General features: G+C 36.0%; 13 protein-coding genes and 1 non-coding gene across 19 annotated transcripts in view; 7 read left to right on the top strand and 7 right to left on the bottom strand.

Annotated features, from left to right (window-relative positions):
- The first annotated feature begins 20,870 nt into the window (after positions 1–20,870).
- On the top strand, positions 20,871–29,091 carry LOC122299392 (putative transcription elongation factor SPT5 homolog 1). The gene is made up of 22 exons (XM_043109647.1): positions 20,871–21,295; positions 23,090–23,328; positions 23,436–23,582; positions 23,715–23,873; positions 23,952–24,035; positions 24,233–24,303; positions 24,408–24,765; positions 24,855–25,010; positions 25,123–25,220; positions 25,349–25,397; positions 25,478–25,630; positions 25,712–25,855; positions 26,048–26,141; positions 26,253–26,411; positions 26,498–26,546; positions 26,624–26,718; positions 26,892–26,970; positions 27,174–27,228; positions 27,329–27,443; positions 27,551–27,694; positions 28,321–28,418; positions 28,658–29,091. Exons 1-22 carry the CDS (start codon positions 20,968–20,970, stop codon positions 28,901–28,903), a joined length of 3,120 nt encoding a protein of 1,039 aa, XP_042965581.1. The 5' UTR covers positions 20,871–20,967; the 3' UTR covers positions 28,904–29,091.
- Positions 29,092–37,675: 8,584 nt separating this feature from the next.
- Positions 37,676–43,468, top strand: LOC122298427 (auxin efflux carrier component 6-like). The gene is made up of 7 exons (XM_043108158.1): positions 37,676–38,174; positions 38,619–39,223; positions 41,414–41,621; positions 41,699–41,784; positions 42,032–42,189; positions 42,408–42,484; positions 42,828–43,468. The coding sequence occupies exons 1-7, from the start codon at positions 37,747–37,749 to the stop codon at positions 42,892–42,894; spliced, it is 1,629 nt and encodes a 542-aa protein (XP_042964092.1). The 5' UTR covers positions 37,676–37,746; the 3' UTR covers positions 42,895–43,468.
- A 1,358-nt stretch (positions 43,469–44,826) lies between these two features.
- On the bottom strand, positions 44,827–47,124 carry LOC122298504 (stearoyl-[acyl-carrier-protein] 9-desaturase 6, chloroplastic-like). Its single transcript, XM_043108277.1, has 2 exons — positions 46,434–47,124; positions 44,827–45,653 (listed from the first exon to the last, which is right to left on the bottom strand). The coding sequence occupies exons 1-2, from the start codon at positions 47,058–47,060 to the stop codon at positions 45,087–45,089; spliced, it is 1,194 nt and encodes a 397-aa protein (XP_042964211.1). The 5' UTR covers positions 47,061–47,124; the 3' UTR covers positions 44,827–45,086.
- A 9,823-nt stretch (positions 47,125–56,947) lies between these two features.
- Positions 56,948–57,364, top strand: LOC122299606 (zinc finger BED domain-containing protein RICESLEEPER 2-like). The gene has a single exon (XM_043109991.1). The coding sequence runs from the start codon at positions 56,948–56,950 to the stop codon at positions 57,362–57,364; it is 417 nt and encodes a 138-aa protein (XP_042965925.1).
- Positions 57,365–75,531: 18,167 nt separating this feature from the next.
- Positions 75,532–77,268, bottom strand: LOC122299779 (stearoyl-[acyl-carrier-protein] 9-desaturase 6, chloroplastic-like). Its single transcript, XM_043110216.1, has 2 exons — positions 76,599–77,268; positions 75,532–76,358 (listed from the first exon to the last, which is right to left on the bottom strand). The coding sequence occupies exons 1-2, from the start codon at positions 77,223–77,225 to the stop codon at positions 75,792–75,794; spliced, it is 1,194 nt and encodes a 397-aa protein (XP_042966150.1). The 5' UTR covers positions 77,226–77,268; the 3' UTR covers positions 75,532–75,791.
- Positions 77,269–78,569: 1,301 nt separating this feature from the next.
- Positions 78,570–79,328, bottom strand: LOC122299605 (protein TRACHEARY ELEMENT DIFFERENTIATION-RELATED 7A-like). The gene has a single exon (XM_043109989.1). It carries the CDS (start codon positions 79,326–79,328, stop codon positions 78,570–78,572), a length of 759 nt encoding a protein of 252 aa, XP_042965923.1.
- A 249-nt stretch (positions 79,329–79,577) lies between these two features.
- LOC122299538 (pentatricopeptide repeat-containing protein At3g09040, mitochondrial) lies at positions 79,578–83,348 on the bottom strand. Its single transcript, XM_043109902.1, has one exon. The coding sequence runs from the start codon at positions 83,304–83,306 to the stop codon at positions 80,229–80,231; it is 3,078 nt and encodes a 1,025-aa protein (XP_042965836.1). The 5' UTR covers positions 83,307–83,348; the 3' UTR covers positions 79,578–80,228.
- A 1,834-nt stretch (positions 83,349–85,182) lies between these two features.
- Positions 85,183–88,604, bottom strand: LOC122299298. 2 transcript variants are annotated; one of them, XM_043109454.1, is made up of 5 exons: positions 87,945–88,604; positions 87,642–87,709; positions 87,384–87,559; positions 86,201–86,309; positions 85,183–85,603 (listed from the first exon to the last, which is right to left on the bottom strand). In XM_043109454.1, the coding sequence occupies exons 1-5, from the start codon at positions 88,225–88,227 to the stop codon at positions 85,295–85,297; spliced, it is 945 nt and encodes a 314-aa protein (XP_042965388.1). In that variant the 5' UTR covers positions 88,228–88,604; the 3' UTR covers positions 85,183–85,294. The 2 variants fall into 2 exon arrangements, with proteins under 2 accessions (XP_042965388.1, XP_042965389.1); XM_043109455.1 differs by having other exon boundaries at positions 87,642–87,673; positions 87,945–88,543.
- Positions 88,605–89,124: 520 nt separating this feature from the next.
- LOC122299297 (putative UDP-glucuronate:xylan alpha-glucuronosyltransferase 3) lies at positions 89,125–94,029 on the bottom strand. Of its 3 annotated transcripts, none has more exons than XM_043109452.1 (5): positions 93,903–94,029; positions 93,508–93,610; positions 91,810–92,016; positions 90,907–91,544; positions 89,125–90,339 (listed from the first exon to the last, which is right to left on the bottom strand). In XM_043109452.1, the coding sequence occupies exons 2-5, from the start codon at positions 93,567–93,569 to the stop codon at positions 89,309–89,311; spliced, it is 1,938 nt and encodes a 645-aa protein (XP_042965386.1). In that variant the 5' UTR covers positions 93,570–93,610; positions 93,903–94,029; the 3' UTR covers positions 89,125–89,308. The 3 variants fall into 3 exon arrangements, with proteins under 3 accessions (XP_042965386.1, XP_042965385.1, XP_042965384.1); XM_043109451.1 differs by lacking the exon at positions 93,903–94,029 and adding an exon at positions 93,722–93,896 and having other exon boundaries at positions 93,508–93,613; XM_043109450.1 differs by lacking the exon at positions 93,903–94,029 and adding an exon at positions 93,722–93,896.
- Positions 94,030–97,894: 3,865 nt separating this feature from the next.
- Positions 97,895–104,971, top strand: LOC122299801 (vacuolar protein sorting-associated protein 45 homolog). 2 transcript variants are annotated; one of them, XM_043110253.1, is made up of 13 exons: positions 97,895–98,160; positions 99,002–99,203; positions 99,325–99,404; positions 99,802–100,029; positions 100,137–100,262; positions 100,368–100,448; positions 100,540–100,681; positions 100,794–100,972; positions 101,390–101,545; positions 101,674–101,781; positions 101,859–101,980; positions 103,921–104,052; positions 104,540–104,971. In XM_043110253.1, the coding sequence occupies exons 1-13, from the start codon at positions 98,071–98,073 to the stop codon at positions 104,598–104,600; spliced, it is 1,707 nt and encodes a 568-aa protein (XP_042966187.1). In that variant the 5' UTR covers positions 97,895–98,070; the 3' UTR covers positions 104,601–104,971. The 2 variants fall into 2 exon arrangements, with proteins under 2 accessions (XP_042966187.1, XP_042966186.1); XM_043110252.1 differs by having other exon boundaries at positions 103,918–104,052.
- A 5,424-nt stretch (positions 104,972–110,395) lies between these two features.
- Positions 110,396–111,740, bottom strand: LOC122299613. The gene is made up of 3 exons (XM_043109999.1): positions 111,455–111,740; positions 111,089–111,302; positions 110,396–111,002 (listed from the first exon to the last, which is right to left on the bottom strand). The coding sequence occupies exons 1-3, from the start codon at positions 111,611–111,613 to the stop codon at positions 110,674–110,676; spliced, it is 702 nt and encodes a 233-aa protein (XP_042965933.1). The 5' UTR covers positions 111,614–111,740; the 3' UTR covers positions 110,396–110,673.
- A 1,920-nt stretch (positions 111,741–113,660) lies between these two features.
- Positions 113,661–128,151, top strand: LOC122299071 (protein LAZ1 homolog 1). 2 transcript variants are annotated; one of them, XM_043108986.1, is made up of 10 exons: positions 113,661–113,873; positions 114,237–114,346; positions 114,481–114,626; positions 114,836–114,892; positions 115,795–115,903; positions 125,624–125,808; positions 125,905–125,993; positions 126,301–126,556; positions 127,233–127,478; positions 127,568–128,151. In XM_043108986.1, exons 2-10 carry the CDS (start codon positions 114,337–114,339, stop codon positions 127,862–127,864), a joined length of 1,395 nt encoding a protein of 464 aa, XP_042964920.1. In that variant the 5' UTR covers positions 113,661–113,873; positions 114,237–114,336; the 3' UTR covers positions 127,865–128,151. The 2 variants fall into 2 exon arrangements, with proteins under 2 accessions (XP_042964920.1, XP_042964919.1); XM_043108985.1 differs by having other exon boundaries at positions 114,237–114,626.
- Positions 128,152–129,161: 1,010 nt separating this feature from the next.
- LOC122299998 lies at positions 129,162–129,262 on the top strand. Its single transcript, XR_006239849.1, has one exon. It is a non-coding gene; the product is annotated as a small nucleolar RNA Z221/R21b (small nucleolar RNA).
- Positions 129,263–139,521: 10,259 nt separating this feature from the next.
- Positions 139,522–143,141, top strand: part of LOC122299559 (pathogen-related protein-like) — a 6,443-nt gene continuing 2,823 nt past the window's right edge. The window contains exons 1-3 of the mRNA XM_043109932.1: positions 139,522–139,711; positions 139,807–139,939; positions 140,060–140,292. Coding sequence (XP_042965866.1) covers positions 139,574–139,711; positions 139,807–139,939; positions 140,060–140,292 — 504 coding nt within the window. The 5' untranslated portion in view covers positions 139,522–139,573. The remainder of the gene's footprint in view (positions 139,712–139,806; positions 139,940–140,059; positions 140,293–143,141) is intronic.

Here is a 143,141-nt window from a genome sequence, read left to right as displayed (position 1 = left end):
CTATGAAACGATATTCATGATTATTAATTATATATGGGTCTCATCATGAAAATTTATTTCTTTTTCCCATAATTGGGACATGAATATAATCATGAAGGCAAATACGTACTTGATCTTGAACATGAAGGACCGCTACTTAAATAATGAAAGTGTTGGCAAGACAAATTAGAAGTAAAGACGTGTGATGCATGATGTACCATTTACATCTTTATTCGTGTGTGCATGCATCTTGCTTTCATTCTTGACAACCACCCACTTACTTTCATTGTTGAGATAGTTTTATTTGGAATTGTGTAGATGATAGTTTTATTTGGAATTGTGTAGATGAAAAAAGAGAAAGAAGACTCATTCCGCACAACACCTCCTATCATTAATCCATCAACCACGATATTGTACACCTCTTTCAACAGTTGGCGTGTGTTTATTTTATGTGTAGTCATTGGCCACTTGGGTTGATTAACATTATGTTACTACATGTCAGGACATATCACGACCACTTTATCTAGGCGTTTCAAACTACATATCAAGTTACTACGGTCCAGTGCCTCATGCGTGGTTACCACATTTTATGCCTCCTCCAAGTGCCAACACATATCCATTGAGCAACTAGGTGATCATTGGATAATAACTTTAATTTTGTGAACTTGAATATTTGGTCTAATTATTTATTTTAATTTTTTTTTGAATAACTATAGCAACAGCCATGGAACTCTACTTCCACTGCTACATCAAGTACTGCTGTCTTGAATAGTTCAGCTACCTTGCATAGTTCCGTCATACCAATAATGGGACCTCTTCTAACTGTTTACCCATATCTATGGAGCAATTAGGTGATTATTTCTTAGAATATTTATTGTAGTTAGTGTGTTTTAATTTTTTTTTTCTATACAATATTTGGTTCAAGTATTTACGTTAATTTTTTTTTTTTTGGAAAATTGCTACAACAAACATAGAACTTTACGATTGCTCCCATGCCTAGTTCCGCAACCAATGTTAGCTCCAGTGTAGCTGCCAGTTGTAGTGTACAAAGCAGCGCTAGTGTAGCCTCTAGCTCTTATTCGATTTTACCAGCATTTGATCCTCCGACGAATGCCAACCCATATCCATGTGGCAGCAAGGTAATGTGTTTGATTTTTCATATGCGTTGTCTTTTACATTATTTAGAACATATATTGTCATATAATGCTTTTTCTCCTAATTTGCAGGAAAATAAAGTGCAGCAAAGTAACTTTATTGAAGAGATTAGTGAGGCCACATTAGATTCGGTAGACTGTGAAGAACAGTATACTGCCTCTTTGGGTAATACTGTTGAGACCAAAGATGCTGGCAGTTTCTGGTCACTTCATGTCGAGCAAACTGATGTGGGTTATATCACTGAGAAGCCAAAGCAAGAGATGTGCTTTGAATTGGAGAATGCGTTGATGGCTTATTATAAACATTATGGAAAACAAGAAGGTTTTCTGGTTATGACACAAATGAGTAAAAGAGAGAAAGATGAGACTATCAAATATGTTACTTTGGGATGTGCTCGTGGTGGCAAGGCACGGAATAGGACGTCAAATGTCTCGAAACCTTGGCCAACAAGCAAGACAGACTGCAAGGCAATGATGAATGTGATGTTCAAGAATAAGAAGTTATGTATCACATCAGTTTTTAACACATACAATCATGTACTCAGTCCAAGAAAAGCAAGATTCTTCATATGCAACAGAGAAGTTAATGAGTCAGTTAAGAGGGTGTTGGATACAAATGATCAGGCTGACATACGGATGAATAAGAGTTTTCAAGCTCTTGTGAATAAGGTGGGTGGGTTTGACAATGTACCATTTTGAGAAAAAAATTGTCATAACTATATTGATAAGGCACGACACCTGCGTTTTGGTAAAGGTGGTGCTCAAGTATTGTTGGAATATTTTAGAAGGATGCAATACAAGAATGATGGCTTTTTCGGCATCATGGATGTGGATGAGGAGGATAGGATGAGAAATGTGTTTTAGGCGGATGCCCGTAGTAGAGGGGCCTATAACTATTTTGGAGATGTAGTAACATTCGATATCACATACCTTACAAATAGGTATGACATGCCATTTGCACCTTTCGTGGGTTTAAACCACCATAGACAATCAAGTCTTTTGGGTGCAGGCCTTATTTCAAGTGAGGATACTGAATCATTTGTATGGTTATTTAAAAGTTGGCTTGATTGCATGGGTGGAAAAATGCAAAATACTATTATTACAGATCAAGATCGTGTAATGAAAAATGCGATCGCCCTTGTTTTTCCCAATACGCGACATAGATATTGATTGTGGTACATATTGAAAAAGGTTCCTAAGAAATTTGGTTCCCATAATTAATACTAATTTGGCCTGAAAAGTAAGTTACTATCTTGTGTCTATGACTCCCTTACTATAGAGGAGTTTGAGAATTCTTGGAACATCCTCAATGATACATTCAACTTGCATGACAATGCATGGTTGCAAAGTTTATATGCAGAGAGAGAGTTTTGGGTGCCTGTATATTTAAAGAACTTGTTTTGGGCTGAAATGAGTACAACTCAGCGCAGTGAGAGCATGAACACTTTCTTCGACGACTATGTGCATGCTAGGACAAACCTTAAAGAGTTTGTTGATCAATTTGACAATGCATTGAAGAAAAAATTGAGAATGAAAACCACACAGACTTTCATTCTTTCAACTTCACCATTCCTTACATATCACACTTGACTCTTGAGAATAAGTTTCAAGATGTGTATACAAATGAAAAATTTAGAGAGGTACAACAAGAGACAATGGGAATGATTTATTGTCATTGTTGTTTCGAGAAAATGGATGGTGTAATCGCAACTTACTCGGCTGATGATGAAGTTAAGGCTGAGGATTTCATTAAGGAGGTTACTTATACTGTTTTGTTTAATGAGGCCAAGTGTGAGACCAAGTGTCTTTGTGGGTTATTTGAGATGCGAGGGATAATATGTAGATATATTCTTGCAATCTTTTTAGCACAAAAAGTTCGTAAGTTGCTGGAAAAGTACATATTGGACTGATAGAGAAATGACATAAAACGTAGGTATACTATTATTTCGAGCAGTCATGACGTTGCTGATCAGAGGCCAGAAACTATTAGGTATAAACGTCTATTGAAGATTTGTTCTGAGGTAATAACAAATGGTTGCACTCAAGATGGGCATACTGAAGATAAGGTATCAAAGTTGTATGCGATGAATGATGTATACTGCACCTCGAAGCCCCACAACATAGATTCTAATGTTGGAGTCAGTACTATGAATGCAGCCACGGAAGAAAGTTTGAAAAAAGTGCTAAGTCCCTATGTTGTTAGAGGCAAGGGAAGACCCCCATGTAAGAGGAGGATGTCAACAATGGAGGAACAAATGAGGAAAAAAAAAACCTAATGTTGTGAGAAAGAAAGGAGATAAATGGAAAAGCAGATTGGTGAGAGTATATAAAAGTAGATTTGAGTATTTGATAATATACTATTATTTGTGAACATGGCTTATTTATGTATTACATTAAAGAATAATAAAGTCTCGAGATTGAAGATGACGTTTTACAAATAAAATCTCAAGTACATTCATTAAAGTTTGGACTTGCAAACGTTAAATTCTTATCAAATACAAATACAAAATCTTCATCACTTTAAGTGTGCGTGCATGCCGCATGTCGGCTTCTTGCCTACGAAGTTGGCTTCATCGTTGTGGAGTGCCAACTCCCTCTTCCTAATCTATTCTTCTCTTTTTTTAAGTTCTTCATTTTTTGTTAATATTTTTGCTTCTCTCTTTACAAGGGTTTGCTCTTTGTATTCACTACCATCTGCCCAGTTGAAATATTTACAGTGTCGTAACCCCTGTGTGTCACATAAATCATTGAGTATGTTTGATGTCAAGATTTTTAATAAAATATTAATTTGAAAACAGAAACACACTTTTTACTATTAGTTGCATCTACCTCTTTGTTGTACAATGGACACCCAAAAAATGCTCGTCTAGGATTTCGTGGAGTATTTGATATTCTAAGTACAACTTCTTTCCCACAGCTGTACATTGGGACGGTACTCAATGTGCTATGTCCTAGTGTAGTTGAAGAAACTGAGGATGATATCCTTAATTGGTTTTACTGATGAAAGCCATAAAAGAACATTATTAATTCATGGCAACGTAACTTTGCCATCTCTTTTTATTGTCCTTGAGAAAACTTCAAAAAAAGAAAAGAAAAAAAGAAAAGAAATAGGTAAAGCCTGTATTATGACATAATATAGACCATACTTATTTTTCATAGCCTTGAGTGATTAGAAACTTTCTTACTAAAAAAGAAAATAAATAATTGGGAAACTTTGTTAGCAAAACAACGAGAGCCAAATTATAACATCAATCACTTTTTATTCCACTGGGACCATTGTATAAAACCACACAATATACTATTTTTGGACTATAAAGTATAAACTTCTCCCCCCTGCAATAAGAGGATCACGTGCTGCATATTTTGTCTCCATAGGGATGGATTGATTATCAAACTCATTTAATCTTCCAAATACTTTTGTTGGCCACAAACCAACCTTGGTATAGAGTTCATCATCAAATTATAAAAGCCACACATATTCTTTTCAATTCGCATATAATTCTTATGATGGTAACAAGAAATAAAGCAAATGTCAATGTATGCAAATATATGAACATATACAATTAAGCTATTTATTTTCTTCTCTATGTCAGCAAGCTGGTGAACATGGTACGTATTTGAATGACATTTATCTTGCTGATCTGCAATTTTATGGCATATTGATTTCCTCCTACAACTGAAATATTTTCTATCGGCCAACCTAGAGGTATTCAAGAACTGAGTTGTATGTAGCCTCAACATTGTTGATTAAAACATTTTCTTCCATTCACCTAATAGAGTTTAAAGTCATGGAATTAAATAACTGCATCTATTATTGATTATTGGGATGTGGCGGGGGGTGGGGGCGAGGGGATATTACGCAGATTTTTCAAGAGCAATATGCACCTTTGAAAGTGGAGGGACTGCAAATGAAGAAGCTAGAAGGGTCTTTTTACCCAAATGATACGGATAGAGTATGATGGATGTGGCTCTTAACATCTCATTTTATACTAAACAAGTTTATAAACCCAATCAACTTTGAAAGAGGAACAATTCATAAACCCATATGATATAATGCAATATGAACAACCACCTAATTACCACTCCTGACTGAATAAAATTCGTCAGGAAGAAATATACATGGCCAACTACTATCAAAATGACAAGCAAAAAGACAAGGGCAGCAAATGAATTTTGGCCTTAAAAGAAGAAAAAAAGAAAAAGAAAAGTAGACCGAATAACAGAGGAAACAAACCCAACCATTAGACCTTACTTGCGAGGTTAAGCTCTTATATACAGAAAATTCAATCGCAGTCCAACTTCTGAGAGAAAGAGATGCGAATCAAAAGGGCTATTTATATGCAAGCTTGAATGGTGGGAAAACAAGCTTATCCTGCTATCATTTGGCCACTGTGCCACCGTTTAGGGTTAGCGTTGGGAACTGGGATGGAGAGCTCAGGGAGTGAAACGAAAGAGAGAGAGAAGAAGTAATGCGAAATGCACTGTTTCATGTGGGTTCAAAATGAGGTAGTTTCAATTCAATAAAACACACCGTTTTACTTACTCTAAAACGGTACGTTTGACGCCACATTGGAAGTCGTTCACGCACAGGCCCTCTGTATGCCTAGAGTTAGAGTTTCCGATATATAAAACCAACTGACCATTCTAGTCTATGAAGTAGCATGCTCCTCGTGTCTTTTACTAGCTGTCCCATCCATGCACATATAGCTTCCTTTTCATGTATAACTTTTATTACTCTTTAAGCATCTCCTTCAAGCAACACGTTCTTGACATTTTCCACCACTAGTTCCATAGCCCTTCATAAATCAGTAGCTTCAGCTAGTTTAGAACATCCAATGAATTCCTTTTGAGCCACACATTGAAAAGAGAAGCTCTCCCTTATAATTCCTTGCAGCTATACCCATACTCACTCTGTTAATTGTTATGTCTATAGCAGCATCAAAGTTAACTTTTGTTACTCCTTCATCTGGTGGCTTCTATTTATTTTCTTTTCTCTTTTTAATGTTTACTTTCCTATTTTGCTCCACCACATCTCTACATCATTGAAAACTTTTGAGACTTGATAAAGCAGATTTTATAACTTTACTTTGACCACAGTTAAACTTGTTTTACTTTGACCACAGTTAAACTTACTTTCAAACACCACTCTTGTGGAGGGCGATACCTCCTTGAATCTTATATTTAATATTATTGTTATTGTTATTATTATTAGCTAATATGTAATTATCTTCAAACTATTAATTTTGGCAATAACCTCTTGAAGTTAAGAAAATTTTAAAAATAACAGTTCATAAAATTGTTGAGAAAAAATTATTAATTATTTATGATTATTTTATTTATAAAAAATAAAATATTTTTGAATACTATTTTCAGTTTTAGTAGGATATTTTGTTCTTTCTAAAAGCTAATATAGATAATTTGTATTTGTAAGAAATAAAGGAGGTTATTTAAACTAGAGGTTATAAAGACTTAAGAGTCTATGTATTTTATGTTTTTACTAGGGGTGGGCAGCGGGGCCTCGGGACACGCTGCTCCGCCCCGTTCGCCTCGCCCCCGCATATGCGGGGTGGGGCATCCGCACCGTAACGGCGGGGTGCGAGGGCCCCCACCCGTATGGGTTGCCTCCAGCGGAGATGGGAGACGGATACGACTTCCTCCCGGTCCTTTTTTCCCCCACCCCGCCCCGTTTATATATATATATATAATATTATATTATATATATATGTTGAACCCAAGATTTCAAGTTTTGTGTAATTATATATCTACACATGAATTTTGATGATAACAAATGAATTCAAAGAATAAAGAAGTCTCAAACTCAAGTTGTCTACACAATGAAGTCAAGCACATAAAGGAAACAAGCATGAGCAAGAAGGGAACAAGTTCACATTAAAGTTATAGAGTAATGTTGTAAATCTCTTCAAAATTCGAAATTAGGATTAATGCTCAAAATTAATATTTTATCATAAAGCATTAAAATACATTTTCCACATGTGCATGAATATTTTTGAAAATTAAATTTGAAAATTTTGAAAGATGATTGATTGTCATCTTTTACATGTGCATGCCTTGATTAAAGGGTTGAATTTTGAAAATATTAAAGATGATTGATTGTCATCTTTCACATGTGCATGTTTTATTTAAATATTTTCAAAAGGGATTATGTTTTTTTAGACTTATACAAAAGGTAGATAATTTTGTTTGAAAAATTTGAAAAGTAAAGTGTGCTCCTTTATCATATACAAAAAGTAAAAGATTAGGTTTGAATTTTTTGAAAAGGAAAGTGTGCTCCTTTTATCATATGCAAAAAGTAAAAGATTAGATTTGAATTTTTTGAAAAGGAAAGTGTGCTCCTTTTGTCATATGTCAAAAGTAAAAGATTAGGTTTGACTTTTTTGAAAAAGTGAATGATGTTGTCTTTGACATGTGAATCTTTTTAAATTTGAATATGAAGTCTCATATGCTTATAAATAGATCATTTGAGAGCTTCACATTTACAACACCAAGAGCATACAACATTCATTCAAAACTTTCATTCTCTTTTCTAAACATTGAGCCTTAATCCTTATTCATTTTGAGAGATATAGTTTGCGCTGTATTGTTTTTATTTTATTCATTGAGGAGTGTTTTCTGATAACCTACCCACTATCAGCTCTTGTATCAGAAAAAAGGTGTGTATAACCCTTGTGCGTGTAGAAAGTGTTCTACACAGGGAATAGTTGAATCACCATGTGTAAGGCGATTACAAGTGTAGAGGGTGTTCTACACGGATTCTTTGTAGCGGTGTTATTCAAAGGTGTAATAGGTTTCTATCTCCACCTGAATGAGGTTGAATAGTGAATTTGAGGATTCTCAAGGGGTAGCTTGAGGCGAGGACGTAGACAGTGGGGCCGAACCTCGTTAACATACTGAGTTTGCTTCTTTCTTACCCTTACTATTTATATTTATTACTGTTTCACATTTTGTTTATATTTTATATTGTATATTTGATTTATAATTGTTATTTTTTCAAATATAACTCAATTCACACCCCCTCTTGTGTTAGTCATTTGGACAACAATATATATGATAAAACTAGTTTATATATAAAACGACGCCGTTTTGTACATGACAAAATGGCACCGCTTCATCTATAAACCCCCAAATCAATAACCCACTAAATGAAACGGCACAGTTGTAACAGCCCGTTAGAAATTTAATTGTGAAATTTCTATTAACTTTAGGAATCTCGTGAAGACCCCATAAGTTTTCACGAATCCATTAATCGTATAGGTTTTTCTCTAACTACATAGTTAGTGTTATTATTTACTATGGTATCATAAGTGTGTTTTTGATTATTGGAGATAGTTAGAAGTGTCAAAATGTATTATGGTTTGTGCCATTAGACTCGGAGGGTTATTTAAGGTCTTATAGCGCAATAACATTTTTTCATATTTTCGGACAAAACGTCTGTTCAAAACTGTAGATATTATTGGATAAAAATATCTTAACCTAATTTTGTGGATATTATTAGATAAAAATATTTTAAGCTAATTTCGTGGATATTATTGGGTAAAAATATCTTGAATTGATTTTTGTAGATATTATTAGGTAAGAGAGTCCTACACTCTACTCTCACTCCGGGTAAGAGAATCCTATACTTAACTCTCATTTCAGGTAAGAGAGTCCTACACTTAACTCTCACTCCAACCTCATCTCTTCCATATCTCATCTATAAGTATCTCCAGCCACCTCTCCCCACGAAATTATTTTCATTTATACTTTCCATTAAAAGAATATCAGACACTCTCTCAGACAGCTTTTAGGAGTTCTTTTGCATGCCCATTTCGAAGCTTTTGTAAGTGTTTTATCATAAAATATCCTTCATATAATTTGTTCCTTTTTTAGTCTAATTTACGTGGATATCTTATTTGTCCCATTTGAAGATAATTGGTCAGTCAAATATTATGTAAACTATAAAAAGGTCATTCTGGAAGATAAACTGGAGAATATGTTATAATTTGAAGTTTTTGACCAAGCTAATGGATAGATATAGGTCTGAAATTTTTATGGAGTATTGTTAACATGTATATATGACTATTGGTTGAGGATTTTTGCATGATTAAAGGTTTTGATGAAATAGTTTCTTAGATTTAGAAACTTAGAAACTCGAAGAGGAAAAACAGTTTCTGTTTTGAGAAAGTTTAACTCTTTGGTGGTCTAAACCTATTCCAATGACTTTTATAATTTTATTGGAGGATCCTAAACATCTTATATATATGTTATATTATTATTTTGAAAATATTTGATATTAGTTTCAAAAATATGAAATTTTATGCAAAGAGATATTCAGATAAGCCAAAGTGTGGATGTTCTTGGCTAAATTTATGTTTTGGTTAATTTTTAACCATGTGATCTTGAATTAGAAGCTTATATATGTTTTAGGATATCTTTTTAAACCATGTGATGGTTTGGTTTGAAGATCACATATTTATAAGTCATATATCAAAAGGTTGATCAAAACAAGTTGGAAACAAAAATCAATAGAAATAGCATATGGAAATTTTGGCCCTATGGAGTTTTAATAGTTGTGATTAGTTTTAAATTTTTCTAAATTGATATTTGAATTGAGGATAAAATTTACATGATGCATGTAAATTTTGGTGACTTTTGGAGTTAGTATGCAAAATCCTTAAGTTATGGGTAAAACGATCATTTTCTTACATGCAGAGAGTAAAATGGAAATTTTACTCTTTAAGTTAATATTTTCTATATTTCAATTTATTAGTGATTTAGTGCTAACTTTTAGAATCACTAATTACAGTTCCTTGTGATCGCGCTTAAAGTTTTATAAGAAATACGGAGATCGAGGTAAATTAGCTTTTAACTTACTAGCAGTCTACTGTGTATGTGTGCTAAGTAAAGGAACTACAGTGTATGTATGTATGTATGTTATCATATATGTCATGCCATGCCAAGTTATCACGTAATTGTCTATTATACAGAATTTATTCTGTCATCAATTTTTATCTATTACATAATATATTCTGTCATGTATTACTGTACATTACAAGTATGTCATGTTAAATATGTTGTCTATTATATGTTATGCCATGTTACGAAATGTTTCTATTTCAAGTTGGTCATGTATTTCAAGTTATGTTCAAATCACGTTATGTTTCGTCAGGGCTCCAGTCCTTCCGTATTCCAGTCACGTTTCATCTTGAGTACATTCAGTTTGTGTAGAATACATGGGGCCACAACAACTGTGGAGTATGTATTTAACTGCATTGTGATGTGTAGAATACATGGAGCCATAACAACTGTGGAGTATGTATTTACACGTAGAATACATGGGGCCACAACAACTGTGGAGTATGTATTTTTCATGTTAAGTCAAGTTTGTGTAGAATACATGGGGCCACAACAACTGTGGAGTATGTATTTACACGTAGAATACATGGGACTACAACAACTGTGGAGTATGTATTTTTCATGTTAAGTCAAGTTTCAGATCAAGTTCATATCAAGTCAAGTTCAGTTCATGTTTCAATTTAAATTATGTCAATTATGCTATGTTGTACGCTAAGTTATGCCTTAATTACTTATGAATTTGATTATGCATTTATGTTTCTACTGTCATCCATGCATCATTAGCTTGTGTGGAAGTTTTTTTTGTTAACTTACTGAGATTTGTAATCAAATCTCACTTTGGTAGTCCCAACTACCATTCCCCCCGAATGGTAGATCTTGTTGCAGGACCTGAACGAGAATCAGGAGCTGATCAACTAGACACAGTTGACTAAGCGACGGTGAGACGTCAATGTTAATATAATAGTTAACGTAAATTACTACTTGTACAATGGAGTTGCATTTCTAGTACTTTTTGGATCATAACCATTTTAGACTAGTGTTGTGATCTGTTCAATGGGTTGTATGAAGTATGTTTTAAACATTTGGGATATTTTCAATTTGGTGCATAGTATTGCTAAAGAAAAAAAAATTATCCGCTGCGAATATTGCATAATGATAGATGCATGTTAGGAACATTGCATCTTATATGTCATGAACGGGGGCATGTAACCTTGTGTTGCATATCTCGACGCTTCAAATGTCTGTCCGATCCCAAACGGAATTTGGGGGCGTCACAACCGTTTTGTCCATTATAAAACGGCGCAGTTTCATTTAATTTTAACAGAAAACTTAAAACCCCCTCCCCCCCCCCGCGTCGCCCCCTCCCTTCAGCAGTTCTTCACTTCTTCTCTCTCTCTCTCTCTCTCTCTCTCTCTCTCTCTCTCTCTCTCCTACGCCGATACCCGTTCCCTCCTCCCTCCTCTCGCAACCAGTCCTTGTAAGTTGGAGTCGCTCTCATTCTCTCCTCTCTCTCGCACGACGCACGACGCCGGACGCCATCCAAACGCTACGGTACACGGTAAGTTAGCTCGTTCTCTCATATCTCTCCTTTCTCTGTTGATTTTTATTTTTTTATTTTTTTGAATTTTGATCAGAGATTGGAGGAAGGATGGGTTGAATCGGAGATGGAGGATGAGATTTGTGACTTGTGTGCTGTGGATTTGTGATCATTGTGCATGTGTATTGACTGTATTCAGTGTTAGGGTTTTCTTTTCTTGCTATGATTGTTTCGGATTCCGTCTTCTTTGATGGTTTTTCATGTCAATTTCATTGTATTGAAAACACCTAAATTGATTGAAAGGGTTTCAATCAATTTAGGTGTTTTCAATACAATGAAATTGCTAAATCAATTTAGGGGTTAGTGTTTCGAATTGGAACCCCAAATTAAATGGGGGTTCCAATCTGAAACTCTAATTTTGTTTGGGGTTTCATCAAATCAATTTAGGGGTTTTAATCAATGAAACCCCTAAATTGATTTGGGGGTTTCAATCATTGAAACCCCCAAATTGATTTAGGGTTTCGGATTGGAACCCTAAATTATTTGGGGTTCCAATCTGAAGCCCAATTATTTTTTTTTGGGTTTCATTGATTGAAACCACTAAGATGAAATGGTTACTAACTTACTATCAATCCTAAATTATTTATTTATTTATTATTTTATATTTTATACTCTTTTATACATGATATTAAATACTTGAATGACATTATAATATTATATATGATTTTTAATAATTTTATGCATACATATTAATTGAGGGGTTTCATTGATTGAAACCCCTAAAGGCCTTTTGGGGTTTCAATCAATGAAACTCCTAAAAAAATATCCAAAAGATATGTTGGTCTACTATTTGTATGCAGTTTTTGATGATTGTGTTGGATTGCATTTTGACATTTCTTTTTTTTTTTTTTTTGAGAATCAGGGATGTCTTCAGATTTCAGTGATAGCTCGCCTGCCCCAACCAACACCCCTACCCCAGAACCTAACCCTACTCCTACCCCTATAACGAGTACACCTTGCCCTGCCCCGAAGTCCACACAGGGCAAGAAACCTGTATCCATAGTATGACAACACTTTACCAAACTAGAGGGTGGTGACCCCAACAACCCACAAGCTAAATGTAATCACTGTGAAAAAATGTATGGATGTCACTATAGGAAACATGATACATCTCAATTGAAGGTCCATTTAGAGGAACAATACAAGAAGAGTCCAATTTTAAAATCCTTAGTATAGAAGGGTCAATCTAGACTAGATTTTAAAATGGTGGATGGGAGTAGTGGGGCCGGGGGGCCAACATTGAAGGGGTATATGAAGTATAACCCCGATGAGTGTAGAAGAAAGTTAGCTCGTATGATTGTCATGGACGAGCTGCCTTTTCAGTTTGTGGAGGGTAAATGGTTCCAAGAATTTGTTTAAGAGTTGGAACCGAAATTTGTACTTCCTTCTCGTCACACAGTAGCAAAGGATATTAAGAAGATGTACATCCGTGATAAAGATGTTTTGAGATGCCAATTGGCGGGTTTGGTAGTTTACCTCATTACCGATACTTGGACTTCTATCCAAAATATGAATTACATGTCGTTGACTATGCATTTTGTTGATGCTGATTGGGTTCTGCACAAAAAGATTATTAAATTTTGTCAAATAACTGATCATAAGGGTGAGACGATTGGGAAGGCCTTGGAGGCCACAATAAAGGAGTGAGGGTTGAAAAATATTTTATCTGTGTCAGTTGATAATGTGTGGTCTAATGATGTCGCATTGAGATATCTAAAAAATTATCTTAAAGATGCAAATAAGACATTCTTAGGTTGTGAATATTTGTGTGTTAGATGTGCTGTACATATTTTGAATTTAATTGTGATTAAGGGGTTGAAAGATGTTGATGACTCGGTTGCACAAGTTAGGATGGTTGTGAAATGGGTAAGGTCTTCTCCTTCTAGATTGGAGAAATTCAAAGTTGCTGCAAAGACTATGGGCATAACATCGAAAAAGGGTCTTTGTACTAATGTTTCTACCAGATGTAACTCAACTTTCTTTATGTTGGAGGCGGCCCAAGAATATAAGGCATCCTTTCAATTATTGGGTGATGAAGACATCCAATATGTCAAATACTTTGATGAGCACAGTGATCACGAAAGCCTAATGATGATGATTGGGTGGTAGTTTCTACTTTCGTTGATTTTCTTGGATTATTTTATAATGTCACATTGAATATATCTGGTTTTTTGTACCCTACATCCCATGGATTTTGTCAAAAAGTATATAGGGTAAAAGAAGAATTAGAAGATATGCGTAGGGGTTCCAATGAAAGGATGAGGGAGATGACAGTGACCATGATGCTAAAATATGACAAGTATTGAGGAGATTTGACTAGAATGAATATTTTTTTATATGTGGTTGTTATTCTTGATCTCCGTCTGAAAGTTTCAGGCTTGTTATATGGGTTGGGACTTGTTCACGATCAAGTATGGACTGAATTTTTTGGTGAATTGGCCCGAGATACCCTGAAAAAATTATATGATGAGTTTAATGCAATTAAGGGTGGTACTACATCGAAGACACATACACCGACTCCAACGCCTTCTACAGAAACCGTGACCAGGCCTCCTACAAAGAAGCGCAAAATGCCGTAGACTAAAACCCTCGCACAGAATCCCACACTAGTCCATCAATCTACGGAGGTCGTTTCTGAGTTAGACAATTATTTGTCAGCGGATATGGTCCAAGATGATTATGATAATTTCGATATATTAGGATGGTGGAAGAATGCCTCAAAGAAATATCCCATCATTTCTGAAATTGCCCGCTGTATTTTAGCCATCCCTATTAGCACCGTTGCCTCATAATCAGCTTTTAGTATCGGAGGTCGTATATTGGATTCTTTCCGTAGTTCATTATCTCCTACAACTGTAGAGGCATTGATATGCACACAGAGTTGGACGATAGGAAATGATATTCATGTTCTGGATATTTTAGATTTTAAGGAGACCGATGAGGGTGGTGATCAGTTTGGATTTAGACCACCTGGTAATTGTTTTTTATTTTTTTATTTTAATTTATTTATATTCATTTCCATTTCACCGTTATTAATTTTAATATTAATTTTTGTAATAACACATGAGACGTCTAGCACCTCTGCACCTCTGCAACATAAAAATGTGCTCAAGCCCAGGCCGCCCATTGTCACACCCCTTGACTCAAAGACAAGCCACAGCTGATAAGCCTTTTTAGAATATTCAATTTTTAATTATTTGTTCATATTTTGTATTCAATGATTGTAATGTTGATACAATGTTCCTTGGATACTTTTATGTTTGTAATTTTGTAATTGTTTAGCCTTTCAATTTTGTAATAGCTTAGTTATTATTATTAGTTTATTACGTATTAGACTCTTAGACTAGTAACTTTTATTAACTATAAAATCAATTACCATTCATAACATTTTTTTAATCTGGTTTTTAATTTTTTTTTTCTTTTTACTTATAATTTTATGAGCTGAAAAATGAAAATGACCTACAAGCTTTTTTTGGGCCAAAAATACAACATTGTGGGCCATTTTTGACCCATTGCTGAGGTTTCTGGGCCTAAAATGGTCCAAAAATTACTTCTGGGCCCAGAAAGGGGTGCGGGGGGGCGGACGGATTGCCCCCCCCACACTGTACCCTGTCATCCGAGACGGGGTACCCGGCCCCCGCACACCAGGGGCAGGGGACAGGAAAAAATTTCCCCATCCGCCCCATGCGAGGGCAGGGGCCGAGGGGGGGAGGGGGTCTACCCGCGCATTGTATGGTGCGGGTAGCACCCCTAGTTTTTACACAAGTGTATATACTTCCTTTCTATTAATGCATTAGCCAATTAGAGTCAAGTATGGCTTTGTATATAAAGCAACTTTATATACAGTTTTACATACTAATGAATGAATGAAGTATATTTTTACACTCTGAAAATTAGAGGTCTTGATTTTTGATATGGCATCAGAAGAAATTAGGTCTTTCCTCTAATTTCTGCTCAATTGTTTTTGCTCATGGTTGATTCTTCTCCTCTTCTTTCTGTTGTTGAATCTGATCCACGTAGTCTTTATTTTCTCGCGAATGCCGATCATCCTGGTATTCTTCTCGTTAGTGAGAAATTGAGCAACAACAATTATCATTCCTAGTAGTGTTCGATGTTTCTTTCACTAAAGGCATGCAGCAAGCTTGGCTTTATCGATGGCTCCTTACCTACTCCAATAGAGGATAATTTTCTATTTTCTCCATGGAGTAAATGTGATATAATTGTACTTTCGTGGCTACTTAACTCTTTTTCTCCAAAGATTGCTCAAAATGTGATATATGTTGATTCTTCTCATATAATGTAGCTTGAGTTGAAGGAGAAGTTTTCACAAGGTAACGGTTCTTAAATCTTCAAATTACCAACTGCAATTTTCGATCTACGTCAAGAACAACATGATGTTAGTATGTATTTTACAGATTTGAAGGTTCTATGGGATGAACTCTTGAACTAACAACTATTACTTGTCTATTAGTGTGATGAACTCTTGAATTACCAACCCTTACATGTCTGTTATTGTAAAGGTTGCAAATGTAATTCCACCAAAACTTTTGCTGCCTATCACCATCAAAACTATGTTATGAAGTTCCTTATGGGACTTACTGATGCCTTTGATAATGTAAGGGGTCAGATTTTGATGATGGATCTTTTACCTCCAATTAACAAAGCATTCTCTCTTGTTATCCAAGAAGAGAGACAAATGCTTGTTAGCAATTGAGGCATTTCTTTTGCCTATGTTGAATATGTAGCCCTATCTACTAAAGGAGACTCTTCCATTAAGATCTCTAGGGGTAATCCATGTAGTAAGCTTCTTTGTAGCCATTGTGGTCTTGCTGAACACACAGTTGATAAGTGTTTTAAACTTCATGGCTATCCTCACAATTACAAGTTTTGGGATAAATCCAAGGCTTCAACTTCTACTAATGTAACTCAGCACTCTGCTGTGCTTGCTGATTCTCCATCCAATATGCCCTTGACTATAGATCAATATCAACACTTACTTGCTCTGCTGAAACCAACTCAATCCGCTGCTCTAACATCCTCTAACAACATGGCCTTGGTTCCCAATTTCTCAGGTTAACCTAAAACATTTTGTGTTGCTGACATTTTAGTTCCTCTGTGTACTTGGATAATCAATAGTGGGGCTTCAGATCACATGGTCTGCTCTCTCACTCTTTATATCAGCATCCCTCATCTTGTTTCCACCTCTGTCCAATTGCCTAATGATTCTTAAGCAAAAGTTACAAATATTGGTGATATCGTTTTAAGCTCTACTCTAACCTTAACCAATGTTCTATGTGTACCTACCTTCTCTTTCAACCTTATTCAGTTAGCAAATTAACTCACACTATCAATTGTTGTTTAATTGTTAATGCTGACAAGTGTTTTCTACAAGACCTAGCAACTTGGAAGATGATTGGGATGGGTGAGTTGCAAGGTGGTTTGTACAAGTTGATTACTTCTAAATCTCCTAATGTTTCTCATTGTTTTTCTATTTAGTCTAATGTAGCCTTGTTGCACTTTAAGCTAGGACATCCTTCTTCCTCTGGGATATAACTTTTGCATAAGTGCATTCATTGTTTGTCTTCAAGTTTTGATTCATGTACTACATGTCCCATTGCTAAACAAAAACGTTTGCCATTTCTTGTTGGCAATAATAAATGTGATGCTTCATTTAGTTTGGTGCATTGTGATATTTAGGGACCCATGACCACTCCTACTAATGATGGCTTTAGATACTTTCTTTCCATTGTTGATGATTATTCTAGAGCTACGTGGCTATATCTCATGAAATCAAAATCTGAGGCTTCTTGTAATCTTTTTTCATTCACATCGAAACACAATTTTCGGTCAAAATTAAAGCACTTAGGTCAAATAATGGACCTGAGTTTGCTTTAAAAGACTTCTTTGCTTCTAGAGGTGTACTTCACCAATTGACTTGAGTTGCTACTCCACAACAAAATTATGTTGTGGAAAGAAAATGTCAACGCATTCTCAATGTGGCAATGTCTCTTCTATTTCATGCTAAACTACCTATTTCCTACTAGGGTGATAGTGTTCTTATAGCTGTCTATCTTATCAATAGAACCCCAACCCTTCTTATTCTAAATAAGAGTCCATTTGAGCTCTTGTATCATAAAACACCCACTTTTTCACATCTAAAAGTGTTTGGCTGCTTATGTTTTGGCTCGATACTTTTTCATAATCGATCAAAATTTTCACCAAGAGCTATAAAATCTGTTTTTCTAGGATATCCCTTTGGTGTTAAGGGTTATAAACTTTTAAACCTAGAAACTCAGACTTATTACATTTCTAGAGATGTAGTATTCCATAAAAAAGTCTTTCCTTTTAATACTTCTTCCTCAACACCTTTCTCTACTTCCTATCCATCTTTTTTAAAATTTGAGAACAATTCTCCTAATTGTTCCATTCATTTCATGCTCCAAACTCAAATTTATCTCTTTTTCCACCTACCTCAGTTTCAGAAAATGTTTCTAACTCTCCTATTCCTTTCTCCAGTTGATCCTCCTAGGAGATCAACTCGATCCACTCATCCTCCTACCTATCTCTAATCTTATCAGTGTTAGCAGGCTAGCTTGCACTCAACTCATTCAAATGATCCACAAGTTGTTGGTTCCTCGAGTACTCCCTACCCTCTCAGCAATTTTCTAACCTATGACAGATTATCTTCTACTTACAAATCATTTGTTCTTACTACCTTAAATTTTGCTTGAACCCAAGATATATTCTCAAGCCATTTTATATCCTGAGTGGAGGAAAGCTACAATGTAGTAAAAAATTTTAGCTTTGGAAGAGAATGGTACATGGGACTTGGTTTCTCTACCTGTTGGTAAACATCCAGTGGTTGTAAGTGGGTCTTTAAGCTAAAGCTTAAAGCTGATGGTAGTGTGAAAAGGTGCAAAGCTAGGTTGGTTGCCAAATGTTACACTCAGTTGGTAGGATTTGATTACTATTATACATTCAATGCCATGGCCAAAACTATCACTGTTAGACTTTTTTTTTTTCCTTTCTATAGCTGCTGTTAATAACTAGCACATTATTCAAATGGATGTGAATAATGCATTCTTGAATGATGATTTGCAAGAAGAAGTTTATATGTCTCTTCCACCTAGATTTGATAGCAAGGGGGAGATGAATCTAATTTGCAAACTGAAGAAGTCTTTGTATGGCTTAAAACAAGCCTCAAAACAATGATTTGCAAAATTTCCCTCAACCCTATTGGACAATGGTTTCACTTAATCCAAGTCAGACTACTTTATTTTCAGCAAACAAGAGTGTTCTTCAATTATCATCTTACTAATATATGTTGATGATATACTAATTGCAAGTAATAATATTCGAGCTGTTCAGTCTTTGAAAGCTGATCTTAATACTCGTTTTAAGCTAAAGGACTTAGGGCCTTTGAAGTATTTTTTGGGACTAGAGGCTGCAAGACCCTAAAAGGGGATCCACCTATATCAAAGAAAATATTCCTTAGAAATAATAGAAGACTGTGGATTGCTTAGGTGTAAACCAACATGTTCCCAAATGGAACATAATCTAGTTTTAAGTGTAGGTAGTGGTGATGAACTAACAGATCCTTCTCAATATTGAAGGTTGATATACCTGACTACTACACGACCAGACACTACTTTTTTAGTTCAAAGGCTAAGTCAATTCATGCACAAGTGTAGAAAACCACATATGGCGACAGCTCATAGGGTGGTTCAATACATTAAGAGTTCTATTGGTTTAGGCTTGTTTTTATCCTCTTCTTCAACTAATTTGTAGCTGAAAATCTACATAGATTCAGGGCAGCATACCCTGATACCAGAAGATATGTGACTAGGTATACTATTTTCTTGGGTGATAATCTTGTTAGTTAGAAGTAAAAAAATGCAACAGACTATCTCTAAATCTTCTACGAAGCAGAGTATAGAGCAATGGTAGCAGTTATTTGTGAAATAGTTTGATTGAAAAACTTGTTGGAAGATTTTAACACTATGCATTCTCAACCTGTTTTTAATGTACTGTGATAGTTAAGCTGTTATTCATATTTCTTCAAATCTAGTATATTATGAAAGAACAAAACATATAGAGTTGGATTGTCACATTGTAAGAGAAAAGTTGTAAGCTGAAATCATTAAGCTCTTCCATGTATCATCTAGTCATTAGATAGCAGATGTTTTGATTAAATCACTTGGTTTGTATCAGTTTAATCACCTTATTGGCAAGATGTGACTAGTTAACATATATAGTCTATCTTAAGAGGGAGTATTAAGACTTATGAATCTATGTATTTTATGTTTTTACACATATATATATACTTCATTTCTATTAATGTATTAGCCAATTAGAGTCAAGTATGGCTTTGTATATAAGGCAACTCTGTAAACAGTTTTACATATGAATGAATGAATGAAGCACATTTTTAGACTCTTTAAAGATTAGACGTCTCGATTCTTGGTAGATGTGCATTAATAGTGAGTTTGAAAGTTGAGAAATATCGAGAAGAGTTATGAATAGTAATAAAAAGTAGGTAAAAAGTAATAATAAAGTAATAAATAGTAGGTAAAAAGTAATGGATAGTAGTAAAAATTAGTGAAAAGTAACAATAAAGTAATGAATAGTAATGAAAAGTATTGAGAGTACCTTAGTATCCAAACGGAGTCTTAGAAAACTTTATGATAATACAATGGATGGTTATTAAAATATATTATAATTTATGTAACAATATATTTTTAGATTTTTTATCTGAATATCATCAAACATAAAATAAATTTTAGTTTTTATTTAATAAATTTTATTTTTTATTTTTAAAATTTTCTAACAACATATTTTTAGATTTTTTTCCCTAATATCATCAAACATAAAATAAATTTTAATTTTAAATTTTTAAATTTCCATTTGAATTACTTCATCATTAAATAAACATAAAACTCAATATAATTTCTCTCAAACTTATAAATACAGGGTAATGATACACTTACCACTCTTTTACCACTATTTTACCACTTATAGTGTATTTAATTTTTTATCATTTTCTTTTAAGTATTTTTTTAATATCCTTAGTCATTTAGAAAAAATTTTAAAAATATATAATTTTAGTGATAGTCACTTGCTTAATCATTAAGTAAAAGAAAAATTTTTAAAAAAATTAAAAAATTAAAAAAAGTGGTAAAAGAGTGGTAAGACTATCATTATTCTTAAATAAAATATAAAAAATAATATAATTTTGACAAAATTTAAAAGTATATTATTATTATTATAACAATATGTTATTATCATCAATTCATCATCGTCCCGCACCCCTTATTAACAGGCTATCGTCTTCTAGGGTTCCACTTTCAGAGCACACAGAAAAACGAAAGACAGGTAGAGAGAGCGATGCCGCGTAGAGGAGACGAAGACGACGACGACCTCGAGCCTGAGGAGGAAGAATATCAGGCATACGATGAGGACGAGGAAGAGGAAGAGGAGGAAGAAGACAGGGGCGTCTCGAGCCGGAAGAGGCGGAGATCTGAGTTCATAGACGACGTTGCGGAGGAAGACGACGAGGAAGAGGACGAAGATGACGACGATGACTACGGTGGTGGCGGCGGCGGAGGTGGAGGGCGTAGGCCCCGGCCGAAGAGGCGGTCCGGTTCTGAGTTCTTTGATCTAGAGGCGCAGGTCGATACCGACGACGAAGAGGAGGAGGAAGATGGCGAGGATGGTAAGGTTCTTTCCTGCTTTCTGTTCTTTTCTTTGGATAGGATAAGTGAAGCTGGGTTATTCAAATCCGCTGCGAGATGAGATGGGAATTTTTTATCCAATTAGGGATAATAAAATTCAGGAGTGAAGGGATTGATTTTTTCCCGTTCTCGGGCAACAAGTGAATTGATTGCGCTGACTGTCCGTTGTTAGTATGTACCAAATTTTGTGACTTTGTTTGTGGAGGTTGTCGTGAATGAATTGCGTAATTGACCGCTATTATGGTTTCAAACGTTTCTTTAGTGGGCTTAGTTTTAGTTCTAAAACGTAAATAGCCTTTGCTTATATTGGATTTGAATCATGTAAATGTAAAGAACACATATCATTTTACAGGCATGCATACATTCTGTTCATATCAAGATGCATATTGTTTGTTTGATTGTAGAACACCTTGATGTTCAAGAGGAATTCGTATTTAACGAAGAATTCCTGGTTTTTATTCGATTCTTTTGACTCTTCCTATCAGAATATGGATTAAGCCTTGTTGCACCTTAATTCCTGGCCATCATTAACTTTTCTAACACTTATTTAAAGCCCTAAATTAAAACTCCGGAAATTATAATGAAGAAGTTTACCCTTAAATAAAGTCACGGGCATGAAATTCCCAGCACCTTATTTTCATAATCCTGTATTTGAATGCGTGTAGAGCTCTCTCAAAAGCTTTGAAAAGTAACATAAACTTTCTTATTTAAGACAGCTGACTCTTGGTGACTAGGCTCTCCTCATAGCGAAGATCCTGGTTGATTCTTGTTGAATTTTTTTTCCCATTAATCTGTTGGAAAAAATGCACGTCTTCCATCACCACGGTTGGAGATGTAGGGCTTTCAATGAGATGTAAGATGTTTCTGGATATCTTGTTGCTAGAGTTTGCTGGAGTGTGATTGGCAAACCCATTCTTATGCCCATATATTGCCATAGTTTGAGAGGTCCTCCATTAGTTTGCAATGTTTGAAATGGCTTTATCCTTGATACTGACTAGAGTTAAGGAAATGTTTGGACTTAAGATTTTCTTGAACCCTCTTAGGTGCAAATGATTTCTAGGGGCCATTGGGTTGGTAGAGTTCTTCTCGAATTACTCAATTAGCACTCGCAGGAAACTCCTTGCTAAAGGCCTGTGCTCCCCCCGGATTGGTAAGGACTTTTTATTGGACGCCTGCGTCACTTGGTGCCAATAATTAAAGATTTTCTAAAAAATTTATGAAACCTTTGAGAACATTTGAAGATGGGTTTTAATGGGTCCTTGCTTTGATGATTGAGATATTTTTGGATCAAGACTAAGAAAATCTTGAAATTAGAAAAAGAAAAACTCATTGTTCCCAAATATGCTGTTATTTTTATGTGTTTGGGCTGAGACGTGTTGGGTGCAAGTTTGATCTTTTTCCTTTCTTTTTGTTTTTTTTTTCCTGCACTGACCCTCCCCCTTCTTTGTACCTCCTTGTTTGTGTGTGTAAATGGAATACTTGAACTTGTTTCTTTCCGTTCGACTTGCTGAGTGTAATACGTATGTCAGCTGTCTCTACTGGTTCTTATGTTATCCACTGTGAAGTTGTTTTGTAACGGGGAAGGACTTGATTTACTTACGGAGGTAAAAAGACCATAATAATGAAAAGTAACCAAAATTAGGGTGCCTATGTGGTAAATAAATTATTTTCAAGCATTTATGTAATCGCCCTGTTTTATGTATTTTACTCATCTGTTACTCTATCCTAAATTTTATGTGCATTGATGATAAATGAACAAAAACTTGACCATGCAGATTTCATTGTGGATGGTGGAGCGGAATTGCCTGATGAAGATGATGGTCGAAGGATCCAGCGTCGCCCACTCCTTTCTCGAGAAGATGAACAAGAAGATGTTGAAGCACTTGAGAGGAGGATCCAGGCAAGATATGCGAGGTCTAGTCACACCGAGTATGATGAGGAGACCACAGATGTTGAGCAACAGGCTCATTTGCCGTCTGTTAGAGATCCAAAGTTGTGGATGGTGAAATGTGCGGTATGATTATCATTCTCATCCATCAATATGTTTTGTCTGATTGTTTATTCTTATTTATTTTTTGCGGTGCATCAATTTCTTAGTAAATTTGTCTTCTTGTTTATCAGATTGGTCGGGAGCGAGAAGCAGTTATTTGCTTGATGCAGAAGTATATTGATAAAGGAACTGAATTGCAAATCACGTCTGCGGTTGCTCTTGATCACCTTAAGAACTATATATATATTGAAGCATACAAAGAAGCCCATGTTAAAGAGGTAATTTATGTTGGATGAATGCATTGTTCATGTTAACTTCTGAGACTATGAATGGAATTATGCTGTAATTAATACATTTGTTTTTATTTAATGCTTGAGGTTTTAACTATTTTTGTTTCCTTATTGCTTCAGGCTTGCAAAGGACTGCGCAACATTTTTTCCCAGAAAGTAATGCTTGTCCCTATTAAAGAAATGACTGATGTTCTTTCAGTTGAAAGCAAAGCAATTGATCTCTCTAGGGATACTTGGGTCAGAATGAAGATTGGGACATATAAGGGGGACCTTGCAAAGGTGTGAATTATATTACTTTCATTCAATGATATTTTACTATAAATCTTGGATCTGACCTTCAAGCTTTGTTTTCCATAGGTGGTGGATGTAGATAATGTGAGGCAGAGAGTTACTGTGAAATTAATCCCAAGGATCGACTTACAGGCTCTTGCAAATAAAATGGTATTATTTTTTTTTCTAGGTGTTTCTTTTGTAAACTTCCTGTGTACACAGGCTTCGCCTATTACATCCGTTGAAAAAAAATTTTACTTACCAAAAAAAAAAAAAATCAAAGGAAGCTTTGACTGATGAAGTTAAATGCGGTGCATTGAATGGTTGATGTATCTTGATAATAGCTGGTTAATTAATATATGAAACAGGAGGGTAGAGAAGTTGTGAAGAAGAAGGCATTTGTTCCTCCACCACGTTTTATGAACATTGATGAAGCTAGGTATCATTTTTATCAGATATGTTTCGACGTGGTTTCTAGGTAATGTAGTCCCGGTATAACGTCTAGTTCACTGGCCTCTAATATCTCATGCTTTATATTTTCAGAGAACTGAATATTCGTGTAGAGCGGAGAAGAGATCCAATGACTGGTGATTACTTTGAGAATATTTCAGGCATGTTATTTAAAGATGGTTTCTTATACAAGACAGTGTCAATCAAATCAATTAGCTCTCAAAATATAAAACCCACTTTTGATGAGCTTGAGAAATTTCGGAAACCTGGTGAGAATGGAGATGGTGATATGGCCAGTTTGTCAACGCTATTTGCAAATAGAAAGAAAGGGCACTTTATGAAGGGTGATGCAGTTATTGTCATCAAGGGAGATCTCAAAAACTTGAAAGGATGGGTTGAGAAAGTCGAGGAAGAGAATGTGCACATCAGACCAGAAATGAAGGGCCTTCCTGTAAGAAATAATTGAACTGCAAGAATAAGAAATTCTTATATTCTTTGACTATTCAAAGTAGCTGTCCCTAATGTGCCTGTACTTTTCAGAAAACTCTTGCAGTAAATGAAAAAGAACTTTGCAAATACTTTGAACCTGGGAATCATGTGAAGGTTGTGTCCGGTACACAGGAAGGTGCAACTGGTATGGTTGTCAAGGTTGAGCAGCATGTGCTCATAATTTTATCTGATACTACTAAGGAACATGTAAGTTATGGTCATCATGTTTTGATGTACCTTGTGAGCACTCTTGTGAACATCACGGTTAGCCTTTTAGATAGAAGAATGCATAGATAACTTTAGTATCCATTGTCTTCAGATTCGAGTTTTTGCCGATGATGTGGTGGAGAGCTCAGAGGTTACTTCTGGTGTTACAAGAATTGGGGACTATGAGCTTCATGATCTTGTGCTTCTCGAGTAAGATATCTTCTGTTCGGGAATTAGATAAATGTTCTCTTTGCATACAATTCAACTGGTGATACTGGAGTATATGTTCTTAGTTGTTCAGGGCTGAGTCAAACATTTGTTTGTGCTTTTGGGTGCAGTAATATGAGTTTCGGTGTAATCATCCGTGTAGAAAGTGAAGCATTTCAGGTGAGTATTGTTGCTAGAAAGTTAAAATGTTAGACAACCACTGACAAAGATACTCATATATATGTGACTTTATTATTTAGGTTCTTAAGGGAGTTCCTGACAGACCTGAGGTAGCGCTTGTTAAATTGCGAGAGATCAAATGCAAGATTGAGAAGAAAATCAATGTGCAAGATCGGCATAAGAACACAGTATCAGTCAAAGATATTGTGAGAATCATTGAGGGTCCCTGTAAAGTAAGGCCATATTTCTAGCTTTGACATATTTTGTTAGAGGCATCTGTAATCCTACTCTTATCATTCGTTTTGTCATGTTAGGGGAAACAAGGTCCCGTGGAGCATATACACAGAGGAGTCTTGTTCATATACGATCGCCATCACCTTGAGCATGCGGGCTTTATTTGTGCTAAAGCCCATTGCTGTATTATTGTGGGTGGTTCACGTACAGGTGGTAATAGAAATGTGAGTCAACTTTTCTTCTTATTTTGTGGTTGTGCAACTTTTCTTACCACTGTGTGGTGAGTGTAGTTGTTTTCTTTACATTGCTCTTAAATACTTGTTAGGTCCTTTCATATATCTACTTTTCTTTTCAGTATTTGTTTTTTTTATTGTACTTGTTATTAAGACTTCTTGTTGCTCTTGTATCAATTTTAGGGTGATTCGTACTCTAGATTTCCCAGTCTTAGAACTCCACCTCGTATTCCCGAGTCCCCAAGGAGATTTTCTCGAGGAGGCCCTCCACTTGATTGTATGGTTGCTGATTATCAATGATTTCTCTTTCTGATGCCATTAGTTTATTTAAAATCTTATTCTCATGTTGGAAAAACTTTTATTATTAACCTTTATTTTTGTGGTTCAGCTGGAGGAAGACATAGAGGTGGACGGGGGCATGATGGTTTGGTTGGTACCACAGTTAAAGTCCGCCAAGGTCCATACAAAGGTTACCGCGGGCGTGTTGTAGAAATCAAAGGCGGCTCAGTTCGGGTTGAATTGGAGTCACAGATGAAAGTTGTGACAGGCAAGTCAGTTTTATATGTGAAGATACTTGTGGATTTGTTGGCTACTCTGTTTTCATGTGGGTTTTAATAGTGGTTGTGTGTGCAGTTGATCGCAATTTTATTTCTGATAACGTGGTTGTTTCTACCCCCTACCGGTAATTGTCAATTATGCTTTTACCTGCCTCAATATTTCCACACTTTGAAAAGTCTGACCATTTGTATGTTTTACCAGTGATGCGCCTCGTTATGGGATGGGAAGTGAGACCCCCATGCATCCTTCTCGAACCCCACTTCATCCATACATGACTCCTATGAGAGATCCTGGAGGTTTGTTCTCTTCAGTCTTGTGGTTCCTCTTTCAGAAACGTGGACACCTTAACCACTCAATGAAGTTCTATCTACAATTAAATGGAGTTTGCTATTTGAATTTTCTCTCTCTTACCAAGGAAATATATATATATATTTTTTTGAAAAATTAATTTTCGTTCTTATTTATGCAGCCACACCTATTCATGATGGCATGAGAACACCCATGCGTGATCGAGCATGGAATCCTTATACACCAATGAGTCCCCCTAGGTATGTCATAAAGTTGCTCATTTGTAATTGGAGAGACGAGAGAACATTAACTTCAATTACATATTTAATGAAGAAATTACATCTTCATTTCTTCTTTGACTGCATAAGAATGATTTTATCTGGTTAGATTAGGACAGTTGGGAGAATTATATATATTATGATTGATGACTGATCCTTGAGAATGTGATGTTGAAAAAAACTAGGGATAATTGGGAAGATGGAAACCCTGCCTCTTGGGGAACCAGTCCACAGTATCAGGTCAAGAATCTTGCATAATTTAGTCTGATGTTGAGAAAGTGAATTTTCAATTCTTGATAGATAAAGAAAATGATTTGTGTTTCTTTTTTCCTTCCTCCAGGCGGGAAGTCCTCCTTTGCGTGCATATGAAGCACCAACTCCTGGTTCTGGTTGGGCTAATACCCCTGGTGGTAATTATAGTGAAGCTGGAACGCCAAGGGACAGTTCAGCCTATGGTACTCTTTAATGTTATTGAAACACTCAAGACACGTGCTCATAATTTTTTTTTGTTTGATTTTCTGCATTCTTGCTTAGAGGAACTCAATTTGTGTCCCTTCTGCAGCCAATGCTCCGAGCCCATACTTGCCTTCAACTCCCGGTGGACAGCCTCTGACACCAAATTCAGCTTCCTATCTTCCTGGCACTCCTGGAGGGCAGCCAATGACTCCAGGAACTGGTGGTCTGGATGCTATGTCTCCTGTTATAGGTTGGTCTCGACTTTTTACTTTGGCTGGCATAGAATTGGATTGATGCTTAGAATTTTCTTTTAGCCAAAGAAAGGGTAGTGAGGGTTGGTCTCACTCAACTTGAAAGCATCCATGAGCAGTGTAACCCCAACTGAATTTAAGAGCTATGTACCATCTCGTTGCAACCCGAGACAAATGGGAATTTGAAATTAAGAAGTTAATGAGTAGAACCTGTGTATTTCATCTTCAGTGGTGAATTATATGTTAATCAAGATATTTTAATCAGAGAATTTTCCAAATGTATTGAGTATGTTGTATTTGTTTGCCAAAACTGGGAAATGTGATGCTATAAGACGCCTAACATGTTGCTGTCAGTTCCTTTTTTTGTTGGGTTACGGGAGGTTTGTTTTTTCAGTGTTCTATTTTGTCATTTGAAGGCATGGGCATGCTCTTTAGATCTTAATAGGATGTCTTTAGTGATTATTACAGTCAACCATTGAGTACAAATATACCCATTATCTTTAATTACTCTCCATAAAAGCTTTAACATGGCAGTCCTATATCAGCCCTCCATAGTTCTTATGATCGAACATTTTTGTACTTATGTTTTTGTAGAGGTCTATTTAACTTTTCAATGCATTTGCAGGTGGGGACAATGAAGTATTCCTTATGCCAGACATACTGGTTAGTGTGCGTAGGTCTGGGGAGGAATCTGTTGTGGGGATTGTCCGAGAGGTGCTTGTGGTATGTCTTCTCAAATGCTCATTAGAATATTTCTTCTCCTAAGAAAATTGGAAGTACTCGGGGTTTGTAAGGGTCAGAATAATTGTTTGGTATTATTATAGATAAAACAGCCACGGAAGGGCTTCCTTGAGCAGATACCATCAACTTTCCATTTTAAATCGTTCACTGTTTAACATGTTAATTGGATCACCCAAGACGGCAGCGATATATATTAATAATGTATGTGTTACGTCTTCCAGGATGGCTCTTGCCGGGTAGTCCTTGGGTCGAGTGGGAACGGTGAAACAGTAACAGCCCTTGCTGATGAAATGGTGGTGGTGGCACCAAGGAAAAATGACAAGATCAAGATCATGGCTGGTTTGCTACGAGGTTCCACTGGCAAGTTGATTGGCGTGGATGGTAGTGATGGAATTGTAAAGGTAGATGATACTCTTGACGTTAAGATTTTAGACTTGGTCTCTTTAGCAAAACTAGCACAACCATAATTTGATATGGTTATAATTTGAAAAAAAAAAAAAAAATGTGTTGTATATCGTTAATAGTAATGAAAAAAGCTTTGGAGGGATTCAGATTCAGGTGAACTCTCTCTCATTCTTCCCCCCTGTGCTTAACCAAAATACTTGTAATGCATTTATATGACGGAGACGTGGCCTCCAAATGTTTTTGTTTTAAACCAGTGATAGATTTAGGCATTGTTTGTTTTAGTAGAGATTAAAGTCGGAAATTAAATAAAATATTATTTGAATATATTATTTTAATGTTATTTTTATTTAAAAATTTGAAAAGAATGAAATTATTTATTTTATTTTATTTTGTGAGAATTTGAAAAAGAAATAAATTGCGGTAAAAATAAAACAGGCTGAGCAATTCCAACCCAATCAGATAATAGCGTAGATGTGGTGGCTTGTAAGGAGATAAAAAGGTATGATAAAATAGAAAAGAGAAATAGGTGATTATATTGTTGTAAATATGTAAATTAATTTAATTTGATATAATATATTAAATTATAAAATAATTCACCGAGTTAATAAAGTGCAGAAGTAATAATAAACTATTATGATAGGCCCCGTCGGACGGGACAAATCAGATGGACGTGGTACTCACAAGAGCCACCTGTCATTTCACCATCAAACCCTAAAAAGAGAAGAAAACAAATCGAATAGGACAACCATTTGTTGGGTCTTTACCGACAGTGAATCTAGTCAGCCCCCCGTGCTCTCTCTCTCTCGTCCCACGAGCTCTGCAGTTGCGGTTGCTCGCTGCTACATACAGATCACTCTTTTCTGATAAAAAAAATTTGATATTATTCTATTAATTCGATTGATTTAATTATTTATTTTTAATATAATTAATTTGATTAATTATAATAATAAAATGTATAAAAAATACATAAAAATAATTATAAAACAACTTTATGATATTTTGTACTCTGTTGTTTCGAAGAGAAATAATGTTTGCAATAATTTAGCATCGTGTATTATTTAAAAAATATATATATATAATTTATATAAAAAAATTAATTTTTTAATAATAAATTTTATTTTATTTTTTAAAAAATTACAAAATATTTACATATTTTATAATTATATCTAACATTATTCTATTTTAAATTATCGAATGATGTGAGGATTTTAAAATTAACATCAGTTTTGGTAAATTAAAATGAATAAAGTAATATATTATGAGTATAGATTTGTATCGGCTTATTCAATTGGTTTGAGTTATATATATTATAAGTATATAATTTAAATAATAGTATTTGATTTGTAATATTTAAATTTTAAAATTTATTTTCAAAATCAAATTATGAATTGTGTTGTATCAACTTTTTTTTTTTTTTTTTTTTTTTTTTTTTTTTTTTTAAGAAGAGCCGGCAGCCACCCACATAGCAGCCCCGTCCCAAATTTATTAATGAGCCCTCACTTATGGCGGAGGAATACCGTGGTAACATCATGACACTTGGGGGCTTACAAAATAATCGCTAAGAAAAAAAGACCCAAAACCAAGTGTCCAAACAAACCAAACCAAACAACAAAACAAACAAAAGACCAACTCTAACAGGCCTAAAAAACAAACCAACTCAACGTAAACAACAGAAAAACCAGGACCCAAACCAAAGCACCTGCAAAACGAGAAGACATCATAAAATATGCAAGAATAAAAACAAAGAAAACGTACCAGGACTACGAGATGCGCAAGTAGGGGAGACCAATTCTGTCCATACGAAGCAGACCACGGAGCTGATCGGGTAAGGAATCATTAACAGACCAGTCCATATTTAAACCCCCAGCTCCCTTTTTGGCTAGAAAATCGGTGACTACATTACCTTCACGAAAAACATGTTGCATGCGAAACTCCATACCGCCCAAGAGACCCCACAATTCCTCCCAAAAATCTTCTAGGTACCAAATATTACATTCACCCTTAGTACACCAGCGAACCAGCAATTGGGAATCAACCTCAATCTCAACCCGACGAAAGCCCAGCTGATGGCACCTCCTAACCCCTTCCAACAAACTACGCAACTCAGCAAAATTATTAGACCCCTGACCCAAGAAAACCGAGTAAGCAGTATGCAACCTACCAAGGCTGTCACGAATAACCCCCCCAGCACCAGCCGGCCCTGGATTCCCTAAACTACTACCATCCGAGTTAAGTTTCATCCAATCTTGTGGTGGCCTCTTCCATCTAATCACACGAGTATGCCTAGGCTTAGGATATACAACTGGGATCTCCAACCTTTTCAGAATAGCCTCATCATGGGCAGAAATCCTAGAGACTTTCATAAATAACGACATAATCCTTCGAATCCACAATTTGATAACATGCCAAACTGATTGAACTGAGTCCACTTTTTCTTCAACCCGAGCTTTGCAACGTCTATCCCAAAGTCGCCAAGAAACAATGGATGGTAGAATACCAAAGATAGACCTTAACTGAGAAGACTTACCCGCACGACGAAACCAAAAATTAATTTACTCCTTCCAAGTATGGAAAACACCCATATGGACACCTAAATGGGTCGCCGCCAACCTCCAAATACATCTGGCAAATTCACCAGTGCAGAGTACGTGGTTTAAATCCTCCATGTGACCCCTGGCACAACAATTACATTTAGAAACAAAAGGGATGCCAATATTCATGATCTTCTCATCCACACTCAAACAATTGTGGTACGCCTTCCACATCATAATAGAAATTTTTTTGGGGATATGAGTATGCCAAATCCAATTTGCCCAAGGTAACGATGGGGATCTCACACGGATACAGTCCCAAGCACTTCTAGTATTAAAATTCCCATTATTATCCCTCGTCCAAATAAGGATATCCTGACCATCCTTCCTAGTAGCCAAAAACTGAAACAAATCTTCGGCTTTTTGTGGACCCACTAATCTTTCCAAGAGAGAAATATCCCAACCATTCTCAATCCTACACTCCTTGACTCGAAGCGAAGGGCTTTCAAGAACCGGCAAATGATCACCAATAGGGCCCCCATTCGCCCAATTATTATACCAGAAAGAAACATTTCCTTCTTTCACAAGCCACTTAGAATTATTTAAAACCTCCGGGATGCAATGCACAACAGCTTTCCAAAACCTAGTTCCTTTAGTAGGGCTCAAAAGGGATAGATGACTCCCTTGCACATACTTGCCTCTAAAGAACTCTGCCCATAAAGAATGCCCCTGAAGAAGATTCCAAGCAAATTTCATATGTAAGGCCCTCTGAACCTCCTCAAAGTCCCGAATACCCAAACCGCCTTCCTCTGTAGGCTGACAAATATGTTTCCAAGCCACCCACTTCCTCTTACCTTTCCCTTCAAAATCACCCCAAAAAAAGGAACTCATAATCCTGTTAAGCGCCACGTAAACACCATGGGGAACATGAAGAACAGCCATAAGATGAGTTGCCATGCTCGATAAAACATGACGTAAAAGAATAACACGACCCCCAGTAGAGAGCAGTTTCATTTTCCACCCTGCAACTTTCTTATTAAATTTACCAATCAGGTCCCCAAAATCACAAACCTTCAGACGACCCATCACAATAGGAACACCCAGATAATTAAAAGGAAAGGAGCCTTCTGAGAAACCAGTCATACGAAGAATAGAAGACTTTCTTGGATCAGATATCTTTTTAGAAAACAAAATAGCACTTTTATTTTTATTAAGAATCTGACCTGTCCAAGTCTCATAAAGATTAAGCACCTCCATCAACCCTCTCATAGACTTCTTCCCACCATTAGCAAAAATAACAATATCATCCGCATACATAAGGTGGGAAATAAGGGGGGTACCTCTAGCTTGAGAAAACCCGACAATCTTGCCATTCTGAAAAGCATGCTTAAGAAGCCGAGATAGCGTCTCTTGCATAATGACAAATAAATAAGGAGAGAGTGGGTCGCCTTGCCTCAGACCACGCTCGCCCTTAAAGAAACCCAAAGAGGTGCCATTCATCATAATAGAATACCAAGGTGAGGAAATACAAAGGTTTATCAAAGCGCAAAACTGAGAAGAAAACCCAAAAGAATCCAGCACATGAATAAGAAACCTCCAATTTACTCGATCATAGGCCTTGGACATATCAAGCTTAACCAAGACATTTCCCCCATTAGTGGTTTTATTAATAGAGTGGACCATTTCCTGCGTAAGACTAATATTTTCAAAAATGCTACGACCAGGAATAAAGGCCCCTTGCTCCTGAGAGATAATCTTTGGGAGCACATTCGTGAGACGGCCCACCAAAATCTTCGCACAAATCTTATAAACCACAGAACACAAACTTATAGGCCTAAACTTATCAAAGCCCGTAGGAGAATCAACCTTGGGAATCAACACAATAAAAGACGCAGAATAATATCTAGGGAGCATCTGATGTTGAAAGAACTCAGAAACCGCCTCCAAAAGGTCTGCTTTAACAATCTCCCAACAGGACCTAAAAAACCCTGAGCCAAAACCATCCGGGCCCGGACTACTATCAATAGGAATACTAAACAAAGCATCTTTAATATCACCCATTGAAGGAGGACTACAAAGCATCAAATTCTCATCCTCCGTAATCACTGGGGAAATCAAATCCCGTAAACTGGAAAGCTCACAACTGCTATTCTCACTCAAAAACTGCTTGAAATGCTCAACAGCAGCCTTATGAATCTCAAGAGGGTTATTTAAATGAGTACCATCTGCAAGAAACATGTCAGTTACCCTCTTTTGATTTTTTGCATTCAAATATGCATGGAAAAATTTTGAATTATTATCTCCATCCTTTAACCATCTTTTCTTAGCCATATGAGACAGACGAGTATTTTCCCGACCCCTCCAAGTTAAGAGATCCAATTTAGCAGCCAAAAGATCATTATCATCCTCACTAGAATAAGAATTCTGAAGGCTATTATCCAGTCGATCTATACGCTGCTCAATATTCTTGATAATCTCATCTGTCCTCCCAAAAACACTTTGATTCCAATCCCTAAGCGCCACCTTAAGTCTTTTAAGTTTAAAGGACAACCTAAAAAGACCAGAACCAAGCCCAGCTTGATTCCAAGACCCCTCCACGAAGCTAAGGAAATCTGCATGGTCAGTCCACATAAATTGGAAACGAAAAGGACTAGGCCCATACCTGAACGGGTCTTCACCCATCTTAATCACTAAAGGAGAGTGATCAGAGGTAGAACGAGATAACACCTGAGAAAAAACATTAGGATAGCAATTAAGAAAAATAGAATTAAGAAAGCAACGATCTAACCTTGCCCAACTGCGAGCCAAGCCGCTTTGACCATTACACCAAGTCATCGACGCGCCTTGTGATTTCATATCCATAACACCGCAGTTTTGGAGGCAAAAATTAAAATCCCCCATAGCCGTAAAAGGGCGGGGGTGACCCCCCCGTCTTTCCGAGTCCTCTCTGATAATGTTGAAATCGCCGCATAGAATCCATGGAAGATTACCATTACTCAGCTCAACCAAGTCTTCCCAAAGGTTTTTCCTTTCAACAGGGTTGCACTTAGCATAGACTATAGTAAGAATAAAAACAAACCCATTCTCCTCAACTTTCACCGAAACAAATTGGTTCGACCCATTCAACCACTGTATAGAAATATCAGAGTTCCACAACAGCCATATTTTTCCACTATGTCTCTCATTAGTGACAAAACTATCACAATTATACTTCCCCAAAAGAGTGTGAATTTTATCTTCCCTCAAAAAAGGCTCAGCCAAAGCAATAATCTTAGGCCTGAATTTCTTAAAAATATTTCTCAACCTCAACCTGGAAGAGCGAACTCCCCGTATGTTCCAAAAGAGAATAGGACTAATCATAAATTCAACTTATTAGGACGAGTAATAGCCTGGGTAGAATTTCTTTTCAGGAACTTACCTGCTTTTTTGGTCATGCCTTCCGAGTCCGTACAATAGTCTTTTTGCATATCCACTCTCATACTAACTCTCTCAATTTCATGGTCCGATTGTGATTCCGCAGCCAACTCCTTGTTACCCCCATCATTACATCCTATAGAAATAAGATGTTCCACATGCTCACCATCAGTATTCGGTATCATCATCTCATCATTCAAGCTTGACCCATCCTCCATAAGTTCCGTGACTTGAAAAGAAGGAATATCTTTAGACCTCCCTTCCTTATCTATGAGACCCAACACCGAAACAACACTTTTCTCCACACGCATTTCACTCATCAACTCCACACCATGTTCAAATTCTTGACCCTGAGGTCCATTAGGAGAACTCGGTTCACCTACGTAAACCTGGGCTGTTTCATGTCGAGGGGCCTGATCAATATTCTGCATCTCCATGCTAGCCGTGTGCCCATTTCCAGTTTCATCTTCCAGTACCTTCTTTCCATTAAAATCAGACTTCAACATAGGAAGATTTTCGGCCACTACAGCAACTTCATGAGGCACAAAACCGTCCTTTTGCACCTCTTTCTCAGGATTTCCCATATTCTCTAAATCTGTCACCCTCTCATCCGTAGGTTTCACATCAATCTTTACCCATTTCTTTGAGCCTTTCATATATTTCTTTTGGTCATTTTCCTTACGGCATGTTTGAGTATTATGACCTTGACATTTACACTTGGAGCAGTACGCCGGCAGAGTCTCGAAAATGACCTCCTGTCTTCTGTTTCTCGGGACCCCAGGCTTACCGATCCAGAAGGAGGTAATTGGTGCCTTTGAGGAGTCGACTTCTAAGCATACTCGAGCACCATCTGTACGCGTAGCACACATAGTGGAATTGTCACATCTAATGAACCTACCAATAGGAGCTGTGATCATTTTTAACACTGAAGGCTGGTAGAAACTCGGTGGAAGTCCAGGCAAAAACACCCAAACCGGTACACACGGTGGTTCATAGTTTTCATCGAATTCTGGTGTCCATGCAAAAGGCCTGTAGAAGATCCCATTAACCTCACATGATTCTCTGGACAGGGCCTTATTATAATCCAACTCGTTAGCCATCCGAACGAAAACGTGTCTTGGACGCTGCATCGCTGAGACAACCGGCATGCTAGACAACCCCCACCGACTGTGAATGAAAGATCTCACTGCATCTAGGGAGGGCCTTTGCCTAAGGAATTTCAAAACAATGGAGTACCGAAACGGCTGGGCAAGTTTGTCAATTTCCTCCGCTGAAAACGTGAATACCAGCTCACCATCAATGACTTTTGGCTGACGGAAAGGAACCTCCATCACCGGCAGAGGTTGAGGCACCGTAGAAACTAGATCTGCAAAGGACCTGATCGGGGCTGCCATGGGCGGCGGGCCATCAGAGGCCGCCATGCAGGCAAACGGATGCACCTAGCAGAGCCAAAGCGAGAGAACCCTAGCAGAGCGTATAAGGAAAGTTTTTACGTAGGAAAGGGACCATTTTGTTGTATCAACTTGATAATAGATTTTTCAACTTATAAATTAACATAATATGACAATATTCCTTCTCATGTTTTGAATGAATAAAAAATCAACCCAATGTTTGAAAAGCAAGGAAACTTTACTTGAAGCAACGACCTTTTTTATGATAGTTGAAAAGGTAAACAAATTTTCTCGATCCTCACTTTTGCAGTAACTCTAAATTTACTTTTCTCAAACTTTAAACGATGAACTTTTGCCAAAAAGGAGATGGATCAACAGAAAAAGAAAGAGAAAAAGCTTGGAGAAATATATATATATATATATATATAGCTTATTACTGCATTCTGTATAGAAGTAAACAAAGCATGGGAGGGACCCTTGGGAGATTATTAACCTTGGATTTGACGATTTCTTTCTACATTCTTAATGATCCATCACTTAACACGAGGAAAGATGTTGAACTCCATGTGTTGTGTACGAGAGTATACTACTCATGCATGCATGAATTAAGGTCTCTTCAAAACTTAAAAGCTTCTATCTCCTTTCGCTCATTTCTTCTGTTTTCGAGAAATAGATCAATGAACCTAAATGTGATTTGGATGTTTCTTAAATCATTACGTAATATTTATAATTTTGATATTGGTATATCCTTTTGTGCACTCTACTTGATGTGATTGGTCAAAGTAGTTATTTTATATTAAAAAAATGACTCAGTCAATCACATTAATAGAATGCGAAAAAAATACGTAAAAGTAACTATACATAAAATTTTTAATAAAAGAAATGGATTTAATTCAAATAGTATAAAACATCTACTGTTTACATTAAATTAATGAATACTATTAATTTCAATGAAATACAGATCATAATTATATATATATATATATATATATATAATATTAAAAATGATGAGTTGTGAGGAATGATGATGATGTGCAGATGAAATTGAAAAATTAATTGGGATTGATTACATGAATTAATTTTCATTGATTCTTTTAACACATGGATGGATCAATCCATTCTGCATCAAAAACATTACAACCCTTATTAATTAATTATAAGGGAAAACCTTGTGCTTGGTGCCTCACTCATTAGGTCATTAATACTTTGGGAAATTGGCAATGCCCATGATCATGACTACTACTCCAACTACCGATCAAAGTTTATCAACAACATACACTGATACACACATATCTATATATATATATATATAAATAATATAAACACACTAAAAAGTACATATCATTAAGCTTACCAACCGTAATTTCAGCTCACTATAGAAGTAGTAGTATCTCAAAAGTGAATGAATATACATATCCTTTGAAGGGCATTTCCGTCCACTACTCTCCTATATAAACACTCACTTCCTTCTGCATTTTAGTATCATGTAATCCTCCATTCATTAGCACAGATCAGAGAGAGAAGAGAAGAGAGAGAGAGAGAGAGAGAGAGAGAGAGAGAGAGAGAGAGATGATAAGTGGGAATGATTTCTACAAGGTCATGTGTGCAATGGTTCCTCTATATTTTGCAATGTTGGTAGCATATAGCTCAGTGAAATGGTGGAAGATATTCAGTCCCGAGCAGTGCTCAGGGATCAACCGGTTCGTGGCCGTGTTCGCGGTTCCAGTGCTGTCTTTCCACTTCATATCTCAAAATAATCCTTACCAAATGGACACCAAGTTCATACTGGCTGACACTCTCTCTAAGGTCGTGGTCCTTGTTTTGCTCTCAGTTTGGGCTATCTTTTTTAATGGTGGCTTGGATTGGCTTATCACTCTCTTCTCCGTAGCCACTTTGCCTAACACTCTTGTCATGGGCATTCCTTTGCTCAAAGCCATGTATGGTGATTTCACTCAGAGCCTCATGGTGCAAGTGGTTGTGCTTCAATGCATCATATGGTACTTATCAGATATTTTCTTTTCTTTCTTTCTTCTTCTTCCCCTCTGTCTCTTCCAGATTTTCATTGATTAGTCCTTACGATCTTGAATTTTGTGAAAGTGTAATCAAAGGGTCTCTTTCTTGTTACTGCTTTCTACAGTTTTACTTAGCTGAAGCACTGTTTGTAAAAGTAAGCTGAAAAGATGGAAAAACAAAAAAAAGGAATGGCTTTCACATATATAAAAGATTATTCTATAGTTCTAAATTCAAGTGAGATGGTTCATTCGTTTATCAACTTGGAATTTTCACGTCAAAGTCTTTTCTTTTTTAGCATTTCATATGATTATTTTGGTACAAACACGTGTTTGTTTATGTCAGTGTTTTGCCGTTTCTCTGTTTCTTTTGTTTTGGTTCTTAAACGAGTTTTAATGCTAACTAATTAGAGGTCTCGTGTCAATCCGTAGGTACACACTCTTGCTCTTCCTCTTCGAATACCGAGCCGCCACCCTGCTAATCAAAACCCAATTTCCAGGCGCCACCGCCGCCTCCATTTCAAAATTCGAGCTCGACAACGATGTGATCTCGCTCGACGGCCGGGACCCACTACGCACCGAATCGGAACTCGACGCCAATGGCCGCACCATACGCGTGCGCATCCGACGGTCTACTTCCTCTGCCACCGACGTGTCCCCCTCCATAGGCATTACTCCCAGAGCGTCAAACCTGTCCAACGCCGAAATCTTCTCAGTCAACACTCCAGCACAGCTAATTCCGCACGATGTCGCATTTGGGCACAACGACCTCGCTCTCGGGTACCGTTCCGGGAGCCCCCGGTTGTCTGGATACGTCTCCTCCGATGCCTACTCTCTCCAGCCTTCTCCACGCGCATCGAATTTCAACGAGCTTGAGACGACGACGGGGAGCACTCCGGTATGGTCGAGGTCCCCCGTAGCCGGGAGAGTTTTCCGTCAGACTTCTCCGACTTTCTCCGGCGTGACGATGATGTGGGAATCACCCGTGCTGTGTGCGCAAGGAGATAGACAAGGATTCAAAGATGTCATGGTCACAGGTATGTACCCAGTACCGAACATGGCAGGTCTGTGTCCGCCACTGTGTTTGTTTGATTCATCGTCGTTTCCTCCGTTTCGGAGGGGAAAAACGCTGAAATGACCCTTCTTTTTTCCATAATTATATACGTCAGAATTAATATCAAGCAGACATGAAAGCTTTTTCAGAATATTGGGGTACTGCAAATGCCTGAATGTTGTCTGCAGAAATCTGACATGAGCACAAGCTGGTCTGAGGTTGATCCCTCAGTTAACAATCGAATTCACTAGTTGTTGTCGATAATGGAAGGAAAACACTAGGAAAGTTTTTATTTTTCTTCAAAAATGGGTAGGGGCTGGAACAAACGTACATCTGCATCTTTTGACATTTGGTTTTTGTCATGTTGCTTAGTTTCCCAGCTATGAAAGGAAGGATTTATTTGTTTGTTTAGTTCTATCATCTAAATATTCTAAAACTTGTTCTTTGCTCAGATAATTGGGGACAGAAAAAGAGAAAAAGTGGACACAAGATTGTAACATATCATACATTGCTTTTTCTAGGAGTTTGTAAGTTCGTGCAACCAAACTTTTCAAAATTATTACAACTTCAAAACATTAAGTAGAAGAAAGATACACACATAAGTAAATTATAAAATCTTTATTATTGAGTTAATATTACTCAAAAAATCTACACTGACATATTATATGTCGTTTCATCTAATTCATGTATTTATCTTTCCTCCTCTCGAGACTCAAATTTAAACAAGAACTTAAAAGAATATTTTTATAGACTAGTTTTTCTCACAAAATGCTATCTCCAAATATATATGTTCATATTAAAGGGTCTTTTTGAAACTAGTTTACTCATTTACTCTTCATTAGAGCCATAACTTACCAACATTAATATCACCTCTAAAAGGATCTAATTCTTGAAGGGTTGATATGGAATCTTAAATCTTTACCTTTTCCTACCTGTTAGGTAGAAAAAGATCAAGAGCTAGAGTGTCTGCCCATAACAGGATGCATGATTCAATGTAGAATTAAGGCTCTATTTAAGTGAGCAAATTACTTCTAAATTGTGTGTAGCGTTTAAAATGTTAAGTAGCATCATTAATATGGGGGCTAAATGAAGATGCATTCTTCCAAGAATGGTCATGATTTTGAGATTTTAAGCATAGTAAACAAGAACCCACTTTTTTTTCTCGTTTAAAACAGTTTTTTTTTTTTTTTTAATATTTCTGATCAATCTTTGGATAAAGTAAGCCTCGTTCTTCCTCATGGTAGGAGAGTTTGGTGCATGGAAGTGGGGTTTACTCTCTAGGGTAAGTCCGAAAGACCTGCCTTGGACAGCTTCCCCGATATTTAAAAAAAAAAAAAAAAAGAAGGTTTGATTTTGTACTTAAAATATGAAATCCATGGTCCAACTTCGCTAAATATAAGATACTATTGGACAAAGAAATCTTGTGAAAAAACCTAGACAAGCTTCCAACATAACTTTATAAATTTTGTCTATTTATTTTCAATTTTAATTTCTTATTATTATTTTTTTAATTAGCATGACATGATTGAGAGGAATAAAGAAGTGACTCCCATATATCACGCTTCACCGATTACAAATAAAAAAATAAATAAACCAAATAAAAGTGGTCAAAAGTGATATTGAATTATATATTTTTCCATCCAACATTTTATTGCTGAATGCTCAGTAAGAATCTTAATTGCTTGGAGCCATCATTTGTTTGAGGCACGTGTGTAATGATAGAGGTGAGGCCTACTTGATTGCCTAATTGGTACTCATGTTAAAGCATCCAACTTTGTAACAGCAACATAAATTTTCCACTTCGTAATCATGTTGTCTGATATCATGTCTTTGTTTCACAAAGATCAGTCCTGCTTTCTTTTCATCTTTCTCACGGAGAGTTGTAGTACTAGCTGTAGTTGGTGATCATGCTTTGCTCATTCTCTTACGCATGCATCATATAATTAATTTATTTTTAGAATAATACTAGATACAGTTGTAAAGTGTGTAAATCCTACATATTTCAAAAGAGTTCATTATTAAAAAATTAATTTTTTCATCTAGTTCTTACACGTTTTTTTTTTTTTTTTGGTTAAAAAAGAATGCGTACTCTAAGAAAAAATAACAATGTTTTGCATTTCATGTGGGTATTAATTACTGTATTAATTAACTAGCATTAGCACTGATCTCTTAGGGAAAGAAATTAGCTTCAGAGACAGCACCAAAATCCAAATGCCAGAGGAAGCAGATACCAAAGGTGCCGCACCGACCACCACTCAAGAAATGCCGCATGCTTTTGTCATGATGAGGCTTATACTCGTCGTGGTTGGAAGGAAGCTTTCTCGCAATCCAAACACATACTCAAGTGTATTGGGACTTTTGTGGTCTCTCATCTCATTCAAGTGAGTTACTGAATTACGTGTGTGTGTATATATACATAGTTTGTGTTGATAATGACGAGTTTTGGATGATCTCGCAGATGGAATGTAGGGATGCCTAGTTTGGTGAAATACTCGATCAAAATAATCTCAGATGCAGGTCTTGGGATGGCCATGTTCAGTTTAGGTATATAATTATCTGCCTTCACACACATATATATACACATTCAATTGAGAGGATCATGTTCATTTGTTTGAGATCATGATCTCCAAAATTAAATGCTTATGCGGGGTCTACATGGCACGGAAATCCTACACGAACAACATTAAATACTGTCGGATTTATGTGTTGGAGAATCTCTATTCATCCCGTACTCGCTTATATGTTAGACCAGAAAGGTGCTTGGATTATGACCAATTGCTGAATATTGCAGGGTTGTTCATGGCCCTGCAGCCCCGGATTATTGCGTGCGGAACAAAAAGGGCAACAATGGGGATGGCAATTCGCTTCCTTTGTGGACCCATAATAATGTCAGCCACCTCGGTTGCTGTTGGATTAAGAGGTGTAAAGCTACATTTTGCCCTTGTACAGGTACTGAGAGCTGTACCAATGTAGAAGGTTTCCATGCATCCATGGATATATATATCTTGCATGTACATGTACATTCATCATCAATGTTGGTGCTTTTCTTTTTTATTATATACATATACACTAGATCACTGCCTGGAGAGAGAGATTGGTGGATTTTAATTATGATTGTAAAACTTTCCATCTGTTGGGTTTATAATCATGTTATTGCTGAATCACAGGCAGCTCTTCCACAAGGCATTGTACCATTTGTCTTTGCAAGGGAATATGGGTTGCACCCTGACATTTTGAGTACAGGGTAAGTTGCATTTAAGAATCATCTTTCAGTTTTACTTCCAAAATAGCATTGGATTAATACAATCATCATGTTTCGTTGGTAGTAATTACTCCAATAAAAGTCCAATAACCACCAACAATCATCAAAAGTCATTTGTCTCCTTATCGAATGGCTTATCGGGATTTGTTTTTGGATTTATACTATTATTATAAAGGGATACAAACTGACACATGCAATACTGAAGTGTCACTATTATACGACAATGTCGCAATACTTACAAGTGTTGTAGTTCACTCATTTTCCATTGCTTCTATACACAATGAACAAACTATGACATGGTCTTATTTCTTCTCCTTTTTTGTAGGGTTATCTTTGGAATGTTAGTCTCATTACCTGTGACCCTCCTGTACTACATATTTCTAGGCCTATGAAGAAAAAGGAGCGGTACTATTACAAGAAGTAGGTGGTGCATTTTCAAATAAAGCATGTGGAGCCTCCAAAGTATAATGCTCCTAGCTAGTATCTAAGTAGCATGGAGTTCAACAAGAAGCTACCATGTCTCCCTACAATTTCGTGGGTGGTCGACCATCATACCCCATGGTCGACCCCATCATGTTGGATGATGATGTCGCCAACATATAACATATATATATAATCATGATCATTAGCTTCGAGATCAATGGTATTATAAATTTGTAGACTTTCCCATTATTGTAAAGTACTCTAAGAAAAAAGTTGACTTTTATAAAAAAGCCAAGAGGTTAGGGTCAAATTAGAATGGGACAAACAGGATGATATTAATTAGGGTTCTTCATGCTCTTGTCTGGGTTACTATCCTAGTACATGGATTAGTGGTAACCGAAAGGGAAAAGAAAATATCGATCATGGCTTATGATTAAGGTAGGAGCCTTCTTTTTTCTTGTTGGGGGAACAGCTAAAGTTTGTGCAACCAAGTGTGTTTTGACTCAAGAACAAAGGAAAAATCATGCCATTTATTCCCATATATATCACCACTTCTTCTGTGTTTGTCTTTCAGTATCCTAAGCAATTATTACAAATCAGTTTATGCATGGGAAGAAAGGAAAGATGTCTTTTTGAAAGTGGTGAAACTTTCTTGTGGCTTAAGTCAATGAACATCATGATTTATGTTTTTTTTGCTGGAGAGTATCATCTTTCTCTTAAGTTTGATCTGGAATAGACCATTTTGTCAGTCTTTCAAATGAATATGTACGAAGAAGGACCTTAATTCTAGGATACCTTAGTTTATCAGAAACTGATGGAAGGAGATTAATTAATTAACATACTCCTCTCTATCTCTAATTAAATATCAAAGAGAAATGAGTTAGCCATAAAAGAAATTTTATAAAAATAAATTTAAATTAATATGTTTTGATATAGTACGTCAGAAACCAATGGAGGAGATTAATTAACGTACTCGTGTCTCTATCTCTAATTAATATCACGAGTAATGATTTAGTTATAAAAGAATTTTATAAAAATAAATTTATAAACTAACGTGTTTTGATATGGTATTTCAGATTATAAAATTATTTTTATTGTAAAATAAATATAGAGTAAAATAAATCATTTCCTGCACACTTCGACTCGACATCCCAAGCTTTTCAGGCCTCATATTTTTACCCGTTTTACATTTTTTATTTTTCATTTTTGGGAGGCACTTGTGGGAAGGAATTAGCATGCAAGCTCAAGTTTTAGGCCCAGTACAGCAGATGAGGATTGAGGAGTGCTCCCCTTTGGACCCTTGTGAGGGGAGAAAAATCCACACCATTCCTCAGAGCACTTTGACGCAGCTATCAAGAAGCCATCTCTTTTTCTCTTTTTCGGTTCTTTTTTCCAGGACCTTGGTCTATCTCTTGTGGTTTCTGATTTGGGTTTTTATTATTATTATTTGATTTGTTCATTTGATTGTTGTTTCAAGGTTTTAAGGTTGATATGCTTGGTTGAAATATGAGATTGGGTGATCATGGGGAGACAGAAGAATTTCCTTTCAAGCAAAATCTGTTTCTCTAGTTGTAGGGAATTTCCGCATGGCTTGTGAGGAACTTCGTTGGTTAGAATCCAGGGCAATTAGGACGCAGTCCCGAGTTCCCAACTTCCTGATCTCCCTCTCTTTCTGTGTCTGATTGAACTTCCTTTGGTAGATCATTGATGAGGTTGGCGAACATGAGGGCAAAAGTTGAACTGGTCTTGTGAAATATTCCTGACTGAGTTGAAGATTGCTACTGTTATGTGCTTCAAGTCTTAGAAGTTGAGTAACGTTTGAAAATTAATATGTATTTTTTAATAATAAATAAATATTATAATTATAATTATAATTAAAATAAATTATTTTAATAAAATAATGATAGATTTAAAAAGTTTATTATTTGATAATAATAGATAGTTACTAGCCAAAGCCCGCCTTTCTTTTGGGCTAGGAGTTCTAGCAAAAAGTAGGCCCAGTTCATTACAGTCCAATACCGTAATCATACTCTTATGATTTACCGTGGAGGCCCAAGTTGGATCCCATTCGGCTAAAAACTCTTTAATTCCAAGGTCTCGGAAAGCAAGTCTAGGAAGCTCATTAATTGACACGTGCATAAGGAGCTCCACTTGATTTTATTTACAATTTGACCTCCCTATTGAAAATCCAGCTAAACTTAACGCCACGGGGCTCCATCTTCTTCGCCAACTCGTCCGCTCGCTCCTGTAACCTCCTAATCCTTGGCGCCAGTCCGCAAACGAAGTCCTGCGCGCGTCTTCCCTCGTCCGTCAATCCCTCCAGCTTCTCCAACCCCCACCGTCCGACCAAGAACTCCATAATATCAGCGTAGTCGTTAGCCGTGTACACGCCCAGCCGCTGGGCGACCACTGAGAAGTGCTCGAAAAGGAGCGGGTCACGGCCGTCGAACATCAGGTGGGCCGGCATGGTGATCTTCTTGCGCATCATGTTGGCGACGGCGAGCATGGCCCCCGTCGGATCCACCTCGAGGAGCTTCTCGACGATCTTGACATAAGCATTCTCGTGGCGCTTCTCGTCGGCTGCGATGGTGCCGCATATGCGCGCCAGCAACGGATCGCCCCCGTACTTCGCCAGCCTGGCCGTGTTCCCGTGCGACACGAACGTGGCTCGCTCTTGAAACGACGTGTACACGAAGCCCAAGTACGGGTTGTTTTCTGTTCCCGGATCCTATCAAAACCACAATGTCGGGTCTTAGAAATGTCTTGGAATGTAAAATCGTGTTTATGTTGTGATAAAAATATATATTATATTATATAGTTTAATTTTAATCTGATCCGTTAAATTTATCATGTTAAAATTTTAAATATTAACGCGACTTATTTTGATTCATTTGTAAATATTACGAAATAGATTAGCACGACATAATACGACCCGTTTCAAACTGTTTATGTAAATTGGTTGAATATGTCTTAAATTAATCAGTTTGACATGATTAAATTTAGTATAATTTTATATAAATTTTAAAATCACAATATCTATAAAAATTATAAAACTAACTATAAGTCAAAAATTACAATTCAAATAATAAAAATATTGAAATTAAAATTCTAACAAATTTACTTTTAAGTAGAAGGATATAATTGTAACTTTAACTTTCTTAACGTGTCATAACGGGTTGACCCGTTATCAATCTGTTAAGCAATAGTGTCTTAATAAATCAATATATTTTGATCCGAACCCGTCAAGATTAAATTCTAACCCCCTATTATCGTATCTTATTTGTATTAGATTAATCAATCGTGTAACATATTACTACCCTTACCAATGACATGATTAATATTTAGAGACTATAAAGAAGATTTTTTTTATCAACAATTCTTTAAAGATAAAAATAATTTTCTTTTTCTTATCATAAATTTTATAAAAAGAAAATATATATAATTTTCTTTTTATCATAAAACCTATAAAAATAAATATAATTTTCTGTTCTAATTGCTCAAGACTTACCATTCCAGCTCCAATAAGATACTGGACGGTCCTCTCAATCATGAGCATGTCGACCCGACCCGAGAGATACAAGTAGGTCCTAAGCAGATCCCCATGCCTATTCTCTTCGGCAGTCCAAGCCCGAGTCCATACGGCCCATGGGCTGACGCTGGCCCCGGTCTCGTCCCTGACCCCATCCCACGTGTTGATCATGGTCTGGTACGTGGGGAGTGCGTCCTCCGTTATCATATCCCCCACCAGCACCACGAAATACTCGTCCGGAAGCTCCGCCGTCCGCTTCCGAAGCTCCCTCACCTGATCAGTAAATTCTTCGAACGGCAATGTGGGGTCGGGCACCATGTTCTGGGGCTGCCAGCATTGCTCCACGGGCTTCAGAAGTGGCAGCACGCTCTGAGACGCCCAGTTCTCCAGAGACTTGAACACTTCCATCTTTTCCGGCGGCATCGAGTGCGTGATCTTCTGGTGCTTGAGAGCAGGTGGTCGTACTGCCGGAGCTGCTGTCATAGCGAACCTGACGGTGGTGGGTGATCGGAGGCGGTGGAGGGTCGGATTGCAGCCACTTGACCGGCGCAATGCCTGGTTTTCCGTGCAAAAGCTGGAATACGAGTATAAGGCCTGCATCTGCATGGTTGTCTTCTGGTTGTTGAGAGGGACTTGGCAATTGAGAACCGCCTGCAGTTTTATTTATGCGACAGGACGCCAAATATTTGACCTATATTCTCCATAAAAATTACTATCCTACCATTTCTTATTGACAAAAATAAGAATTACAGACCTCTTGGCATTAAATATTCATAAAACCAGACTGTGATTGTTTCAGTATGCGTGTGTTTTGTATGTGAGCTGTCGGCCTCTCGTTTTGACTGCTTCAATGAGTCCCAGCTACCCTATTAATTGGTCGACACCACGTTTCTTTTTCTTTCCTCCTTTGTGATTTCGATAAAGGAAAAAAGAAGTTCAAAAAAGAAAAATGAAAAATTCTACCAATCAGTAGAAAAAAGGTCATAAATATTACTTGTATTATAAATTATCTTAAATTATATGATTATATTTAGTTAGTCATCAAATATATAGTACTAATCGTTAAATGTATAGTGCTAATGTATAGTGCTAGTCGTCTAATATATAGTGCATAGTGTTAATATAGTGAGCTAGTTGTCAAATGCATAGTACATAGTATTAGCATAGTGAGCTAGCCGTCAAATGCATAGTGCTAGTCGTTAAAAGCATAATCTCCTTTGTACTCCTATATATATCGTTGAATCCTTTAAGGAATTCATAAGTTTCATAACTTCTCTGAGCTCTATCTCTTTCTCTCTCATTTTGAAAGTTTTATAACACGTTATGGCTCTCTCTTTTCAATGATTTCATAACACGCTATCAGCACGAAAGTTCTGACGATTTTGAAGCTAGTAGTCCTCTACTTCAAGTAAGTTTTTCAATATATTTTTGTAATTTCCAAAATGAATATGAAATGTTACATTACTTAATGAAAACTCTATACTTATGTTCCTGATTTATATATGTAAAAAATGTCAAATCTTACAAAATTAGAATTCGTTGCTCTTGACATTTTTGGAAAAAATTATTTATCTTGGATCCTTGATGCTGAGATCCATCTGGATGCGATGAACCTGAGAAATACAATTAAAGAAGGAAATCAAGGGCCCTTACAGGACCGTGCTAAGGCAATAATTTTCCTTCGGCACTATTTTCATGAAGAATTAAAAACTGAATATCTAACGGTGAAAAATCCACTTATTTTGTGGAATGATTTAAGGGAGAGATATGAACACCAGAAAACTGTAATCATCCCAAAAGCTCGTCATGATTGGATGCACATGAGGTTGCAAGACTTCAAGAGTGTTAGTGAGTATAACTCTGCACTCTTTAAAATTAGCTCGCTATTGAAATTATGTGGTGAAAAAGTCACTGATGATGACTTGTTAGAGAAGACATATACTACTTTTCATGCCTCAAATGTGCTCTTGCAGCAGCAATATCGAGAGTGAAAGCTAAAAAAAAAATATTCTGAACTTATATTTTGTCTTCTATTAGCTGAGCAAAATAATAAGTTTTTGTTAAGAAATCACCAGTCACGTCCTACTGGTTCTATATCATTCCCTGAAGTGAATGGTTCTAGATTTACATCATTCCCAGAAGCGAATGATGCATCTTTCAAAAAAAAACGAGGGCGTGGACGTGGTAGGAAAATCTATAGAAGTGGAGGTCTTAGAAGTGACCACACTAAAAGGGACAATAATAGATATACACCGTACCACCAGAAGTGGTTCAACTCAGAGAAGGGCAAAGGTCCTCAAAACAAATTTTTAAAGAAAGATGAAGATGGATGCCATAGATGTGGTATGACTGGACATTGGGCTCGTGTCTGTCGTACAGATAAGCACTTGGTTGACTTATATCAATCTTCTATAAAAGAAAAAACAAAGAAATTTGAAACAAATTTTGCTGAACCATCATATGCTTTAGATTCTATAGATGGAGAAGATATTACAAGTCTTGATGTTTCTGATTTCTTTAAGGATTCTAATGGTAGAGTTGATCATGGAAGTGTTCCTTTTTAATTAATGTATTTCCTTTATCTTATTATAAAATATTTTTATATTCTGCAATGTTTTGTAGTAATGAAAGTTTTATATAAGGATTCTCGATACATTTCATGAATATTAGAGAAATTATGGATAGAAATAAAATCGTTGTCGACAACGTATTTCCATATGAGATGGCAATTGACATTACCAGAAGTAATGATGAAAGTGAATCAAGAACTGTCGAAGAATACGACGTAAAATATTGGCCAAATTTGAAAGAAACAATTCCTGCAGAATTGATTCACTAGTAAAATATGATGCATCGGAACTTATAGTCCAAACACCTAAAGAGGTGATGCTTGTTGAATGTCAGTGGGTATTTATAAAAAGGAAATAAAAATGTGATATATAAATCACGAGTCAATTTCTCAATTCCTGAAAAATTGATATCACTAGTTAAATGTGATAAATATGGATCTGAAGTCCAAACACCTAAAGAGGTAATTTTTGTTAAATATCAGTGGATATTTATATACATGATATAAAAAGCCTGAAGCTTTTAATATGAAAATGTGATATAGAAATCACAAATTAGTTTCTTGAAGAAACAATATTGTTACGTTTTTAAAATGGTTGAAATCATATTGAGATTTTTATTAGCTTGAAATTTACCGAGAGTTTGGATATGCATGATTAACTGCATATTTATATGGATTATTGGATCATGATATATATATATATGAAAATCTCTAAATGATAGAAAATGCTTGAAACTTCTAATATGAATACATCTAGAAATATGTATTCTATCAAGTTTCAAAAATCCTTATATGATCTAAAGCAATCCAAGCACAAATGGGAACAAGCTATCATTGCAGTTTATATATATGATTTAAATGTCATTGAGGCTCCAGAAGAGCTCATGAAAACTGCACATATTTGAAATATAAATATGAAACCCTTGCACCTTCAAGGGGAAGATGGATGATATTATTAGTTCTGAAATATCATCTTTTAAATACAATTAGTATTTCAGATTCATATTATGGGTTTGATATGAAGTGTGCATTATTAAAGAAGAAATAAAAGGGAGCACACAGAACATCTACCAAAAGATAGAAACACAAATATAAATATTTGTGAAATATTATTTTATTATCTTGAAGAAAAAATTACAGAAATTTGAGGCACTTTGCCTCATTCTTCAAACGCTTTTGTTCTTCAAGAATCTGCATGACATCCTTATCTAAAGGGGTGGGCAATCGAAAAGAAGATTTAAGTAAGGATTTTAAATTCTTATTCTCTTATTTTATTGCTCCTATCTTCATGTTGGACTCCAGAAGAAGTCGCTGAAGGATAGCAATATTCTCGTGGAGTTTGTCAACTCCACAAATTCTAGATTGCAGTCGCTGAGAAAATGCGACAATGGATGATGAGTATCGAGTACCGAGACTCACAAGCTCATAAATAGCTTCATTATCTGACTTATGAGTCAGATCATTATATTGCATGATAGCACCCGTGGTAGAAGCAGGAACAACTGATGAACGAGGTGTAGAATACCTCATATATTGACCCTGAGAAGATTGCTGAGCCATTGCAGAAAGAGATTGCAGGATAAGAATGCAGAAAGAGATTGCAGAGTAAAAATGCAGTATGATTACAGAAAAGTGAAGAAGATGAGATGCGAATGAAGATGAGCTAAATATCTCTTTTATAGAGAAAAATATGATACAGCATCTCTCTTGAAGCAAGAGAAAAGAGACGAAATATAGTTTCATAGCTCTGCGGCGCCTGACAGCATGCCTGACACCTACAGAAGAGTTGAAAATCAGCGGTGTTTGTCTGGTCTAAAAGCTGGCCACCGTTTTTATTGAAAAAGGAGGTTAGCGGTTTAATGTTGATGAATTCTCCACTAACTGTGTTATTTACAAAAGCTCCAGAAGAGTACAACTCCAGAAGAGTAGTGATGAGCAGAAAGATCCAGTTGTGATTATTTTATCAACATGGATCAAGTCCACAGTTAATTGGATGTACAGATGCGAGTTATCTTTCAGATCCACACAAGAAGATCATTACAATTCATGAGAAGAAAGTTGAAATTGATATCAATAAGGTACAATCAAGTGATAATCTGGCATATTTATTCACAAAAGCATTACCAACTGCAACATTTAAGAAGATTGTGCAGATCATTGGAATGCGGAGGTTTGAAGACCTGTTATCATACACTTTTCAGGGGAAGTAATGTCTTGAAGATTTATGCTGATTGTACTCTTTTTCCTTCGCTAAGGTTTTATCCCACTGGATTTTTCTTTGCAAGGTTTTAATGAGGCAATCCTAAAAACACTCGGCGATACACATGAATACTGTACTCTTTTTCCTTCGCCATTGGTTTTTTCCTACAGGGTTTTTCCTTGGCAAGGTTTTAATGAGGCATATTCTTTAAATATGGTCATCCAAAGGGGAAGTGTTATAAACCATCTTGAATTGTATGACCACATTTAGTTAGCCGTCTAATGCATAGTGCTAGTCGTCAAAAGCATAGTCTCTTTTGTAACCCTATATATATGGGTATATTTATGTTATATGATATACAGATCAATAAGAGAATCTCCTCCCTCACTCTCTCTCAATCTCTTGAAACTCTTTCCTTTTCACCCCAAGTGAGTCTGTTGACCACCGAGGGAAGATTCTCCAAACAGACAGTACTTGTCGAAAAAGCAAAGTCAATGAAGTATGTAGCGCATGGGCGGGCCAGTGTTGATTATCGCATAATTGGAGCATGTGATTCTTGTAATAAAAAATTCAAAGTTGGTGGGAAAGTGTTTGATTTTTGTAAAAAGAAAGATAGATGAAGAGGACAAGTGGGTCCCATGGGAGTGGCAAGTTGTTGTTCCAGATTGATGCAAGCTGTCCAACTACTTTTATTATTCCAAGAAGACATTATTTTGCATAAAATTTAGGAAGTTTTCTTGCATGACCACAGACTGCGGGTCTGGGAAGAAAAAGAATGGAGAAACTTGAAAAGAGGACAGCAATAATGGGCTGCTTATCATCCTCCAGTCAAAAATGGCTGTCCACTGCTTAATGTTTCTGATTTCTTTAAGGATTCTGATGGTAGAGTTGATCATGGAAGTGTTCCTTTTTAATTAATGTATTTCCTTTATCTTATTATAAAATATTTTTATATTCTACAATGTTTTGTAGTAATGAAAGTTTTATTTATTCTTTTATACTTATTATAAATTATTGATGATATGATTTATTTGAGAATGGAAATGGAGCATCCCTGAAGGATCGCCCTAAATCAATAATTTTATTGAGTATCTCATATGAGTGATACTTGTACCAAAAGCTCATTAGGATTTATGCACCTGAAGTTGCATAATTGAAATTGTGGAAAAAATATATATTTGAATGAATGTCTCGAATGTGCTTCTGAAATAGCAATATCGAGTATGCTCCTGAAGTAACAATATGAAATGCAAACGTTCACAATATATTCTAAATTTGTATCAGGTCTTTCAGTGACTGAGCAAAAATAATGAGCTTTTGATAAGAATCATTATTTACATCTTACTAGATCTACATTATTCCCTGAAGTGAATGATAATGAATTTATATCATTCTATTCCCTGAAGTGAAAATAATGATGCGTTTCATTCAAAGAAACTAAGAGATTGGACGTGATAATGAATATCTTTTCGGGCCAGAAGCTCGTATTGGAAAAGCTGTAAGCTTTCTCTTTAAGATGATATTATACAAATTATTGAATCAAATATTATGATGCATCAAAAGGCGATATGATTCAAAATATTTGTATCTTTTCATGATTATCTTGATCATCCAAAATCAATTACGATAACTCGAATGATTTTCATATTGACGTCTATAAAAGAACCAGAAGATTCTTTTACTATAAAGTCTTACCACCAGAAGTGGAAAGAAAAATTTGCTTGAAATAAATAAGATGAAATTATTCGACGTTATCTTGATTATCATATGTGAACCAGAAGTTCAGATGATAATTAAATTTTGGATACAATAAGATAAAAATGTCTCATATTCTACCTGCTAAAATTCCAGCGAGGATTGAAGTCCATGTAGGACAATTAAGAAATTCAGTAGTCTAAAGACATGTATAAAGGCATGTGAGACTTATCGATACAAAAGACAGAGTATCTCAAAAGAGAAAGGCACAAATAATTTGGTGCTCCTGAAGAGGCCATACCCATAAAACAAGCAATAAAGTCTATCCAAATTCTCTGTATAAAATTCTCCTATATAAACTCTTGAAGAGTGCCTCCTGAAGAGGTTTTTCATGAAAATGTCTTCCCTTGAAGAGGGACAGGTACCTGAAGATAACGAGATCTCGTTACATTTTATGAATAATGGAGAAATTATGGATAGAAATAAAATCGTTGTCGACAACATATTTCCATATGAAATGGCAATTGACATTACCAGAAGTAATGACGAAAGTGAATTAAGAATCGTCGCAGAATACGACGTAAAATATTGGCCAAATTTGAAAGAAAAAATTTCTGCAAAATTGATTCACTAGTAAAATATGATGCATCGGAGTGGTGAGTTGCTCCAATTTCTGACTCCGACTTCCGAATTTTTTAAAATTAAAACAGATGCAAAACGACGTCGTTTTGCATCTGTTTTAATTTTTTTTAAATAAACCTCTTTATTAAACGACGCTGTTCCATTTAAATAGGAACAACGTCGTTCACTATGGCCCGTTGGCGTTGCATAATGCCATTTCTTGATTTAGCCCTCCCTGAGTCCCCCTCAGTGCAGCCTCGCTTCCTCGCCCTGAGACCTCACACTTACAGCCTTACAGGCTTACAGCAGCACAGCCTCAAGGCTCACACCGTCACACGACTACCCCCAGCCTCACACGACGGCCGTCATTTGTCTTGCCCATACACAGCTCACAGCTAAGAGTCCCTGAGACGCATCCTGCTGAGTGCCGAGTGCCGACTGGTCATCACTTACAGTTCCCAGTTCCCAATCGGTAATTACTAATTTTAGGTTGTAGTTCTTTTCAAATAATGTAATGTAGTGGTTCCTTTTTCTGCATTTTAATTTGTTGGTTTATGAATTTAGTTCGTTGTATGTAATTAGGATGGAAATGCAGTAACAGAATCATTGTTATAGGAATGTAAATGTGGTTGCATGCAAACTGTTTGTGAAAATGCCTCAGTGAATCATTAGTTTGTTTTTTGAAATATCAAGAACGAGAACAAGTGAACAACACTAGTCTACTACTTGTGTTTAATCTTTTTTACTTAATTAAAAAAAATCTAACATCACATTAGATCATTAGATCAAGGAGCAACACCGAACAAGAGAACAAGTGAACAACACATTAGATAATTTTTTCTAACATCTCTCATAAGTATTTAAAACAACATTTGGATCTCTTTTATTTTTTTATTCAAATCAAGGAAGTTCTATATCCTAGTCATACTGTATAGTGTATTGCCAAGGTATGGATCTAGCTTCAAATTCAACTTTAAGACTCTCAATGCAGATAAAAAATGATCAGTTCATGATTGAAATTAATTCTCTATGTATATAATAAAAGACTTAAATAATCCTTTTATATACATATATTAAATATATATATATATATATATGGATTTAGGTTCATAATGGCATGTAATAAATACATGTTGGTATATATCTGACCATGTCATATTGATAAACAAGTGCACCCTTCTTTTTGAAACACAAGGGCCTTTTTAGTTTAGTCACGAGAAAAGCTACATCCGATATGCTTTGGGATGCTAATTCATTTTTTCCATCCAAGTATAAGTAGGTTCTTTATGATTTCCCTAAGTCCGGACATGAATAAATGCTGAAATTATTATCACTATATTATATTATTATATATTATCCAACTGATTACATATATATATATATATATGTATGTATGTCTATATCATTGATCAATTTGATCCTCATTTAGGTTTACAAAAAGCAGCTTTTAATTAATATTGCTTGTTATTTTCTACCAACTTTTACCAGACGTAAAAGATGGAGAATTGTATATATATGCAGTGCTGCCAGAATAGCATTAATTTGTCCCTATTTGTGAGAATTATATATTAAGCCTCTTCTTTTGATAAATTAAGAAACTTGACAAACGAGAAAGTAAATATGTGAAAAAGTTTCTCTAAATAGTAAATTCGATTGTATTTATAGCTTTGTTATAATTTTATTTTATTTACAATACTTCTAATTTTTTATTTAGCAATTAACTCCTTACTTTTAATTTAATTTTTCAGATTCTTTGATTTCAAATAGTATGGATGCTAGACCTAGTGGAAGTAGAGATTGTGGAGACGATGCCAGTCCTCCTACACTAACGAGGGCTTCCACCCTGATGACGACAGATACTTCCACCCCTAGAGCCCCATCTAGGGCAGCATCTAGAGCGGTATCTAGAGTAGCTACTTCTTGTGCAAGTAGTCGACTTCCAGTAGATATAGAAGGAGAAGATGAAAATATGTTCAATGAAGAGGAGGAGATGGCAGATGTGCCCATTGAGCCTGATCAACCACCACGACCTTCTAAAAAACGGTCGTGGACGTGGGAACATTTCACTAAAATTCCTAGTGATCGTGTGAACCCTCAGGCAAGATGCAACCACTATGGGCAACTTTGTGGTTGCCATTCGAAGAAGCAAGGCACCAGTGTATTAATAGCACATCTTACTGGTTGCCAACGGTATAAGATCGCGAAGAGATTGGCGGCCACTGGCACTGATCAAACAAAGTTCAATTATGAAACTCAAATGGCAACTGATGGTGGCCTTTCACATGGTAAGAAGCTTATAATCCCTCAATATAGTGAGAAGATGTTGCGGGAATTACTTGCAGAGATTATCATTACTGATGAGATGCCTTTTACTACAGTTGACAAAAAAGGCTTCAACAAATTTGTGCACTGTCTTGAGCTACGTTTTCCCATGCCGTCACGGTATATGGTTATGCGAGATTGTATGAAGAGGCATGTGAGAGAAAAGACAGAAATGAATGAGATGTTTAGTCGAACTGGCCAGAGAGTGTCATTCACCACTGATACATGGACGTCCATACAAAATGTGGGCTACATGTGTATCACAGCCCACTTTATTGACAGTGAGTGGACGCTGCATAAACGAATAATTGGATTTAAAAAGATTGTTGATCACAAATGTGCATCCATTGATGTAATGATGGATGGTTGTATTCAGGACTGGGGTATTAACAAAGTCCTTTGTATCACAGTTGACAATGCCAGTGCCAATGACACTGCAATTGAGTGGTTCAAGAGGAATACAATGGTAAAAGATGATATCCTTTGTGGACACGAGTTCCTACATGTTCGATGTTGTGCTCATATCATCAACCTCATTGTATCTGAGGGGTTGAAGGAGGTTGATGATTCAATTACCAAAGTCCGCAATATAGTGAGATATGTGAGGGCTTCCCCCCAAAGGCTTGGCAAGTTTAAGGCTATAGCAGAACAATTTCATATTCCATCTTCTGCGATGTTGTGTTTGGACGTTCTAACTTGATAGAACTAGACATATATGATGTTGGAGGTGGCGCAGAAGTACGAAAGAGCGTTTCAGAGAATGGAGGTCGAGGATGGGGTTTGAGGTATGCTTTGATGGAGTCTACTGGGGGGAGAAGGGGGCTCGGTGCGCCGGATGCAGTTGATTGGAATCGTGTAAAGTCTTTTGTTGATTTTTTGAAATTATTTTATGATACAACTATGCAGATATCTGGATCGAAATATTGTACTGCGAACTTGTACTTCGATGAGCTTTCGAGGATTCATGAACACCTGCAATAGAGTTATGCTAACAATGAGGGACTGTTATATGCTACAGCTATAAGGATGAAATCAAAATATGATAAATATTGGGGGGATATTGTGAAGATAAATAGATTATTACTTATGGCTACAATAGTTGAACCCCGATATAAGTTGAAAATTATACAATTTTTCTTTATTGACATCCATGGGGAAGAGAAGGCTGAAGAGTTTATTAGAGAGCTGAGAAAGGATACTGATAGCTTATATAGCCACTACAACAATAATGGTCATCCTACTTCAGCAAGTGGTAGCCGTAGCTTCTCACACCTGACTAGTTCGACATCTACCTATGATTACACTGCTTCTGCTGTAGCTATCTCATCACCATTGGTGCAGCGATATCATCAAAGGCGTGCATCGAGAAATATTATGCAATGTAGGTCCGAGGTTGAATGCTATTTGATGGAAGATGTCGAGGCACCTAGTGATGCATTTCAGTTATTAACTTGGTGGAAAGTTCATTCCACCAAATTTCCTATTCTTTTCCGAATAGCCTGAGATCTGCTAGCTATTCCTATTACTACGGTTGCATCTGAGTCTGCGTTTAGCACTTGAGGTCGTGTGTTGGATGCTTACCGGAGTTCATTGTCAGCTTTAACTGTGGAGGCCCTCATTTGCACACAAAACTGGCTATGTGAAATGCCCATTGGAGTAGATATCATTGATCCAGAGAGTTATAGGCTTGAATCAGGAAACTTTATAGTTTATATGTTGTTAAATGATAATTTAAATATTTGTAATGTTTTAATTATTAATTTCTAATTTTTATGATTTTGTAGACATACTTGTGAACCCTAGCATAGTTGCGGATGAGTGATAATTGCAGATGAGTTACAAGTTACATGGATGAGGAGTTGGGTTCATGTATTGCAGTGATGCTATTCAGGTACTATATTAGTATTTTTAAATCATTTAAAAAATTATTGACCATTTCATAATTCATACTATATTTTTTAAAAATATTTTCATATGTTTTATTTTGCAGATAAAAGTTTATGAGAATGGATGCCAAATGGTAGTGGCTACTATCTTCAACTCCAAGAATTAAGACTTTGTTCCTTTATTGATGTTCAAGAATCAAGACTTTATCAATGTTCAATTACTAATTTACTACTTTTTGGCTTTTTAATGTATGACTGTATGGAATTTAATCAATGTTATTTGTATTTAAGTTTTATTTATTTATTGTTATATCATTTTTTTGAAATTGGAAGTCAATTAGATTGTTGGATCTTGAATTTTGCATGGGCCTTCGGAGCTGGGCCTTCGGAGTCAGAGGTGGGCCGAAGCCCAACAATGCTCCGATCGGAGTTCTGACATCATTTCAGAGTCAGACTCCGACTCCATTCTGAGTCGGAGTCGGAGTGAAAATTTTTCTCCGACTCCTGTCGGAGTCAGAGGTCGGAGTTGACCATACCGACTCCGATGGAGTCGGAGCCCACCCCTAGCGACAGCCCCGCTGTGATTTTAGTCACAGATTTTCTCACCATTGACAACTATATTACTTGGTCGCGTGCGATGAGGAGGGCTCTCCGCACGAAGAATAAATTGGGTTTTATTTCCGGCTTACTTCCTCAACCCATTGACCCAAATGATCCCCTTCTTGATCTATGGAATTACTGCAACGACATAGTAGGCTCATGGCTACAAAATTCCATTTGCCCTTCCATCAGATCCAGCATCGCATTCGTTGATAATGCCCTTGAGATCTGGATTGACCTTGAGGATCGGTTTGCTCATCAGAATGGCTCGCGAATCTACTAGCTTAAAAAGAACTTAGCTGGTCTTCTCTAAGAATCTGACATTGTAAGTGTTTATTACGGCAAGCTAAAAACTCTTTGTGATGAATTATTGATTTATAATCCTATCCCTGTTTGCACTTGTGGCTCAATAAAAATATTATCCGATCGTTATCAACGTGATTGCGTGTTTCAATTTTTGATGGGCTTACATGATACTTATTTACCTGTTCAGGATCAAATTATGATGCTCAACCCATTACCCACACTCACCAAAGTCGTCTCCCTAATTCAACAACAAGAACGCCATTACCAAATGGCTTCTACCAACCCTTGCCCTGACTCATTGGCCTTCGCCATCAGAAAAGCCTACCTAAATGCCACTAAATCTTCCCCTCAATCCAAACCTAAGAAAGAGTAAAATCACTGGTCACACCCTTGATACCTGTTTTAAAGTCAGAAATGTTGAGCCACCTATAGGGCTGAGCACCGATTGAACCGGAGTCGGATTTGGCATCCTCCGACTCCGACTCCGACTTTGTCGGAGGCCGAATCCGACCTCCGACTCCGACTCCGCTTACACCCTACTCCGCTCCGACTCCGACTCCGACTTGTCGGAGCGGAGTCGGAGCGGAGTCGGAGTTGGGCTTTTTGTTGGGCTTTTTTATTGGGCCTTTTTTTAGACTTTTTTCTTTAACCCAATTAACATTTCAATTTTACAATTTCCAACTCTAATCGGATTTGGACTTCTATATCAATTTTTTTTTTAAAATATAATTTGAGATTTCTAATTTATCTAACCAAAATCATCACATTAGAAAATAAAACTAAATTCAAAATCTATCACTATAAAAAATAAAACTAAATTCAAATGTGCAACTAAAATTAAAAACTAAATTAAAACTAAATACACACATTAAAATTACATAACCAAAATTACAAAATGTTAATTAAAAAATACATAACCAAAATTAAAACTTAAAATTAAAAATACATAACCAAAAGTCCAAAATTACAACCTAAAATTAAAAATACATAACCAAAGGTCCAAAAAATGTAATTTTTCAACTTGTGCCTGAAAAAAAAAAAAAATTAGTGAAGAAATAAGATATCATATAAATTTATAAAAATAAAGAAAGCAAAATTGAAATAAGATACCAGAAACAAGATTGTCAATCCTCTTCACGGAGTATGTTGGCCATAGAATTGGCTAATTCTGCATTAAGATGTTAAAGTATAGGAAATTAGTATTACAAAATGTTAAAATCAACTCATATAACAACTTAAAAAAAATCTCTAAATACATTACCTGAGTCTAGCTTATAACTCTCTGCATCATCAATGGCTTCAGAATAATTTTGACTCAAGCATATGGGAGTAGACTTCAACCAATTTTGCGAGCACACGAGAGCTTCTACAGTTCTAGGAGCCAAAGAGCTCCTAAACGGATCCAGGACACGGCCTCCTGTGCTAAATGCTGACTCAGATGCAACGGTGGTGATAGGAATGGCCAAGATATCTCTTGCCATTAGAGCAAGAACTGGATACTTGGTAGAGTTGACTTTCCACCAAATTAAAATATCGAAACTCCCCGTAGGAATCTCAATATTCTCCAACAAATACCGCTCTAACTCTGACTTACAATCCATCAAAGATGCTGTATGCTCTTTATGGAACTCCCTCAAAAAATCCAATGGATCATAGTCTGTAACTGTACTACTACTCCCCATTGATGCACTAGCTTCACCGCTTTGAGTTTTGTTAGCACCAGTTACGCACCCACCACCAAACTCTACATATGCCTCATACAAATATTCCATATCCCTCTTGAGGAGTGCAACAAATTCCTCACCCTTCGCCTCACCCAATGTTTTCTTGAACCAATAAGCTTGAGTAACCAATTTAAACCGCGGATCAAGAATAGCAGCAATAAACAACAACCGATTTATTTTTTCAAGATCACCCCAATATTTATTATACTTTGTCTTCATTCTGAAAGCCATTGAACTCAAACGTCGATTACTATTGTCACAAAAATTATTCAAGTGTTTATGAATGGCAATAAGCTCCTGGACATAATTATTTGATGTGACATATAGTGTACCAGAAATGCGCAATGTAACACCATAAAATATTTGAAGAAACTTCGAAAAGTTTCTTATGGTCTCCCAATCATCCGGCCCAGGAGCTCCTAGACCCTTTCTCCCATGTCCATCCTCAGACAAATAAACTCGTGAGTAGGGATCTTCATCAAGCAAAAGTTGGAAGGCTTTTTGATACTTCTCAGCCACGTCCAACATAAGAAAAGTCGAATTCCATCTAGTAGGCACGTCAAGAGTCAAAAAACTAGAGCATTGAACTTTTGATCTATCAACACAAGACTTGAAAGTGGCAAGTCTTTGGGGAGAAGACTTCACATACTTAATCAGATTTCGGACCCTTACAATTGAGTCATCAACATCTTTCAAACCTTCACTCACAATAAGGTTTAAGATGTGTGCCGTACACCTCATGTGAATAAACTCGTGATTTGCTATACAATCCGCACTTCCTATTTCCCTTGTTCTCAACCAATCAATAGCAGAGTCGTTAGAGGTAGCATTATCCACTGTAATTGTGAGGATTTTGTCAATGCCCCAATCAAGCATACACTCCTCCAACTCCCTCCCAATCGTTGCCCCCTTATGGTCGCTAATCCGAACAAATGAAATGATCCGCTTATGCAACTTCCAATTATTATCAATAAAGTGAGCGGTCACACACATGTAATTAATATTTTGGATAGAAGTCCAAGTGTCGGTGGTTAGGCATACTCTTTGTTTGGTGGTCAAAAACATTTTCTTCAAGCTATCCTTCTCTCTCAAGAATACCCTCATACAGTCACGCATTACGGTAAATCGAGAAGGAATAGGAAACCTTGGATCAAGGGCTTTAACAAATTCCCGAAACCCTTCTCCCTCAACACATCTAAATGGTAGCTCATCCACTATCACCATCCTAGCAAGGGCAGCTCGTATTTTTTTCTCATTATATTTGGCCATCCCTAAGGTTTTCTCCCCTTCCCCTCCTTCACTTCTTGCTTCCGGGACCAAGAATGTTTGACTCTTATCCAATTTACTCTTACGGTTTTTGGGGCAAAGTTGGATGTGTGTTTTCATGGCCGAAGTGCCTTGCCTTTTGGGATGGCATTTCCATTGCCTATGACAATGATTACAAGTAGCTATAGGCTCTTCGGGATCACAATCGGGCACTCTTGTGAAGTGGGACCATACCTCAGACCTATTCTTAATATTTCTACTACCAGGTGGAGGGCGAGGGGTAGAATGAAAGGCACTAGGAGTACCTACTGAAGAGCCTATTGGTCCGCTAGACTCATCAACTATTGGAATGGGAATATCAATCGGTTGTTCTGGGGCTGGAATGCCAGGACAAGATGCACCTGTGGATGTAGGAGTGTTTGTGCCTTCCATATCCATTATTTAATAACTAGAACTGTAGAGCACAACAAATAAGATAAACATAAAGAAAATAAATTCATGAACTAATGTAAAGATTACTCAAGTAACTTATATGATATACATATATACTTATATAGTAGTAATGAGAAAAAATGTCCTAGGAATCTATAAATGTGGTTGCATCGCTCGACCCTCGCTCGACACTTCGCTCGAGCGAATTCAGGCAGAGTGTGCCGCTCGACCCTCGCTCGACACTGAGCTCGAGCGAATTCAGGCAGAGTGTGCCGCTCGACCCTCGCTCGACACTGAGCTCGAGCGATTTCAGGCAGAGTGTGCCGCTCGACCCTCGCTCGACACTTCGCTCGAGCGATTTCAGGCAGAGTGTGCCGCTCGACCCTCGCTCGACACTGAGCTCGAGCGAATTCAGGCAGAGTGTGCCGCTCAACCCTCGCTCGACACTGAGCTCGAGCGAATTCAGGCAGAGTGTGCCGCTCGACCCTCGCTCGACACTGAGCTCGAGCGAACTCAGTGCTTACTGGGTTAAAAGCTTCTGCGAATCTGCTTAAACCCATGACCCCCATCCATCTCTCATGAAGAAAACCCATGGCCTTTCATAAATAGCACACAACAATCCTAAAATCCACAACTATCCAACGATTCCAGCACACAAACAAACCTAATATCCACAACTATTTCGAAAATGAACAAAAATAATGCAAAAATAGTTAAGATATACAAATTATAGAGAGAGAAAGAGAGAGAGAGAGGCACCTCGGTTTTGCAAAGAATGGGCTTTCAGAGGAGTGACGGAGGTCGGAGGGGCGACGGCACGGCACCGGTTCAGATGAGAGGTGAGGCACTGAGGAGTGAGGAAGAAAATGACTTGTGAAGGCAGTGGGCACTAAACTGTCTAAACACTGAAAGTCTGAAGGGGGAGGGGAGGGAATCGGGGGGGGGGGGGGGGGGAAAGGGGAGGGAATGGGGGGGGGGGGGGGGAAATGAAAAGTGAAAACCCTAATGGGTTAGGCTGAAACGACGCCGTTTCAGCCTAACCCATTAGGGTTTTCCACTTTTCACTTTTAAAAAATTGAAAAAAAAAAAGTTAAAATACAAATTATTAATTTAGTAAAAATAAATTAATAAGTTAGTAAAAATATATTTAAGTTAGTAAAAATGTATACTAATAAATATATTATATATTAGTAATATACTAATACTAATACTATTAGTCTATTAATATATAGTAAATTAGTAATATTTATTAACTTATTTACTATAGTCTAATAACTAGATAGTCTAGATGTAATAACTACTAACTAGTAACTAATAATATGTCCATAACACTAGTTACACTAGTACTAATAGATAATAACTTAAAGATATATATTTAATATATATAATAACTTAAAGTTATAACTAATAACTAGTATATTACTAATTTACTATAAGTATATAAGTATAACTATATATATATATATATATATATTATATAAGTATAGTTAATTAGTAAGTTAATATATAACTATATATATTATAGTATATAAGTATAACTATATATATATATATACTATAAGTATAGTTAATTAGTAAGTTAATATATAACTATATATATTATAGTATATAAGTATAACTATATATATATATATATATATTATATAAGTATAGTTAATTAGTAAGTTAATATATAACTATATATATTATATTATATAAGTACTCCTCCAATATATTATATAAATATAGTTAATTAGTAAGTTAATATATAACTATATATATTCTAGTATATAAGTACTCCTCCAATATAGTATAGTTAATTAGTAAGTTAATATATAACTATATATATTATATTATATAAGTATAACTATATATATTATATAAATATAGTTAATTAGTAAGTTAATATATAACTATATATATTATATTATATAAGTATAACTATATATATTATATAAGTATAGTTAGTTAATTACTATACATAGTATAGTAACTATATACTATACAAGCCCTTAATATATATAGTATATATATAACTATATATTATATATTGACTTATAGTAAACTAGTAATGTAAAATATAAAATAAGCTATAGTAACTTATATAGTAACTTATAGTAAATTAGTAATGTAAATTAACTATATAAGGTATAGTAACTTATATAGTAACTTATAGTAAATTAGTAATGTAAATTAACTATATAAGGTATGGTAACTTATATAGTAACTATATTAACTTATAGTAACTTATAGTAACTTATAGTAAATTAGTAATGTAAATTAACTATATAAGGTATAGTAATTAGTAACTTATAGTGTAACTAATAACTATATTAACTTATAGTATCTTACTAACTTATAGTAAATTAGTAATGTAAATTAACTTATAGTAACTATATTAACTTATATTATTCATTATAATGTTTATAGATTATTATTTATTAGATGTTAATATATTATTGATAACAAATATTTTTATAAAATATGCACAATATCGGAGTCGGAGTCGGAGTAGAAGTCGGAGTCGGAGTCGGATTGGAAGTCGGAGTCGGATTGGAAGTCGGAGTCGGAGTCGGAGTCGGAGTCGGGACACCTCTGCCTCCGACTCCGACTCCGACTCCGACTTCCAGGGGGAAAAAAACTCCGACTCCGACTCCGACTTGTCGGAGTCGGAGCGGAGCCGGATCGGAGTCGGAGTCGAAGTCGGATTTTCGGATTTCTGCTCAGCCCTAGCCACCTATATGTTCCCACTGTAACATGTTTGGACACACGATGGATAAATGCTATAAGCTTCATGGCCACCCACCTGGCCATAAATTGTTCAATAACACACGGTTCCCCTATTTTTGCTATTCAATCTGCCTCTGAACCAGAGAATATCAGTGATGCTCAAGTGGGTCTCACTAAGATTCAGTACCAACAATTTCTGGCTTTACTTAAACCTCAGGAGCTTTCCATTGCTGTTCAGCCTTCTGCTAATCAGATTCAATCCAATTTCCCTTCTACATCGACTCCTCACATTTTTGGTATATCACTTTGTTTATCCACCAACACACACTCCACTTTGTCTAATACAACCATTCCTTAGATCATTGATACAGGTGCAACAGACCACATGGTCTGCTGTCCCTCTTTACTCACCTCCATCACAACCTCTACCTCTTACTCAGCTAGGCTCCCAAATGGAACTAATGTTCTTGTTACTCACACTGGCACTGTTCAATTTTTATCTTCCATTTATCTTAACAATGTTTTGTGTGTTCCCTCCTTTAAATTTAATCTGATCTCTGCCAAGAAATTGGCTGCTTCACTCGTCTATTGTCTAGTATTTTTTCCTGATTTTTGTCTCATATAGGACATTCTCTCATGGACAGCAATTGAGAGGGGTGAAGTGAGGAATGAACTTTATTACTTACTTAATACTGTTGTTTCTCCATCTACTCTGGCCTTAACCCTTTCAAATTTAACAAAACTTTACCAACAACTTGTGTTTCACATTCTCATAATGTTATTGACCTATAGGATTTTCGCCTAGGTCATCTATCACTTCCAGTTTTAAATATGATTGTAGATCCTATTGTAAAAAACCACATTAGTATCATTAATACAAAACCATGTTATGTTTGTCCACTTGCAAAATTTCATAGACTTCATTTTTCTCACAGCAAACATAAAAGAGTAATTATACTCTTAAGCTTTTTTTTTTTCTCCAACACCACACACCAGCTGAGCTGGATTTATCTTAATTTTTTTTTTGAAATGTACATTTTGAACAGCACGCTGTTTTTCCCAGCCCCCATCCCCCCAAAATAGATCCCGAATCATGTACAGCACAGAATACCCATTCAAACAAAAATTTTCCCCTCCCCCGCCTATGTTCTCCCTCCTCCGCCCGCCTTCACCGCAGCATTCAGCGGTCGACCACTCCTAGGTTCTCTCTCTCTCTCTCTCTCTCTCTCTCTCTCTCTCTCTCTCTCTCTCTCTCTCTCTCTCTCTCTCTCTCTCTCTCTCTCAGCAAAACGGGATTTTTTTAGGTCCTATTCGCAATCGCACGTACATGTGGAATGAGATGTATTCCTCAATCGCAATCGCATGTCGTCAATTGAATGGGATGTTATCGTAAACATGGCAAATTTTAATTGTTTGGGTTTTTCTCATATACATTATCGTAGCTTTATATAGAATGATTTGATTTTTTTTTTCTTTACAATGTAGAGAGGTGGATTAAAATGTTGATGTTTGAGATAGAAGGATTTTATTTTTTTTTCTTTGCAGTACTCAAAGATCTGTGCCTGCGTCCCTGATCTGTGAGTAGATAGTGAGCTAGAGGAAAGTACTGCATCCCCTATCTGCATCCATGGTAAGTTTTCGGCCGAACCTTCCTTTTAATTCCCCATCATAGTTGTGTTTTCTGTTTTGTTTAGTTTTTTTGTATGTTTTTTTCTAAATCGTTGGTCAAATGTTTTGATTTTTTTGATTGTGCCAATCGACTATTTGAAGGAATTACTGAGCTAAATGGACATTGTGTGTGTGCATCCATTTTTGTGACCATCAGTGTCAGTGCATGTTTCACATTATGTGTCTGTGTCCATGTCTATGTTCTGTTTTGGAAACACACTGTGATGAAAAATAGAAGAAATTGAAGACAATGGGAAGAAGAGATTATTTTGGATTGTTATATCATCCTCTTATGTGGTCAACTTATATTCGAATGCAATGAAAAAGCATTAAAAAGTAGGAGTTTGAATCCTAAATGTGAACATTAGTTTATGTTGGAATTTGGAAGTTGGCAAGGAGATGCATGCATTTCATGAAGTTGCCATCAATAATTTTGAGATTCGTTAGCATCATTTTGAGCTGTCCTTGCCATAGAATTATCACGGTAGTAGTTCTTTAGTTTACAAGGGATACATCAAAAGTAGCAAGTAATTGATAGCCTAAAAGTTCAGCTTTCTCTCAGAAAAGCTTTCAGTGATCATTTATGGCAATTTTATATAATCTTTAGTACTACACAACTTCTCTTCTATTCAATTAACTATTTTTGTAGCTAGATTTATTTGGACTGCTTCTTGTTGCCAGAAACATGCTCTGGTGTAGCTATGACTTTGTGCTCTTGTGTACTAAATTTGATGCATATTTGAATGCTTGCAGTTTTCAATTTTTAAAGGCATTTATTGTGTACTTTTGAATGCTTGCAGGTTTCAAGAGAGAATGCACTTCGAAAAAGGGAGGATGATTTATTGTTGTGCGAGTATAAAGTTCAAGAAATTAAAGATAAACTAATTGAGAGAGAAAATGATCTTCACAAGCAAGAGAAGAAAATTAGAAAGCGGATCCTCCATAATAAATGTGCATGTATATTATTGTGTATCCACTAGGTGTTATCGATATTAATAGTTTGTAGTTGGTTTAAACTATAGATGTATATGTTACTATTAATCGTAAATGGATGGTTCCAACTATGTATTTGATGGATATTATGAATGCATGAATGAATCATCGATTCATGAAAATCTCTCTACTTCGAAACATATAGAGCCTTAGATTTATATGATACCTGTTTCTTCCTTGTAGAAATATTGCCTTCATCGTGAACATGAAAGCACACTCGAATAAGTGCTTTTAAATACGAAGTGAGATGTTTCCACCTTGGTCCAACATGACAAAACAAACCCATAGATACTTCATTGGAACTGAACAGAATTTTCCAAAATTGAAAATAAAAAATGAAGTAAATCATTTCAAAAGCTGGGCACAAACAATTGTGCAGTAATTACATTTCAAAAGCTGCAAGTCCCCAGGTTCACAGATATCATTTCCCTTCTCATAACAATTGTGAAATAAATCATGTTCATCTGTCCGTAACATGTGTATCCCCTTGCATGTTACACCAACACTAAAAAAAAATCTTGAATGAACTTGCCAGCTACAACAAATATGCATGCTACAACTTGCAAACCACATTCTTTACAATAAAATCCAAGCTTTACATTAAAGAGTCTCACACCCACAACATATTTCATCACATCACTCAAAATACAACAAGCTACAACTTTGCAATGACATTCTTTACAATAATTTATGACAACAACCAAAATACAACAAATTATTAATTTACAACCACGGCCTCACACCGACTCCTCCACATTACTCGACGGAGGGTAGATGATCGTTGTTCCAAAAGGTGGCATTGATAGGACCTGTAATTAGACACAATGTTAGAATGGCTCAAATGCACGTAAGAAAAAAAAAATTAAAGTTAGAAAGTAATCTACATGGGTCGTTTTTTAAATTCGGCCTAACTCCTTCACATTAGTCGATGGAGGGTAGATGATCGTTGCTCCAAAAGGTGGCATTGATAGGGCCTGTAATTAAGCACAGTGTTAGAATGACTCAAATGCATGTAAGACAAAAATTCAAATGTATATATATGAATTTGGATATGCATTTGGATGCATCTGGATGCATCATAAATGCAACTAGAACAAATTTCCTAGACTATGATATCCCTATAATACACAAATAAAAATACACCAACTGAGTAGAAATTTCATACAATGACATTTATATTATCATTATGACCAAATCATACCTAAGTCGTTGGAAACTTGGAATTGATGTAGAAGGCCTGGGTGGCCTTTCATCTCCATCTTTGTCCATCATACTATTTTAACTGAGTTGATAAAACAAAGTTACTAAATAGAAACGCATAAATCATTTCACCACTTAGCACTTCTAAATTATTGAACTGATCAAATTATCATATAGGTATAGGCCCCGGTTACTAAACAGAAATGCACTAAATCATTTCACCTTTTTTTGGTTCAATGCAATTATAGGCCTTCTAGATACTTCATGATCATAAATTACAATCAAATAGAAGATATGGAGATTTCTTCTAATGTTGTTGCACTATATATATCATGCAAACTAAACCCTGAGAGAGAATTAAAACATGCCCGAAAGATCTCTAGTTTGGAACACCCCCTACTCCATCCCATAGATTATAGACCACTAAGTACTACTATACCATTTCTTTCTGCTGTGTTTTTTAGTATTGCAAATTATAAATAATAATAATAATAATAAAATCCTTCTATATTGCTGTTTTTTTTTTAGTACTGCTATGGTTTTGAGTACTGCAAAGAAAAAAAAATCAAATCTTTACTATCTCAAGCATCAACATTTTAATCCACCTCATGCTGCCACATTGCAGAGAAAAAAAAAAACCAAATCCTTATGTATAAAGCTACGATTTTGTATATGAGGAAAATCTAAACAATTAAAATCTGGCATGTTTACATTTTAGCTTTTGTTCTATATGAAGTTTCTATTTTTGTTCTTTTGTTTAGCTAAAGACAAAAATGCTAAAATGTAAAGGGAAACTGTGGTTTGGAGGTAAACTCTGTCTACAATACTTGCCACTAGATCATTTTTTAGTAAGGAACTCATCGTAATTTTCCTTTGAAGAATTCAAAATTCTATCATTTATTTTAGAACTTTTGAAGCATTATAATTCTTGATTTTTAAGGCCTTAGGCCTTTGAATATCCTCGATCTTCATTGAGCCAAGCACTCTTTAAGTTCTCCTTTGCATTTGAGTTTTGCTTCAATTACCTGGTTCTTTTGTTTGGCTAAAGAAAAAAAGCTAAAATGTAAAGGTAATTTTTTGACGACATGCGTTTGCGATTGAGGAATACATCCCATTCCACACGTACGTGCGATTGCGAATAGGACCCAAAAAAATCCCGTTTCACAAATATCCAAAGAGAGAGAGAGAGAGAGAGAGAGAGAGAGAGGGAGAGAGAGAACCTTGGAGTCGCCGACGGCTGAACACTGCGGTGAAGATGGGCGGAGGAGGGAGAACGTAGGCGGGGGAGGGGAAAAATTTTGAATGGGTATTTGTGCTGTACATGATTCGAGATTTGTTTTGGGGTGAGGGGTAAAATACCGTGCTATTCAAAATGCACGTTTTGAAAAAAAAAAAAAAAGATAAATCCAGCTCAACCTAGTGTGTGGTGTTGGAGAAACAAAAGGCTTAAGAGTAGAATTACTCAACATAAAACAACCCAACCTTTTGAAATTATGCATTGTGACCTTTGGGGATCAAATTTAGTCCCTGCTTATGATGGTTCTAATTATTTTCTTACCATTGTTGATGACTTTACTAGAAGAACTTGGCTCTATCTTCTTCACACTAAAGCTGAAACCAGAAAAAGCTTATAATCTTTTGTCAATTTAATTGAAAATCAATTTGATCTCAAAATCAAAATTCTGAGAAGTGACAATGGCAAAGAATTTCTTATGCACATTTTTTTCAACAGCAAATGCATTATTCATCACACTAGTTGTGTTATCACACCTTAACAAAATGGGGTTGTGAAAAGAAAACATCAACATATTCTCAATGTAGCCCGGGTTTTAAAATTCCAAGCTAATTTCTCTCTTGAATTTTGGAATGATTGTGTTTTAACAGCCACGTACCTCATTATAGGACTCCTAGTCCTTTACTTAACTAAAACCCCTTTGAACTTCTTTTTAACTCTCCACATTCATATTCTCATTTAAGAGTTTTTAGTTCACTATGCTTTGCCTCCACCTTACACCAAGGTAGGAAGAAATTTGACCCTCGAGGTCGCATGTGCATTTTTCTAGTATACCCTTTTAGTACTAAAGGTTACTAACTCCTTGATCTTGAATCATGAACCACTTTCATATCTAGGGATGTCATATTCCATGAATCCACCTTTCCTTTCCAACATTTACCTCATGCCTCATCCAACCCATCTCCCATACTTGTTTTTACTAAACCCTTACCTAATTCACTTGACTTTCCAACCAATTCCCTGAATTTTAGTCCTGTCACACCTCAACATCCTGCCCCTTCCATCCAAATCTCAGCCCAATCTCAAATTCTAGCCCATCTCAAAATCGGACCACCCTACAAACCTCATCTACATCTTACAAATCTGTCTCTCTTTCCCCTCAAATTCCTTGCCCCTCCTCACATATGCTTGACCCCCCTTCTCCACCATCTAACCCCCTCTCCGTAGGTCCACCAGAGTTGAGCTCCATAGTATTTGCAAGAGTTCCACTGCAACCAGGCCTCACTTCCAGCCACTTCTTAGTCACTGTCCAAGTCCAACATTGGTAATTCTTGTTCTTTTGCTCATTTTTTAACTTACCAAAAATTTTCCCCTTCATTTACTACCTTTTCTACTTCTATTTCAACCATTTCTGATCCCACTACTTATAAACAAGCTATGAAACACCCAGGTTGGTGTAAAGCCATGGAAGCTGAACTCTTGGCTTTAGAACAAAACCAAACTTGGCTCATCAGTGATTTGCCTCTTGGGAAAGAGGCTATTGACTGCAAGTATGTCTACAAGACCAAGTTTAATGCTAATAGGTCTGTAGAAAGGTTGAAAGCACGACTTGTGACAAAAGGGTTTACACAACAACAAGAATGTATCGACTATACCGAAACATTTTCCTCCTTAGCTAAGCTTGTTACTGTGAGAATTCTACTCTCCATTGCTACTGTCAAGGGCTGGTTCCTTTTCAGTTTGACATCAATAATGCATTTCTCCATGGAGAGTTGGATGAGGAGATTTATATGCGTAAACCACCCGGTTACACCAAATGAGGCCCCAACCAAGTATGCAAGCTTCTCAAAAGCCTTTATGGCCTTAAACAAGCTTAATGGCAATGGTACTCTAAATTTTCCTCCTCACTTATTGCTTTTGGATTCCAACAATTTAAAGCTGATTACAGTCTCTCCACTAAACTAGATGGAACTTCCTTCATTATACTTCTAGTTTATGTAGATGATATTATCATTGTTGGAAATTGTTCATCTTCCATTGCCTCCCTTAAATGCTTCCTTAACACTCAATTTAAGATCAAATACCTTGGTTGTTTGCGCTATTTTCTTGACTTGGAAGTTGCAAGATCTTCCAATGGCATTCACTTATGCCAAAGAAAGTATGCTTTGGACATTTTGGCTGATTCAGGGACACTTGGCAGCAAGCCTCTTAAGTTTCCTCTTGAGCATAACCTCAAACTTAGCAAAGATTATGGTGTTCCTCTATCATACCTGAGTACTTATAGACGGCTTATAAGTCGCTTGTTGTATCTCACAATCACTAGGCCTGATATATGCTATGATGTCCAGCTTCTAAGTCAATTTATGAGTCATCCAACAACATCACACTTGGCCACAGCACATAAGATTCTCAGATATATCAAAGCTGCTCCTGGTCAAGGCATATTGCTCTCATCTTCTTCTCCACTCCAACTTAGAGCATATTGTGACTCAGATTATGCCTCATGTCCTGACACACACTGTAGTGTCATTGGTTATTATGTATTTCTTGGAGACTCTTTTGTTTCTTGGAAGTCAAAGAAACAATTTGTGGTTTCTCGCTCCTCAGCTGAAGCTGAGTATCGCTCTTTGGCCTCCACATGTTCTGAAACTACTTGGCTCAAATATCTTCTCAATGATCTTCAAATTCATCATTCACAGCCGGTATTACTTTATTGTGACAACCAAGCAGCTCTTCATATAGCTGCTAGTCCAGTTTTTCAAGAAATAACAAAACACATTGAGTTGGATTGTCATTTGATAAAGGATAAAATCCAAAAAAGAAGCATCACCACTGCACTTATTGCCTCAAACAGCCAACTGGCTGACATTTTTACCAAGGGCTTGCCCTCATATCTTCTTCGATTACATTTGTCCAAGATGGGAAATAGTTAATCTCTATTCTCCATCTTGTGGGGGGCTATTACACAATAAATATCTCCCAGCTGCAGGTCGTTTATCTACTACAAAAGCTACATGTCGTCTTGCATTAAATCATAAGTCTGGGCATGGATGATACCGTACATATTTCATGTATTTCATTTCTCAAATGTTCTTTTGATTATTTGATTATTCTGTAAGTTTTTTCTTTATTGTTAGAGCATTACTACTTGTGGTAAATTTGCAGTTAGTTTGTTATGATTGAGATGTATATATATATATATATATATATTCGTTGGTTGTACAGTGCTACGACATCAATACCCTATCACTATCTATTTACTACTTATAAAGGATTTGAAATTTTTTATTTTCTTAATATTTTCTTTTAAGTATTTTTTAAACATCCTTAATCACTAAGAAAAAATTAAAAAATATATATAATTTTATTAATAATCACTTCTTTAATCATTAAGTAAAATTTAAAAAAAAAAACTAAAAATAAAAAGAGTAATAAATGAATAGTAGGATAGTTATAACTCTTATCATTTTCTATTGCTGAATATTGCAGGGTTGTTCATGGCCCTGCAGCCCCGGATTATTGCGTGCGGAACAAAAAGGGCAACAATGGGGATGGCAATTCGCTTCCTTTGTGGACCCATAATAATGTCAGCCACCTCGGTTGCTGTTGGATTAAGAGGTGTAAAGCTACATTTTGCTCTTGTACAGGTACTGAGAGCTGTACCAATGTAGAAGGTTTCAATGCATCCATGGATATATATATATATATATCTTGTATGTACATGTACATTCATCATCAATGTTGGTGCTTTTCTTTTTTATTATATACATATACACTAGATCACTGCCTGGAGAGAGAGACTGGTGGATTTTAATTATGATTGTAAAACTTTCCATCTGTTGGGTTTATAATCATGTTATTGCTGAATCACAGGCAGCTCTTCCACAAGGCATTGTACCATTTGTCTTTGCGAGGGAATATGGGTTTCATCCTGACATTTTGAGTAAAGGGTAAGTTGCATTTAAGAATCATCTTTCAGTTTTACTTCCAAAATAGCATTGGATTAATACAATCATCATGTTTCGTTGGTAGTAACTCCAATAAAAGTCCAATAACCACCAACAATATCAAAAGTCATTTGTCTCGTTATCGAATTGCTTATCGGGATTTGTTTTTGGATTTATACTATTATTATAAAGGGATACAAACTGACATATGCAACACTGAAGTGTCACTATTATACGATACGTCAATTTGTATGATCATGCAATACTTCCAAGTGTAGTTCACTCATTTTCCATTGCTTCTATATATAATGAACAAACAATGACATGGTCTTATTTCTTCTCCTTTTGTAGGGTTATCTTTGGAATGTTAGTCTCATTACCAATGACCCTCCTGTGCTACAAATTTGTAGGCCTATGAAAAAAAAGGAATAGTACTATTACAAGAAGTAGGTGGTGCATTTTCAAATAAAGCATGTGGAGCCTCCAAAGTATAATACTCCTAGCTAGTATCTATGTAGCATGGAGTTCAATAACAAGCTACTATGTCTCCCTACAAATGTAGGTCCTATTAAAATAACTATTTTATTCAATTACATATAGAAAGTTTACAAATATACAAATGAAAATAACTATTAAAAAAAAATATGTGGTTTTACAAACTAACGTATTTTGATAAAAGTAAATTCAAACTAACATGTTTTGATATAGTACGTCAGAAATCAACGAAAGAGATTAATTAACATACTCGTGTCTCTATCTCTAATTAATATCACGACTAATGATTTAGCCTTAAAAGAATTTTATAAAAATATACTTATAAACTAACGTGTTTTGATATAATATGTCAGAGTATAAAGTTATTTTTATTATAAAATAAATTTAGAGTGAAATACATCATTCCTTGCGCACATTGAGATCCCTAACTTTTCAGGCATCATATTTTTACTCGTTTTACATTTTTTATTTTTCATTTTTGGGAGGCACTTGTGGGAAGGAATTAGCATGCAAACTGAAGTTTTAGGCCCAGTACAGCAGATGGGGATTGAGGAGTGCTCCCCTTTGGACCCTTGTGGGGGAGAAAAATCCACACCATTTCTCAGAGCACGTCGATTTCTCCCATACATTCTTCAGAGCACTTTGACGCAGCCATCAACAAGCCATCTCTTTTTTCTTTTTCTTTTTTTCTCTTTTTCGGTTCTTTTTTCCAGGACCCTGGTCTATCTGTTGTGGTTTCTGATTTGGGTTTTTTTTTTTTATTATTTGATTTATTCATTTGATTGTTGTTTCAAGGTTTTAAGGTTGATTTCAGATTTGCTTGGTTGAAATATGAGATTGGTTGTTGATGGGGTTAGACATAGAGGAATTCCCTCTGTTTCTCTAGTTGTAGGGAATTTCCCCATGGCTTGTGAGGAATTTCGTTGGTTAGAATCGAGGGCAATTAGGACACATTCCTGAGTTCCCAACTTCCTGGTCTCTCTCTCTCTGTCTGATTGAACTTCCTTTCGTAGATCATCGATGAGGTTGGTGAACATGAGGGCAAAAGTTGAACTGGTCTTGTGAAATATTCCTGAGCTGAAGATTGCTACTGTTATGTGCTTCAAGTCTTAGAAGTTGAGTAGCGTTTGAAAATTAATGTGTATTTTTTATCAATAAATAATTATTTTAACTATAATTATAATTAAAATAAATTATTTTAATAAAATAATGATAGATTTAAAAAGTTTATTATTTGATAATAATAGATAGTTACTAGCCAAAGCCCGCCTTTCTTTTGGGCTAGGAGTTCTAGCAAAAAGTAGGCCCAGTTCATTACAGTCCAATACCATAATCGTACTCTTATGATTTACCGTGGAGGCCCAAGTTGGATCCCATTAGGCTAAAAACTCTTTAATTCCAAGGTCTCGGAAAGCAAGTCTAGGAAGCTCATTAATTGACACGTGCATAAGGACCTCCACTCGATTTTATTTACAATTTGACCTCCCTATTGAAAATCCAGCTAAACTTAACGCCACGGGGCTCCATCTTCTTCGCCAACTCGTCCGCTCGCTCCTGTAACTTCCTAATCCTTGGCGCCAATCCGCAAACGAAGTCCTGCGCGCGTCTTCCCTCGCCCGTCAATCCCTCCAGCTTCTCCAACCCCCACCTTCCGACCAAGAACTCCATAATATCAGCGTAGTCGTTAGCCGTGTACACGCCCAGCCGCTGGGCGACCGCTGAGAAGTGCTCGAAAAGGCGCGGGTCACGGCCGTCGAACATCAGGTGGGCCGGCATGGTGATCTTCTTGCGCATCATGTCGGCGACGGCGAGCATGGCCCCCGTCGGATCCACCTCGAGGAGCTTCTCGACTATCTTGGCATAAGCATTCTCGTGGCGCTTCTCGTCGGCTGCGATGGTGCCGCATATGCGCGCCAGCAACGGATCGCCCCCGTCCTTCGCCAGCCTGGCCGTGTTCCCGTGCGACACGAACGTGGCTCGCTCTTGAAACGACGTGTACACGAAGCCCAAGTACGGGTTGTTTTCTGTTCCCGGATCCTATCAAAACCACAACGTCGGGTATTAGAAATGCCCATGACGTAACTAATATTTAGAGATTATAAAGAAGATTTTTTTTATCATAATTTCTATATAGATAAAAATATTTTTTTTTTATTATCATAAATTTTATAAAAATAAATATAAAATTCTATAAATATTGATATAATTTTCTTTATCTTTTTATCATAAAATCTATAAAAATAAATATAATTTTCTGTTCTAATTACTCGGACTTACCATTCCAGCTCCAAGAAGATACTGGACGGTCCTCTCAATCATGAGCATGTCGACCCGACCCGATAGATACAAATAGGTCCGAAGCAGATCCCCATGCCTATTCTCCTCGGCAGTCCAAGCCCGAGTCCATACGGCCCATGGGCTGAGGCTGGCCCCGGTCTCGTCCCTGACCCCATCCAACGTGTTGATCATGGTCTGGTACGTGGGGAGTGCGTCCTCCGTTATCATGTCCCCCACCAGCACCACGAAATACTCGTCCGGAAGCTCCGCCGTCCGCTTCCGAAGCTCCCTCACCTGATCGGAAAATTCGTCGAACGGTAATGTGGGGTCAGGCACCATGTTCTGGGGCTGCCAGCATTGCTCCACTGGCTTCAGAAGTGGCAGCACGCTCTGAGACGCCCAGTTCTCCAGAGACTTGAACACTTCCATCTTTTCCGGCGGCATCGAGTGGGTGATCTTCTGGTGCTTGAGAGCAGGTGGTGGTACTGCCGGAGCTGCTGTCATAGCGAACCTGACGGTGGTGGGAGATCGGAGCCGGTGGAGGGTCGGATTGCAGCCACGTGGCCGGCGCAATGCCTGGTTTCCCGTGCAAAAGCTGGAATACAAGTGTAAAGCCTGCATCTGCATGGTTGTCTTCTGTTTGTCGAGAGGGACTTGGCAATTGAGAAACTGCCTGCAGTTTTATTTATACGACAGGACGCCAAAAATTTGACCTATATTCTCCACAAAAATTACTCTCCTACCATTTCTTATTGACAAAAATAGACAGACCTCTTGGCATTAAATATTAATAAAACCAGACTGAGATTGTTAGAGTAAATGGAAAAATAAAGGGCAATTATGTCACATGGGAGGTTAAAATGGGATATGGGGAAAACAAGGGGTGCCAGTGGTTTTGGGGAAGTGACAAAAACAGGGATCCTATGGGTGTGTTTTGTATGTGAGCTGTCGGCTTCTCGTTTTGACTGCTTCAATGACTAATATTAATTGATGAATCGACACCACATTTCTTTTTCTTTCCTTCTTTGTGATTTCGATGAAGGAAAATGAAAAATTCTACCAATCGGTAGAAAAATGTCATAAATATTAGTCATGAGTAATGCTAATAGTTCTAAATAAATAAAAGGTCAATTACAGTAATTTTTAAATATTTTTAATATCCTTTATTGATACGTTGGATAAAAGAATTATTTTATATTACGTGAATAGGTAATAAAAATAATTATATATAAAAATTTTTATTAATAAATATTGCGCAAACATTTTATAAAAATATAGGTCTTATTAAAAAAAAAAGGTGTTGTTACATTATTTTAAAGTTTTTTATAAAATGATTATACAGAATTTATATGAATTTATATATTAGAGATTTGTATAAATCATTTCTCTATTTTAACACAACAGTTTCTATGGATCATCTCAAATAATTTAAATTTTTTTTTTTTAAATTCAACCCGAACGTGGCCTTGAACAAAATAAACTTGAAAAAAAAAAAAAAAAACAGATATTAATAACAGTAAACCATGTGTTAAACATGAGAAGGCTGGTTGCTGAGATTGGGTCAAGTTGGTCAACCCATCTGTATAGATGGGTTGCAGTTGTCTTTGTTGGATGCAACAAAGATAGAAATTTTCTCACATTTTAGACATAACCCATATTTTAGGCGCAAGAATATAATTATTCATATGTTATGACGAACTCTCATCACGCCATAAAGAAAAATACACTTGTTTATATAATTCAGTACAAATATATCATTTCCCTTTGCTTATATAGCATTGAAACTTCAGTAAATCACTTGCCTTTAACTTAAAAAAATACAACACTTTTGTACGCTCACTTGTTTCAGTTTTTTTATTTATTTTCAACTGAATTTTATGGAGTTGTGTTTATTTTGAACGTTGAATCATTTGGAATGAGCTTGAGGTCCTTGGGATGGTGAAGGACATTATTCATGTAATTTTCTTATAATCAAGACTTATGTTCGAGGTACTGCTGATCAATACCAGAAGAAGAATCTCCTTCCTGATGGGTGTCAGATTTTCCTTCATCAGCAGACTTAGCATGCAAACCTTCGGTACCTAACCTCTCGTTCTTCCTGATCACTTCGTCGACATGAATATCATCCTCAATTGACAATAGCACAGCCCTTGCTCCATGCGGCCCTGGTATGATAGCCTCCTTGATCGTCCGGTGTTCATCGACGTGAATGAAATCAGTTTCTTCAACTGTCTTCTTCTTTCTTTTCTTGATGCAGCAAAAGAGAGCAGCTGCGAGGAATGCGAGGAAGAGAAGCCCTCCAAGTGAGATGAACACAATGACTATTACTGTCGGATGGTTGTCCGGCGATGGTGATGGTGATGGTGGTGGCATAGGGCTTACGTCAGGAGGTGGAGCAGAAGGGTAAGATGGTGGTGGCATAGGGCTTACGTGAGGAGATGGAGTAGGAGGGTGAGATGGCGATGGTGGAGGTCGTACATGAGGAGGTGGAGTAGGAGGGTGAGATGGTGGTGGTGGAGGTCGTACATGAGGCGGTGGAGCAATAGGGTGATACGGTGGCGGTGGTGGCTGTACATGAGGTGGTGGAGTAAGAGGGTGAGATGGCGGTGGTGGCGACTTTGCATGACTAGGCGGCTTGGCTGCCGGTGGTGGTGGTGGCTGGAAAGGGTGGTAAGGTGGGTATGGGAAATATGGGAAGTTCAAGTTACGGATCTGAGAAGGAGAGGCCATCTTGATGTGAATAGGGATACGTTGAGGTTGATTAGATTTAGATGTGTAAAAAGGGGTAGAATTGAACGCCTATTTGTAGCAAGCAAATATTTGAAAATATGTTTTGCATGGTGTCCAAGTTTTTAGTGACTTGGCTCCCATTCTAAGATTTTGGGATAGCTGGTTTGAATTGGAAAACACTCCTCAAAGTTCATTATTTTTTCTTTGAAACTTGTTAATTTCATTCCCACAAGGTAGTGAGAGATTTGATAGGCGCGATAGACACATACATTAAAAAAATAAGCAGATGTCCAATTACAACAATCTGGCCTACCATATTGTCTTCATAAACAACACTCCTCTTTCATCCTCATCACTCGGGCAGTTTTCATCAAAGCTGCAGAGCAATTTTCCAGCACAGCTGAGCAGTTCATCTTCATATTTTCACAGATAGTTGTCAGATAGAAATTATCCACACGACCGCAGGAAATCTTTTTTCAAAGAATTTAATTTGTTAAAAAATAATGAAAAATGTTAATCATGGTGCTTATTTTACCACGAGAGAGAAGCTTTTACCAATCTGACTTCCTCTATAGTCATCTCAAATTCAAAAGGTGTTCAGTCTTTCCCGCAGCAAATAGTTTGAGCCCTCGAGAAACTTCTTACCTCTCCAAATTGATAAGACGCGCTCAGGTGGCAGACTTCCATGACTATCATCAATCAACCCGCACGTACAATCAGAGAAGATGAATTTCATGCAGATCTAGACCTCCAAAACATCGGTCCAGCCAACTTCTGCTACATAACCAAATGGTCCTTGGGAATGTCTTCTCACCAATTTATGTTCTCTGCTCTAGCATACACATGCAGGATTTTGACATTGCGTTTGCTAAGACAAGGATGGATATAAGATAGCCTTTATCACCCTTCATCAAGCAAGAAAGAATCAGTCTCAGCAACATAATCATCTTCTTTCATTAGAGCTGTCAAATCCTTCAGGGTTTCATGGATTTCAACAGAACTGGCGTGAGACTTATCCCCAGCAACAAATAAGTCCTTCTTCTGTCCCACTTCAATCCAGCTACATCCAGGGAACTTCCTAACTCCTTTTTCTTTCATTGTCCTCCTCAAAAAGTTAACCCCATCCCAGTTTCCCGATGCAGCATATATATTAGAAAGTAGCACATAGGATGAAGAATTTTGGGGATCCAACTCAATGAGTTCCTCAGCAGCCCGCCGCCCCCTTATGTCATCTCCATGTAATCTGCAAGCACCAAGTAATGTGGCCCAAATCATAGCATCAGGTTTGAATTTTAGTTTGTCAATGAATTCTTCCGCTTCTTTAAGGAAACCCCATCGGCCATAAAGATCAACCATGCAGGCATAATGATCTACTCTGGGCTGAATGCCGTAGTAATTAAACATAGTGTCAAAGATCTGATGGCCTTCAGATATTCTCCCCGCATGACTACATGCAGTGAGAACACCAAGGAAAGTGACATCATCAGGCCTAACATGTGTTTGCTTCATCTCATCAAATATCTGAAGTGCACATTCTGCATAACCATTTTTGGCTAACCCAACTATCATAGAGTTCCAAGAAATGACGTCATTTTTACAACCCATTTCTTCAAAAACTTGCACAGACCTTTTTACATCTCCACATTTAGCATACATATCTACAAGAGCACTACCCGTTAACTCATCTAAGTGAAAACCAGTGTGGAAAATGAGGGAATGGATCTCACTACCATCTGTCAAAGAAGATAAGACAGCACATGCACGAAGAACACTAGCAAATGTAGCTTGATCTGGTAGGACATTCTCGCTACGCATTTCTCGATAGAACTGCAAAGCCTCCTCACTGCAATCAATTTGAGTGAGTGCTGAAATAATAACAGTCCACAACACTCTACTTTTTGGATTTGGGAATTCTGAGAAAAGAATATACGCATCTGCTTTTCTATGGGATCTCAAATACATGCCCAAAAGAGATACACCCAAAAAGTCACCACCATACAAATGGCCCCGCTTTACGGTAAGGCAGTGGATTTGGATCCCCAGTGTTAGCAGAAGTGGTCCATTACAAGCGTCTAAAAGGCTTGCGAAAGTGATTTCAGTTGGGTTCAGTCCTACTTCATGCATCTCACAAAACAAATCTATTGCTTCCTCCAAATTATTTTGAGCATACCCAGCAATCATGGCATTCATGGAGGCCACACTTCGCTCAGGCATGCAAGAGAAAACTTTGTGTGCAGCTCCAATCACTGCACACTTTACATACATGTCAATAAGTGAGCTCGCGGCATAAAGGCTTGTTTCCAGACCAGATTTAACCGAGAGACAATGGATTTGTTTTCCTTGCCTAAGTGCTTGAACATTTGCACAAGCACTGAGTATACTGGCCAGGGACACCTCATCAGGAACAATTCCAGAAAAATTCATTCTACGGAACATGTAGAAAGCCTCATCCTCCTCCTCTTCCTGCACATACCCCACAATAATTGCATTCCAAGAGATATTATCTCGATTGCTTATGAGCTCAAACTGTTTCCTTGCCTCCTTGAGAGCCCCAGATTTAGCATACATATCAACCAATGCATTACCCACAAATAAGTTTGACGACAATCCACTCTTGATTATAAAAGAATGTAATTGGCGGCCCATTTCTATATATTCCAAGCAAGCACATGCACTCAAAATGCTAGTGTAGGTAAAGTCATCAGGACGAAAGCCACATCCTTTCATGTTAGAAAAAAGCTTGATGACTTCATGGGCATACCGATTCTGTGCATAACCTCCAAGCATCGCATTCCACAAGACAGCATTTTTCTCATTTAAAGCATCGAATATTTTCTTTGCAGCATCCAGTTCCTCACACTTAGCGTACATATTAATCATAGAACTTCCTGCATAGACATTAGAATCCAACCCCTGTTTAATTGCCTGAGCATGAACTAACAAGCCATAATCTAGAGCTCTCAAACTGGCAATTGCACTTAAAATACTTCCAAGTGTAGACCTTGTGGATTTTACTCCAGCTTTCCTCATTTTCAGGAAATAAGTTATAGCTTCCATATAGTAACCATTCTGGGCATGCCCTGAAATCATCACGTTCCATGCAATAACATTCGGATTGGGCATCTTGGCAAACATTTCACGTGCATCATCAAGCCTTCGAAGATTGACACATGCACTTATAACAGTCACAAAGGCCACCTGGTCGGGAACACGGCAAGATTTCTGCATCTCCTCAAAAACTTCAAGCGCCTCCTCAGGCAAACCAACTTGAACATAACCAGAAATCATGGCTGTCCAAGAAACTGTATCTAAATCCACAGCCCCATCAAATATTTTCCGAGCATCACTCACACTATTGCACTTGGCATACATATCAATAAGTGCACCTTCACAGAAAGTGATCGACTCGAACCCCGTCTTAACAACACAACAATGAACTTGCCTACCATACTTGACGCCCACCAATCTTGCACAAGCAGACAAGATGATTGCATACGTGAACTCATTTGGAAATACCCCACAGTTCCTCAATAACCCGAAATACTTAACAGCCTGTTCCAACAAACCCAGCCTCGAATACATAGACAGAACCGAGTTCCAAGCCAATACATCCCTCTTCTCCAGCAGGTTAAATGCCTTCTCGGCAAAGTCCACATTGCCACACTTAGCATAAAGATCTAAGATGGCGTTTCCTAGAGACCCTTTTGACCCGACACCAAGTTTCACGCTCTGTGAATGGATAATTTTTCCGGTATTTGAAGCATGAGCAATCACCTGAGGCATTTCGTCGAACAGGTTGTGTTTCTTGATCCGGTTGCATTGTTGTAAGCAGGCTTTCAAGAGATGGGTATATAAATGATTCTCTGAAGCCAGAGGGGGTTCTGGGTTAGGAATGACCTGGGTGGAGAACTTGTGTCGATGAGAGATGGAATGAGCGTTGGAGATGGTTGATGTTCTGTTGGGAATTCTGAGGCGCATTGACTCGAAGGCGTTTGCGACATGACTCGGTTGGGTAAGTTCGTTAAGTAGTGCTCGTTGACGTGGCCTTTCCAAACGGTTCGCGTCGAGGAAATTACCGTGTACGTTAGTATCGCATAATTAATTTTAAAAAAATAATAATAATAATATATTTATATGAAAAAAATTAATTTTTTAATAATAAACTCTATTTTTTTAAAGTGACTATACGGTATTTGCACACTTCACAATTATACGTACCATTATTTTTTTAATAAAATGAAACATTGAGAGATGTTAGCTTTATAATGGAATGCCATAAAATTAAATTTGTAAATTGACGTATTTTTATATGATATATCAAATCCAATATAGGAATAAGTTATGTCAATTTGTAAATTTATTTTTTTAAGACTCTTTTATGAATGAATTATTTTTCTAATAAAATTAGGACAAGCAACATTTTCATCTTATTATAAAATAATATATTATGAAAATTATTTACATGATCATTACTTTTTTGTTAATAATGTGATATTTTGTTTCCAAAGTGCTCGTGTTCATATCTGAAGACTACTCAATAATTACATAAATAATAACTTTTAGAAGTTAAAAAATGAGTTAATGATGAACTAATACCAATTAATCCTATTTAAAAATATATCTCTTGCCTGTTTTAAAATGCATAATAATTCAATAGACTGATTTAAAACTTCTCTTCCAACCCCAGTTTAATTCCTATAAATTAATGAGATGGAAATTTTGTGACACATGCATTTGATTATGAGTAATACTACATATAGTCGTGAATTGTATAAGTACCGTGCAGTCGATTTAAAAAAAAATAAGATTTATTATTAAAAAATTAATTTTCTTTTCATATAAGTCTCATATTTATTTATTTATTTTAAATAATTACACAGTACCTACATACTCAAAACTACAAATATCATTCCCCTTTTGATAATAAACTCTCAAATCCTGAAAACTTATAATTCTGTGACTCGTGCATTTGATATTAAACTAGTTTCTGTGAAGCCATGTCATTCTTCCCGAGGGGAGGCTTTAGCTAGAACATAATGAATAAATAGTAACTACTTCTAGAGTATTAATAGATTAGATTGTCAGCTTAGGAAAATAAAAAAAGATTACATTGTCAACGTATCACATGATCTCATACAATTAAAACTGTAACATCGTATGATAAGATATCAGTACCATGTGTTCATATTTTGAATATCTAAAATGGAAAACTCTTATATGCCGCTCTCACTTGACCGCTCAAAGTGACCGCCGATCAATTTTATTTTTTATTTTTTTATTTTTTTGTACTTAATAATTAAGGAATTGATTTTAAGTGTATTAGTATAGTTTTTTTTTTAAATATTTAAATCTATTAAAAAAAAAGAAAAAAGTGACTAGAGTGGCACCGCTCATCTAAAATTAGCATAAGATAGTTAATAGATGGTTGAAAACACAATTCTTATAGCTTGTTTTACATTTTTCCAGAGCTTATACAAGAACAACCAACCCTTGGCCAAAACCCCAAAGCCAAAAATTAGTGCAGCAACGCTTGTTGATGCACAAAACTAGAAAATGGCAGGCCTTGGATAATAGTCTCTCAGGCATGCCATTATGTAAACATTAATTGGGACTCGTTTCTCGTTTCAGAAAGTTAAAGAGACATTTTCCTGACTAATCACAACTGAAATTTCTATCTGGTACTTGCATATGAAAGAACCGTGTCAATTCAAGAGCATACAATTGAGAGCAGCCTCATAGTGATGGCTAGACTTCCAACTAACTTTGATCTAGTCATCATAAACCATGTAATACGAAATTTGCAACTCATCATTTTGGAGAGAGATTGTGTGCCAAGGATGGAAAATTAAGAAGATGACTTTTAAAGGCTGTAGAATTATTTATGTGCAATGCTATATCAAAGAATATTTAGGAAGTTTCCTGGAGAGGCACATGATTTTTACAGAGAACTATAAAAAATAAAACTATCAAATATCAGAATACAACCGGACTAAACATAAGGAATCAAATGGTGTGTTCAAACGCCACTCCCTTTGCTTTTTGCTAAGTGGTCTCCCTTTCCCTGCTTTCTCTCTATTTACCCTCACATTGGCTAGACCCCAAGTGCAGCATTTACTTTCCATGTCAAAAGAAACAAGCCTGAAAACACCATCACTTTCTACTGATGAACTATTTGCTGCAACCTGATTGACATATTTCACATACATAGGCCGATCCTTGAATCGATCAAGGTCGTGTGGAATCCGAACTACCCTTTCAACACCAGGAGATGATACCTGAAAGGAAATATATAAATTTAGATCCAAAAGGTAAAAAGATCGTAGACATAAAAACATTTTAGATTTCCTTTCTAAAAGATAAACATTGAACCAGATACCTATATTTAAAACCCATTGGCCTTCATTTTAATGAAATGCATATCAGTGCTGGCTCAAAGGTTAAGCCTTTAAAGGCAGTTGCCTAAGGGCCCCCAAAGAGCAAGGCCCCAAAAACTATAAATGCCTTGGTGTATTTTGGGAAAAAAAATAAAATAAGGTCTAAAATGAGATGAATGATTGAATGTTTATTTATAAATGATGATGATAGACAGCCCAAGCATTGATGAGTAAAAAAAGTCAACAATTATTTTAAGATGTAAATGATATTAAGTGATGTCAAGTTAAAATCTAGTGGCCTTATTTTAAGTTTTTGTCTTAGGCCCCAATTGACATTGAGCCACCCTTGATGCATGTACTACTCATCTCGTGACTTTAAGCCATCACAAGCCTACATGTCCTAAGACAGGTCTACATGTCAAAGACAAAGGTTGATGAATCTTCACAAGGTTTCTCCTCTGCACAGTTATGTTTTAGCCTCCAAAAGCATTAAGGTACCTCCAAAGATATACTCTCAGGTATTGATTTACTGAGCTCTGCTTCATCCAAACGTGCTCTATAGGTTGCTGAAAAGGCTTCAATATCTTCCATGCTGGGGGAACCAGACCTGAAAAAGAAATGTAGCAATCTCCTACCTTAAAGATGGGCCTCAAATCAATTTAAAAAATTATTTGCATAGAGTCCCTTTTCAATCCCTCACAATCATTTGAGGGCTACAGGTATTTCCTGAACCTGATCTAACCAACCTTTCCAAAACCACAACTTTGTTCAAATTCAAATATGTCCATATGGAAAAAGTAAAAAATAAATAAATTCTGGATAAGTAAAAAACAAAAACAAAAACAAAAAAAAAAACCCTGAGCAGGTTCATAAAACTATTAAATAATATGAGTAATGTGTTACAACGATCCCATAGAACATCTTGACATACTTGCCAATCATCAACAATGCTTCGCACGACTAAATACTAGCACACTGTTCACTTATTGCCAACACACAATGACTTATGCAATTCATACAGTCACACATGAAACACGATTGAAAAAACATGAATTTGCCTTAAAAGCTCCATCCCATCAACTTCAATTTGGTAAACACAATGTATATTACATCTTAATCTTATGAATTCCACTCAGAGAGAGACTTTACAGCAACATATCTAGCCAAATTCTAAACAGCTGAAAGACTAGTAAGATGCTATACTATACTGCGACAATGGCTCCAAACGGTATCAAAAGCCTGAGGGACTCCGTTGAACCAAGATATCGTTTCGGACAGGTTTTGCATAAACAACGATGGTAATCTTATCTGGTGCAGATCTTTACAATAAAAAAGATGTGATTTTTCACAACAGGAAGCTCCCTTCTCAACAGCCTTATAGTTGATTCATACTCGATATCAAGTTTCTCATAAAAAATTAGGATGGCTCCATTATGATTCAAACAAAAGATGGTAAAAGAGTCAGTTTGGGAACATTTTCTAGCATATCTCACTCAATACAATTCATGGCTACTTGAATGTGTTAGAATGCTCGGCTATTAAAGATTATGACAAATAAAACAGATTTATTGACTCATACAAAACATCCAGGAGAGAACCTAGGGAGAAAGTTTTCATATATGGCGTTCTTGATTGCAGAGACTATCATTTTTTCTTATAGACAGTGTCAATAGATTTTTACTTGTTTGAGAGCTTCTCGATGCGCACTTGAATGGTGGAATTCAACATCGTTTTAAAGGCATATATTCTCAAGTCACCATCGAAGGATTGGGAAACCTCTTCTGCCATTCTCAGTGCTTCTTCGTCCCACCAGGTCCCAGCAAGGGAAATTCCACCTCCTCCACCTCCATCTCCGGCCTTCAGAAAAAAGGGGCAACGTGATGTTCAGTATGGAATCAACTTCATTACACAGAAGTACGAAAAGGTTAACTAAACTTACACAGACTTCGGCATTGTCCTCCTCGTACTCTTCTGCAAAATAATCATCAACATCATCCATTGTTGTCTCTAAACAATCGAGTATTTAATCAAACGTAACTTCATATTATAACATACAAGAAATTTTCTAATACTAAGAAATGGTAGGAAAACAATGAAGTTACTACTCTACTTGGGACAAAGTAGCAAACACATGACAACATAGTTATTGCACTTTTATCTAAAATCTACCAAATAAAGGAAAAATATACGATAATATTATCTTCAAAAGTCCAGTTTGATAAGAGAGTAAATGGGTCCTTACCATCTTCAAAGTCATCAAAGAGAGCCTCGTCTTCCTCATCGACCAGCGATACTTCTTCAACAATGGATGGTTTGAGAACTGGCTCAGCAGCTTCTGAGTCTCTCTTCCCGGAGCCGATTATATGGGTCCTGTTGGGGGTATATGGAAATGGGTACGTCCAAAATGGAAGCTGTAAGTTGCGGTAGGGTGAGAGAGAGCGCCCGCAGAAGCAGCTACTCATTGTTATTGTTGGAGGAAATGAAACCTCAGAGGTTCTCAGATTCCATGATGCTATCAAGTTCATCTTTTTCGGTTTCCCCGAAACTGAAATTGTGCTCGAAAGTGTTGTGAGTTCGCCAAATTGGATGAGAGTGAGCGAACTGAAACCCGCTTATCAATTTGCTCCTCGAGAAGACGGGGGATTTGTTTCGAAAAGAAAAGTGTAGAAGATCTGAAGGGCTGTCGTTTATGTAATCCTACTCCGACGTCGTTTGAATTCGTTCTGTCGTATTTTTTTATCCCCTATGTTTTGTGTATGAGATCTATATATACGTTGGTGGGTTTTGAACAAGACATTAACTTTAGGAACTTGTTTTTATAAAATTGTGGATCTACGAAGTACTGCATCAGTTCTAGCTTCATGGAGCTTCAGCAAAAACAGTTGTCCTGCAACCATATGTTAACATGCCTGACCTGTGCAAGTCCTAAAGTCCAACCCTTTTTATCTGCTGAAATGTTCACAGAATGGTAAATGTGACCTGTGATTATCAAAATGTGAAGCCTTCCAATAATCACCACAAACTCGACTATTAGGAGAAAGTAGCCGATCCGCTAGGCCAGGTAATTTTCTTTTATTAATGACAATTTGGGAGATAATTCAAAGTTATGGAGTTGGAGAATCTACAATCCAATTTGCAGAGAAGAAATGCAGAAAAAAGAGCACCAAAATAGTGTTTAGTTTTAAACTTGGATGCAGTGAACTTGAAGACAAAATGTATTCCAAAGTATCCAACAAAGAGGTATTGAGATCTTTGCAAACATAGTTATAGTTAACTATCTATGCACAGTAACATTAAATTGGACATAAATCCCGAAATGGAGAAAAAAAAAAAAAAACGAATTCTTGAGATGACTACAGATCATAATAACCAACGATTTCAGCTTCAAAATGAATTAAGGGCGTACAAATCTACGATGCGAGTGGGGGAAACCTGTATAAATATGTTTTGAAAAGAATGGTATGGTAAAGTACATGAAAGTCATAAACCGATACACAAAAGATATAAGATGAAGTAGACATTTCTTCATGATATGTTTCAGAACAAAAAAATGAGCTGAAACGCATCGTCTGGATGGAAGACTGAGTATGCAGAAAAAGAACCAAGTCACAAAGAAGAGAGAGATTTGGTAGTAACTACAGGTAGAGCTGGAGTAACAGTAGCATTATCTGTCCAATTTTTTTCACCCCAGTGCCATAACATACTCTCCCAGAAGCAGAAATCCTCAAAACATGTCTTCAAACGCTTGTCTTTTATCTTAATTTTCCAATGACCATCAGTGTAATTTCCTTTCTCAGCTTGCCTCCGATCCCACTCCAGTGCTGCCTTTTGCTTAGACCTCAGCAAACAAAACTTCTGCAAATTTTCTGGCATGGCATCGTGTACCTTCCACCACTTTTTATGCGCAACATCACTGGCAAACTCCTGCAAAATGTCCACATTCCAGTTGCAATCATAGTCCCGAAAGCAAAGCCAAGGCTTATTGCCCAGATAGTGGAGTACATAAAGTATTGGAGGTTCAGCCCCAAAGAGACGAGTTTTCATCTCTTTCTTTCCCTCCTCATCACCTTCCCAGAAGTGCTTCAAGAAATTCATATGTTTTGGAATTCGGTGCCACCATGTGAAGATTTCATTTAGATACCCTTGGTCCCCACCATTATAGGACACTATCTCATTGATGTGTTCCATTAGCAGCTGGAATTTACACTCTGACGGTTCAATCACCATCACACCAGAGTTGAACAGTGTAGCATTATTTCCTATAGCAGATATTTCTGGCATCTCAAACAGGAAATCGATATTTCTAAGAATAAGCAGGTCAGCATCAATGAAAATAATCTTGTCATATTCTGTCAACTGCCAGAGACGGAATTTGCTGTAATTCCATTCATTGTACGCATCCTTCTCAGCTTTTGGGTTCCTGATCCTTTGGATTGTATGGACTTTCCAGCCAGCAGCCTCCAATCCTCCCCTGTGATATTTGCTAATTGTTTCATCAACAAGGATGACAAAATCTCTAGTTGAACCAGCCATACGGATACTCTGAGCAGCAACTATAGCCCCACAAACATACACATGTGCAGAGTGCAAAATTGTAGCATAAGCTTCACGATGTGCTCTCTCTGAGTAGAAATTTTCTGTTTACAAATAAGTTAGTTTCTCACTTTCATGTACTTTTGCAAGTAAAAACACATTGAACTCTAAAAAGAAATGATTTTCCTCTATTCTTTTTTCTTTCCTTTTCTGAGTTTGATTCTTTTCATGCATGTGACATAAGATCAGAGGACTGGACTTTATCAGCTATATGGTGAGGAATTTCATGTCAAGAAAATCGAACTAATTAAAAACGTCATTTTCTTTGACAACCAGAACAAGGTCTAGTCAAGACGTTAGGATTGCCTCAACAAAATATTAAGGAAGTACTAATCCTCTTATTGGCTTGTTCTTTTCCAAGCTGAAATGGTTGGTCTGTGTACTTCTTTGATAGATTTAATTTAACTCAGAAAAGCCTAATTATAGATATGAAAACTTCTAATACCCCTCATCCCACCCTGCCCCTTGCATTTCCCTAAAAGAAAAATAAAAACAGACAAATGACCATCAGCTTTTTTCAGGCTGACTTATAAAAAGTTGAAGAGGGGGAAGGAAACATACACACACACACAAACCAACCCACAGCAACATGCCCTTGGTCTCAAACTGACCTTTAGCCTTGAGAGGAACGGCAAGTTCACATGACCCGACTGGAAGCTGCAGCTTATTCCTCAGGGTATTCAGGTCAGGTTGAAAGAGCCACACATTCCTTTCACGTACGAGAAGTTCCTTGCACATGAAGAGGTTTGGTATTGGGAAGCACTCAGTTACTATAAGCACTCGCACTGGATGATAACCTTTGGATGCGGCAGCAATCCTTGCTGCTTCGAGCTGCAAGTGTAAACGAGCCACATCTCTTGACCAGCTCCCTGACTTGTTGCAAGGAAGTTTGACTGCCACAAGATCAATCCGTGGTTTTCCAGGTACTTTAAGTTTGGGAAGAGAAGGACAGGTAGGAACCTCAAATTCTTCTTCTTCATCTATCCATTCAGGGTATAGGGATTCCCATGTAATGTTGTGTGACACGTAGTCCAGGTGCAGAACAACATGCTCAACATCCGGTATCAGCTGCTTCCAGTGATCAATCTCATTGTCATTAAAGTTTAACAAGCCAATTCCCTGATACTCATTACTGTCAGTCAATTTCTCAATAATGTTTGAGATTTGATCCCAGTTAATGTCTAAAACTGATAAATAACGTGGATCTGTAGCAACACTCTCTCTTATCCATCTGTCTACAAAAGTTGGCCTGCAAACAGTAAACATCTCCTTCAAAATCTTCTGAAGATAAAAATAAAAATTAAATGCTTCAAGCTTTATGGTGAATAAAGATTTATGTGACAATTGCAACTCCAGGAAAGGATGAGCTTTTAGTAATTTTTCATAAAAGAAGCATATCAAATTGTAAGCTTATAGAAGCTTGGTGTAATGTGAACTAAATGAAAAGCAAGAAACTGTCAAGTGGAAAACTAAGTGTGGTAGTAAGAAGTGAAAGCAAGGGGAGTAATACTTACCACGGTACAGAATTTGATCGATGATCTGTATTATAAATGCTTGGAGAGTGGAAGAATGTCGCAAAGGCTCCCAAGATAATAATCACCAGCACAAGTTTTAAGGTAGGTTTGCAATTTAAATTCCTATCTTGGACAGATATGTGGAGGGCCTTCGCAACATCTTTAAAATCTTTACTTTTTCGAGGCTTTCTTTTGTTAGATTCATCACTGTACAAAGAAGGCTCGAACTAAATCAATGCATATATGGAGGAAGTGAAAATTAACCCAACAAACAACAATAGGAATACTGATAATAATGACTGCAACAAATTCTATGATACTGCAGACAACTTCCATATTCAACCGAACTACCTAGTTCAGTTTTGTAATCAGTGCACTCCAAAATTGTGCAGATAGATGCTTGAAAAACACCAAATGCAAATTTATGCATCACCAACCCATTCAATTTCCTCTTCAAATAACACCAAGATGAGCTTTGAAGAAATAGGGAAGGCTATGCAGGGAATTTGTGTGGGACTGTGAGTTACTAATCCACCTAAAACCAATTAGTATTAGGGAAGACACTCGATTTTGTTATGGCATTTCACATCACTCCATAAAGCTGTCTTTAGAGCGATCACAGGAAGTGGCATTGTGGGCTCCAACAATCCCTCCCTTAGGATGTGTTCCATGACTTGAACTCAAAACCTCTAGTTCTGATACCACTTTTCAGATTGTGAGCTACCAATTCGCATATACTCAAGTCTTTTACGGGATTCAATATTTCATCCAGCTGGTCGGTTTTTAGAACAATTGCAGAGAGCAGTATTATGGAAAGTAACAATTTGGAATATGGAGTAATAAATAATAAGAGAGGCCAATGGTTTGATTAACCATAAAAACGCAGGTCTAAAGACCTCTCAACATCTCATTTGAGATCCACCCTCCAATATGGGGTTTGAAAAGAAAAAATCTATCGTTATATTCTTTATAAAAACATATAAATGAAATGGACATATCAACTGAAAAGCTAGACAACAACATATAAAAGCAAGCAATATACCTATAGACGGTACCAAAACTAAAAAAGTCGACAGTCCTAATAAACTCAAATATAATGCCTTGAACACTATTATGTGAAGGTCTTTGGTGCCACGTCAAACATCTTGGCTTGTTATACATTACTTGTGAAGAAAGGTGCTTTACACTTAATTGGAGCAAATGCAGCAACAGCAGCAATATTTTGATGTTCTGAAACCATTCCAAGGTAGAGTACCACTTGTTGTCAAATGGGAGTTGACCAAATGCAGAAGTATCAACTATGGTGTATCAAGGCCCTTACTGCACTACTCAGCCCCCCGAATGAACTAAAGCCTTAGTCACAACTAATTGGGGCAGATGGGGGAGCTAAAATGAAAATAGATATGTCAATGGAAACGGATCAATGGCCTTTCCATCAATAAAACACCATATCTAACCACACAAACTATAACCAAAAAACACCAAGAAAGTATCACTAAAACCAAAGACCCAAAAGGAAAATTTTAACAGCACCAAAATCTTGTAAACAATATCGCCTTCATGGTGCTCGGATCTACATAATTAATTTAAATGAGAGCTACGAAACGACTAAAGCCAGCAATTGGAAATTTCAGCAAATGCCACCAAACAAGGCATGAATAACCAAGAAAATATATAGTGAAAGGAAGGAAAGCTGACATTGTGGAAGCCGTAAATCGGTATCTGGGTTCAATATGACTAGGGGAGGAGGGTCCTCTCATCTTGTCAATTCAGTTGCGGCATGGGGGAGGCATCATCTAATCTGCTAAAAATATAAAAATGTCAAAACTTTCATAAACAATCACGCTCTTTTTCCCCTGAAAACGCCGGGAAAAAATTTTAAGAACAACAAAGTACGGAAAAGGACAGAGACCCTTTGATCCGTGGGCCATGGCAGAGGAGGGTTCGATTTCTCTGAGATAGCAGGGGGAGGCTGCGACCGGAAACGATCAATGTTTTTCGAAGTTCAAAGACCGGAGAGATCAACAATACTTTAGACTGACTAGTGTGAGCAAACACATCGGTCGCTGACACTGTAAAGAAGGAGAATTTACCTTGGGGGTAGGTTTTTTATTTGATTATTCTTCAACTTGTCCCTCGAATGTTTATTAGATCCTTATCTTTCCTATTACAAAGCCGAAGGTGAATGAGCTTCGGACCCCAAGACTGGATTTTTACGAGTGCTGAGTCACTGAGTGCAAAAGTCCAATTGGACCAAATTCAACCAGCCTTTTTTATATAAAGAGAAATTTGATGTAATGCTTGCGTAATTTTTTTAAAAATAATTAAATATAAAATTTATATAAAAAAATTAATTTTTTAATAATAAACTTAATTCTTTTTAAAAAGAATTATACCACATTTACATATTACACTGACACAACAACAATAATTAATATTCAACTATTTTAATGTTTTATAATAAAAAGATATTTTTATTTTGAATTTAATAATCAAATTAAATCATTAGTCAATAATTTTTTTTTAAATAATAAATTTTTAATTATTAAGTTGTAAATGAGGTGTCTTAGTTATTATTTTTGTTCTTTTATAAGGAGTAGGTGGAGTTGTTAGTTATTAATTAAACAAATGACCTTTTTGTTCGTTCTATCCGATGATTGATTTGTCTGGAACGATAATGTTTGAATCATATGATATAATGACAAGCTTTTATCGATGGCAATGTTGCCTATTTTTCTTCTAAAAATAATATTAATTATAGTCTTAAAATATATAAATTAGGTATATCTTTTTATAAAAAATAAATTTATTATTAAAAATAATAATTTCATTTAAATTTTAAATTTATATATTTTTTGAAAAAATTACACAATACTTATATATCTTAAATTAGGTTTTTTTTTTATTATTATTTCTTCTTACATGTATTTTTTAATACTTTTAAATATTTAAAAAAATAAAAAATATATATATTTATATATAATATTATTTAAAAAATATTTTCTTAATCATTTAGTAAAAAAATAAAAAAATTCAACCGATAACACCAAACTATAAATTTAAATAGTGAGAGTAGCATTTTTTTAAAATTTATTATTTATGATATAAAAATTTATTTTCCTTAATATTTAACTCTTTTCGAGGAAAAACGTCTCTAAAATCTCGGTTGGTAGTATTATATTTTTTTTATTGTTCTTTTAGTACGGATGAAGATATCAAATACAAAGAATCATAGGGATCAGATTTCTATAATTGTCTACTTTTGACGTTTTCTACAACTATCGGAGATATAAAAGTATGAGGAATGGTATTTACAGTTGTAGTTATGCAAGTGATATGTAGTTATTTTAAAAAAATGAATTAATATAGAATTAACATGAAAAAAAATTAATTTTTTAATCGTAGACCTCAATCTTTTTCAAAGCGATTACGCAGTGTTTGTAATTTCACGATTGTATGTAGTATTGCTCTGAAAATATACACCAACTACTTCCTAACAACTTCTTTATAATCTTGAATTAAAATAATATATTTTTTAAAATTTTAGTTTGACTTTTATTTTAAAGAAATAATAATTATAGACTTTACAGTCATAAATATGTAAATACGGTACAATTATTTTTTTAAAAAATAAATAAATACTAAACTCAAATAAAAATATTAATTTTTTAATAATAAACTCTACTTTTTTTTAAAGTCAGTGGATGAAGCTTGCATAGCTTACGACTATATATAACATTAATTTTTATTTTAATGTGATGTTTCTAAATATTTAAAAAATATTATTTTATTAAGAATTGTAAATGAATTGTGATTGAATTGTACACCTATTACTACTCTAAAAATAATAGAGAAATGATAAACTAATTACTATTTTACAATTAGCTGAGAATTATCTAATAATATATTATTTTTATAAATTGTTCTTTTTTATTTTTGTTTTAATTTGTTCGATTTAGATTTTAAAATAAGAGAAATAATATTTACACTTATAGTTATTCAAATACCGCGTAGTCTTTTTGAAAAAAATAAATTAATACTGTATTCACATGAAAAAAAAAAAATTAACTTTTTTAATTATAAACCCTACTCTTTTTCAAAACGATTGTGCAGTATTTACATATTCTACGATTGTATATAATATTATTCTTAAAATAATATCATTTTACAATGAAGTTGTAAATGTACTGTGAATTATCAGTCCCCAAAATAATATGGGACTTTCACAACTCTATGGTATAAAGCTCGTGCATATCATTTCAAAAAAGTTTTGGCTGGCTTAAAAATTTTATTTTTATTATTATAGATTTTTTTCATTTCAACATAATGCACAATATTTAATAAAAAATGATATTTATAATTATAGAATGTAAGTGCTATATATTTATTTTTAAAAAAATAAATATGGGACACATATAAAAATATAATTTTTTAATAATAAACTCTGTTTTTTTTTTTTTTGAATATGCGAATCTTACATAACCTATAATTATAAATAGCCTTTTTCATATTAAGTATCATATAATTCACATATGTCTATCTATATATTAAAGATAAATATTCATTAGTGCTTATACATTTTATAATTATAAATATTATTTTTTTTTATGAAAAAATTTTATGAAACTTTTAGACGAAGAAAAGAAGCTTCTATAGGAATAATTATTAGTTTTTATTTTAGGGTACTTTTTTGACAAAAAAAAAAAAAAATGAGATAAAGGAATCCCTCCCTATAATTCATGAATTAAGAAGTTTTGCAACGAAAAAGTTTGATTGATCTGAATTATGAGTCAATGAAGCCTTTTTGACTAATCATTTCACAAAAAACTTTGAAGCAAAAATTCATCAAAATTGTCAATCCATTACTTAAGAGTCAAAACCAATATTGAAATTAGTACAAAGTATGACACCTACCCCAAACTTTAAGTCCCTTTCACTTAGGGCAGGTTTGAGACTTAAGATGAAATATAAAATTTATATATGATCTTATTGTATTTTATTTTTAAATATAATTTAAATATAAAAATTTTAAATTAATTATTATAATTTTTTTTAAATTAATCATTACCACTTTATCAAATTTTTAAATAAAAAATAAAAAAATTCAATTTTTTCAAACCTTCAAATAAAAATAATATTATAAAACTATATGTTAATAATATGTTAACTTTATAATATTTATTTTTTCAACCTTTTATCTCTCATTTCCTAAAATTTAAAAAATACTCAATTCAAACTATCTTACTAATATTCACAAACTATCTTATTACTATTCACAAAATTTTCATCTCATCTTACTCTCCAACTTGCTCTTAAAAGACAATACAATTCTCACACCATGATAATTAAACTCTTATTAATAAAACTATACAGAACTTTCCAATGTGACAGGTTGGACAAAATATTATTATCTTGGAAAAAATTACTTTGCTGCCCAAACTTTATTGTTCTAGTTGACCGCTCGGCAATTTTATTTAACAAAATAAATACTCCATCCGATTCCCTATTTTAAGGTATAAGTTTAGAATGTAAACAGTGACTCCTTATATTTGGGAAGTCACTATTCATCTCCTAAATAAGTTTTTAGATATATTTTATAGGGAATAATTAAAGATGTAGAAATAAAGTAGTAGAAATAATAATAATAAAGAAATAATAGAAAATAATTATTTTAATATAATAGAGAAATGATAAAGAATGAGATGTAGAATGATTTTTTAAAAGTGTAAAATTTAAGAAAAAAAATTCTAGAAAATCAGAGGTAAATACTCTAAAAGATATATTTGGATTGAAAAAAATAAATGTTTTTATTAATATTTGAAAAAAAAAGACTATTTCTTAAAAAAATATATATATTGGAAGAATTGTTTGGTTACTGTGAAATGTGAATGTTCTATTAATTTTGTTTTGTTAAAAAATTTTATAATTTTTTTAAAAATATTATTATACTGTAATACTTAATTAATTTTATTTAATATGATTTGTCAAATTATAAAAATATTTTTTATTTTTTATTGCAAAATAGATTTCACACGTGGACATTACATTCTATTCTGTCTTCTTATGATAGGCTGAAACGCTGCGTTGTTTACTTGTTATCGGCCCACCTTCGTTCGCCGTCGTAGTTCTGGTTCTGTCGTTTCAGATCTGTCTCTCAACGGGCTCCTGAATCCATTTCACCGGCTCTTCAACTTCACAGCCACTGTCAGTCACCGTTTTCATCAGAAAAAGAGAACTTGATTCTGATTGGAGCCGCCGAACATGGTGCTGGTATCGGCCGTACGTGATTACATCAACCGGATGTTGCAGGACATCTCGGGCATGAAGGTCCTCATCCTCGATTCTCAAACGGTATATTTCATCCCTCAAATTTTCGGTTTTTTCATTTCTTTAAAGAATTAAGACCATCTTCTGTTTGGACTCTGCGGAAGTTAGAGGACAATGATTAAGAAGATTTGAAGTATTTAAATTTGATATGTTGAGCTTGGTCGTGGGTATTTTTTTTCATTTCATTTATTATTTCCTTGTATGTTTATTAACTGGAGTCAGTAGTGAAATTTGAGATATAAATTCTCTTTCTCTAATTGCTCGGAGGATGCTTGCCTGGTAGCCTAGCAGGTGATTCTGTTGAATTGTATCGATCAATTTTCCTTGTCTGAAATTCATATATAACGCCGATCATAAAGTTTAGTTTTCATAGGGAAAAAGAACGGCTTGTGATTTGTTCGATGTACCGTGAACATGAATTGAAAATGCTTGATCATATTTTGTATTCGTGGTGGTGCACTTGGGCTGGCATGTGTACTGAACTTTCATGAGAAAGGCGATTACAAGAAAAAATGGCACTGAGCCTCGGTGCCTCACTAACCTTACTGAAATTATGGACAGTAATGTCTTCTTTTCTTTTGGTTGAATAAACCCTTACTCGTTGATAGATTTTAGCGTGCATTTCTATTTGGGTCCTTCAATGTTCATGATGGGAACAAACTGCCAATGTCCCTTTGTTGTCTTTCTGAAGCTTCGCCTTCAATTTGATACCGTTACATTTGACTTTTTGGTGCAGTTTAGCCATTTTTGAACTTTAATTCCTTGATTAATATCACTTACTTTACTAGATTCAGATCATTTTAGAGGGTTAAGCAAGAAACATAAATATGGGCTTTGATAATGCTTTTTGGTTGACAATGTGCAGGTTAGTATAGTTAGTGTTGCGTACTCCCAGTCGGAGCTTCTTCAGAAAGAAGTATTCTTGGTAGAGTTGGTCGATTCCATTTCCAAGTCAAAAGAATCAATGTCGCATCTTAAGGCCATTTTCTTCCTCCGGCCCACATCAGAGAATATCCACCACTTGCGGCGCCAGCTAGCTAGTCCTAGATTTGGAGAGTACCACCTATGTTAGTTTCTTTATACTGAGAGAAGTTACAGAAAAACTTGTGTTTGACATTAATTAGTTTTTTTTTACCAGATTATTATATATTGACTTGGAGTTCCTTTTTTATACCCAACTTGGTACAGTTTTCTCCAACATGTTGAAGGATACACAGATTCATATTTTAGCTGATTCAGATGAACATGAAGTTGTCCAGCAGGTTCAGGTAACTCTTTAATGCCTAATACCGTTGCTTTAGCGACTTTTTTTGGTGGTTTAATTTTTAATTTTTATTTTGGATCGTGTTATTTTAGATACTCAGAAAAATGAAATTAGGAAACTGTCATAGTTGCATTCAAGCAAACAGGAAGAATAGGTGAAAATAAAAGTTCTAGGGCAAGCTTATCATATAATTTGGACGTCATTTTCATGGGCTTGTATATATGGCATTGACATTGGCATTGGCATTGGTTTGAACTTAGTCACTGCATGGTTATTTGTTCACTTCACCTGTCTAATTTATGCTCTGATGCATGAGTAGATGTTCAATCGTTTGACCCAGTGGTAATGTTACCTCAGATTAGATTCTACCTAAGATATAATGATTTTCTTGGGCTTTGCAGGAATTCTATGCGGACTTTGTAGCAAGTGATCCTTTCCATTTCTCTTTGAATGTGCCATCAAATCACCTTTATATGCTCCCAGCAGTTGTAGATCCTTCAAATTTGCAGAACTTCTGTGACCGAGTTGTTGATGGTATTGCAGCTATTTTTTTGGCATTAAAAAGAAGACCTTTTATTCGATATCAAAGGACCTCTGATATTGCTAAGAGGATAGCACAGGAAACGACAGTAAGTAAAGTGAACCAGAAGAAGTTATATATAAGCTGATTATGAATTTTGCACATTCTGTTTCAAAATTAGTATCCTAATTTATATACACTTATGGGCTGTTACAGAAACTGATGTACCAGCAGGAAAGTGGGCTTTTTGACTTCAGGCGAACAGACATTTCTCCATTGTTGCTGATAATTGATAGGAGGGATGATCCTGTGACCCCGTTGCTGAATCAGTGGACGTATCAGGTATTTCTGCTTCTGACTACACTTTTATGATTTTTATAATAACTGCCCCTTTTAACATGGAATTTCAACGCATGTGCAACTTGTTTGCTGCATGATGTTCCATAGGCAATGGTTCATGAATTGATAGGTATTCAAGACAACAAGGTGGATTTGAGAAGCATTGGAAAAATCCCAAAGGATCAACAGGTTGAGTTGCATTTTCCTTTTGTGGTCCACGTATTTAATTTTATGTCTTGCATTGCTGAGATAAGGATCTTTGTCCGATTTATTCTTATAGGAGGTTGTGTTGTCATCAGAACAAGATGCCTTTTTCAAAGCTAACATGTATGAGAATTTTGGAGATATTGGATTGAATATCAAGCGGTTGGTGGATGAATTTCAGCAGATTGCAAAGAGTAACCAGAAAATCCAGACAATAGGTTCATATGAGGCTTTATGCAAATTCACAAGATATTGTATTAATAAATTACTGTTAGATGCGGTGGCTTGGGGCACAATATTTGGTTATTTCAATGTTTTGAATTTCTGCAGAAGACATGGCCAAATTTGTTGACAACTACCCCGAGTACAAAAAAATGCATGGTAATGTTTCAAAGCATGTGACTTTGGTCACAGAAATGAGCAAGATCGTTGAAGAGCACAAACTTATGTTAGTTTCGCAAACAGAACAGGATTTGGCTTGCAATGGTGGCCAAGTGGCAGCTTTTGAGGTAGTTCAGTAGACTTTGTGTCAATCCATGTTCCAAAGAAGACATACATTTTCTTAAATTTACTAAACATACCTTAATACAGATTCCTCATTTGTAATCCCAACACAACCAGTTGTAATATGTTGCTGATTTGATTAATGGTACATGATCTTGAAACAAGCGCAAGGACCAGATTCACCTTAGCTTACTCATTTGAACTTTTCTCGGTGATTGGAAGTATATGAAAGCATTTCTATGGAATTAACCCTATCTATCATACGTATTAAAGGAGTTATGCAATGATATGTTACCATTTGATTTTAACTTACTTTTCCATGTTACTAAATTATAACGTCTTTGGAAATTTCATTTGTACGGGTATTATTTTATGTGCTTTTCAAGTTACTGTTTCAAACAACTTGTTCAACTTCTGTGCAGGCAGTGACTAATCTTTTAAACAATGAAAGCATATCTGATATCGACTGTCTGCGATTGGTGATGTTGTATGCTTTGCGCTATGAGAAGGAAAGCCCTGTTCAATTGATGCAGCTTTTCAACAAACTGGCTTCTCGGTCTCCCAAGTACAAGCCTGGGGTAAAATAAACTATCTTTTCTACATACTTAGAATCTGTAGTAGAACAGAAAATATGTTGTAAACTTGTTTTCCTTGCTAATGGCTAGAAGTTCACAGTTTTGACAAGTTGGTTATCATTGTTTTACAGCTTGTCCAGTTCCTCTTGAAGCAAGCAGGTGTTGATAAACGAACTGGGGATCTTTACGGGAATCGGGATCTTCTGAATATTGCTCGTAACATGGCTCGTGGACTGAAGGTTTGTCACAAAAAACTTTACTTCCCCCACTTGTGAATGTGGTCGGATGCTTATAAATCATTTTGCCTCTGCTGTAGGGGGTCGAGAATGTGTACACCCAGCACCAACCTCTTTTATTCCAAACTATGGAAAGCATTACCAAGGGACGGTTGAGAGATGTGGACTACCCATATATTGGCAATCACTTTCAGCAGGGCAGGTTTGTTACTAAATAACTGTTTCTTTCCGACGAGCCTTTTCTTTCTCTTGAAGTTTCGGAATGTTATGTGATCTCTTTTTAATCCCTGGGTCTCTGCAATGTTCTCAGAGGAGACCTTTGGTAGTAAAATTTGCAGAACTTTTACTTTGTTGCTAATGTTGGGGAAACTAGATGCTGGAATGGGATTAATACTGAGCTGCTGAAGTAGTAAATGTATTTATATAAATATGAATAAACTAACAAATTCAAGCAGCAGTACCAAGATAATAAAAGTTATTTAACTAATTTTACTTTTTAGGAATGAGAATAATTTAAGAGGAACACCTGCTTCACAAAAATTGACGACTTTCCAAAACACCATGTACTATAGCGGTTGTTGAAAGAAGGTATGGAAGTCCCTAGTAAATATGCATACAAATTGGACCCCCTCCCAAATCTAAGTCAATTTGGGAGGGGGTACTGGAAAAATTCGAGCGTAGGTAGGCTAGGTGGAAAAGGGTGTATTTATCAAAAGGGGCCGGATCACACTTATCAAAAGTACTTTATCCAATCTTCCCACATACTACTTATCCTTATTTCCCCTTCCTGTTAGCATTGCAATGAGGATGGAGAAACTTCAACGAGATTTTTTATGGAGTGGTATAGGATATGAGTTTAAGTTTCATTTGGTGGGGTGGGATAAGGTATGTTCTACTTTGAGGGATGGTGGCTTTGGGGTTCGGAATGTGAGGGCTTTTAATAAGGCTTTGTTGGGTAAATGGTTGTGGCGTTACAATTATGAGAGGGAAGCCTTATGGAAAGGGGTGATTGACATGAAGTATGGTAGTGAATGAGGGGGTTGGTGTTCTAAAGAGGGTAGGGAGACATATGGAGTGGGGCTATGGAAGTATACAAGGAAGGGGTGGGGCTCTTTTATTAGTAATACCTGGTTGTGTTTGGGGGATGGTAGGAGGATCAGTTTTTGGTGGATATGTGGGTGGGAGACACAGCTTTAAAGGATGCTTATCCTACAATTTTTAGTATTGCATGAGAAAAAGAAGCTACGGTGGCTGATTTGAGGGTAATCAATCAAGTTTCACAGGAGTGGAATCTTAGCCATACCAGGGATGCACATGATTGGGAAGTGAATGCTTTGGTGGAATTTGTAAACTTTTGCAGTATAATACTCCTATTGTTGCCACAACTGAAGATGTGATGGTATGGAGTCCTTCTAGAAAAGGGAAATTTTCGGTACGCTCTTTTTATGAGATTATTACCATGCTACAAAGGCACAATTTCCCTTGGAAGAATATTTGGAGAAATAATAAAGTACCCACCAAGGCCGCATTCTTTGTATGGACAGCAGCTCTAGAGAAGAGTCTGACCATTGATAATCTTAGAAGACATGGCCTCATAATTATGGACTGGTGCTGTTTGTGCAGAAATAATGGTGAAACGGTGGACCATTTACTCCTACATTGTGAGTTTGCTCATGAGATATGGAACTACTTTTTCAGCAAAATGGGAATAGCATGGGTAATGCCAGGTAGGGTGGTTGATCTTCTAGCAAGTTGGAGAGGAATCACTAGGACACCACAGATCGCAGCAATGTGGAAGATGGCTCCAATATGTATTTTTTGGTGAATTTGGAGTGAAAGAAACGAGAGACTTTTTGAGGATCATGAACGTTCCTCGGAAGAGTTTCGGAGTTTTTTCTGGAAGACTTTGTTCTTGTGGGCCATTGCTTTAGATTTTAATGGTCTTAGCTACCATGATTTCCTTGTAACTATTTCTAGCTCTTAAATAGGTGTATGCACATGTATACTTCCTGTGTACCTAAGCTATGCCCATCCTTAAACTTATTACCTATAAAAAAAAGATGATATTGATGTGATAGTTAAAAAATTGCAAGAGGTTATGGGTAGTATTGTTTGAATGACATGCACTTCATTTTTAAGCAGGCTGCAGGAAGTAGTGATATTCATCGTTGGAGGGACAACATATGAAGAATCACGTTCTGTTGCACTACAAAATGCAAGCAATTCTGGAATTCGTTTTATTCTTGGTGGTTCTGTGGTTCTGAATTCTAAGAGGTTTGCTTCTGAATCATTGATGTGACTTTTTTTATAGAGTTACTTGGATCTAATAGGCATAACAAAAGTTTGCTCTTGTGCTGCTAGCTTTGCTTTGTGCTTGGCACGCTAGCATTAGCTTGAAATGTAACTCTTACCCCTTGCATCAGTTGCAAAATTGAGAAAGTTGTTGTAGGTTGGTTTGTATCAAGTTAGTATGCATACAGGCCATGATTTGTAGCTTCTATAAGTTTTAGAGGAAGTCAAATGTTGAGAGTTCCAGTCAGGTGGATTCAATCCTGAACCAAGCATGGAGAGACTAGAAGGTTGTTACTTGTTATAAGTAGACAGCTAACGTAAAAATGCTAGTCACACCTTACAGAACAGAATGCCTAATGTAAATATTCATGAGTTTTTGGTTATACGTTGCTTTTGAGATTGGTTTACTCTATTGAAGTAGCATATGTGAATGCTCTCTGATCCAGTAATCGTTTGGTGGGAAGTGCAGGTTTCTGAAGGACTTGGAAGAAGCTCAGAGGATAGCTCGTTCCAGCCCTGCTGTGGTGTGAAGCCTGCCATATTTAGCAGCTTGTACCAGTTGGATTAATATTTGTGGCTTTATACTGGGAGTTCAGCGTGGTGAATGGCAGCGGTAAGATCATTTTATGAATATTGGAAAGAGGAGTTTGATGAGAGATCAACATAATCGATCCAAAGTTCCCAAGCAAGATACATTCAATATTCACCAATCTGCCTAGGAGTAATCAGTCAATAGGTTCTGAGTAGACAAGTCACAAAATATCGCCCAATTTCTCTATGACATATTGTAAAATCATATACTCCTATTCTTTTTATGTAAATGCTTGATGATATATCCATTTTGTAGAAATACTTGAAAGTTATTGTGAGAGCTAACCGCTGAGCATATAGTTCATCCATGGGTTTTGTTTGCTTGGCAATCATTGATCTGGCAAATATATATTTGAGGTTAATATTATACCTGTATGCATGCCAGAAATTTTATTTTATTTTTCCCATTCAGGGTATTTTACATACACCTTTGATGGGGGAATTCATATATTATTTTGTTGGTGCCGTGAATGATGTTATCTAGGGACATCTTCTGCTTATTTTTGAATGGCAATTCTTCCAACCACATTTCTGGATCTGGTCAACACGGTTCAGTCACCATCAAGATTGTAACTGAAGCTAGGCAAAACTTTGTTCTCTCTTTGCTTTGTCTGTGTGCTGAGATATTTTAATGTTGTGGAACCCTCCATATAGACATGGACAGACCAAGCACATTTATTATTATTTCTTATTCAATGATAGACGATGCTTATAATGGTAAGTGTGAAAGTGTTTTGTAATTATTTTAAAAATTAAGAAATACGAAATTTATATAAAAAAATAACTTTTAAATAATGAATTTTATTTCTTTTCAAAATAATTATACTTTATTGTGCAGAACTTTCTAATTTTATCTTCAAGGTAATTATGATTAAAATTTAAAAGTCTCACTTCGGTCAAAATCTACAACGCCCTATGCCTGCTGGTGGACGTGGACTATTATAGTTGGCTATCGGTATCATGATATGACCTCTCTAAAATTTATGTGATTTATTATATCACATTAATTTATAAATTTATTTTTATAAAAAAGAAATAATAATTATAATTGTAAATATATAAATATTATATAATCAATTTAAAAAAATATGAATAAATATATTAATTTTTAAATAATAAATTTTATACTTTTTCAAAACGACTGTACAGTATTTACATATTCCATAATTATATGTAATATTATTTTCTTAAATAGAGATAGATTATGTAAGCCCTACAAATATTATCAGGTTGTATTGTATGACATCTTTATGTGAATATTTAAGAGTATGTATAGTGTCTACCTCTATTTGCATCAGACCATTTAATTGGATCAATATTAAATTGAAGAGATCCCAGTTGGCAAAATAACACGAGTTAAGCTATTCAGATCCCATGGCCATTAAGCTAAGCTATATGAACCGTGTGGGTCTAGTAATAGAATAAAAAACAATACTAAAAGATTCATATGGACATGTTCTTCGAAGGCTGCATGTACGTGGTACCAAAAGAGACTTTTGATATTAAAGAAATAGAAAATCTATACAGCAGTCTCACACTTTTTTATATTATTAAAAAATATAAATTTATTATTTTATTTATTATTATTTTATACTGATATGTTGAGTATGAAATTATTATGTAGCAGTACTCTTAAAAAAATAGGAGTAAGGGAGCAAATCAAGACAGGTCATGAGCATGCTAGATTTCTTTTGGAGGGGTCTATGACTCTATATGGGCCTCCATGCATGCCTCATTTTTCTCACTCATCATATCCCTTTCATTTTCTTGCTTACTTTGGCTCTAATTGGTTGACTCCAAGTCACATTCATCACAAAAGCTTTTAAGAATGGAAATATACGAATAAGGTCGATCGAGCTAGCTAGAATATATATTTTTGTGAAAGTTTTTATTTTTATTTTTTATGATTGATTAATAGAAAGAAAAAATTATTTACTTCTTCATTTTTTATGATTGATTATATATTTATTAACTACCTAGATCTCACTACAAGGCATACGAGTATTTGTAAGAATTATTTACGATAAGAATGATTATTTGTAAATATTATAGGTTCATTTTGGAAAAAAATAAATATTTTAATAAAAAATAACTGATAAAAAATAAGCAATTTTCTTATTGTGTCGGTTGATCTCATATAAATTAATAGTAAATTTTTTCTGTAAATTAATGTTGCTATAATTAGAGTGGTGGAGCTCTAATTATAACAGTGGTAGGCAAAAATGTAGAAGAAAAGTATACATTATAAGAAAAGTGTTCAGTTGTGAATAGTTATTTTTTTATACAAATTACTACTTTCTACTTAAATAAATTTATTTTAGTTATAAATAATTATTTTCATCGTATAGAATTCTTCACAAATATTTATTTTTTTTGTAGTGATAGGAATGAAAATATCAACTAATTGTCCGTATGCTTGTAGAATATAGACTAATAATTAATGTGGTTGGAAAAAAAATACTATCTCGATCATAATATTTGACTATCTTCATATAAAACATACACGTGAAGAGCAGCTGCACAGTTTGGTCAGTCATGGAAATTACTTGGTAATTACGGTATCATTAAAGTGAACTTGTTTAATATTGATATTCATCATTATCTTTATCTTCGTTTCGGTCTGGTTTGGATGATGAGTTGAATTGAATTGAAAATTAAAAATTAAATAAAATATTATTAAAATATTATTTTTTAATATTATTATTATTTTAAAATTTAAAAAAATTAAATTATTTATCATATTTTGTATTGAAAGTTTAAAAGATTATAATAATTAGTTAAGATAAGTTGGATTAAGTTAAACTCAGCCTAATAACCAAATGCTTCCTATTATGTCTGTTTGGGGACATACACAACTCTTTTCAAATACTTTTTGATTATTTTATTATTATTCTTATTATTATTTATAAATTATTTAAAGTATTCTTAATATCTAAATAAAGCATATCGAAATAATTAATAAAATATAATAATAAAATATTACGAGAATATCTAAAACAGTAGCGTCTATTATCTTATAGTTTGCATGTAATTACCAAGTAATTTCTGGTCATTAATAGACTATTATTGTCAATTGATTATTTTAATTAATTAGTTAATTAGTTTTCCCCATTTTCTAGTAAACGGTACTCTGAGTACTCACATAGGTAGGTAGCTGTCACTATCCGTACGTGCGTCACGCAATTGAAATAGTGTCAAAATCACTATTTTTCACGCGACAAGTACAGCTTAAAAAGACCTTTTACCTCGTTACAGAAACATAAATTCAAATTAATTGAGTCCAAAATTTTGACCATTTTAATTTGACTAATATTATATATAAATTATATTTATAAAAATATATAAAAATAATTATATATAAAATTTTTATTTTAAAATATATATATCAGGACCGAAATATTGAGATATATATAGCTAGCAACTCAAAATAAATGACCTAAACAAAGAAAAAAATTATAATATCAGATATTCTTTAAATAATAATAAAAATATAATAAGAAAGTAATTATAAAATATTGAATAATAAAAAAAATAAATAAAAAATAACGATAAAATAATAAATAGTAATAAAATATTTTCAAAATATTCTAATATTCAAACTAAGCTTTAAATTACAAAAATTAAGTCCAAAACTTCCCAAGAAGGGACAAAATTACTCAGCTAAATTGGAGGTTCCATTAATTTGCTAAAGTTGGAGGAACATAGTGTTAATTTTGAATGTAGTCTTTGGAAAGAGTAAGTACGGTTGTAATCGTAATTTTGCAAGTGTATTATAATTATTTAAAAAAATACAGAATATATATAAAAAAATAATTTTTTTAATAATAAATTCAATTCTTTTTGAAAACAATACGAAATTTGGATTCTCTTTTGAACGCACTTGGCTTTACTCGTTTTGCTGCTAACTTTGCAAAGCAGAGCTTGATCAGCTTTTCTGCTAGTGACGTTCCATCAAAGACTCTAGGGATGAGGCGTAGGCCTTGAAATTTCAAAATCATGTGGACCTAAAGGCTACAATCCTTATCCACAGCCAGCGTTGTAATTTAGTTTAAAATGATATTATATATAGTCGTAAAATTTTATATAATTATTTAAAAAAAAATAAAATTTATAATTAAAAAATTAAGTTTTTTTTATATATATTTCGTATTAATTTATTTTTTTAAAAAGATTATCCGATATTTGTAATAACGGTAAACAACATATCTCTTTATGTATATTCATCTTTCACCGTGATGTCATGGTGATATATATAAATAAATCATTATATTCATAATCACGTCCTGTGAATTGCAAAAGTTAAACAAAGAGACCACAAAAGTCAGAAATGGGTTTTCAAATGGAGAGAGGGAGAGGGAGAGGGAGAGAGGGGGAGAGAGACCCTTGGAGCGAGCGAGCGAGCGAGCGAAAGTGCAAACCGAAAACGTTTTACAGAGAGAAGCTTCATAACCATCCATCTTCAGTCTTATCAGTAACCCAACTCCCATCAGATTAGTAGGTTAATTCCCTTCCAATTCCCTGCGTATCCCTTACATGCATCAAGATTTGAATTCCCATGTATCTCAGCAGTTCTTCTCTTATGCAATTCTCTCGAGTTCAGTTTGGCAAATGAAAATTTTGAGATGAGAATTTTAAATTTTAAGATGAAATATGATTTTAATATTATTATTATTTTATAATTTAGAAAAATTAAGAAAAATTTGAATTATTTGTTATGTTTTGTATAAAAATTTAAAAAAATTTTAATAATAAGATGAATTTTAATAACAAAAACGGACCTCAATCTCAGCATGTGTGGCCCTAGGAAGTATCTCCTTGGAAAAATGCAAAAGGTACGCACCATCAGAGCCTCGTGAAAGCAAATAAATTAAGGGCAAATGTTAAGACAAAGAAATAAAGCAAATCTTGATTAGAGAGAGAGAGAGAGATCAGGGAGAGAGGATTTGAAGTTGTAGTCTTCTAGAGTTCATAGAGATACCTGTAAAGTTGATATGGGATATGAGATAGGAGAGCTGACAATCTCATGAATGAAGTCTCTGCAGTTCTTCTTCTGTTATGATACATATATAAAATATTAATTCCTTCTGTCTCTCCCAAGGAGGTAATGCAACAAGCTTTTGTCGTTGTTCCTCTCTCTCTCTCTCTATATATATACACACGCATATATATTAGTATAGTGTTGAATTACTGTACGCTCACTGCACATTCTTGAACAGAAAGAGTCGATCAGAATTACAGTTACCATGGCGGATAGGACGGAATGGTTGTCATGTTATTGACATCAAAACAAACAAAAAGTTGGTCCCCTGAACAATATCTATATATAATATGCACAAAATATTCTTTTATATAGAGAGTCGACTTATGCTCAATCTTTATATATATATATATATATATATATCATGTTTATATTCTCTTAGGACTTCGAGATCCTTAATGATGTACACTGTACAATGCGATAATTAATATAACATATTAACATATATACATGTCCCCACTCCAAACGTTGATCATCATCAAGACATATCGATCGGAAGCTTTCGACAGCAAAAAACAGTTCCGCAGATTTTTCCATAATTTTGTTTTGGAGAATGCATGTGGTTTAATTTGTTTGATTAGAGAGATGGACTAAGGTTCTCAATTGGAGAATCATATTGGTTTTTCTCCTGGGAAGTAAGAACGTCTTTCTCAACCCGTTTGTTTTGCAGCTGAGAATATCGATCGAGGAAGCTGGTAATCGGAAAGCAAAAAGTATACTGACATTCATGATTTAATTATCATCTTACATGAGCTATAGTATGTATCTCTCCTGATCTTGTCCATTTTGACTTGTCCAAAACCATACAAAAACTGAATCAGAAAAAGACCTAAAATAAAAAAACTGAGGTCTTCCCCTACGAAATCAACTCAAAACTCACAAACAAGAAAGACAAAAAACCTCCATTTTTGCTAGGCTTCAAAAGCATCTGCATCTAGAACTTCTTCTCATGCATACCCCTAATTATGGGTGGTTCAGACGGAGACTTTCTTGCAGTTTTTAGAAAGCCATTTGGACTGCATGTAGCTGGTTTTTCTCCAGGGAGGAATGTAGATCAGGCCGCTCTCTCTTAGTGATCGTTTCATTGCTGAGCATATCAGAGAGATTATCTTCTCGAGCTTCTCTTCGGTCCCAACAAAAATGGAAGGGATAATGTTTGCGAGCTCCATGTAACTTGGTGTAGGCCTTGCCAATACAAACTGAGACCTAAAATCCATATCCACAATAAGCCTTGTTGGACTCTGATCAGTTCCATCTCTCACCATGACATCAATATATTCATATGTTCCTGTGTACTGCAAAACTGAATCAAAGAGATCAAATCAGTCAGTTATGGGTCTCTGAGAGAGAGAGAGAGAGAGAGAGAGAGAGAGAGAGAGAGAGAGAGACCTTCGGATGGATCTATGAAGCGACTTTTGGAACGACCAAAAGTGGAAACCCAAGAAGTAGTGCAGAGAGAAGCTTGATAGCCTTCCATCTGCAGTTTCTTCACCATCCATTTCTTCCGATCGTTACGTTCACATGCGATTCCCATATTCCTCTCATGCATAGAGATTTTCTCAAGGACCTCAACCTCGGTCTCTGTGGGCGTACTAATTATCTCCTAAGCAAAAGGCAAAAGGTAACAAGGAAAATCAGACCCACAAAACAGATTATTAATAAATAATGCAAATTTTTTCCCAGCATATACAAAAATCAGAGAGAGAGAAAGAGAGAGAGAGAGTTTTGCAGTTGTTGATCAAGAGATAAAGATACCTGTAAGAGGTCGCTGGTCAGGAATTGCAGATATGGGTGCCGATCATCATTTTGAGAGAGAACAGTACTAAAAGATGGAGCGGATGACATGGGAGAGTTTAACTCTGACTCGCTGAACTCTTCGACGATTGGAAAAATTTCTTCTGCACTTCTAGCCATATTCCTCCTAATTTCTTCCCAGTGAAGAAAAGTTTAGCAAAGAGGCTTAATTCTCAAAATGTATGTGATATGTAAGAGGCTTGGTGTTTTGTGTTGCGTTGGCGTTAGCTCGCCGGGTCGTCTAGGAATTCCTAGGAAACTTTCAAGAGTTCACTACGATTGGCCCCTTTTAATTAATCAACTTATCCACAGAAAAATTAAAAAAATTGCGTTCCCGACATGCTTTTTTGGCTTGGATTTAAGGCAACGTAGATTTTATATTTAATAACTAATAATTCTTGATCGATCATTTAGTACAGTTACTTCAAATCTTAATCTTGTACATTACAATAATATATATTATAAGATCTTCACCTATTTTTTTTAAATAATATTTACAATCTTAGAATACGTAAGTGTCACGTAATCTCTTTAAAAAAAAAAGCAAAAATACAGGACATACATAATAAAAAATTATTTTTCTAATAATATTATTTTTTAAAATAATCATTGCTCGACACTTGCGCACTCTATAACTGTATACGATATTGCTCTTCTTTTTTAAACAAATTAGATTATAAAATTTGGATAATTTAAGAGAATCTTAATTAAAGAGCTCAATTCACTTGTTTTGGTGGTGTATTTGTAAGGATCATGAGTTCTTCATGTACTATAAATGTCATAACTAATGATATACTCACAATTTTTATTATTGGGTTTTTTTTTTATAATTCATTTTACAATCAACTAGTGCAATTGTGTCATTAAATTAAAATTAATTCAAATTTAACATAGTTATCATTTTAAAAAAACTACCATTTATTTTAGATAGAATTGTAAAATAGTAGTACATTTATCATTTTCAAATAACATATATCTAAAACTTAGACTATTAGTTACTTATTAAACTGTCTAAGTTACCATTCATTGTAACCGTGATGACATTTTCTAAATATGATAATAATTAATATTAAAAATAATGATCATAGTGTTAGTAACGACAGTGATAAGGGTGATAATGATTTAACATAATAACACACACACACACACACATATATATATATATATATAAATATAGCGTTAAGAGTAATGTTAGTTATAATTTTTGGGTGTGTAAGTTCTGCATACTCTTTAAAGTAAAATCATATCTATTATTAAAAAAATAGTTTATTCATGTGAATTTTATATTTATTCATTTTTTTAAAAGAATGTATTATATCTGCACATCTTAAGACTATAAATATAATTTCTCATATCATAAAAAAAAAGAGATTCTTAATTTTTTAAATGCCTTTTTACTTTGGCAGAGTGAAGGACCAAATTTATATACTCCAAGTAAATAAAATATATACAAAAAAAATTAAACTAACAGAGGTATAGTTTAGATAGTGAGATGAGATGAAATTATTTTAAAGTTAAAAATTAAATAAAATATTGTTATAATATTATTTTTTAATAGTATTATTATTTTAAAATTTAAAAAAGTTAAATTGTTTATTATATTTTCTATAAAAATTAAAAAAATTATAATAATGAAATGAGATGGAACATTTTTATTATTCAAATGAGTTGTGAGTATTTATTATACCTAGGCCTAACATGGGACTTAAAACTATTCATTTTTATAAAAGTTTAAAAAAATCTAATTGTAAGTATAATTACGTATTAATATATATATTAATATAATATAATTAGTTAAAAAATAAATTTTATTTAAAATAATATTAATTTAAATTTTAAATATAAATAAATTAATATTAATATATAAATTAATACGTAACTTTATTTATTAGTTATAAAATTTCAAAAGTCTACGTTGGGCTGATAGGTAAGGTTAGGCCTTTTACTTCTAGTTGGAACTGGCTGGTAAATTCCAGGCTTGACATGGACATCTTCCCCGTCCGCTATTCCACAGCCAGATCTCGTTCCAAGTCTCTGCCCCGTAAACATGCTGCCGTGGACAAATAAGTTAAAGCACAGATATTCGGATTACCCAAAGCCCAAAGGCTTCGCATCAAAAGACACCTCAGCAAATGGCCTTCGGGAGCCGCGTTATTATTTAACTCACGGTTGAGCTTTGGCTGTGAGGAAAATATGTTTGCTTTCACCGTGGTAGTAGCCTTATTCCTTGTACGACCGGAGAGAACAAAAAGTTTCGTGCGCAGTGATCCCAACTGCCGAAGCGAAATCCAGTTTACTTTCCCTTCGTTCTAATTCGATTTTCCAGGAAAATAATATCGTGACCTTTTGAGATTCTCCAGAGGAAACTTCTCAAGCAGAGGTTCGAGCCTAACCCTATTTTGACTTTTGATCATACTTTTTCCTTCAAAAACAGAATATATGTAATTTTTTTGTGGTTTGTTTCCGATTAGCGGTAATTGGGTTATAGTCGCTCTATTATCGATATTCTAGGGTTTTGGGTTTTCTTTTATTTTTGTCCATGGGGTGGATTTCGACCTGTTTTGGAGAATGTGGTTTTGTTTGATTTGAGGGATGGACTTGGGTTCGCTGAGAATGATAGGTTTGTTTCTAGGGAAGAACTTTCCTTGCCCGCTTGTCTCGTAGCAGAGAAAAAAGAGGAAAAAAAAAAAGAAAAGAGATTTGAAGTTTTTAATTTGATGATTTATTGCGTTGTATTTTTCAGAGATAAGAAGAAAAAAAGGAGGAAAGTATTGAAGTACAAAAAGCTACCTAAACCGATTGTGTCAGCTCGAACATACTCCTAAAGTTGAAACTCTACGATCATGAAGTCCAGTAGGTCACCTGCACGTTGCGTTTATCGGATCATCATGTAGATTTTATTATATAGTTCTACTCAATGGGATGGAGAGGGGTTTTCTATTCGCTGTTTTTTCTTCTCAAACTGGTTGAGTCCTCCGGTGGATCAGGGAAAATGTGGTTGCTTAACTTGGGTGCCGAGTCAACAATATTCTCCAGCTGGCCAATTTTCAGCGCAAGTATATTTGTAGCTGTTGCGGTTGTGCTCTCCATGTATTTGATATTTGAGCATTTAGCTGCTTATAACCAGCCAGAGGTTCTTTTATTTCTATATTTTTTTTATTATTCTTTTGGTGTATTCACAGAATCCCTGTACCATACTGCTATTCTCATATTGCTTCTATCTGTATAATTAACCTTGTATCATCTTTTTGGCTTGGCTAGTTCCACGTAGATTATTACTATTGATTTCTTTTGACATGTTCGTCCAAAGTTGATGATAGCTGTAATGGTTGTAAATCTCAGGAGCAGAAGTTTCTAATTGGTCTCATTCTGATGGTTCCTGTCTATGCACTAGAATCGGTATGACTGATGCTACTTTTTTTTTAATGTTTATTCCCCCTTCATTTTGTTTTGCTTTTTTACCCAATGGTCTGCTGGTTTTTCTTAAATTTCCTAGTAGTTTTTCTTTAACTTTCTATGGATTATCAATGTTGTAATGCCTGTTATTGGATGATGTTTTTTTTAAATCATGAAGTTAAGATGATTTTCATTGTTTGTTATTGATTGGATGATTACTTCATTACAATAAAAGTGGTTTTCTAATTACGGTTGGTTCTTCATAAAATTGGATTCCATTGGATAGAGTTCCGAGGACAGTGGAGTACATTGTCAGCAAAGGCAAGCGGTTCTGACAAACCTAAATTATTTGCATCTGCTTGTCAACATTTCCCCAGAAACAGTTCATCTAATAAAACATATAGCCAGCTCTTGCATGTTTAGAACTAATTTCACGTTGTGGAAGTGTTTGTGCTTCTGTTTTTGTCACTTTTAACTTTCTCATGAATGTTGCATTTATGTTGTTCACTTTATTGTTTGCTTTGGCTCAAGTGGTGATGCGTGGGGTGAAGTTGAGATCAGTCTTCGGTTGAAAAGAAAGTGAAATATCTGGAGTCTTATGGAGCTTCTATGTTAACTTTCTTTGAGAGACATCTGATTGCCTTTCGTATCTCTTTTTGCATAAGAGCTTAAACACATATTATAAAATCAATTCTAATGAACAATATACGCTACTGCATTTGAGAAATATAGCAATGGATTTTTGATAGGATACAGAGTTTGACAACCTTTACTGTTCACATGCTCAAAAAGCCTATTACCCATCTAAATTTTGGGCATTAGCTTGCCTGCATTGCATGAGAAATTCAGTTTGTCTCGTTGTGTAGTTTTAGTCTTTCATTTGTTGACTAATTGTCTGGGTGCAGCTTTTGTCGCTTTTGAATTCAGATGCTGCATTCAACTGTGAAGTAATTCGGGACTGCTATGAGGCTTTTGCATTGTATTGCTTTGAGAGATACCTGATAGCCTGCTTAGGTATGTTGATTGTGCATGCCTGTGTAGATATATTTATTTTATCGATTACAATCATCATTTCTTTAATCTGTTATAATGGATGATACAATCAGTTTTTAATGGAGGTGAGTTTTGTTTTTGTATCTCTTTTCTTCCTTTTAATAGTCGTTGCAAGCTGGCTTGCATGCTTTGATGTGACATAAGTAATTTTTTTTTTTGATAAGTAAACGATAGTATTAATAAGAATAGGCATAGCCCAAGTACACAAGGAGGTATACAAGAGATAACACCTATCTAGTTCGCTAAGTAGGACAAAAGGAAATCATGTACATTTAGGCCATTGAAATCTATGGCCTTTGCCTAACGCAAAGCTCTGGAGGCCCCGAGAGCAGGTCACGGACGCGGTGGACTCGAGGCCACCTGGGCCAGCGAAGGGACAGACGGCGACGGTGAAGGGACAGACGGCGTCGGAGAAGGGACAGACGTCGACGGCGAAGGGACAGACATCGGAAAACACCGTAGTCGACCCCGGAGAACTTCCTGGACTGGATCCGACGCGTTTTTCGGGGGGGATTGTTCATGTAACTCCGGCGACGGTGGAATCTCTGAAGGTGAAACAGAAAACGCCGGTGATGATGGAGCAACAATTATTACCGCCACGAGAGGAGGTCTGTGTAGTACGAGAACATCTGTCCATGTTTTTCCCCGAGATCTGTACACAGAAGTTGCCGACTCCATCAACGGAAACCAAAGCTGACCAGAAAGAGATACCTGTCACGGTGGAGCATTTGGATCTTATTGAGGAAAATGGAGTTGAGCAGAACATGGAGCTTGTGGAAGACAGCAGCGTGAGCTTTCATCAAAGCATCTTAGCGGAGAATACTGACATCTCGGTGGTACCAGAGTCTCAAGAGATAAATAAAATGAACTCTGTGGTTGAATGGGAAGGCTGCAACTCGTTGGATGACGAATTTGAGAATGGGGACAGAACTCCATTCCCATTGAATTGTGAGTTACCTGGTGATTTTGATACATCAACTTGGGTGTTCAATAAGGTAAAAGATATTCAACATGTGGTGGGATTGAAGTGTGTAGGATATGAAGAACAATTTTTAGCACTCCTTACGGCTATTGAGGCGGGGCACATGATTGATAAAAAGATGGGATCTAAGAAACAGAGGGAACTCAAGAGACTTAATTGGTCCTTAAATGAAGGTAGTTCAAGTCGGAATAGATCTAAAGGGAAGGGTACCGTGGTTTCTTTATGAAGCCTAAAATTTTGTCTTGGAATGTGCGTGGGCTAAATGAGTTTAATAAGCGCCAGCGCATAAAATATTTGCTTCGGGAATGGAGGGCAGACATCGTTTGTTTTCAAGAAACAAAACTGAAATTGGTGAACCGAAAAATTGTGAGAAGTGTGTGGAGCTGTTCGTATGTAGACTGGGTGTATTTGGCTTCAAATGGGGCCTCTGGCGGTATTCTTGTGATGTGGGATAAAAGAGTGATGGAAAAAATGGAGGAATATATAGGAGATTACACAGTGGCTTGTTCGTTTAAGATGGTGGAAGATAACTTTATGTGGGCTTTTGCAGGTATCTATGGACCAAATGTTGATAATATCAGAAAACATTTATGGGATGAACTTGCTGGATTACACACTTGGTGGGACCTCCCATGGTGCATTGGTGGTGATTTCAACATTATAAGATTCCCTAGTGAAAGATCTGGAGATAACCGTCTTCGCTCAGCTATGTCAGAGTTCTCAGATTGCATTTTTGACTTGAACTTGATAGATCTTCCACTTACAGGAGGCCTTTTTACCTGGTCCAATAGCCAAACGTGGTCTCGCTTAGACCGTTTCCTCATTTCGCCGGAGTGGGAAAGTAAGTTTCCAGAGGTGTGCCAGAAGAGATTGCCACGAGTGGGGTCCGATCACTTCCCCATTTTACTAGATGGAGGAGGCATTCAAGGCGGTCGGCGTTATTTCAAATTTGAAAATATGTGGCTTAAGAGTGAGGGTTTTGTGGAAAGGGTAAGGCTTTGGTGGACATCATATCAAGTTTTTGGTAGTCCCTCTCACATACTTGCAGGTAAACTAAAAGCTTTAAAGACTGACTTAAAGCTTTGGAATTCTCATACCTTCGGAGACTTGGGGGAACAAAAGAAAACCATGCTGGAGGAACTACAGAGTATAGAGAGGTTCATGGAAATTAGAGATCTTACCCCAGAGGAGATTTCGCGCAAGGCAGAGTTGAACTCAGAAATAGAGAAAGTATTATCTCTGGAAGAAATTTCTTGGCGTCAGAAGTCAAGAGCATTGTGTCTGAAAGAAGGGGACCGAAGCACAAAATTCTTCCATAGAGTGGCCAACTCTCATAGGAGAAACAACACTATTGAGATGCTGCAGATTAATGATAGTGAATGTACGGAGGCTCCAGTGATTAAGGAACATGTGGTAAGTTTCTATGAACAACTTTTTACAGAAAAGGAGAGATGGAGGCCAAATTTGGATGGACTCAGTTTTGATTCTATTGAGCCACAAACTGCGTCATGGTTGGAAAGAGCTTTTGAGGAAACTGAGGTAATTGAAGTGATTAGAAGAATGGCAAAAGATAAAGCACCAGGACCAGATGGTTTCTCAATAGGATTCTTTCAAACTTGCTGGGAGGTTGTGAAAGAGGATATTATGAATGTGTTCCAAGAATTATATGTGGGAGGAAAATTCCAGAAAAGTTTGAATGCTACTTTCATTGCCTTAATCCCGAAGAAGACAGGGGCATCGGAGGTGAAAGACTTTAGACCCATTAGCCTCATAAATGGGGTTTACAAAATCATCTCAAAGGTGCTTGCAAACAGGTTAGGGGTGACCTTGGCTAAAATAATCTCAAAACCACAAAATGCTTTTGTAAGGGGCCGTCAAATTCTAGATTCTGTCTTAATAGCCAATGAATGCCTGGATAGTAGAATAAAATCTGGATGTGCAGGGATCATCTGCAAGTTAGATATGGAGAAGGCATATGACCATGTAAATTGGGATTTCCTCCTTTATTTATTGAAGAGATGTGGTTTTGGAGAGAAATGGTGTATGTGGATCAGATGGTGTATCTCAACGGCCAGATTTTCAGTTCTGATCAATGGCAACCCAGAAGGTTTCTTTAATAGTTCCCGGGGACTAAGACAGGGAGATCCGTTGTCACCACTTCTCTTTGTTATCATCATGGAAGCACTGAGCAGGATGTTAACGGCCCTAGTTAACAATGGTCTTATGGCAGGTTTTTCACTGGGGGATTTAAATAGGGGCACTGTTTCAATTTCACACTTGCTTTTCGCCGATGATACTTTAATTTTCTGCGAGGCAGAGCAGGACCAACTTAGTTCTCTGAAGGCGCTCCTTCTGTGCTTTGAGGCAGTATCAGGGCTGAGAGTGAACTTTGATAAGTCAGAGATGGTACCGGTTGGTAGTTTAAGTAATACTCGGCAGTTGGCGGGCATACTTGGGTGCAAAGTGGCTTCTTTCCCAATGACTTATCTGGGCTTACCGTTGGGGGCTGCTTCAAGAGCCTTAACGATTTGGGACACAGTTATTGAGAAGATAGAACGAAGATTGGCAGGATGGAAAAGATTATATTTGTCAAAAGGAGGGAGAGTGACCCTTATCAAAAGCACTCTTTCTAACTTACCAACTTATTTTTTATCTCTATTTCCTATCCCAGCAGGTGTGGCGGCGCGGCTTGAAAAACTATACCGAGACTTTCTATGGGGTGGGATGGGGGAAGAATTTAAGTTCCATCTAGTCGGTTGGGACAAGGTGTGTAGACCAATTCATTCAGGTGGACTAGGGATAAAGAACTTGAGGTTGTTTAATCAAGCTCTCTTGGGAAAATGGTTATGGAGATACAATGTGGAACCGGACGCTCTTTGGAAACTAGTAGTTGATTGTAAATATGGTCGGTCTTGGGGAGGTTGGTGTACTAGAGAGGGCAATGGGCCGATCGGTGTGGGGATTTGGAGGCATATAAGACGAGGATGGAGGGCTTTTGCTAACTGTACTAGTTTGGTGGTGGGGGAAGGAACGCGTATAAAATTTTGGAAGGATGTTTGGTGTGGGGAGGTGGCACTAAAGGATTCTTTTCCTTTAGCTTTTCGAGTGGCAAGTGACCAAGAAGCAGCGGTGGTGGATCTCATGACACTCTCAGGAGATCAAGTTCAATGGAATGTGACCTTTACTAGAGCAGCGCAAGATTGGGAAATAGACAATTTTGAGGCCTTTTTTCGTTTGCTATACTCCAAGAAACCGAATGGACTGCAAGTCGACAAATTGTGGTGGATACCAGCGGGTAAGGGTATTTTTTCAGTTCGCTCATTTTATAAGGCCCTTACAGCTTCACCGAATCCTCAATTCCCATGGAAAAGACTGTGGAGGAACAAGGCGCCTCCTAAAGCACTGTTTTTCACATGGACAGCAGCCCTGGGTAAAATTTTGACCACTGATAACTTGAGGAAGCGAAGGATAATCATTTTAGATTGGTGTTGTATGTGTAAGAAAGCCGGTGAGACAGTGGACCATCTCTTATTACACTGTGAGACAGCCAGGTCTCTGTGGTGCGAAATTTTCAGTCGTGTAGGGTTAAGTTGGGTGATGCCGGCTTCAGTGGTTGGGCTTTTGGCGAGTTGGGTGATGCCGGGAGGTACTTCACAAATCAAAGATATTTGGAAGATGGTCCCTATCTGCATTATGTGGTGCTTATGGCGAGAGCGTAACGAGAGGACCTTCGAAGAGAAGGAGCGCACACTAGGGGAGCTGAGTCTGCTTTTTTTCAGTACTTTGTTTCAATGGGCCATTGCAATAGATTTCAATGGCCTAAATGTACATGATTTCCTTTTGTCCTACTTAGCGAACTAGATAGGTGTTATCTCTTGTATACCTCCTTGTGTACTTGGGCTATGCCTATTCTTATTAATACTATCGTTTACTTATCAAAAAAAAAAAAAAATCTATGGCAATGGCCCATTGAAACAAAGTACTGAAAAAAAACAGACGCAGCTCCCCTAGTGTGCGCTCCTTCTCTTTGAAGGTCCTCTCGTTACGCTCTCGCCATAAGCATCACATAATGCAGATAGGGACCATCTTCCAAATAGTTTTGATTTGTGAAGTACCTCCCGGCATCACCCAACTCGCCAAAAGCCCAACCACTGAAGCCAGCATCACCCAACTTAACCCTACACGACTGAAAATTTCGCACCACAGAGACCTGGCTGTCTCACAGTGTAATAAGAGATGGTCCACTGTCTCACTGGCTTTCTTACACATACAACACCAATCTAAAATGATTATCCTTCGCTTCCTCAAGTTATCAGTGGTCAAAATTTTACCCAGGGCTGCTGTCCATGTGAAAAACAGTACTTTAGGAGGCGCCTTATTCCTCCAGAGTCTTTTCCATGGGAATTGAGGATTCGGTGAAGCTGTAAGGGCCTTATAAAATGAGCGAACTGAAAAAATACCCTTACCCGCTGGTATCCACCACAATTTGTCGACTTGCAGTCCATTCGGTTTCTTGGAGTATAGCAAACGAAAAAAGGCCTCAAAATTGTCTATTTCCCAATCTTGCACTGCTCTAGTGAAGGTCACATTCCATTGAACTTCATCTCCTGAGAGGGTCATGAGATCCGCCACCGCTGCTTCTTGGTCACTTGCCACTCGAAAAGCTAAAGGAAAGGAATCCTTTAGTGCCACCTCCCCACACCAAACATCCTTCCAAAATTTTATACGCGTTCCTTCCCCCACCACCAAACTAGTACGGTTAGCAAAAGCCCTCCATCCTCGTCTTATATGCCTCCAAATCTCCACACCGATTGGCCCATTGCCCTCTCTAGTACACCAACCTCCCCAAGACCGACCATATTTACAATCAACTACTAGTTTCCAAAGAGCGTCCGGTTCCACATTGTATCTCCATAACCATTTTCCCAAGAGAGCTTGATTAAACAATCTCAAGTTCTTTATCCCTAGTCCACTTGAATGAATTGGTCTACACACCTTGTGTAACATACGAACCTAGAATTTAGGTTAAGTCAGTTAGAAATTATTTAGTTATGTTATGATTATATTTATTCTTTTTATTAATTACTTATTTATTAAATTATCTCTATGGTAAGATTTTAAGTAATTAGATTGCTACGACACGTTTTCTAGAAAGATTAGTAACGTCTAGTGCCTCGTATAGGTCACGAGCTACGACATGAGATTTCTGAAGCAGCGCTAAGAGGTAAATAGTATGATCATATAAATGTACACGTAATGTAAATATTATAATTGGGTATGATAATATGATATGGTTTTGAGGGTTATCTACGTTGCGCTAAGAGCCAAGTCAAGGTTAGATTGCTTTCACGAACTTCTATGAATTACGATGATTTACATGAAAGTAAGCCTATATATATGTTATGCTTTTATGGATTGTTGATTGATGGATTGAATGTTACAAAAATCACATGGAAATCATGATATGATCATATAATAATTTAATATAGGTATTCTATGAATTAAAATAGCCAGATCATGCATGCTTCATTCATGTAGTACTTAGACCATATATGCCATGTATTGTTCATGCAATAACTTAAGTCAAGCATGCCATGTAATAAATGGCCTAATCATGTATGACATGTTCATTAGTTCTCAGATCATGCATGCCATGAAATGTCATAAAATGATCAAATCATGTTAGGCCATGTCATGCTATACTATACCATGTACAAGAATATATCATGTTATGCCATGCCATGTACAAGAATATGCCATGCTAGAAAAGTCTAAGAAGTCCAAGAAAATTATCATGCATCAAGAAAGATAAACATTTTAAGGTAACACGGATCCAAGCGTGTTTACCACAGTTATGCTAAGACGGTACCACGGACTCAAGCGTGGTTACCACAAGTTAAGTGAAACACGGACTCAAGCGTGTTTCACTCCATGTCATGCAAGTTAAGTGAACATGGACCCAAGCATGTTTCACTTCATGTCAAATAAGATAAGTGAAACACAGACCCAAGCGTGTTTCACTCCATGTCAAGCAAGATAAGTGAAACACGGACTCAAGCGTGTTTCACTCCATGTCAAGCAAGATAAGTGAAACACGGACCCAAGCGTGTTTCACTCCACGTCAAGCAGGATAAGTGAAATACGGACTCAAGCGTATTTCACTTCATGTTATGCAAGTTAAGTGAAACACGAACTCAAGCGTGTTTCACTACATGACAAGTTATGTGGTGCCATGGACTCAAGCGTGGTTCACCATGAAATAAGTACAATTCAAGATAAACAAGTTACTCATGCATTCACGCTTCAGGTTTGCCATGATTATGAGTGTTTCCACCCATGTTAATCCATGAATGTTATATGAAAGTTATGATAAGGCTTTAAAAACCAAATTTATGCTAAGTTAGATAGTATTTTACGGTATGATGTATTATTTACTGAGTATTCGACTCATTTTTGTTGTTTGTCTTTTTGTTTTCTTCTATGTTGATTGCCACAGATGGTGATTATGATGATGCAGAGCTGGATGGCCAGGAGTAGATTTAGTATAAGGACTTAGAGATGAATAAGTGTCTTTTACACAAGGATTAAGTTTCTTTTATGTCATTTCAATTATTAGTCTTGTTTAAGATTAGCTCATGTTTTGCTTTATTCAGTTTCAAGTTTCAAGACTATTTATATCCTTTCAGTTAAGTTTCTTTCAATAAATAAGGTATTTCAGAGTAATGAGTCTTTTTACCGGGCATTTTATTATGTTTGTTAGTAACGTCTCTATCCTACGGGAACGGGGTGTTACACCTTGTCCCAACCGACTAGATGGAACTTAAATTCTTCCCCCATCCCACTCCATAGAAAGTCTCGATATAGTTTTTCAAGCCGCGCCGCCACACCTGCTGGGATAGGAAATAGAGATAAAAAATAAGTTGGTAAGTTAGAAAGAGTGCTTTTGATAAGGGTCACTCTCCCTCCTTTTGACAAATATAATCTTTTCCATCCTGCCAATCTTCGTTCTATCTTCTCAATAACTGTGTCCCAAATCGTTAAGGCTCTTGAAGCAGCCCCTAACGGTAAGCCCAGATAAGTCATAGGAAAAGAAGCCACTTTGCACCCAAGTATGCCAACTAACTGCCGAGTATTACTTAAACTACCAACCGGTACCATCTCTGACTTATCAAAGTTCACTCTCAGCCCTGATACTGCCTCAAAGCACAGAAGGAGCGCCTTCAGAGAACTAAGTTGGTCCTGCTCTGCCTCGCAGAAAATTAAAGTATCATCGGCGAAAAGCAAGTGTGAAATTGAAACAGTGCCCCTATTTAAATCCCCCAGTGAAAAACCTGCCATAAGACCATTGTTAACTAGGGCCGTTAACATCCTGCTCAGTGCTTCCATGATGATAACAAAGAGAAGTGGTGACAACGGATCTCCCTGTCTTAACCCCCGGGAACTATTAAAGAAACCTTCTGGGTTGCCATTGATCAGAACTGAAAATCTGGCCGTTGAGATACACCATCTGATCCACATACACCATTTCTCTCCAAAACCACATCTCTTCAATAAATAAAGGAGGAAATCCCAATTTACATGGTCATATGCCTTCTCCATATCTAACTTGCAAATGATCCCTGCACATCCAGGTTTTAATCTACTATCCAGGCATTCATTGGCTATTAAGACAGAATCTAGAATTTGACGGCCCCTTACAAAAGCATTTTGTGGTTTTGAGATTATTTTAGCCAAGGTCACCCCTAACCTGTTTGCAAGCACCTTTGAGATGATTTTGTAAACCCCATTTATGAGGCTAATAGGTCTAAAGTCTTTCATCTCCGATGCCCCTATCTTCTTCGGGATTAAGGCAATGAAAGTAGCATTCAAACTTTTCTGGAATTTTCCTCCCACATATAATTCTTGGAACACATTCATAATATCCTCTTTCACAACCTCCCAGCAAGTTTGAAAGAATCCTATTGAGAAACCATCTGGTCCTGGTGCTTTATCTTTTGCCATTCTTCTGATTACTTCAATTATCTCATTTTCCTCAAAAGCTCTTTCCAACCATGACGTAGTTTGTGGCTCAATAGAATCAAAACTGAGTCCATCCAAATTTGGCCTCCATCTCTCTTTTTCTGTAAAAAGTTGTTCATAGAAACTTACCACATGTTCCTTAATCACTGGAGCCTCCGTACATTCACTATCATTAATCTACAGCATCTCAATAGTGTTGTTTCTCCTATGAGAGTTGGCCACTCTATGGAAAAATTTTGTGCTTCGGTCCCATTCTTTCAGCCACAATGCTCTTGACTTCTGATGCCAAGAAATTTCTTCCAGAGATAATACTTTCTCTATTTCTGAGTTCAACTCTGTCTTGCGCGAAATCTCCTCTGGGGTAAGAACTCTTAACTTCCATGAACCTCTCTATACTCTGTAGTTCCTCCAGCATGGTTTTCTTTTGTTCCCCCAAGTCTCCGAAGGTATGAGAATTCCAAAGCTTTAAGTCAGTCTTTAAAGCTTTTAGTTTACTTGCAAGTATGTGAGAGGGACTACCAAAAACTTGATATGATGTCCACCAAAGCCTTACCCTTTCCACAAGTAATTGATAGGTTGGACAATTGAAATTATGAAGTTCCTGATAACAATGTAATATTATTGACCTTAGAATTTTGATATTATTTTCATTTATTTGACAAAAAAATTGCTGCTTGTAGGTGGTGAAGAAAGGACAATTGAGTTCATGGAAAGCCAGAGGCTACTCGATTCCAGCACACCTCTTTTGAAAGAAGCTTATACTTATGGAGTTGTAGAACATCCTTTTCCGCTAAATTTTGTCCTGAGAGATTGGTATCTTGGTCCTGACTTCTATAATGCTGTGAAAATTGGCATTGTTCAATATGTATGTGTGCACCTTTTAATTGAAGATTATTACAATGTTCTTTTTTTTTTTTTTTTCACAGTCCCTTTTTGATACTTACCTAAATATTATTTCCAGATGATACTGAAGATGATCTGTGCGCTGCTAGCAATGATTCTAGAAGCTTTTGGGGTTTATGGGGAAGGGAAGTTTGAGTGGAATTACGGGTAATACATTCTCACCAAAATTCAGAAGGTTTTAATCAGCTTGTGAATTTATAATGACAGACATGCACAAACGCATACTCACTCACAGTGGCACATAAATGCTCACATCTATAAATGCACTTTCCAGGCATCCTCCCACCATACACAAACATGTTAACACGACTGTTTATAAGTGCACGATTGAGAAATATATGTGCATGCTTGTGTTTACTAAAGGCAAAGTCAAGCTGAGATTACATTTGCTCTGCGATTTGTTAAGTTTCTCTACCGTTGTTGCAATATCTCAATGTCTCTCGTTTGTTTGCAGCTATCCATACTTGGCTGTTGTTCTTAATTTCAGTCAGACATGGGCTCTATATTGCCTTGTACAGTTCTATACCGTTATAAAGGATAAATTGGAACCAATTAAACCTCTGGCAAAGTTTTTGACTTTCAAATCTATTGTATTCCTGACATGGTGGCAAGGCATTGCCGTTGCATTTCTTTTCTCCATGGGATTTTTGAAAGGATCTTTGGCTCAGGAGCTGCAAACACGTATTCAAGACTACATCATCTGTATAGAGGTATGAATGGGAAATACATGTCTATGATTACTTTTCATTTCCTGACAAACATGTTTACTTTCAAACTTCTTTTGACTTTAGAATAGCTTTTTAGATGATATTTAATTTTGAGATTTTTTTTCCTTTCAAAATTGACCTCTTTTGATGTTTTGATAATATGGGTGGAAAAGGTTTTGTGGTCATTAGTGCGAGTGAATTATAGTTTGAAAGTGGTGTGCAAACTACCTTTTTTCCAGATTTTGTGATTTAATTTTAGCTTAATTAGTGCTTTAGGTTAATTTTTTTCACTTATTTTGTCTCTTTTTGATAATAGACCACTGATAAAGATGATTTATTGTTATATTTTGTTTAGTTGGTTGTGGTTTGTTACATGGTCGGATTTTGACATTCTTATTTTCTTCTAAAATACTGATAAATAAAAAAAACTTGATGCTATACCGCTTGAATCCTACAGCATTGAACAGGCATTGAGTGTGCCTTTGTGGCTTCTAAATGCTGAAAAACCATACAGGTTTTGTTAAACAATTTGTGTTTGTGAAGTAATTTATGAAGCGCAATGTTTTTGGTTGTTAGAGTATTTGATTGTTAGTCATATCAAGACAAAACCTGTATTTAATTTCGTGGATGATCAAGAGTCTACACTTGCACGGCTTCTAATTTTAAGCTTGCCAAATAGATGGGTGTTGCTGCTGTGGTGCACTTGCATGTCTTCCCAGCAGTACCTTACAAACGAGGAGAACGATGTGTTCGCAACGTAGCTGTGATGGCAGACTATGCCTCATTAGGAGCACCTCCTGATCCAGAGGAGGTTCGTGACTGCGAAAGATCTACTAGAATACGCCTGGCTCGGCATGATGAGCGAGAAAAACGTTTGAATTTCCCTCAGAGTGTCCGTGATGTAGTCCTTGGAAGTGGTGAAATTGTGGGATACCAAGCCTTTCCTTTCATTTTAGTTCTTGAATTTCCTTAGCCTTATTTTTTCCTCCTTTGCTGACGAATTTTCTCTTTCAGATTGTTGATGACATGAAGTACACCGTGTCACATGTTGTAGAACCAGTTGAAAGGGGAATTGCAAAAATAAATGAAACCTTCCAACAGATATCTGAAAATGTGAAACGCCATGAGGAGCAGAGGAGGAGCATCAAGGATGATAGTTATCTCATCCCGTTGAATTCATGGACGAGGGAATTTTCTGAAGTCGACGATAGTCTTGTCGGAGGTAGTGTCAGTGACAGTGGTTTGTCCACTGGGAAAAGACAGCATCACCTGTCCAAAGCCTCAGCATCTCGAACTAAAACTGGCAGATAATGTTCACAACATATATACCATGTAAATACGCACAATTCAAATTCATATTGCACCACTTGGTGCAGCGTGAATTTTCATTGCCGTTGCTTTTCATTGCCGTCGCGGAAGAGTTGGTGGCTGTGGGGGGTAAGAGAGTTGCTAATTGGGAAAGGGTCGATTGAGAGACCCAAAAAATGATGGCCAATTGGCCAATAGTTATTCCATCACACCAATGTTACTGTTATATCCGAACTCTTTAACAATGAAATGAATCGCCCTGGGAGAAAATGCAAGATTTATGTTCAAAACTTTTGTTTGAAAGTTGGTACAAAGCGCACACTCCTGATGCAACAAACATAATGTAAGTTTAAAGAATTTTATGTTCAAAATTTCCAAGTTTTTTAAAAATCATCTTGTTATTAACGGGGTGGAAGGTGTTCATTTCAGATTGTAAACAAAATATTCTTCTATATTATGATAAAAATCCAACCATCGACCCAAAAGTTTTAAGAATGTTATAAGAATGTTAAATGCTAAGTTGGTTAATCCCTTTAACTTTTAGAATTATAACATTTCAATATGCTTCTGAATTCGGTACATTGACTTGGTGGTGGTCTTTTTCCTAATCTATAGGTTGTCCCTTCGTTTGAACTCGTGATATGGTTAATACTAATTGTTAAAAGCATACCATTGATTTAAAAGTCTTATAACTACTATTTGTAATTTGGTTAAGTCTTTGACTCTCATGACATCATAATATATTACCAGTAACTTCATTATAATAAATAAATAAATATGTTATTATCCTTAAAAAAAATCTCTTAAGTCGAGGTGTGTTTCATGTCTTTTCGATAGAGAGAAATTATATTTACAGTTTTAAAATATGTAAATTTCGTATATTTATTTTTAAAAAAATAGTTAAATATAAGATACGAAAAATCAATTTTTAGTACATTATTTTTACACCACACATATGTTAAGAGGAAAAAAAAAAAAAAAGATAAAATAATAAAAATATGTGTATAGTGTAGAAATGATGGTGAATTTTTCAATGTAATATAGACAAGAATAAGAGGGTTAAAATGGCATCACACTTTTTAAAAAGGGAATTAGGGTTTTGGTCTTGTCGTCTCTCCCCTTCTCTCCGTCTATATATATAAATATAGCTGTTCGATAAAACCCTACGCCGATACCAATCTTCTTCTTCTAGTGTCGCTGTGTCTCTCTAGCTATCTCTCTTATATATGTCCATAGTTTTTGGAAATGTTAGGTTTTTTGGGGCAATGAATTTCCATGAAGGATTATAATTTCCGGAGAGGGACGGTGATGAGTACCAGAGAAAGTCATGCACCACTCTGACGATTTTTAAATCGATCTGTGCTGATAAATTTTCTCATACCCATAATATTCTCTGAGTTCCTTTCTTTGCATATATCTTTCTTAGTTGATTCGCTTCCTTTATTTCTCTCTCTTTTTTCTGCAATCATTTATTGTTTAAATCTCTCTGCTTTATTGTTTAGAAATTTCTGTATGATTTTACAAAATTCATTGAAACTTAGATTAAAGGGAAAAAAAAAAGGAGGAATCACATGATGGGGTCTTCTTCTTAATCAGATAGAAGACCTAAGCCATGATGCGGACCTATACTCTTTGTGAGGATGATCTTTGGTTTCTGATGGTTCCCCTGTTTGATATTACTGTTAACCTATTTCTGCATAATTATTTCATGTTGAGTCTGAGCTCTTTATTTCTCATACCTAGCTTGAGAAGAGGGGCTTGACATAATTGGATCTTTTGATTTCACCAGTTGAAAGAAAAATTGTCCAATTATTTGGGTGAAAGACATCCAATGTACTTGTATTTGTTTGTGTTCTGAGAGGATTAGGATGTCTTTTGGATTGGATGAGATGAGTTAAGATGAAAATTAAATAAAAAATTAAATTATTTATTATATTATATATGAAAATTTGAAAAAATTATAATGATGAGATGAAATGTAGATGAAATACTTGTTGGATTCAAACAGGGCCTAAATGATATCATTACCATCAATTGGTTGATAATTTTATGATAAATGAATTTTCCAAACACTCCATTCATCAAAGGATTGTGATAATGTTGTTGGGTTGCTGTTGTGACCAGCAATGCATCTCCCTCAAGAATGATGGATTTGAGTTGTAGAGACCTTGCATGTTGTACTATATAATATGGAGCATCTTGTTTGGTCTCAACTCGAATTTAGAATAGCCATTGCACTCATTATGGTATCGATTTTCATAGAAAGGACTAATATATATATATAATATTTATATTTATATTGAATTTATATATTATATAGAAAATGTTTTTATATTAATATTATAATTTTTAATATAATAATTGGTATAATATATAAATTTTAATATAAAATTAATACAACATAAAATTTTAATCTTAAAAGCCATAAAGTATTGGAGGAATCGGTTCTCAAGTTTCAACTTATATGGTTCCTAATGATAAACCAGAAATTCAAATCTGACAAATATAAGAGAAATAGTTTCAATTTCTGTCATGACTAGGTCTGTATCGATTCTTAAATTTTTAAAAGAAAAAATCTTCACAATTTTCCAACACTCCACACTTCACATTTTTTTTTTTAATTTTTATTATTTTATTTTTTATTAAATATTTAATATATAAATAATGAATAAAAGAATTAAATTAATTTAAAAAGAATAAATTTAAAAAAAAATATTAAAAAAATATTAAAAAATTAAAAAAAAGTGGAGTGTGGTATGTTGGGAGGTTGTGTAGCATTTCTCAAAATAATATTATATACCATACTCTCATCTTATTTTCATTCTATTAAATAAGATGTAGTTTATTTATCACCATTAGAGGATAAAAGAATATGCAATAAATGATTATTCAATAATAGTAAATGTGTCATATCATACTTAGTAGGATGAAAGTAGGACAATGAGTGCATGCATAGCCCAAAAAGACAGAACTCACATCTCAATCAAGAAAAAAATTTCATGTGCAGTCACTTTTACGTATTCTTTTGCACACTTCAGTGATGTGATTGGCTGCGTATTAAAAAATAATTAATGTAGTCAATTATATTAGTAAAGTGCTTAAGGAATATGTAAAAGTGATTGTATATAATATTATTCTAATCAAGAAATGTAGGTTTCAAAAAGGTGTAACTCACTACTTAAGTAAAAATCTAAGAAATTTCTCTAAATTCTTGAACTTAGGTCTACACACCGACCAACCCATGCTGGTTTTGGGCCTTACCCGACTGCACACCAGGGCCAAAACGACCTAACCCGAAATATTCAGGTCGGGTCTAAAAAGAATACACTAGTTATAACTTAATAGAGCTCAGAAAAATAAAAAGATAAAAAAATATCCAATTTCCATGGATCAAGAGGGGAAAGAAAGCCAGGAAAAAAAATGGAAAGAAAGCGAGTGAAATACCATTTGGAGAGAGGGAGAAAGAATGATGTTGTGGGCCATGTTAGCATTTTAGTGGTTGGACTTGGAGTGCTCTGTCTAGATTGGCAGGTCATCAGTTTCTAGGCGGCCATGATTATTGTCCTAGTACCTCACGCTGAGGTGGGGTTTGGTCATGATGAGCAGATGGTCATGGCGGGATATAAGCTTGTCCTGGATCGTGGATGACGTTATGTGGAGGATTGTTAGGGACCTCGGTTTTGTCCTTAAATAGTAAGTCTACGAACTCGACTTGGTGATGTTGGTGACCGAGTGATCTTGCCAACTTGCTTGGCTTTCAACAATGGATAGGTGTTTGGGATGTGGAATGGTGGAGATGGTGATGGGATTAGGGAGGCTAAGTGTTTAGGATTCGCAATTCTCTATGGACAGCTTGTGATGCCCTCAAATTCCGTTTGGGATTGGATGGACATTTGAAGCTTCGAGACATGCAACACAAGGTTACCTGCCCCCGTTCATGACATATAAGATGCAATGTTCCTAACATGCATCTAACGCAGCGGATAAAATTTTTTTTTTAGCAATACTATGCACCAAATTGAAAATATCCCAAATGCTTAAAACATACTTCATATATAAAAACCCATTGAACAACTAAGATCACAACACTAGTCCAAAATGGTTATGATCCAAAAAGTACTAGAGATGTAACTCAATCGTACAAGTAGTAATTTACGTTAATTACTATATTAACATTGATGTCGCACTGTCGCTTAGTCAACTGTCTAGTTGATCAGCTCCTGATTCTCCTTCAGGTCCTGTAACAAGATCTACCATTTGGGGGGAATGGTAGTTGGGACTACCAAAGTGAGATTTGATTACAAATCTCAGTAAGTTAACAAAAAACTTCCACACAAGCTAATGATGCATGGATGACAGTAAACACATAAATGCATAATCAAATTCATAAGTAATTAAAGTATAACTTAGTGTACAACATAGCATAATTGACATAACTTAAATTGAAACATGAACTGAACTTGACTTGACATGAACTTGATTTGAAACTTGACTTAGCATGGACTTACTCTGAAACTTGAATTAACATGAACATGATATGAAACTTAACTTATCATGAACTTGTTCTGAAACTTGACTTAACATGAACGTGATATGAAACTTGACTTATCATGAACTTGTTCTGAAACTTGACTTAATATGAAAAATACATACTCCACAGTTGTTGTGGCCCCATGTATTCTACGTGTAAATACATACTTAACAGTTGTTGTGGCCCCATGTATTCTATACAAACTTGACTTAACATGAAAAATACATACTCCACAGTAGTTGTGGCCCCATGTATTCTACGTGTAAATACATACTCCACAGTTGTTGTGGCCTCATGTATTCTATACAAACTTGACTTAACATGAAACATACATACTCCACAGTTGTTGTGGCCCCATGTATTCTACGTGTAAATACATACTCCACAGTTGTTGTGGCCCCATGTATTCTACGGAAACTTATTCTTTAACTGCTTAAATACACACTCCACAGTTGTTGTGGTCCAATGTATTCTACGTGTCACAATTGATGTGTCTCACGTAGTGTATGCATCACAATTGCTGTGACCCCATACATAAGTAATCAAGATGAAATGTGACTGGAATACGAAAGAACTGAAGCCCTGACGTAACATAACGTGACTTGAACATAACTTGAAATACGTGACCAACTTGAGATAGAAATATTTTGTAACATGGCATAACATATAATAGACAACATATTTAACATGACATACTTGCAACAGTGAATATTACATGACTTGACATACATGTAATAGATGGCATACTTAGCATGATGTACTTGTAATGTACAGCAATATATGACAGAATATATTATGTAACAGATAAAAATTAATGACAGAATAAATTCTGTATAATAGACAATTACGTGATAACTTGGCATGGCATAACATATATGATAATATACATACATACACTGTAGTTCCTTTACTTAGCACACATACACAGTAGACTGCTAGTAAGTTAAAAGCTAACTTACCTCGATCTCCGCGTTTCTTATAAAATTTCAAGTGCGACCACGAGGAACTGTAATTAGTGATTCTAAAAGTTAGAACTAAATCACTAATAATTTGAAATATGGAAAATACTAACTTAAAGAGTAAAATTTTCATTTTACTCTCTACATGTGGGAAAATGACCGTTTTACCCATAACTTAAGGATTTTGCATACTAACTCCAAGAGTTTCCAAAATTTACATTCCTCATGTAAATTTTGTCCTAAACTTAAATATCAACTCAGAAAAATTTAAAACAAAACACAACTATGAAGAACACACTATGGCCGAAACATCCATAGGCCATTTTCCTTGATTTTTGTTGCAATTCCTTCTAACTTCAAAACTCATGCTTAAACCAAAATTTTGCAACAAACATCCTCCAATCATAAGTTCAAAATCATACTTAAAACATCCATTTAGAAAAGGCTAATAATTAACACCAAACTTTTTTTTTAAAAAGATCCAAGCACTTGAATCACAAGTTTTGACCTTAAATCAAAACATCTCCAAGAATTTCAAAAATCAAATATTACTTCTAACATATTCATAATATCATCCTAACATCAATCATGCTTTAAATCATCAAACTAAAGTCACCAAAATCACAAAATAACATTTGGAGTTTTTGGTTTTACACTTAGTCCAAAAACAGAAACTTTTTCCTCAACTAGTTTTGATAAATCTCTTGATCTATGACTTATAAATATATGATCTTCAAACCAAACCATCACATGGTTTAAAAAGATGTCCTAAAACATATATAAGCTTCTAATTCAAGATCACATGGTTAGAAATTAACCAAAACATAAATTTAGCCAAGAATATCCACAATTTGGCTTATTTGAATATCTCTTTGCATAAAATTTCATATCTTTGAAACTAACACCAAATATCTTCAAAATAATAATATAATATGTATATAAGATGCTTAGGATCTTCCAATAAAATTATCAAAGTCATTGGAATAAGTTTAGACCACCAAAGAGTTAAACTTGCTCAAAAGAGAAACTGTTTTTCTTCTTCCAATTTCTAAGTTTCTAAATCTAAGAAAATCTTTCATCAAAACCTTTAATCATGAAAAACTCCTCAAGCAATAGTCACATATACATGTTAACAATACTCCATAAAAATTTCGGACCAATATCTATCCATTAGCTTGGCCAAAAACTCTAAACTATAACATATTCTCCAGTTTATCTCCCAGAATGACCTTTCTATAGTTTACACAATATTTGACTGACCAAATGATTTTCAAATGGGGCAAATAAGATATCCATGTAAACTAGACTAAAAAAGGAATAACTTATATGAAGGAGATTTTATGATAAAACACTTACGAAAACTTCGAAATTGGTGTGCAAAAGACCTCCTAAAAGTTGTCCGAGAGAGAGTATTTGATATTCTTTCAATGGAAAGTGTAAATGAAGATAATTTCGTGGGGAGAGGTGGCTGGAGATACTTATGGATGAGATATGGAAGAGATGAGGCTGGAGTTGAGAGTTGAGTGTAGTTTTCTCCTACCCAAAATATCTATAAAAGATTATCTCATAATATTCTATCCAATAGTATCTACAAAAAATCAACTTAAGATATTTTTATCTAATAATATCTATAAAAATCAACTCAAAATATTTTTACCCAATAATATTCATGAAAATTATCTCAAGATATTTCTTTTTATCCAATAATATCTACAGTTTTGAACAGACGTTTTGTCCGAAAATATGAAAAAATGTTATTGCGCCATAAGACTTTAAATAACCCTCCGAGTCTAATGGCACAAACCATAATACATTTTGACACTTCTAACTATCTCCAATAATCAAAAACACACTTCTGATACCATAGTAAATAATAACACTAACTATGTAGTTAGACAAAAACCTATACGATTAATGGATTCGTGAAAACTTATGGGGTTTTCACGAGGTTCCTAAAGTTAATAGAAATTTCACAATTGAATTTCTAGCGGGCTGTTACACAGCTTGACTTGTTCGTTGAGTGTAGTGTTAATTTGATTGGTCTATGGTTGATGTGAGTGAGTGAGAGTAGGATTTTTGGCTATGAGGCACTAGGGTGGCCAAAATTACCCAATGAGACTTAGGTGGCGCCAAGGTGAATGGATGCTAGGATTTTAAAAGGATTCCTAAGTGGTAAGAATCCTTGAGGATTTGGTGGAGCTAGTTTGGTAAGTCAATGTTGACTTGAGAGATTTAAGGGATGAGAGATTTAAGGAATTGAAGAGGATTGTTAATTCCTTAAATTAAGGGATGAGAGATTTAAGGAATTGAAGAGGATTATCAATTTCTTAAATTATGGGATTGGAATTGGAGGAAGTTAAGACTCCTATAAGGAATGAGTTTCCTTATGGAGCATTAGGGGGGACTATGACAAATACTATAGTGGGCGGCACTAAGTACTTGGATGGATCAAATGAGGTAAATAGAAGAATATGGCAATGAATAATCGAAGAACACAATGAATTCTCAAGAACAACTCAAGAACAATTCAAGACCAATGCACACAAAATAACAAGATCAATGGAAAGTAAATGGAAAATAAGAGAGTGAATGAATAATACTCATACGATTGATAGAGTGAATCATACTTATTCATGAATTGCAAAGTGTGATTCTCTCCTTAAGGATTCACGAATTGTATCCCAAAGAGCCCAAGTGCTAAGCACCGAAATGGATGATCTCAAGAACAAATCCATCCAAAGCAAATTGTCAAAAGATATAAAAGAAAAGACTAAGGGTTCTATTTATAAGATTTACAACTTAGAAACCCCCAAAAGGTATCTTGGAAATAAATAAATAAAAATAAAATAAATAAAAAGGAAATAACATAGTGGCATGGGCCAAATTGGCCTATGCATGCATGAGCCCATGGTGGGCTAGGATAGTGCATGGTGATCTTCGGTTTGGTTCATGGCTAGGGGGCACAACATGGCTTGCTGATGAGCATGACATGGTGCCATGCAAAGGCCCGCTGGTGGGCATGGCACCACGTTGGTGGTGAGCCATGAGTGCGTGCTGCATGGCCCAGGGTGGTGGCCTGAGCGTTGAAATTGCAAGGCATGAGCTGGATGACATGCCTGGTGGGCATGCCACTAGCCTAGCTTGCAAGGCACGAGCTGGAGCCGTGTGCTGGATGGCACGCCTGTGAAGGCATGCCACTAACCTAGCTGGCGTGTGGCGTGGGGCGCATGCAAGGGTGTGTGCATGTGCGTGAGCATGGGAGTGCGTGTGTCAAGCTGCGTGCGGCTTCCAACCTCGTTGGCCTGCATGCTGGGCGCCTCGTGCGTGTCAACACGCGGACCAAGGCATGCATGCGTGCTGGGCGCCCTGTGTGTGTCATGGTACATGCCAAGGCATGCGTGTAGGCTAGCCATGGTGCTGTCCTTGCCTCTCAAGGATAGTGTCGAGACTTGTCTCGAGGTCACTTTTCTAAGAGTTTTAACATGGATGGTAACGATGTTCGAGTCCGTTGCCTTGGTCTCCTTGCTTTGCTTCTTTTTCGTATTTTGCGGTTGCATTGTCTAGAATTTTCCTCTTCAAAGCTGGAATCCAACGTGGCGACGGAGATAGCTGAATTGTGATGAGCTTATAGTCGGTTCTACACGTCAATTATCGGGTTCGACCTGACATTGAAGTAAAACCGTCTTTTATCATATGGATGTTATCGAGTTTGACGGGCTATTCAGTTCAACGGATTTTTGCACAAGCCTATTTGAAACAATTGAATAGTCTACGCAAGATGAATTAGGTTCAGCCTTGCATAAGAGTTGGATATATTTTTTGGAATCATCTTCCTATGATGCTGATGTTGTGGAGAAGTAGAACCACAATTGAACAACTATTGCGTAAAGCAGCCATCTTTATTTAACTTCATCTGCAAATTCTGACCCCCAAAATGTCCGCAAATGCCAAATACTGACTAATCTTCCTTGTTTAACCAAAGAAAATCCGAGAAAAAAAAAAAATCAAGAATATCATGTTTTCCATGCAGGATATTCCACCTAATACCATCCTATTTTTATATATAACACTTAAAGAAAAATTTTCCTTATCATTTTCATACTATTCATATTTTATTATTTTTTATTTTTTTTATTAAATATATAATATATAGATGATGAATAGAATAAATCAATTTAAAAAAAAAATAAAACACAAAAATATAGATAGCGCAACCAACACGTACGGTCTCCCAAAATAGAAGTGCTTAATGCACAAGTTTAAAGTATACAATTATTTTGTAAAATAATTAATTCCACCATAAAAAAGATATAAATAAAAAATTATTTTTATTGCGAGACTCACGTATTTTTTTTTTTTTTTTAAGCAAAGGGCGACCTTATTTTCTTCTCTTTTTGCCTTTTTCGGTGAACGTTTTATTTTTACAACTCTGCGTTTGAATGCTATATGTATAAAATCAATATGTAAATTAAAATAATATTCAAAATACCAAATTTAATTATGAGAAATCGCATAATATATTTTCGATTAATGTTATTATTAAATAAATATTATATATACAATTAATTAAACTTATAAAATAAAACGATACATATAATAAAATTACTACATTTATTTCTATTTAAATATTTAATTAATTTATTCATTTTTGTTTAAAATTAGTAGTAATATATTTTTCCTAACGTGTATATATATATATTAGCTGATATTTTTATTTTTCTATATATATATATATATATATTTGTTAAAAAAAAAAAACCAAACAAACAGACCAGAGAAAGAAGATAAGAGGAAAAAAAATAATCTGAATGTATGTAGTACCTACATGTATATATATAATATTGTATATTTGATTTTAAACTAAAATATAATTTAACTACAAATATAGATTAACCATTATGACATCTGACTAGAATATATCCATTGAAAGATATTATACTTTACTAACTTATTATTATCTAAAGATATTTTTTAAAATTTACTTTTTTTTTGCATTAAATTATGCATTAATTAAATTTTTTTGTAAAATATTATATGTTTTTTTTTTTATTAAAAATCTTATCTCACTCAATTATATAAACGTGCTTTGCATATTGTTCCGACCTAGTAGAATATATTTTTATATAATTTATATAGATATATATTTAATAGAATATATATATCTAATATACCTAGCTTCTAAATAAATGATTATCAATGCATGGGTTCCAGGATTGATGCATGAACTTTGATAACTATAAATTTATTCATAAGTGATTGGGGAGAGAGATTAAAAAAATAAGAACTTTTAATAAGAAAGAGAGAGCTACTTTAATTTATTCATACAACTAACGGCATTAATTTTAACGGTAAAACAACAAAAATTGTTAAACCAATAAAATTTCATTAGATAGCCACTTTATATGTATAAAGATATATATATATATATATATATATATATTTTACTTAATTCATGCCCAAGTTGAGTAATGCTACATATAATCGTGGAGTGCGTAAGCGCCGCACAATCATTTTAAAATATAGTAGGATCTGTTATTAAAAGATTAGTTTTTTTTTTTTTTTTTTTTTTTTAAAGTGAGTATTGTATTTACTTATATTTTTTAAAGAAATTATAGGTACTTGCACACTCTACGATTATAAATATGATTTTTCATAATTGTTATCGGTCACTCAAATTCTTTCGTTAGACATATCATTGCTACCATGGAAATAGAGGTGAATAAGTGAACAGAATATCAAATTGCTAAGTTAGAATTTTAAAAATAAAATTTCTATCTGAAAATCTTTCAAAGATCTACTTACCATATGATTTCTCATACTAGTGATACAAATTTCAAATTTTAATGACCAAAATGTACAACAAGTTGTCCATAATAATAAAATCCATATTACATCTTAGTTTTAGATAAGAGTAATTTTATATACAGTTGTGAAATGTGTAAGCGCTTAACAGTTTTAGATAAATATATGAACCGGATCAAAATTTATTGATAAGTATTTAATGCTATCTAAACAGTGCACTTGAAATCTAAATATAATAAGATTAATTTTATATATCTATTTTACTTCCACCACCTTGGTCCCTACGTCTTTCTATCCAAATATGTGACGCATTTAAGACTATTCTTTGATTGGCAGGTAATGAAGAACCTCTATATAAGATCCTTTACGAGCCAATGAAAACTCAACTTAAACAAATTATTGTTCTTTCTGAGCAAGAAGATGGCGTCTCAAAGTGTTGATAAAGACAAATATCGTAATTACTTGAATGCAGAAGAAGTGAAGAACATCGAATGGAGGTATGGAGCCCCTCCAAACTATGATGTTGTCAACAAGCTCTTTGAAGAAGGCAGAACTAAGGTTTCCCACCCTTCCTCTCCTTTTCTGTGTGTGTGTGTGTGTGTGTTTTATATCATTATAGAGTCTTAACTGTAATTAACATTCTTTTATGGAAGATATGGCCTCCTGGGTCACTTGAGGAAAGCGTGCAGAACCTTGTAAAGACATGGGAAATGGAAATTTTCCATAAGACCAGCCTGGATGACTTCAAAACTCTTGATCCCAAGAAGTACACTTTCAGTTTAAATGGTATTCATTACATAACCACCTGCAAATTTAAGTACTAGATTTCAAAGCTCTTCAAGGTTACGTTTTTAGCATGTTTATAGTGATTAAAATCTTCGTTTTATTCGAATTTGAGGATTTCAGGCAGGAAGGCCTTAACTTTGCAAGAAGTAGGCAAGCTGGGAGGATATAATCCACTGCTGCAGACCTCTCTACCTGAGAAATTTAGGGGCTATAATCCAGATAAGGAAACAGCAGATTCTTCTCACCGGTCTTTTACGACAACATTCCCTCGAGGGTTTGCTTTGGAGATTTTCCAAGTGTATAGTGGGCCACCGGTGATTGTGTTCAAGTTCAGGCATTGGGGTTACATGGAGGTGTTGAGTAATGTGGAGTCTGGTTCACACCGCTCGAGCGGAGTCATTGGCCGCTCGAGCGAAGTCAGGCAGAGTCGAACGCTCGATGTTGGCTCGACAGTGAGCTCGAGCAGGAGGAGTTCGCTCGAGCGGAGGCATTGGCCGCTCGAGCGAAATCAGGCAGAGTCGAACGCTCGACGTCAGCTTGACAGTGGGCTCGAGCGGGATGCGGAAGGGAAGTTCGCTCGACGCGCGCTCGACACGCCGCTCGAGCGAACATACGATTTAGGGATTCCGCCGTTTGAACTATAAATCTGATTTTTGCCTCTTAAGTCTGTAACAGAGCAGCTACGAAAACACTGTGGATGAACAGTGTTGTGACCCATCTTGTAGTGTGATTCCTCAATAATAAAAATCCTCTGCAGCTCCCGTGGACGTAGGCAATTTGCCGAACCACGTACATCTTGTGTCGTGTGTGATTGCGTGTGTGATCGTTTTCTCATTCGGTGTTATTTTTTCAATTCATTGTCATCGTTTTTCACAACAATTGGTATCAAGAGCCAAGGTTCGGGTCTGAGGAGAAACGATGGCTGGAGATGAATTGAAGGTATCGGGGATCGAGAAGTTTGATGGCACGGATTTTGGATACTGGAGGATGCAGATAGAGGACTACCTCTATGGGAAGAAACTCCATCTTCCACTATTGGGGCAGCAACCGGAAAAGATGGATGATGCTAGTTGGAATCTGTTGGATCGACAGGTTCTGGGGGTTATTCGATTGACCCTGTCGAGATCCGTTGCACACAACGTCATCAAGGAGAAGACGACGGCGGATCTCATGGCGGCTTTGTCAGGTATGTATGAAAAGCCGTCAGCGAATAACAAGGTACATCTGATGAAAAAGTTATTCAATTTGAAAATGGCAGATAGTACGTCTGTTGCACAACATCTGAATGATTTTAATACTATCACAAATCAATTGTCGTCTGTTGAAATTGAATTTGATGATGAGATACGTGCACTGATACTATTGGCTTCATTGCCAAATAGTTGGGAAGCCATGAGAATGGCTGTTAGTAATTCTGCTGGTAAAAATAAACTGAAGTATGATGATATTCGTGATTTGATTTTGGCTGAGGAGGTGCGCAGGAAAGATTCAGGCAAGACCTCGGGTTTGAGTTCAGCCCTGAATGTTGAATCTCGAGGGAGATCACATGACAGGAATTCAAACAGAGGAAGATCAAAATCAAAGTATAGGGGCAAGAGCAAGTCGAGGCCTGGTCAGCAGGCAACTTGCTGGAATTGTGGCAAAGCTGGCCACATAAAGAAAAACTGCAAAAACCCCAAGAAGACGGAGAATGATAGTGCTAATGTGGTAACTGAAGAAGTACAGGATGCACTATTGCTTGCAGTTCATAGTCCAGTTGATGACTGGATACTGGATTCAGGGGCTTCCTTCCATACATCTTCCCACCGGGAACTAATGAGGAATTATGTTGCAGGTGATTTTGGGAAGGTATATTTGGCTGATGGTGAGGCTTTGAACGTAGTGGGGATGGGAGACATTGACATTGCACTCCCTAGCAAGAACAAATGGACCTTGCAAAAGGTCAGACACATTCCTGAGTTGAAGAAGAACCTCATTTCTGTTGGGCAGCTTGATGAGTGTGGTCATTCAGTGGTGTTCTCAGATAGCACCTGGAAGGTCACAAAAGGGGCATTGGTACTAGCTCGGGGTAAGAAAACTGGTACACTTTATATGACTACTGGTTTAATTGACACTATTGCTACTACCGTTGCAGAGAGCACAGCAGATTTGTGGCATTGTAGGCTTGGCCATATGAGTCAGAAGGGCATGACGGAACTTCTGTCTAGAGGCAAGCTACCAGAACTGAAGACAGTTGATCTCGGTATGTGTGAGAGTTGTGTTATGGGGAAGCAAAAGAAGGTCAGCTTCTTGAAAAGTGGCAGGACGCCAAAGACAGGAAGACTTGATCTTGTGCACACAGATGTGTGGGGTCCTTCTCCAGTTGCATCTCTTGGAGGTTCTCGCTACTATGTTACGTTCATTGATGACCATAGTAGAAAGGTATGGATTTATTTTTTGAAACATAAATCTGAAGTATTTAATGTTTTCAAAATTTGGAAAGCCATGGTTGAGACAGAGACAGGCTTGAAACTGAAGTGTTTGAGGTCTGACAACGGTGGTGAGTATGTTGATGGCGGGTTCAAGGAGTACTGTGCAGCTCAGGGTATCAGAATGGAGAAGACCATTCCTGGGACACCACAGCAAAATGGAGTTGCTGAGCGTATGAACAGGACCATTAATGAGCGTGCTAGAAGCATGAGGTTGCACGCTGGACTACCACCCACTTTCTGGGCAGATGCAGCCAGCACTGCCGTTTATTTGATAAATAGAGGGCCATCAGTTCCACTGGATTGTGGATTGCCTGAGGAGGTTTGGAGCGGGAAAGAGGTTAAGTTTTCTCACCTTAAAACCTTTGGTTGTCTTTCTTATGTGCTTGTTGATTCTGATGCTCGCAGTAAGCTTGAGGCTAAGTCAAAGAAATGTTATTTCATTGGCTATGGAGACGAGGCATTTGGCTATCGTTTCTGGGATGATCAGGGTCGGAAAATCATAAGAAGCAGGAATGTAATTTTCAATGAGAAAATGATGTACAAGGATAAGTCGAGTACAGTTTCTGCAGTAGCTCCTCAGGAGTCTGAGTTTGTAGGATTGGATGACCTACCAGAGGTCACAGTGCAGTGTAGAGATGAGAGTGACGGGGAGAGTGGGTCCAGTACACCCATTCCTATTATTCCGCAGGCAGTTTCAGAACCGTCTACTCCTACAGTTGCAATTCGCAGGT

Source organism: Carya illinoinensis, chromosome 16, assembly GCF_018687715.1.
Source record: "Carya illinoinensis cultivar Pawnee chromosome 16, C.illinoinensisPawnee_v1, whole genome shotgun sequence".
Classification (NCBI taxonomy): domain Eukaryota; kingdom Viridiplantae; phylum Streptophyta; class Magnoliopsida; order Fagales; family Juglandaceae; genus Carya; species Carya illinoinensis.
Note: the sequence above shows the minus strand (reverse complement) of the source record. Positions and strands in the feature narration are given on the sequence as shown.

Excerpts from the sequence above, each read along its gene's own strand:
- LOC122299298 (XM_043109454.1), bottom strand. The coding sequence starts at position 88,227 with ATGAACTTGATAGCATCATGGAATCTGAGAACCTCTGAGGTTTCATTT. Across the intron at positions 87,560-87,641 it reads AGGACAATGCCGAAGTCTGT|GCCGGAGATGGAGGTGGAGG; the intron begins GTAAGTTTAGTT and ends TTTTTTCTGAAG. Across the intron at positions 86,310-87,383 it reads ATCGAGAAGCTCTCAAACAA|GTCTGGTTCCCCCAGCATGG; the intron begins GTAAAAATCTAT and ends TTTCTTTTTCAG.
- LOC122299613 (XM_043109999.1), bottom strand. The coding sequence starts at position 111,613 with ATGGCTAGAAGTGCAGAAGAAATTTTTCCAATCGTCGAAGAGTTCAGC. Across the intron at positions 111,303-111,454 it reads TGACCAGCGACCTCTTACAG|GAGATAATTAGTACGCCCAC; the intron begins GTATCTTTATCT and ends CCTTTTGCTTAG. Across the intron at positions 111,003-111,088 it reads CTTCATAGATCCATCCGAAG|TTTTGCAGTACACAGGAACA; the intron begins GTCTCTCTCTCT and ends TCTTTGATTCAG.
- LOC122299606 (XM_043109991.1), top strand. The coding sequence starts at position 56,948 with ATGGCTACAATAGTTGAACCCCGATATAAGTTGAAAATTATACAATTT.
- LOC122298427 (XM_043108158.1), top strand. The coding sequence starts at position 37,747 with ATGATAAGTGGGAATGATTTCTACAAGGTCATGTGTGCAATGGTTCCT. Across the intron at positions 38,175-38,618 it reads GTGCTTCAATGCATCATATG|GTACACACTCTTGCTCTTCC; the intron begins GTACTTATCAGA and ends GTCAATCCGTAG. Across the intron at positions 42,485-42,827 it reads CCTGACATTTTGAGTACAGG|GGTTATCTTTGGAATGTTAG; the intron begins GTAAGTTGCATT and ends CCTTTTTTGTAG.
- LOC122299392 (XM_043109647.1), top strand. The coding sequence starts at position 20,968 with ATGCCGCGTAGAGGAGACGAAGACGACGACGACCTCGAGCCTGAGGAG. Across the intron at positions 23,583-23,714 it reads AAGAAGCCCATGTTAAAGAG|GCTTGCAAAGGACTGCGCAA; the intron begins GTAATTTATGTT and ends TTATTGCTTCAG. Across the intron at positions 25,011-25,122 it reads CTGATACTACTAAGGAACAT|ATTCGAGTTTTTGCCGATGA; the intron begins GTAAGTTATGGT and ends CATTGTCTTCAG.
- LOC122299297 (XM_043109452.1), bottom strand. The coding sequence starts at position 93,569 with ATGAGAGGACCCTCCTCCCCTAGTCATATTGAACCCAGATACCGATTT. Across the intron at positions 91,545-91,809 it reads CGATCAAATTCTGTACCGTG|GCCAACTTTTGTAGACAGAT; the intron begins GTAAGTATTACT and ends TACTGTTTGCAG. Across the intron at positions 90,340-90,906 it reads CGTTCCTCTCAAGGCTAAAG|AAAATTTCTACTCAGAGAGA; the intron begins GTCAGTTTGAGA and ends ATTTGTAAACAG.
- LOC122299779 (XM_043110216.1), bottom strand. The coding sequence starts at position 77,225 with ATGCAGATGCAGGCTTTACACTTGTATTCCAGCTTTTGCACGGGAAAC. Across the intron at positions 76,359-76,598 it reads ATCTTCTTGGAGCTGGAATG|GATCCGGGAACAGAAAACAA; the intron begins GTAAGTCCGAGT and ends TGGTTTTGATAG.
- LOC122298504 (XM_043108277.1), bottom strand. The coding sequence starts at position 47,060 with ATGCAGATGCAGGCCTTATACTCGTATTCCAGCTTTTGCACGGAAAAC. Across the intron at positions 45,654-46,433 it reads ATCTTATTGGAGCTGGAATG|GATCCGGGAACAGAAAACAA; the intron begins GTAAGTCTTGAG and ends TGGTTTTGATAG.
- LOC122299538 (XM_043109902.1), bottom strand. The coding sequence starts at position 83,306 with ATGCGCCTCAGAATTCCCAACAGAACATCAACCATCTCCAACGCTCAT.
- LOC122299071 (XM_043108985.1), top strand. The coding sequence starts at position 114,411 with ATGGGATGGAGAGGGGTTTTCTATTCGCTGTTTTTTCTTCTCAAACTG. Across the intron at positions 125,809-125,904 it reads AAATTGGCATTGTTCAATAT|ATGATACTGAAGATGATCTG; the intron begins GTATGTGTGCAC and ends TATTATTTCCAG. Across the intron at positions 127,479-127,567 it reads TCCTTGGAAGTGGTGAAATT|ATTGTTGATGACATGAAGTA; the intron begins GTGGGATACCAA and ends TTTCTCTTTCAG.
- LOC122299801 (XM_043110252.1), top strand. The coding sequence starts at position 98,071 with ATGGTGCTGGTATCGGCCGTACGTGATTACATCAACCGGATGTTGCAG. Across the intron at positions 98,161-99,001 it reads TCATCCTCGATTCTCAAACG|GTTAGTATAGTTAGTGTTGC; the intron begins GTATATTTCATC and ends GACAATGTGCAG. Across the intron at positions 101,546-101,673 it reads CTCCCAAGTACAAGCCTGGG|CTTGTCCAGTTCCTCTTGAA; the intron begins GTAAAATAAACT and ends ATTGTTTTACAG.
- LOC122299605 (XM_043109989.1), bottom strand. The coding sequence starts at position 79,328 with ATGGCCTCTCCTTCTCAGATCCGTAACTTGAACTTCCCATATTTCCCA.